General features: G+C 37.0%; 2 protein-coding genes and 2 pseudogenes across 6 annotated transcripts; 1 reads left to right on the top strand and 3 right to left on the bottom strand.

Annotated features, from left to right (window-relative positions):
* Positions 1 to 22,900: 22,900 nt before the first annotated feature.
* Positions 22,901 to 24,115, bottom strand: LOC109445262 (small ribosomal subunit protein eS8 pseudogene; annotated as a pseudogene).
* Positions 24,116 to 26,035: 1,920 nt separating this feature from the next.
* Positions 26,036 to 61,546, bottom strand: DCAF17 (DDB1 and CUL4 associated factor 17). The gene is made up of 14 exons (XM_019727419.3): positions 61,110 to 61,546; positions 60,590 to 60,693; positions 54,909 to 54,999; positions 51,695 to 51,831; positions 50,872 to 50,950; positions 49,984 to 50,073; positions 47,721 to 47,825; positions 47,315 to 47,420; positions 40,703 to 40,845; positions 37,093 to 37,202; positions 34,280 to 34,367; positions 33,483 to 33,566; positions 31,395 to 31,550; positions 26,036 to 30,613 (listed from the first exon to the last, which is right to left on the bottom strand). Exons 1-14 carry the CDS (start codon positions 61,233 to 61,235, stop codon positions 30,446 to 30,448), a joined length of 1,587 nt encoding a protein of 528 aa, XP_019582978.1. The 5' UTR covers positions 61,236 to 61,546; the 3' UTR covers positions 26,036 to 30,445.
* A 129-nt stretch (positions 61,547 to 61,675) lies between these two features.
* On the top strand, positions 61,676 to 132,910 carry METTL8 (methyltransferase 8, tRNA N3-cytidine). 5 transcript variants are annotated; one of them, XM_019727414.3, is made up of 11 exons: positions 61,694 to 61,855; positions 88,114 to 88,172; positions 92,164 to 92,318; positions 109,758 to 109,849; positions 118,397 to 118,767; positions 120,070 to 120,119; positions 123,439 to 123,502; positions 125,029 to 125,168; positions 131,353 to 131,459; positions 131,610 to 131,675; positions 132,430 to 132,910. In XM_019727414.3, the coding sequence occupies exons 3-11, from the start codon at positions 92,176 to 92,178 to the stop codon at positions 132,609 to 132,611; spliced, it is 1,215 nt and encodes a 404-aa protein (XP_019582973.3). In that variant the 5' UTR covers positions 61,694 to 61,855; positions 88,114 to 88,172; positions 92,164 to 92,175; the 3' UTR covers positions 132,612 to 132,910. The 5 variants fall into 5 exon arrangements, with proteins under 5 accessions (XP_074194040.2, XP_019582975.3, XP_019582973.3 ...); XM_074337939.2 differs by lacking the exon at positions 88,114 to 88,172 and having other exon boundaries at positions 61,676 to 61,855; positions 118,691 to 118,767; XM_019727416.3 differs by lacking the exon at positions 88,114 to 88,172 and having other exon boundaries at positions 61,677 to 61,855.
* On the bottom strand, positions 69,077 to 70,567 carry LOC109445261 (dnaJ homolog subfamily A member 1-like; annotated as a pseudogene).
* Positions 132,911 to 135,855: the final 2,945 nt, after the last annotated feature.

The raw sequence follows: 135,855 nt of genomic DNA, 5'->3' as shown, positions 1-135,855 counted from the left end.
TGATAAGGATGGATCTTAAAGGTGCCTACCTGGGGGAGGGAATTTAAAAAAAAAAAAAAAAAGAGCCTACCTGCTCAAACCAATTTGGAACAAAAGTGGTTACTTAATGAAGTGATGCACGCTGTCTGCCCTTTTCCCCAACATTATGATGCGTTCTCCACTGGACAAGGAAAGTTTCGGTGTTATCAATCGCTATTAAAGAAAACGGGGCTCCGGCTGTTAGGACTTCTAGGACACATTTGAGAACATTCACTTCTAGCCCTCTCCTGTTTCTCATCTCCAAGGATGAGTTTGCTGTGTTGTCTTGTTACCATTTTGAAAGACCTATTATAGAATGCACAGGAAGTACATGTATGGGATTGATTTCCAGTGGAAAAGACAGGTTTTAAGCCGATAAAGTAGGAGTGTCACGCCCTGGTAGGGCAGGCAGGATTAAAGGCTAAGAGTGAGAGGCTGCAGACTTCCGTCATTTTTCCCTTGGTGGAGAGGGGGAGAAATCACATAGAAAAGGAGACTCCCTCCCCACAGTACAAGGCTTGCTGTGGTCTGGGCCAGCCTCGTCCTCCACTCTAATACTTTACCACTACCTGACTGCCCCTCATGTCCATGGCTGTAAACGTCTCTCCCAGCTCCTGACCACTCCCTACCACATCCCTGCCTCTAAATTTGCCTGACCCCATCTCCACCCAGAAACCTCCCCGGAATCTGCCTATGCCCCCATTTTACACCTCCACCCACCCCTCTATCCAATGCCTGTTTGCATCACTTATCAAGATGTGATAGAGTCATCTGTTCCTGTGACTGTCGCTATGCCCCAGACTGCCCCTTGAGGGTATTAACTGTCTAATTTATCATTTATTCTCCTTGGCATATAGTAGTTACTCAGTAAATGTTTGTTGGGAGATTGATGGAATTTAGTGTGTTAGTCAGGGTCCTGCAGGAAACTGATGACACATTCAGTTGGGCAATTGAATAAAGCACAGGATTAATGCCTAAGAAGTTGTGGGAAGGGTGTGGGAAACCACAAGGGTTTTGCAGTGCCCACACCTGAATGGGAGAGGGTTACTGAAATCCACAGAGATAGAGAGAACTGTGTAGAGAGGGCAGTCTGACTGGGGCTATGGCCTTGAGTTGAGGGATGTAGCCAGCCTGCAAGGACCCCTCAGTGAGGAAGAATGGGAGGTGGAGTGACTATTCCCACGCTACTCTGCTCCCCTTCAATCTCCTGCCCAGTCCAAATGGCTGAATTTAATCAGAAGCCAGAGGGCAATTGATGTAATCCAACAGGTGAGCCTCCCAGGGCACACAGCAGAGTGGAGAAGGGTAAGAGCAGATCCATAGAAATAAAAAGAAACTATCACTGAATCTTCCAGTTTGATTCTTTCAGATATTTTTGGTTCCTGAGTGCTGCAAATATTTCCTGTTTAATTTTATGCTGTTCTCTTCTTTTGCGACCTTTAGCTAGTCATTTTTAAAAACAATGTCACTGTGTTTATCATAGGCAGAAAGAACAGGGCCGTGGGGAGAGAGGAGGAGAGGAGTTTATCCTTCGGAAAAGTTGAAGTTACCAGATGGGCCAGAACTGGATCCTGACAGCCAAGAGCAGATCCAGGACACCATCTTGCCCCTCAGGTGAACTTTAGCTAATTATGATGGATTATAACATTATTAACATGGCAGCCAAGAAAAATCTCCACCCCGTGTGTCACCATGACAGTTCCGACAAGGGCCAAATAAGGACAAAAATCCCTTCTCCCCACAAGGAGTGGTCAGCAAGGACCCGCCTAGAAACGCCTAATTCTTGAATATTTTCACCCTCATTAAATGTAATAAAATTCTAAGCCTCTTTGTTCTTTGATGCAGTTGCCTTCCTCCTGGACTGCCCACTCCCTCTATTTTGGGAGTGAACTCTTTTCCTTTCCTTTAATAAACCCACTGCTTGTTTGGCTTTCTTTGCATGGCTTAATTTGGTGCGTCCTTGAATTCTTTCCTGTGACAATACCAAGAACCTGTTCTCCGGTAATAATTTTGTCCCTATTCTTTTCTCTAAAAGTATCTAGTTTTTGTCCCCAGTTAACTTCATCACCCCTTTGACCCAACACCTTCACTCTTGAGTTGATTTTGTGCTGTAGCAGCAGCAAATAAGAATCTCTGGGCCTCTAGACCCCGTTTAACAAAACAGCTTAAGAGAATGAAAACATGGCCAAATGGCGTGGGTATCGTTGAAGCATCTTGAAGTTACAAGATAAACTGAGAGAATTTCAACATTTACATTGTCCCATTAGGACCTAATTTGATGAAACTTGTTAACTTGAAACAGGAAAATTTTCACTAAATGTTGTTGTAATGTTAACAACTTTTGTTTTTTAAACAGAGTTTTTCAATTAAAAAATTTCTGTCAGGAGATGGTAAAAAATTTGTTGTCAAAGTACTTACTCAGACTAGTTAACCTGTCAGCAATACTGTCTAAGGGATTCTTGATATGTGTATGGAGAGAGGATGGGGGATGCAGGTGGGTTATTGAACAACATAACCTTCCTAAAAACCTGTGATTCTGGAAACGTGTACCTGTTGACACCGATTTCTATTGTCCCTGATACAGACATAGAATGTGGAGTAAGGAGATAGCATGTGAAGGAGTGGGGAAAGAAAATCCAAACCTTACCCATCATTAAGATTTAGAACCAGGTGCCCTGTATGCCATCTCTCTATTGAAACTTCCACAAGGTAATGTTGCATTTCTTTTGGTGCATACAGAAGTCTAATATTCTAATATAAAGTATAATAAGTTCTACATAGTGCTTTGCTTGGTGGGATAAGTGGACCATTTCTTAAATTTTCAAAGTGTATGTTAGTTGCCCCTCCATTTTCCACCCTTTTCTACCTTACCTTATTCCCTGGCAGGCTTCTTGCCCGTTGACTTCCAATTGGCTTTGGCCAATGGGTGGTGCTGGAAAGAGATCAGAGAGCAGGAAGAAAGAGAGGTCGACCTATTTCTCTCTTTGCCAAGTCATGGTTTTTGCTCTGGTTGCGTCCCTTTTGCCATGACAACTTTCAAGTGTCACCTCTTCCACAGCTACAGCTCTCCCTGGGTCCAGTAACACCAGGTCCCTTCCTACTACAGGCCTATGTGTAGTATTGTCTCTCTGTTCTTGCTTATCCTGGGTCTTCACCATTCCTTGTTGGGTTCTCATAAGTCTGTTTGCACCTCTGTAAATAGTCCCTTCATTAAACTCTCTTCAATTACATTCTTTGTGGGAACCAGCTGTTTCCTGCAGGACGCTGACAGAGATAAGCAGAAAAATACTCTTGCTTGATACTACTGCTTCCCTAGCCCCAACTAATTGTCGGTGCCTTTAGGACACATTATGAAAGGAGAAATATATGAAGTGAGAAAATCAAAAGCAGAAAGAATAAGCTCACACATCTTTCTGTTCTCTCTTCTACTAGACAAGAGATTTGGGGATCAGAAAGCTGTCCCAAATGACTAAAATAAAGCGACTCCCAGCTGACATGGTGACTCAAGACATATGCCAAGCCCAGGCAGTGGTCAAAGGCTGCTTAGTAAAATAAAGTGAGGGCTACAGTTTTGAAATGAACACAGTCAAACCGATGTTAATGGAAGGAATACACATTCCTCATGTGAGGCTAGACTGTGTTGTCTTCGGGGAGAAAACCAAATTTCTGCTTTGCTGCAGTGTTTCTCCTCCAAGGGAACTGGTGAGGAGATGAGCCCCAGTCTCTCGCTGTGGGGAGACTGGCTATGGAAGCAGCCTCCACCAGTCTCCCCGCAGCGAGAGACGGGGGCTCATCGCCTAACTCAGAAGGCTCTCAGAGTCCACCCAACCCAAGAGGGCAGGGACGGAAGCAAGGAAAGATTTCATTCCTATCTGGACACAGCCTGAAGGGGGTCCAATTTGGAAGGAGGCAGGAAGTAACTCTTTCCTGAGAGAGCAAAATAGCACACCATACTGGGCAGTAGACACAAGGAGAAGAGGAATATGCCGGGGAAAACATGGGGAGTGAGGCGAGCACCTTCAGAGCTGCCCAAGCAACATGCTAACTCAGTAGAGCCTCTTCCCCATGCTACGTGCACGAGTGGAGGGGGTTGTGGGTGACAGGAGGTCGGACCAAGGCATCATTTCTGTTCCACACTCTACTGTTTTGTAAGGCCTACCTGACCCTTCATTTAATTTTTAAAATTACTTCCATCATCATCCCATGTGAGTTTGGTTTTGGGATAACTGGTGAGGCACGAAGCACTTAGGAAAGCGACTGATAACTCTTCCTAATCATCTGGCAAGATGAAATGATAATGACCCCAGTTTGCCCCTATCTCCTCAGCCCAAAGTAGGTGGAGTCTAGTCTAGGCAAAGAGTCTGGCCTGCATCCAGGCAGAAGAGAAAAAAAGGGATGAGTTCCCCAATTCCCCAATTCTCATCTACCACTCTTCCCCCATAGGTTAGCAGGAAGCAACCAGGGGAGACAGAAAAGAATGGGGCTTGGTCACACCTAGGTTCTATTTATTTTAGAGCCCTCTTCCCCATGCAGATTTATAAACCCTTATGAAAAGTTGACACAAGTGGAGTCATTTAAAAATAGAGCCAGCGCAGCCATTCCAGAGGAACTGTTTGCCGGTCTTGCTCCTTGAGCCTTTGGGATGTTCGAACTGGGCAAAATAACCTTTGGACTGGACCAAAGCAACATTGTTTTACAAACAACTATTTTTAAAAACTAACAGGAAAGCAGGCGTTCTGACAACAGGGACCGATGATTGTGCACACGCTTTCTGAAAATAAAATCAATACTCAGCCATGTATAGCTAAAGAGTAATTCAGTTTGTGAACTCCGATAGCAATTCCTTTCTTCTATTCTATTATGTCCCCTGCTTTTCTCATCAAAACCCCATTGCTTTCATCCTGTCATTAGCACAGAATTTGGGTTTCTGCCTGAAATTACGCTCTCCCGTTGCAATTCTGTGATCTCAAATAAACATTTATTGCCTCTCACTTTGGCCTTTTCTTTTTAGGTTAACATCCTAGCTTAAAATATAAGCTCCTTTCAGGTGAGGATTTGCTGCTGTGCTTCCAGGGCCTATGTTCCCAAATTTGCTGGGTTTTGTTTTGAGCAGGTATAGGATGACACAGACACAGAAATGCTTGCCATGAAGCAAGAAGTTACTTCTTAATATTCACAGTCCCCTAGAAGCAGGAGGCATGGCACGCCACATATGGCCGCACAGCAAGATGAGCTCCAAAGCCAGGTGAGCAGGCAGGGAGAGAGGGAACTGCAGGCAGGAGCCTCTCCCTGGTGGTTTTCGAGCAAAGGAATGAAAGAAGCGAGGTAAGCAAGTGGAGCAAACTTATGATTGGATAGTTTGGATGATTTCAGCGGGCTCTGGGTTTCAGGGGCAGTCCCCAGTTGTCTGGTACCTGGCCCTGTAGTGACTGGAGCAGGGGATATTGGTCCTGGATTGCAGAGTTCTCATAAAAGGACACGGCTGGGGGAATGGACTCAGAATTGGTAGGCCTGCATATCGAAGGCATTCTGGCAGGCAAAGTGTTATCTCTAGGAATTAGTTAACTTGAGAGGGGCTGTTGCCTTGTCCACAGGCCCCCCAAAGGCCAGAGCATCAAGAAAACGGAAAAGAAGAAAATACAGTTACTACAGCCTAGAACAGCTATTGACAGAGAAAAGGCCTTTAAAAAACATATTCGTGGACTGACTGACTGACTGGAAGTTTGGATTAGAGCGCCTAAACTCAAGTTAGAGAATTAATTAGCAAGGGAAAGAATGATCTGGAACACTTTTCTTATAACCAAGCTCTCTTCCACATAAATCAAATTTTATACGTACACTGGGCTATTCAGGTGAGACATGACAGTGTGTGCAGAACTGTGTTATACTGTTATTAACCAGTAGACAAAAACATCGTCTTCTCTTTGGAGAACTTTTATTGGATGCTTCTTTGTTTGGCTTTGTAATAACAAGAGTAAGTGCTCTAATTACAGCCCTCCTTGTCACTGATGCATTTTTTTAAGGGGCGTTCACAGGCGGAGTGTCTCGGAAATGTGTTTTCAGAATTTTGACTCATAAATCTCAAGATCTTTTTGAAGTACGAAGGAAACATGCATGTCCAAAAAAGAGCTCTGAAAGTACATCAGAGAGGCTCTCTTCATTGACTAAAGAGTTGGCTAAATAAATTTGATGTGCAAACAGGTCAGACAGACCTAAGTGAATCTCAGGAAGCCTTGACTGTAATTTCTGTTAACAGGTAAAACTCTTTTTAAAGACGCAACCAAAAGGTGTAAGTCCAGATTTTACTTTTGCCCCAAAATAATTTAGCGTGGCTTCTGTCTGTCGTTTATATGTTGCCTCTAAGCCTAGATCCTGGAGATTCCAGTGAACAGGAATGAGGGAAAAGTCTGGAATAAGGGAATGTATATTGTTCTAGGTCTTCAATTGGCTACTAGCTTGTTGTGTCACCAGACAATGCACGGGGGCCAAACGGGGCTGCAGCTAGCTGATCTGTGACAGGATAACTTCAGACTAGATCAGGTTCTTAACCTGGTGCCTGTGGATAGAGCCTGAATGGGAGAAAAATTGCCTCTTTATTTTCATTAACAGATAACTGAAATTTAGCAATTTCTTTCATTAGAAATGTAAACCCCACTAGTATTCGCAGTGGCCATGACTTTGCCACCAGTAGAAATCACTGATATTTCACGTCCCAGTAAGAGTTGTTGCAGATATCTCGACTTACCCATTTATGCTCAGCACTTCTTCAGAGTAACAGCAGTTACTAGACCCGCAATTATCTCTTAAATGAATCAGCAAGGAAGCACATATGCTATTACATCACAATTTTTTTTTAATTTTGATAACTCCGTTTCAATGAAATTGGTTTCCTCTCTAATCCTGTGTTTTTTTAAATTTTATGTATTTAAGAACACTATTTGGAGAAGTCCAAGGCCTTATTAGCCTGTGGAAGAAGCCCACGCACGCCAAGCCTGAGAATCCCTGAGCTAAATGACCTCTAAGGTTTATTCTTGCCTTTTTGAACCCAGAAACTCAGAGAAAGGCTACCAACTAAATCGCACTCATATCTTACAAAGTACAGTCACCATCCTACCATGATAGGAATGTTAAAAAACAACAAACACTTGAAGAACTTGAAATGTTGAATTAAGCTAGAAAAGCCTTACATCTTCTTAATCCAGAGCTATTGTTAAATGCTGAGTTTTTCTGAGTATGGTGCTTCCTTGAGAATAAAAAGCCTGTCTCTTGATTGCTTAATCTTGATTTACTTGTGGTCTGGTAGAGGTGTTCTGTAAGTATTGCCAGGCCAGGCAAGAGTGTCAAACAGCCCTGTTTGTCACGATTGCCCCTTTTTCTCCCCTATTTTGGCTTTTCTTCCCAGTGCCCACATTTTGTACAAAATCCCCCAACACTCGGACTACCACCTACCATCACTGAGGTCCCAGATGGAGACTTACCCCTCTTTCACCCTCTACCAATATGGAATGATAACAAATCTCTTTCATGCTAAGTATTGATGGTCAATTGTCATACTAACCATAAGAATTATTAATACTTAATGATCCCTTAGGATGTATCAGACGCAGTTATATGAACTCTTCGTATTTTATTAATTTGCTTCTAACCACCCCATTTTATAGATGGGGAAACGGAGCCACACAGAAGGTAGGCAACTTGCCCAAATTCCCACAGCCAGGAAGGAGTGGAATTGGGATCTAAACTCAAGTCGTCTGGCTCTGGAGTCCTTGCTTGCAGACACTATCTGAACTGCCATGATTTATTTAACAAATTCCCTCTTTGTTGATATTGACATTTATGTTATTTATAGTTTTTCTCTATTAGAAAATTGCCTTCATAAATGTCTCTATACATGAATAATTTTACACATTTCTGGTTGTTTCTTTAGGGCAAATTCCTAAAAGTGAATGTACTAGGTTTAAAATTTTTAAATGAATTGCTAAATTATTTCACAAAGGATTGTAGCAATTTGACCAGAACTATATGATTATACCCCTTCACACCATTGCCAATAAAGGGTATGATTGTTCTATATTTTTTATATGTTTGCCAATCTGATGGACATCACATGGTATCTCACCATAATTTTCATTTTAGGATGCAATATTTTTCATGTATTAATTAGTCATTTGTATTTCTTCTTTTGTGATTGCTTATTTCTTTCCTTTGACCATTTTCTTATTTTGTGTAACATTTCTTTCCTTGTTACCATGGTGCTTTGGAAAGATTTAACTGAAAATAATAAATGTCAGTTCTTCACTGAGCATGAGAAGACTGAGTTTCCACAATGTCTGACAATGTTTCAGTGTCATGAAACCTAGGGAATTATTTGGGTTACTTTAAGTCATCAACAACGTTCCCAGCTCTTTTTGAGTACATCTTGGTTTGAGCAGGGGAATTCTTTCTGTTCCTATATCTTGTCCTTGAGATTCTCAAGGTGCTTTTCTTCTGATTGCAATTCTATTGCAATCAGAAACAGCAATAACAATTCCTTGCTAAGCACATTTCTCCTCTCAATCTTTTTTTGATGTTACTTTTTAGCACACATACTGATTACTATTACCCAACCTACTTTAAATTATTCTTTTCCACAGCACATCAAATTTGTACACCATGAGGGTCTATTTTCCATGTTCTTAAGAAATCACTGGGGAGAGGGATACCTACTTAGCTTTTGAGGTTCTCTCCCTTTTTCAGCTCATACATCCAGTTAATGGGTCCATCCTACCCCTTTAGAAATTCATTCATTTCTCTCCATCTTTACCACTGCTACTTTGGATCCAGCAACCCTCATATCAAGTCTAGATTAGCAAACAACCATCCAATTTGTTTTCTGGCTTCCACCTACCCTAGGCAATGCATCTTGTGCCCTACATCAAAAGATAATCCCAGACTTCTCAGGATGATCCCTTTGTAAGTTATATAAATGTCTAATCACTATGTTGTACACCTGAAACTAATGCAGTACTGGCGGTGCCAAAAAAATGTAACCAATTGGACACTTTGGTCAACGTTGCTCAAGCAGTAGTTTGCTATAATCAGAAGTATCTGGATGCTGATGATAACCATTTTGAGCACCTCTTGTAATTGCAGAAGTCAAACGTGACTTGTATTCATCTTTTGTTATCGGTATATATTGAATATTACAATTTTAACAGTTTTTTCCTTTCTTAAAATGTGTGTACATTTTTGGGGGCACCCTCTGTATTATAACTGTAATGGAAAAGAAATTGTTCTAAAGAGATAATCCAAAAATACAAAGCTAAGCACATTCCTGATGAAATATCTTTCAATGGCACCAGGTTTAAAGAAGACGTCCTTGGCATGGCAGGCAAGGACGTTCTAATCAAGTTCCTGCTTATCGCCCCAGCCTCATCTCTCTCCGCTCTCTTTTGTCAATCTCTGCTGCTACCATCCTGAATTAGTTATTGTGTCCCCCAAATGCCATGCTCTCTCTCTTACCTTTTTCTTTAAGTTGGCATACACTTTCCATATTTTACTGTACTTATTTAAATTTTACCATTAAATACTGAACATAAGTATATGTTGACCTTATGCCCAGATTTTTGAAATGTAAAGCTACATGGATGGATGGCTTTAAGGATGTGATATATTAGACATTGTGGGATACATTAAACAATTAGAGAATCTGGGGGGAGATAAAATTTTGTCTATATACATTTACACGGTCAGTGGCACAAATAAACACGATAGGGACTGGAAGACATATATAAAACTTTGGGTTGCAATTGGAGGAAAAACCCATTTAGGACTGAATTGAAAGGTCCTAGGTTGCTGACAGAATCTCCCTTTGACTTCAGACTTTAGACAAACTGAGTCTTTGTCAGTACACAAAAACCACTTCATTGTACACAATCCCTATTAGTCAGGAGAAACAGTAGCAAAAGGGTAGGTGAAGGAATTGGCTCATGTCAATTTGGACTGTGGGAGTTGTCCAGTCTGAAGTGAGCAGGGCCGGATGAAGGCTGGAAGTCCAGCTGGGTGTTGCAGCTCAAGTCCAAGATCTGTAAGGTACATCAGCTGGCTGGAAACTCAGTGTAGAGACAAAATGGTTAGTGCACTCCTCAAAAATCCTTGTTTCCCAAACAAGTTCCTAGGATGCTTTCCTCAAAAAGGGTATCTCATCCTGACCTTTGCTTTGCACACACAGTTGTTGCAGACCCATCTTCTGCCTGATGAGCTATTCTAGCCTGATTAAGTAGTTCCAAACCAGAAAAAGCAAATAAAATGGACTCATGAGTCCTTTGCATATATAATTATGTTTATCACCGCTCTGAACAGATACACAGTTCTCAAGTCAACACTAAAATAATTAAGAAAATGACTAAAATGTGTAACATATTTTTTGGCCAAATAACAGTTAATGTGACATAGCAAAAAAAAAAAAAAAAAAGATTATAAGAATAATGACATAATGTTGAGAGGAAAAAAGAGGAATGATAAAAATAGTGCAAAGAGAGAAAGGAGTCCTTTAATCTCAGATCATATTCCTTGCTTTAAATATGCAATGTGCTCCCCCCAGCTCTGCTGGAAACAAAGAAGTAACATTCCAGCTTCTCATGGGTTTGGATTCTATTATGTTTACACTGACGGAAATGTGAGACACTTAAGCAGATTAAGATTTCAAAATCAAGCATCTGCAGAAGGGACACATTTTTTTCCCCCCAGTCACTCTGTTCCAGGTGGTTGCTCAATATATATTGGGTTGAGCATTTCTGGTCATATTTTGGTCAGTCAAATGTACCATATGCATTTTCATATTGATAAGAGGGAGAAATATAAATGTAAAAAAGGTCACTTCATCTGAATATAGTGATTAATTAAAAACTGTTCTGCATGCCTGGAGTGTATAATAAAAAGTGGGTAAGCTCTGTCTCCGCGGGGCAGGCAGGGCACTGAGCAGCCCAGGCTGGTAACTCAGTACAATCTGCAGGTAGCTTGGGTGCGGTGAGGGCTCCTGGCATCAGCGGCAGCCCAGTGGGAGACTCAGCGCCCGAAAGCGCTGCTGCCAAGTGTCTGGCAGGAGAGATTTGTGTGCAAGTACCTAGGAGACACTGCCTGGGAAACCCCGAAATTTGGGGAGAGTAGATAATTTCAAAAGGGCCTAAGCTCTGTATGAAATGGACATGAGCCAATGAAATTGAGCTGTTACCCAAATAGTAGACTCAGAAGGCCAGTAGTGGATATGGATACTTTAAGAAAGAATCTTCAAATTATTTAGTATAGTGCTAATTCTTTTTTATTTTTCAATTTCCCCTCACTATTTCGGACACGTAAAACTTGAATCCGTAATAAGATAAAACAAAGTGCAAATAAATTTTGAATCCTATTTTTTTAACTTTTCTGTGTTATTTCTTTTTAAAAATTGAGAGATAATTGACATATAATGTATTAGTTTTAGGTGTACAATATAATGATTTGATATATGTATATATTGTGAAATGATCACCACAATAAGTCCAGTTAATATCCATTAACACACATAGTTACAAATTTGTGTTATTTTTAGATGCATCTTTTGTAAGCAGCATATAACTGGATTTTTAAAAAAGTCAACCTATGAAGAGATAGATGCTAAAACAAACATTAATTGTAAAAGCTACGTGGTGGGTACATGGGTGTATACTGTACGATTCTTTCTACTTTTCTGCATGTTTGAAAATTTTCATAATAAAATGTTAGGAAAAAATCAATCTGATAGTCATTGGCTTTTTTTTTTAATTAAAGTTTATTGGGGTGACAATTGTTAGTAAAATTACATAGATTTCAGGTGTACAATTCTGTATTACATCATCTATAAATCCCATTGTGTGTTCACCATCCAGAGTCAGTTCTCCTTCCATCAAGTCATTGACTCTTAATAGGTGAATTAATCTATTTATTTTCTTGATATTTTGGACAAGTTTCTACTTAAATTCTATTTTTTGAATTCTGTTTACCATGCAGAGTTGAGAAACATACCTTATGTTGAGAAACATACCTTATGTAGACAAGCTATTGAGACATTTCTTCCTGAAGAAAAAACTTTGGCTGTAATATTACTTTTATCAAAAAAGTTATTAAACAGGGGTATAAAATGTGTAAATAGCTTGCCACTTTCAAAACCTACTTTTACTCCACTAGCATGGGTTGCAACTGACTCCTGCATGTGGAAAGAAGAGGGAATGAAGTGTGTAGGTCCTTGCTATTCAAAGTGTCTTTGGACTAGCTTGTTAGAAATGCAGAACTTCGGGCTTCACTGCAGTCCTACTGAATCAGAATCTACCTTTTAGTAAGTTTCTAGGGGATTGGTAAGCACATTAAAGTTTGAAAAGCTCTATTCTAGGAGAAAATCACCACCTCAAGCATCATAGTAACCGACATTCACCATCCAATGACTACAGCCTGGCCAGCTGTGCCCCTTTCAGATGCTTAGCTTGTGCCAGGGACAGGGGACAGTGTTTTTGCAAGGCTCTGTATCTCAAATCAGTGGGATTTCCTCAAGAACTGACCTTTTACTGAGCGTTTAACTTCTTTGAAAGCTCTCTCCCTAGACAACTCAGCCCAATCATTGTCCAGGTTTCTGACTAACCAATCAGTGTTCCTCTCCTAGGTGAAGAGATAAGGGTGGAGTTTGAGGGAGAAAGGATAGATATCCCTATCCTAAAATTTAACAATAAGGGATTGTTATGTTGTGAGGTCTGTAAAAGACAAAGCCATTTTCTATACAGAAGAAATTCATTCAATGTACTGAGAGTCTGTTTACCTGCGGGGCATTCTTTTAGGCCCTTGGAACACAACAATGAACAAAACAAAGACTTGCAGCTTACATTCTAGTGATGGGGATGGAGGGAATGCAGGCTGCCCTTGAAGAGTGAAGTGAATATATAAATCTCCAGATTCCTACCACACACACACACACACACACATACACACACACACGGAAAGAGCTGTCTCTCAGAATGGAACCCAGAGTTGGAGTTTTAAGGCATACCCAAGCAGCCATACCATATTCAAAGATATAATGGAGTCCAGCTCCCACTCAGCAGTCACCAGATCGCACCCTCCATTGAGAGACAGACCAGAGACTAGAGGGAGAAATCTGGGCCTAATTCCTCCTAAGTTATACCCATTCTTTTGGGCTCAGGCTTTCTGACAGAACATGACATGGGACAAGCCTTGTGAATCCAGATGATAAAATAAGTAGGATCATTATTGTATAAACCTGGGTGATTTTCTTTTCTTGCTTGTTTTTTATATTTTTAATTTAAAAAAATTGGACGAGTAGCATTTATTTATTTTGAAAAAATAACCTGAGAAATAAAGATAACAACAAACAGAACATTTACCTATAATCCCACCCTCCATAGATAACTACTACCATCATTTTGCCATGTCTTTCCAGATATTTTTTGACGTGTGTGTGTTTCTATATATAATCTGTACATTTCCTCAAAATGAAATCTGTTACTTGAGCTACTAGATAGTTTCTATTCATTGCAAATGCACACTGAATGCACCAATATGTAGAACTAAAACAATTTTATTTTGTATCCTTCGGAAGGGTGACCTTTAGAAGTTATTCTGTGGGAGAGTGCTTACCCTGTCCCTACATAAAATTTCCAAGAGGCCCCATGATTAGTTTCTGGTGCCTCTCAGATAATACAGTGTCCTATGATCACGTTAAGTTGCAAATCCAGTCTCAGTTTGGTATTTGGAAATGTTTAAGCCAATATATGAATCAACACTTCAGTCTTCATTCAAAGGTAATACTGTACCCTTCCCAGTTGTGAGCGAAAATGGTCAATGCCTGACTTCTAAAAAGAGAAATGGTTAACTTCTCCTCCATTTCTACTCACATGGGGATCGAGAAAATGAAAGTTCTTACTTGATGAGTACTGACCTAAGCTGGCAGATACGTAGAGCTGAATCTCTCTCGTGGGTGTTTTCCTGGGTTCTTTAGGGGATCCCCTGCCGAGCCTCTCGCTATCATTCCCATGTTATTGCCATGCAGTCTATTCTTTGGCTGCTGTTGCCCCCTTGGCTCAGGGTTTTAATTCAGACTCTTTATTTTTTTGAAGCTTCATCATTAACCTCCTCTTTCCTGAGGGATGACCCACATCCTACAGAAATGTCCTGTTCATTCTTTGTCCTGACAAATTCTGGGAGGACAGATTGATGCCAGTGCAGCTGCCGCTCTTCATCCTCTGAAACCAAAGTAGGTCACCAGCTCATCTCTCTCACCCTTTCAGTTCCCCCAGCAGCAGGCCTTTGTAGACTCAGTCCTTTGTCCCTAAATTCAAGGGGACACAAAACAAGCTCTTCAAGCCCCTCTAACTAGGTTGAAATGAAGGGACAGTTACCTGCTGCCCCTTCTCCCTGGAAAAGGAGAGAGCAAACTTTGTGCACAGCTCTGCAAAAGAAGACCTCCTCACAAAATAGTCTATCTCCATTTCAGAAACTTTTTATATCTTCCTTGTGGGTTTTAGAGGGACATAGCATATTCTAGGTCATCTACTTTGCTATTTCTGGCACCACCTTTTGGATGTTCACATCTATTATATTATAGTGCTGATATTCATTTTCTATAGCTGCTGCCCCAAAGGACCACTTAGCAGCTTAACCAACAAAAATGTATAATCGTATAGCTCTGTGGGAAAGAAGTCTGACATTGGTCTTCCTGGGCTAAAATTGAGGATTTGCAGGGCTGCGTTTCTTTCCAGAAGTTCTAGAGGGGAATTAATTTCCCTTCCTATTCTAGCCTCTGTAGGCCACCCCATCCTTTGGCTCCTGGCCCCCTCTCCATAGTCAAGCCACACCGCATTTCTCTGTGCTTTTCTTCCATTGTCATATCTCCTTTTCTGACCCTCTTCTTTTGCCTCCTTCTTCCACTTTTAAGTAGTCTTAAATGTCTCACCTGGGTAATCCAGAATAATCTCCCTATTTTAAAGTCAGCTGATTATCAACCTTACCTCTGCAAACTTAATTCTCCTTTGCTGTGGAAGGTCACATATTCACAGATTCTGGGGAATTGGATGTGGACATTTTGGGGAGGTTATTAGCATGCCTACTACAATGTCTCAATCAAAACTTTATATTTATACAACTAGGTACAATAATATATATTTTTTAATCTATGCCATAAACTTCTTTAAGATTATTTATTTATTTATTTATTTATTTATTTATTTATTTATTTATTTATTTATTGGGGAAGGGGAACAGGACTTTATTGGGGAACAGTGTGTACTTCCAGGACTTTTTTTTTCCCAAGTCAAGTTGTTGTCCTTTCAGTCTTAGTTGTGGAGGGTGCAGTTCAGCTCCAGGTCCAGTTGCCATTGCTAGTTGCAGGGGGCGCTGCCCACCATCCCTTGCAGGAGTCGAGGAATTGAACTGGCAACCTTGTGGTTGAGAGCCCACTGGCCCATGTGGGAATCGAACCGGCAGCCTTCAGAGTTAGGAGCATGGGGCTCCAACTGCCTGAGCCACCGGGCCGGCCTCTAGGTACAATAATATTTGTGCTGTGAACATAGGTTCACGGACATAAACATTCCTTTACATGCTTTGTAATATACTGTATTCTAATGTGTGGATATACCATACATTTTTAACCATTTCTGCATTGTTGGACAGGTCGGTCGTATCCTATTTTTTACCGTTATAAATAACACTGCCATGAAAATCTCTGCAGTTAATTTTTGGCATGCATTCCATGGTAACTTTGTATTGTGTCAATTTAAGTCAGCTGGATTAACATTTCCCAGACCCCCTTCCCTGCATGTTTCTGAGTTAATTAGAGCCATACCTTTTTTTTTTTGCATGAGATTTGGAAGGCGGTAATAAAGCAGCTGTCATCATGCTCATGTTGGAAGACTGCTGCAGGGTTAGGCACTATTGCAGCTCATATATATATAGTCATGGATCTGTTGGTTCATGTTGTTAGAAGGACCAGCAGCCAGGCCTGTAGTAACTCCAGTTGGTTCTTCATGGGATAGTATGTGGGTGTAACACATTCAATTTCTCCAAATCTTGGCCCAGGTGCATGCGGTGAAATGCACTAGGTCTTCTTGAGGCCTTCCAGATCATCACAGTCGGATGTTTGGAAGCAGTGAGACGCCATGCAATTTCCAGTTCCATCTTACTGGTTTTAGCTCATCCTGTGGGTTCCAGTTTGTCTCCACTCTCTCCCACATCACGTGAATCTTCCCTTCCTAACTGCTGCCCTGCTGACTTTAGGCCTGGCACCAGACCAAGGGCCTCAGACTTACACAGCCTGCACGGCCAGCTGCCACACTGTGCACAGTCTAATCGCTGTACAAACACCTCTGTGTCACTCCTAGTGGTTCTGCTGCTCTGAACAAGCCCTAATTGACACACATTCATAAATATTTCTTTTGGATGAATTCCTAGAAGTGCAAAAGCTAATTCATTTTTGTGTTCTCTTAAATACAGAGAGTGCCAAAAAATGTATACACATGTTAAGAAAGGAAAAAACTCTATTAAAATTACACTGATGGTAACCACTTTCAGCACCTCTTGTAATTGCAGAAGTCAAACGTGACTTGTATTCATCTTTTGTTATCGGTATATATTGAGCATTACAATTTTAATAGTTTTCTCCTTTCTTAAAATGTGTATACATTTCTTTGGAACTCTCTGTATTTCTTTTTTGATTGTGTTTTGTATTTAATGAATTCTTTTATGGGAAAATTCAAGCTTATGTCTGCTCTATTAAGAAAAACCAAAATACAGTACTTTCGTCCATACTCGCACCAGAACGTTAATGGCAAAACAGTAGCCCACAGTGCCCTGGCAGTAGCAAGTATCCAGAGCGGATGAAATTCAAGGGGAAGTGATCAGACCCACTTGCTGAATCACCCCCTGATAACACCCAAGAAGACAAAGCTTTAAATTCTGTTTGGTTAAAGACAGAAATATACCCTTAATGGTCCATTTTTCTTAGGCTGGAGTCCTGCCTCTGAATTCCTAACTGTTGGTAGATTTTCCCTGTTCCAGCTGTCTCCGTGTAGCTCTTTGGACAACCATTTATATATTATTCTTGTATTCCTAATGTCTATGTTTGGTCCACTTGTTGGGACATACCATCTATGTAAATGGCATCACCTAGGTTTGTGCAGTGCATCTGAGCAACTATATGTGGTAGCCCAGAGCAGTTTTAAATTACCCCCGTTTGCATCTTCCTGCTGCTGACTTGGGCTTTCTAACTGCTGTTTGTGGCCATGGATTTTGGATGCCATGTCCTGTCTGCGGGCTGAGTATCCACCTATGGCCATCATCAGTTACATCAATTCCCTCAGTGTCTTCCCATACCTGGTAGGCAGATTGACTCTAGGAATCTGCGAGTATAGGAATTAGTGCATCCCAGACCATTATGATTAACCAGACCAAGTCCTGGTCCAGCTGTGTTCCAAGCTCCAACAAACCCAGGAATTCCTCCAAGCCCTCCTTCCCATCTCTTAGGTAATAAATATGCATTTGAGGTATGTTAAGATGATTACATAGTCTGAAGTGTTTAAACAGGATACTAGTACCTCCTGGCTCCCTTTCTGTGACATCAAGAAAGCTTTCTTTGCTTGTGTACAGAGTCATAATAGCCACTGGATTGAGGACCTTAATTTGGCTGGCAATCTCCAATGTAACACTTTCTAGCAAAGAGAGTATCTGCCAACTATGAGTCATGGTATTTCTTTCCCATGCCTCCCACGTTTGCCCTGACTCAGATCTTGCCCATAGCTGTCTGCGTGGGAATAGTCTTTATTTGGGGCAATTAAGAACTAATGACTTTTTTTTTTTTAATTTCATGACTCACCCAGTTTAAACTCATGGGAAGATCTTTTATGGAAATGTCCAATGATCTGAAAGTCCAGCCTTAGCTCTCCGGTTTGGCATAAACATTGAAACTGAGAAGAATACATCCATGTATATATTAAATAGTTTTCCAAGACTATTTACATTGATTCCAGAATAATTAGAACACTTTACATTGATTCTAGAGTAGCATAGTTTTGGGGCAAGGATATTTGTCATCATTCTTAAACTTTCGGTGGGAGCATTTTAAGTAGTGCTTCTCCAATGACATGAGAATGACTATTTTAGTTGTTTGGAACGTCCTCTTTATTACTGAACTCCAGCTCCAAAAAATGAGATGTTATTTTCCTTGGATGGGCTCCATCACTGGCATCTTTTGTGCATAAAAAGTGAATCTTAGAACAGAATGATAATTCTATGAAAATGCTGGAAACAGACTTACTCAGAACATCTTGTATATTTGAGCTGCTTTTATCTGTTGAATAAGCCACGATATCTCTTTACAATTCCTTTACAAATCCTAAAATATTTACCTATGGCCCAAATGTTTAAAATATTTAACAGAGTTTTCCAAGGGCAAGTGTTAAAGTGTACATATATTGGAAAATTAATAACTTGAAATTAATTGTCAGATTTTCTAACCATAGCGTTAAGCCTATATACTTAGTTTGGACATATTCTTTTTTTTTTTTTTTAAATTAAATTTATTGGGGTGACAATTGTTAGTAAAATTACATAGATTTCAGGTGTACAATTCTGTATTACATCATCTATAAATCCCATTGTGTGTTCATCACCCAGAGTCAGTTCTCCTTCCATCACCATATATTCGATCCCCCTTACCCTCATCTCCCACCCCCCACCCCCCACCCCCCTTACCCTCTGGCAACCACCAAACCATTGTCTGTGTCTATGAGTTTCTGTTTCTCATTTGTTTGTCTTGTTCTTTTGTTGCTTTTGGTTTATATACCACATATCAGTGAAATCACATGGTTCTCTGCTTTTTCTGTCTGATTTATTTCGCTCAGCATTACACTCTCAAGATCCATCCATGTTGTCACAAATGTTCCTATATCATCTTTTCTTACCGCCGAATAGTATTCCATTGTGTATATATACCACAACTTCTTTATCCATTCATCTATCGAAGGACATTTTGTTTTTTTCCATGTCTTGGCCACCGTAAACAAAGCTGCAATGAACATTGGAGCACACGTGTCTTTATCTCTAAATGTTTTCAGATTTTTTGGGTAGATACCCAGGAGAGGGATTGCTGGGTCATATGGCAATTCTATTCATAATTTTTTGAGGAACCTCCACACTGCCTTCCATAACGGCTGCACCAGTCTGCATTCCCACCAACAGTGTATGAGGGTTCCTTTTTCTCCACAGCCTCTCCAACACTTGTTACTATTTGTCTTGTTGATGATAGCCATTCTGACTGGGGTGAGGTGATATCTCATTGTGGTTTTGATTTGCATTTCTCTGATGATTAGTGATGTTGAGCATTTTTTCATATGTCTATTTGCCATTTGTATGTAGTTTGGACATATTCTAAAGGAGAATTGTCCAATCCTTTTGTGGTTTAAATCAAGTATAATTTAATCAGTGGCTTAAGCATGAAAGTATAAGAATATATTCTGCTGGTCAAATACATGTAAGCTATCAGGTCCCCAAACACATAAAAAGTCTTTAAAGTTATGTGAGTGTAAACTTGGTTGACTTGAAGATAGTCTGCATTAGATACTCTAGTGTCCTGAATCAGAACACCCGGATGATGTGAAAATCCTTTTCCCTCATTTGCTTCCAAAGGAGTTTACTACTGTAATTTGAAAACAAGAAATAGAGTTCAGTCCAATTAACAATGTACTAAGTTAATGATTAGTATTTGTATTTTTAAGGTTTAGCTACATTTAAGTTTATGAATGCTGAAGAAGCTAATTTTCTACCATAAAAATGTCATTGGCAAGTGCTATAACTTTTAAGTGCAAAGGAGATAATAGAATCTGTTGCCGATTTTAGCTGTACCTTCGACTCCATGATACCTAATCTCTTAGAGGCTATCAGAATTGCATGCTTGTTTAATTTCAAATAAATGATTCACAAATTGACTAGGTTAAAAGTTGGACAGTAATAATCTTCATAAAGCTTGGTTCTTGAAAAGGAAAGAAAAATAAGATATTCTTCCATGTGTAAAGAATTACACTTGGGACGCTTGAGACTTTCTGTATGGTCCAACATTTGATTAGTTTTGCTTAATATTCCATGTGTAATTTGAAAGTTCTATTACTTTTTCTCCAAATTCCATAAACTCTCCTATGAAATGAACCCAGGGAAATATCTAAATGGCAAAACTGCATCTACACTTTGTTAAAAGACATGGTGGTATATTTCTTTAAAATTGCACCACAAAGCAAATATTCTATGTATATTTCAGTATTTATAAACAATATTTTTTTGAATAGAAATATGGCAGTAAAGCAACAAGACTTTGCAAAATTTAGGATTCTTAAGAATTACCTGGAAAACCCAAAAGCAAAAAAAGGCAAAGACTAGAATCAAAAGTTCACTGCAAAGGAAATATAAATTTAACTTAGACATATGAAAAGGTACAGAATCTCATCCATAGTAAAAAATGCAAATTAAAATTATTGGTTTTATAATGCATTTGGTGAGAATTTGAGACTATATGTATGCTTCAACATTTCTGGTTGGAGTATAAATCGATAGACACTCTATTGGAGGGGAGAAATATGATCTAGTAATCCTATCTCTAGCAATTTAAAATACAGATATATTCACATAGGTGTGAAATGACACTGCAACATTGTTTATCATAGTAAATGATCAGGTATAATCTAAAGATCCATCATTGGGGAATTGGTTAAATAAAGTTCATACAGTAGATAATCATGCAGCTATATAAAAGAGGCTTATGTACTGATCTGGAGCAATATGCAAAATATACTACTAAGGACTTCCAAACATGATATTATGGCTGCATAGGTGCACAGAGGTACCCTTCTGCTAAGAAACAACTAGACCTTAGATAGGACCCATTTCTTTGAGGCATTGTTGGCCTCACAAGAGGTAGGGGAGGTCTCTGAAGACCTTGCTCCTCCAGAAATCAAAACAGAATCAGCGTTGTGCTGAGGAAAATGATAGTGGTGACACTGCCATCAGGACACTGACGCTTTGGCCAACACAAGGTTGGAAAGGATACACTCAGCCAAGACCCTGAAATGGTCCCAGGATGGTGGCATCTTTGGCTACAAGCAGAAGCAGAAACAAATCCTCTCTGGAGGAGAGCTTGCCCAGTGTGAGGCTGGGGGACTTCCACAGATTAAGGTCAAGCAATGAATGAGCTCACATCACAGATCATCAAGCTCATGGGAAGGCAAAGCAAAGCCACCGTGAGTGAGACTCTGCAGAAACAATAAACAAAATATAGAAAAGCAATAAATAAAATGTTGAAGAAATAAAGGAACAAAAGTCAGTTCCAGGTAGAAAAAAGACCTAGATAAGAAAGGCAAAACTAGAGTGCCCCAGGACCGTTAAGAATTTATAAAAGATGTAAATTATAACCATAGATTGATAAATTTAACCACATTAAAGTTAAGAACTTCAGTTCCTCAGAAGACTCCATTATTATTAGGTATTATTAGAGTGAAAAAGAAAAAAGATAGAAGATATTTGCAATACATATGACCAGCAAAGCCTAGTAAGCATTATTAATACAAACAGATGGGACAAAGGGCCAAATAGGAAAATGGGTAAGAGACTGTAACAGGTGCTACCCAAAAAGTGATCTCTACATGACCAATAAACAGACAAAGAGAAGCTTTAGTAATTAGGGAAGTACAAATTAAAACCATAATGGAATACACACCTATCAGATTGGGGAAGAGAAAAGTCTGACAATAGTAAGTGTTGGAGAGTCAATGGAGCAAAAGGAACTCTCAAACACTGCTGGTGGGATTGTAAATTGGTATATCTTTCTGAAACATCGTGCGGCACAAAATAGAGTTGAACATATATTAATAGATAGTCCCTGACCCAACTATTTAAATCCAAGATATAGTATATATAAAACCTTAGAGAAATACATGCATATGTGCATTTGGATGTATCACAAAAACATTCGTTATGGTATTGTTAATAATTGGCCCCAAACTGGAAACAACCCAAATGCCCACCAACTGTAGAATGGATACATTTTGATACAATTGAATATTATACAATAACAACCCACTAAAATTCAACAAAAGGAATAAGCTGGAGTTATATACAACATAAATGAATCTTATACACCTAATGTTGAGTAAAAAAGCAGGACACAAAACAATATATACAATGTCCTTATATACTTAAAGTTGAAAAAGAGGCAAAAATAAACCCTTTTGTCTAGAGGTCCATACAGAAGTAGTGCAGCTATAAAGAAAAGCAGAGAACTTACTACAAGTCAGGATAATGGTTACATCTTGGGAGAGGGATAAAACTGATCAGAATGGCATACACATGCGGCGTCTAGGATGCTGATAACATTCTATTTCTTTACATGGAGGATGAGTTATGTGTTTATTTGTTTTGAATTATGCTTTTTTCTAGAATGCAAGTTATATTTCACACTTGAAAAAAAAAAAAGGAAATACAGGACACCATCATTAAGAAAAACAAGCCACAAGAAAGTACCAGGAATGTATAGGCAAATGCAGGGGCAAGTAGAACTTTGCGAGTACAAATGGAAAATTAAGCTAATTGGCCAAATGCTGGACCATAAAGCAAGTCTCAGCAAATTTCAAAGAATCCTTTAGCTATGAAAAGATCACAAAAGGATATTATAAACAACTTTATGATTATAACTGAAAAATTACATGAAAGGGACAGATTCCTAGCAAGACTGAATTCTCTAAAAGTGACACAAGAAAGAAAAACGAGATAATTCCACAGCTTTTTTTTTTCTTAGAACACTAATCACCTTTATTACATGAGCTGAGATAGGAGGGAGGATTGTTTATTTGCCTTTCCCGGCCTTGGTTTTCCTCATTAGAACTCCAGCTCCCTGCCCTCTAGCACGTAGCCATCTGTTCTGCCCCGTTGGCCTGGACGTGAAGCGGTACATGCAAGAAGCCTGCCCTGTCGGAAATGCTCCTCTAGAAAACTGCTGATCTGGGCAATCTTTTCCCTTTCATCATAGTTCTAACTTGTCTTTGATTAGTTTTTGTTTAAAATCTCTTCCTCCTCAGGAGTCCCTTCTTGCGGCCCAGGGCGGTGCATAGCGGGCCTAGTACCATTGTTGGTACATGTGCTGTCAACGAGCGTGATGCATGCAGTTCTTTACTAGGGGCTTGGTGCCGACCAGTTCGTGGTAGGATGCATTGCAGACATCAGCAGTCTTTGTTTTGCGCGGACACCACTCCGAGCTCCAGGAGAAGTTCCCCACATCCTGCCTCAGTGCACGGTCCTTCTTGTTGCCTCTGTGTACACGGACTGTGTGTATGCGGTGGGGCCCAATCTTAGTGTTGGCAGCAGGGCGTCCCCCTCGCATATTCACTTTTTGTGGTAGGGTTTTCTCTTGCCCCTGGTCTTGCGGCACTTGTGCCACTTGTCCCAAAAGAGACCCACATCCGACTCCCAACAACGCTTAAATAAATTGAATCTGTAATTTAAAACCTTCTCGGTGAAAGGAAGGGTATGCTTCTATTACTAGTATTTTCTCTTATTCACTTTCCCCCACTTATTTACATGTCTAATAATCAAGGGGTGGGGCTATAAATGGTGTGTGGATGAAAATGAGAAATTGTTTCAATGGAGTGTTTCCATTGCCTCCTTGATTATGAGAAGTTGGCGTATTAATTGTAAAGAAATTACATGTAAACGGAAAGATTTATACTTTCCTGGTTACTTCTATTAGCTCTAGAGATGACGACCATGCTCAGAAGGGGCTTGGTTTATGCCTGTTGTCCAGACATGATTAGCAATGTTTCCTTTCATCTCAAAAGTGTGTGTTTGGACGATAATTTATATGATCATGCCAACTCTAGCGAAAGTAGCAGAGGCACCCAAGACTTTCCCACAGAAACTGAAACAGAAATCACTGCATCAGGAGTCCAGCTGGTAAGGGCGACCCAGACAAACCCTGAGAGTGCAGCCTTTGGGATGTTGTGTTAGATGAGATAGTGGGCCCAAGGACCTCTTCAAGTTCACACTGGATTGTCAGCCAGCACATCTTCAAGCAGATATTGTCATAATTGAGGTTTCAGAAGTGGGAGGGTTTGGGGCTGGGAAATGCTTTAACTCTCGCTGGCTTTGCTCTCTAAAGATATTACAGATAGGAAACTTAAATGTTAGAATGGCTTTTAAACTGTGATTCTTTAACCATGCTGGAACCAACCTTATTGCTATTACAGATAGAGCTTGAGCAGCTGTGCCCTTGGAGCTAGTGATTTTCAAAGAAAAAAACTGGTGTCTAAAATAGAAGGATTCAGAGATGACTGTCTCCTCGAGCAGATGCCCTTCTAAAACAAAAAATGCTTAACTGAGCCATAAAACATTTATTGGTAAAAGAATTGGTAAATAACTTATTGGTAAATAATTTTTTTTGAAAATTTCATTTGAGATATCAATTTATGGATGCTTATTATTTGTGGAGGTAAAATGGCCTCAATATGAATCCTTTCACTGATTGTATCTTTATGAATTTAATTGTTTCATTACTTTCACGGTGGTTCAAGGTTTCAAAGTATATCAAACTAAAATGGGTTCAAAGAAGTACCTGGGGTCACGGCAGAGAGTAACTGACTTTTCTACTACAGGTATAATTTGATTCAGTAATGAATTTTGTGGACTGAGATAAGACAGAGAGAAGCTTGCAATATGCCCAGAGTTTCTCTAAGGTTATAATCCTAACTTGCTAAATTCTACTTACATGAAGATGAAACCTCTGGCCAAGGCCCCAAAAATGTCTGGAAATTATTTGTATAGACAGAGACATCTAAATGTCATGAACTTGAAACTATTAACATGTACCACAGCACAAACATGATGGTAAATTTTATGAATTCATTATTTTTCACACAATGTGGAAAAGTGGAACTGCAGAAATAGTCTGACTTAAAATACAGTTGGAAATTTAGAGGTTCCAGGTGGCTTTATCCCAAGAATTCGAGGTTGTTTTAACATTCAAAAACCAATCAGTGTAACTTACCACATTAACAGGCTGAAATAGAAAAACCATATGATCATCTCAATAAATGCAGAAAAAGGATCAGAGAGACTCCAACATCTACATCTAATAAAAACTCAGAAAACTAGGCCTAGTAGGGAACTTCCTCAAATTGATAAAGGTCATCTATGAACAACCTACAGCTAATATCATACTTAATGGTAAAAGACTGCATGCTATTCCCTGAATGCTATTGGATATCCACATGTAAAAAAATACAACTTTGACCCCGCCGTGTACCATATACAAAAATTAATAAAAGTTGATTATACATCTAAATGTAGAACCTAAACTAAACATCCAAAATTAAAAAGACTGACCATAACAAGTGGTCAGCATGTGGGGCAACTAAACTTCTCATATACTGATGATGAGAATATAAAGTGGTACAGCCATTTTGGAAAAACCGTTTGGAAGCTTCTAAAAAGTTAAGCATATACCTAACATATGATGCAGCGATTGCCCACCTTGGTTTTAGCAAACAGAAATAAATTTATGTCCATAGAAATTTGTCTGACAACTGTTCATAACAGTTTCATTTGTAGTAGCCAAAAAAATGGCAATAACCCAAATGTACATTAACAAGTAAATGTATTAAACTGTGGTTATATACATACAATGGAGTTCTATTAGGAATAAAAAGAAATGACTGAGTGGAAGAAGCCAAAAAAAAAAGGACTTACTGTGTGATTCTATTTACGTAAAATTCTAGAAAACTCAAACTAATCTAAAGTGATAGAAACAGATTAGTGATTGCCTTGGAAAGGGGGGAGAGGCAGGAGGGAGGGAGTATGAAGAAGCAAAAGAAAACTTTTGGGGGTAATGGATACATATACCTACTCTAGGCCCCAACAATTTCATCCTTAGTTGTTTACCCAAGTGGAATAAATACATATGTTCACACACAAAAAGAAACCGTACAAGAATATTCACAGCAGCTTTATTCATAAGTTAAAAACAAACAAAAACAGAAACAGCCCAGGTGTCCATGAACAGGAAAACTGAAAAAACAAACTGTGACATATTCATACAAAATACTCAGCAATGAAAAGGAATGAACCACTGATAGATACAAGCAACCTGAATTAACCTCAAAAATATGTGGAGTGAAAGCATTATGTTGCGTATGAAACCATTTATGTAAAGTTTTAGATAGGCAAATTTAATCTGTGAGGCAAAATACTCAGGACAGTAGACATACCCTATTAGGTGGGGTAGGACTGACCGGAAAGAGGCATGAGGAAACTTTCTGGGATGATTGCAATGTTCTTCGTTTTGAAGAGTTTGGGTTACAGAGGTGTATGCATTTGTAAAAACTCAGCAAATTTATACTTAACATTTGTGCACTTTGTTGCATGTAAGTGTACATCAAAAATTTAAAAAACTAAACAATATTAAACTGATATGCATGTTGAAGTATTAGGGGAAAGTACACTGATGTGAATTTATTTTGAAATGAATCATAAAAGTAATGGACAGATAAGTAACAAAACATGTAGTGTGAAACTCAGAATCCATGTGGTTAGTATTTGGGTATTTACATAAAATGTTGTCAACTTTGCTGTATGTTTGAAAATTTTCATAGCAAAATGATGGAGGAAAGCCCTCAGTTGGTCTTGTCTTTCTATAATATATCCTTTGCCTGAAATAAATTATTTTTCTATTATATAAGATAGATTCTATTGCAAGACAGGGACCTGAAATTAGTCTCTGAAATTTCCTTGAAATTCTAAAAGGTAGATGATATATGTAAATATGGTAAGAAACATAAGAAAATATAAAAATAATTGAAAAGGAAGTCATTACATTAAGAGTAATTACTAATACTGGTGTTTGTTAACAGCACAAACAGGATGAGAGTACCATTTTTCTGTGCCTTTTTAAAAAATGACTTTTAAACTCTGAATGAAGAATCGTCTTCTATATCAAGTTATACGTGTGAACAGGCCAAGTGCATCCAAAATTTGGGTATCCAATCATCATTAAAAGAACACTTATGAAACATTTTCCTATGCACCCAACATTATAATTGTCAGTATGCTATATGTGGGCTAAAACAATATTATTTGGTGTGGGTTTTTTTTGAGAGCTTTGGAAGAAATTTGGAATAAAGTTTCTGTCAAACAAATCTGGATGGGTTTCCCATCTCTGCACATATTGTGGAACCCCAGGCAAATGAACTTCTGTAAGCCTGCCTTTCCTCATTTGTACAATGGGAAAGAATAATGTTCATACCTCATATGGTTATTTTGAATGCTAAGTGAAACAATTCATTTTACTTGTATCACAATGACTGGTAGATAGAAAGCAATCATTAAATATGTTATTTTTAAAAATCAAGTACAAGAAACAAAACATTCAATTGGTAGAAGAATGTGGAGTACCTTAATTTGTTTAAATAGAACAATACCATCCCCTCATTACGTAGTTTAAATAGTAACTATGATAAGATTTGTTTTGTTTTCTCCCAGTGTTGCAAGAAATGTTTTAGAAAGCCAAAAAACAATAATCTTGCTGCATTGATATTGTGAGAATACAGAATCTTAGATCAAGGAGTGACACGCAGAAATATACCTCTTATCAGCTTAATATCTGGACCTGCTGAAAGAGGTTACCCTGCTTCACCCAGTCTTGCATTAAATACTCAGAAATGTTACCCCATAACGTTTCTGCCTGCCACTAGCACCTGATAAGTAGGTGAGCACACCGCTCAAGTCTCATACAGTCAGGTAGAGAGGTGGAGTTAAGGTGGGGCAGGAGGGTATTAACCACCACTTCCCTCCACCTCCAAAAGAACAGCAGTCTCATGCCTGGCAGGTGGCAGAATGAGTAGCTGCAAGCCACGGTGGGGAGCTGGGAAGCCCGTATTTTTCTGGAAAGACATTTCTGGGAAGCATAATGTTAATATCTCCTGCTATATGTGTTATCTGCTAATTTCCCACAATCCTTGCTATCTTCTGTATCTTTTGCCATCTTTTTATCACCCATCCTGTTAACAACCATGCAGCCCACATTCCCACATAATGTTACAATTGCCTGAAATGAAGCAGTAGCAGCGTGTTCTTTCAGTTGGGGCATAGTTTGTTCCATGGCCCACAACTCCCTGCTGTCATTCATACTAAATACCTTTCCTGCCTGGCCCATATGGCATTTGGATCCTGGTCTAGTCTGATGTTGGCAATGGTGAGACATTATGAATTTCTCAGTGGTCAGTTCATAACTAGACTAGAAGTATTCCACACACCCTCACCAACAAAGCAGGCAGGAATTGCGGCTCTCAGATGCCTTTCTGAGAAAATGAGTTCCTTTTAAGCATTTCATCAAAAGACTAACTTAAAGGAGAAGGGGAACTCAATAAACCTCTTTTTGAAAATATCTGACAGGATTTAAGTCTTCAGACATCCTTTTCTGAAACACTCTTGGAAATGGAGAGTAGGCTTTATGCTTTATTATAGCACTGCATCTCCTTTGAAACCCACACAACACTGATTTCTTTCTTTTCTCTGGTATTTTTACTCTCTTTCAAGATTTAAATTAACCGGGCAGGACTGTTTAGCTAGTGTCTAATTGGAGGTCTGGGGCTGTATCCAGCACACTGTAACTATTCAACTGCTTTGTAATCACATCATGTCTCCAAAATGCTCTGAAAGCTTCAAACACTATATTAAAAAGTACTGTTAAATATGCATAAAGTGAGAATGGATTTTTCAATTAGTGCATGTAAAGGTATTAGAATTTAATATATGAAGACAGTTTTATCATCTTGCTCATGAGGTAATAATCTCTTCTACTTTTCCAAATGGTTATAATACATAGGAGCAGATTCAGAAAGATTATGTTTTCAGCCCACATATAAATATTTTCCCTTATTCTAAAATGTTACCAATCTTCTTTTCTGTTGCACAAAAGATGGTTTGGGGTTTGTTCCCTTTATTTCTTTGAAATTTATGGACTCTGCTACTAATTTCTTGACTTTGGGAATAGCTAATAACTCTCTCTCTCCTCAGCCCTGTTGATCATAATAAGCTTGAAATTTATCTGCAAACTTCCAGGGCAGAACAGGGCAGAATTCACATCACTCTTAACATGGAAGCAAAACTGAAGGAAAAACAGAGGGATTTTTATGTAACTCGTCCAAGCTAAAAATCCCTCATTTTAACCTTAAATTTGGATCAGCAAAGATTTTTAATGCTGTTTCCTCCTCTTCTATTTTTACTAACTATTCTTTTTGAGGCTGCATCAGAGAAATATGCTGAACATGTGGATTATCAGCAACTGGATTTCTGAAACAGGAAGCACAAAGAAATATTTTCTCCCTTAGGTTGTTTTTATTTAACATTCTGAAAAATGATTATCTGAGTTCACGGATCATATTGAGATCAGTTCTAAAAAAGAAGAAAAAATACTCATTTCATAACTAACACAAAGCCAAAAGCTTTTTTAGCTTAGCAGTCAGTTCTAAGCTACTCCTGGGACTATGTACTCTTCTACAGGGAGCAGAACTGCTGTGCCCCACCTTTATCTTACTGCATAGGTATGAAAATACTGCCGAAGTAGAATTGGAAGACACACCAAATAAACAGAATGGTGAAATGAAGACAACATTCTTAGATGTATTAAGAGCTAAACAGGGTATATGTTGGAAAACATTTTACTTCAAGTTTGCTTGGAATCTTGAACACTAGTCTAAAATAGAAATATAAATAATCAATGGGAACATCAAGCCAAGACAATAAAACCATGGAAGAAAAGATAATTTGGGAACTAGAGCCATTTCCTGATACTATATACAAATACAAAACACACACATATATATAAGATTAAAAAAAACAAAACCTGTGATCACACATTTTTGGCTCAAAAGTATGCTTTCACATTACAGATCTCATTTCTCATCCTTAAGCAAAGTTCTAAAAAAGAAGAATAAAGGTATAAAGGACACAGGATTTCTTTCTTTATTTTTTGTGTCTTTCTTTTTGTCTCTCTTCCTAGTCTTAACCAATCAAATGCCATACCATCCTTTAACAACCATGTTAAACACCTCCCCATCAATTGGAATTAACCTGTCCTTCTCTGCTCCCAACATTGTATATTTATATCACCACCTAGCTAAAAACTCTAATATGCTAGACTTCCTGTGACCATATTCTAAAAATCCTTTACGTAAAATGCAGGCCTCACCACCTGCAAGAGTTCAAAAAAGAAGTTACAATCATCTGAAGTCAATACAAGATCTTTTCTGGAAAATACTGGAGAACTTGCTAAGCGGATAATAAAAAGGATGACTGGACACAGCTACTGGGGTATTTGGCTAAAAGTCTCATAAGTTACGTCTCAAAATTTAAAATTATCTCCCTCTTTTTTGGAGCTTCTATTTGTGGTTTCTTCTTCTTCTCCAGGGTCACATACCATCTGGTAAACATAGCAGCTGAAGACCCTGCTGGGTTTCTGTTCTATGTGAAGCACCAAGTCTCTGTCAAAGTAGACTTCATGGCTGTATGTCTGCAAGGAAAACACAGTCAAATGGAATCTCCTCTTCATACAAACCATATGCTCTTGTGTGTCACTAAACTGTCATAGCACCTATGCTAGGGATCTTCAAATAAACACTTGGAAGGAAAACAGCTGCCAGAAATGGCTTATTTTTCCTTATTTGTGGATATGCTGATTACTTAAGAGAAAAACATGACACAAAATGTGCAAAATGAAAAGAGCCCTGGCCTAGGCGTGTAAACACCCAGATTCTATTGCCAATGCTGCAACTATCTCAGTGTGACTGCGGGTAGGATATTAAACCTCTCAGGTTCTCCATTGATGAAAGAAGGACTGGGTAAAATAATGTCTCTTATTCTTTAGAACTTTCATATTCTATAATACTCAGAAGAGCAGACAAACACTTCCAAGAGTTCTGGAAATGCTACATGCTTAGAAATGATCTCTACTAAATAACTGCGGGGATTCAATGCAGTATACTTTTATTTTTTAAAACATTACCAAACTTATAGAATGGGAAAAAACAAGGACTATGCTAAGGAAGTAGATAGCATGTCTCAGGAAAAAACATAAAGCTTTATCTTTAAGGCCACTGGTAAGATGACATCCTCTAGTCCTTTGGGGAGGAAAGCTTAAGAAGCGCTCGCTTTGTTCTGTGTGTAGTCCAATAACCTCTTTCATGTGGTTATTGGTCTAGGTGAGTTTGGACTGACACGAACACAGTGTCAGTTCCAGTAAATGTCACCCATAAAGAGAACTCTTCCAACTGTGTTCCATGGACTCTACTCACCACATCCCATGACTCCTCTAGTGGAATGCTTTTCAGTAAAGTTCCGTATTCATTACAGTGGAAATCCAGGTGAGCTTTTCCTTCGGCGTCTATTTGGGTAACAGCTACCACAGAAAGCAAATCCAACTCGTCTTCATAGTCCACAATCTTGAAAGTCTCGGGGAATAGGTAGATAATGCAGAGGAAAAGGCGGGCAAGTCCAATTATTCAGCTAGGATTATTTCTACATTCGTAGTTTAACTATTCTATTACTTATATGTAGCAAGAAGAATGAATGGGTGAGAACATAGGGAGAAATGTGTCTCTACTTATATGCCTAGTAAAAACACCAGTCCCAAGATTTTGAAGTCTTAAGCAGTATCCTACAGATTGTGACAAAACAGAACCGAGTCTATGTAGATCTCAGCCCAAGTACAAATGAAATTCTCTATTATGACATCAATCCAGAGCTTCTCCAAATTCAAAAGACATATTCAACTGCTGTCTCTGATATATGTGTTCACTGGTTCCCAGATAAGACCAAATACACAGAGCTCAGTTCTGAAACTGGAAGACGGCCCACTATGTTCAGAAGGTTCTTATGCCAGAAAAACTTAAGTCATTTCAAGAAGAGCTGATAGCCCATCATATACAATTTGCCATCCTTTTTTTAGAAAACCTTTTTTAATTCCCTAAAGAAAGCAAAAAAAGAAAACTGCTGCTTATCCTTGAGGGAGAATATTAGGAACTGAAATCCAATCTACAGAACAGGAGTGAGACAAGAAATGTTAGAAATGATTAATGATGGTAAAGATTTAAGGGAGAAAAACCTAACCCCAGAACTCTGTCTCAAGGAAGAAAACCTGGGACTCCAGCAACCTCCCAGGGGAAGAAGATCCGTGTCCAGCCATCCAGGAACACAGAAAGACAGACACATCTTGGCAGGCAGAGCAAGTTTCTCTTAATCACCACATACTAATCCTCCACTTACATTTGGTTAAACTGCTTTTTACTCCATTTATATTTTTTGCCTTTACCATCTACGACATAAAAATTTACATAGATTTATTACCCAGGATTCCTTTTTACTTAATTTTCTGCCTTAATTTTCACCTTGGTCAAAATTCAAAGGGTGACTTCTTGCATGGGTGTCAGTGCTTTATAGATTTTAGTCACAAACCTTTTCAACTTTTTCTTCACAGGCTAGAAGTTTTTGTTTTTTCATTCCATGATATAGAGTATCTCTCTTTGCCTCAACCTCCTTTTGCCTTAATTATTCTTGCTACATTTTGGTAATTTTAGTATGTCTTTCTTGAATATAGTTTTACATACAGGATTGGGAACTTTCTGCTTTGTTCTCAACAGACTTCTATGGTTCAAAAAAATAAGTATATATTTTTCCTTTATGGAGAGTAGCCACATACTGAGCCACCTCCAATCTTTTATTTAAATTTTTCATAAACTATCCTTAGAAGGCTACTCTAATATTTCTACCTAGAAATCATCACAGAAACAATACAGTTTTATGGTCTAAGTGGATTTAGTATATATGCAATGATTATATATTTAAAGCATAACTGTTGATTTCAAAAGTACTTTGAACGCATCTTTAACAGAAAAGAATAAACCTGTGTTAGCTCAGTGACTAGCAATGCCAGGCTGAGGTCAAAGGCTGAGTGATTTACCACACGTCACACCCTCCTCCCCGTCTGTGAACAGTAACAAACACATCCACGTCTCGTAGGTAAAAAATCAGCCAAAAGCTGTAAAGTCATCAGGATAGAACTCAAGAATTTTCTATTAAGGGAGTTCATATCTATTAAGGGAGTTGTCTAGAAAGTGTGCATATCAACAAAACAATAAGCTAATGGCATTTTCAAATTATTTCAGTTCTTTGAACGTTTCTGCAAACAAAATCTTATGAATAATTTCAATATGAAAAGAGAGGATAATGGGGAAGCACTGATGGAAATAGCATGCACAGTCCTGTTAACTAAGCCTGGATGGAGCTCACCCCCAGTCTCTACCCCAGGGTCTAGAAAGCATCATTTAAAAACCAAAGAGAAAGTACACAATAGTTTGGTTTGTTATCTCTGGCTAAAGTAATACCTCTTGTTCTGGGTCGTCATCCAGAAGGTTAAAACTTTTTTTTACCACCCGTCCAGAAGCTGTAATAGTGGGTAAGTTTTCATTCTATCATATGGAGAGAAATAAAAAGATATCATTACATGTAGTTAATAGCAAAATCACATTAACAAATTTGGTAGAACTAACCAATGCTTCTCCAACATCCACAATCTTTCCTCAATTGAGAAAATTCTGAATCAGATTTCTGATTTCCAATCAGTCAAAATACTGTTACAGTAAAGTTTTTAATGGAAAAAAATACCGAACTAGGCAAGAATAAATACAAAAGTTACAGATATGTTACTTCACTTGCCCTTCTGATTTTGCTTTAGTATAGTACAGCAAACAGAGTAGATCTACGTTTGGAAATTTCCCTCTGCATGCCTTTCTTCATGTTCTTAATTTTTTATGCTAAAGAAAAAGACCCGTTTGGAGTTAAAGCATGGTATGTGATTTTTAAAGATTTATATCTACCCCAACTTACTCCAAATTTTCACAATTAATTAAACCCAAAGGTCAATAATTCATCAACAAAAACTTAAAGAGAAACCAGAAAGGAAATAGAAATAAGCAAAAGGTAAAGTCAATATAATCAGCTCTCTTCACATCTCGTGTGCACACAGGACTAGGACCAGCCACCCATGTAGACAAAATGAACAGACATTTAGAGGCTCGTGCTGTCCTTCCCCACCACATCACAAGGCAAACTCATCTGCAGTCTTACGCTCTTACATAAAAAGACAGGGATATAAAAGGATTTTAAAGTCCTCCTGACTTACTTTGTTCTCTCTGTTGGCCAAAATGACAAAATCTTCAGAGATCTGGTGCTGGGCACTATTATTTCCTACTTCATTTAGCTTTAAAACTCTGAAAAGGGAAAAAAGGATTCTAAGAACTTAAGACCTCAATGCACCATCATAGTGTCAAAGTTGAACTACTCAAATGAAACTCAACAAATGAAAATTATAGTAATAACACTGAGTTTTCCTCCCCTTCTGATTAGTCTGAAATAATAATGTCTAATCACTTAGGTGTCCATAAACTCTTTCATCAGAGATTTTATTAAACAAAAATGTAGGAACTGCGACAACGTAGGAGCTGCTACTGACGCAGGTAATGAAGCAGCTCGTTCAGGCTTAAGCCATCTTCCAAACTGGCTTAACGAAAGTTACTTTCAGGAACCTCATTCCTGCCAGCCTGCAACAGTTCTTTATCGTTTCAGCTGTAACAATGGCCTTCTAGTACAGGCATACCTAGTTTTATTGCTCTTCGCTTTATTGTGCTCTACAGATGTTGCATTTTTCGCAAACTGAAGGCAAAGACCCTCCACCAGCAAAAAAATTATAGCTCACTTTATCGCAATACTCACATTATTGCGGTGGTCTGGCCCCAAACCCACAGTATCTCCTAGAAATGCCTGTAGATATTTGCATTTTTATTTTTAAATTTAGAATGAGATCTCAGTGAACAACACTCAAGAGTTAACTATAAGACAGGCTGGATTAACAACTAAGCCTAAACTAAGAGTTTTCATGATAGAGTAATATTTAAAAATCTCAACTGACTTAAAACTTTTATTTCTTCTTAGGATTACATTTGAAGACTTGGGTTTTCTGACTGCAAATGGCCTAATGGGTCAAGCTAATTAAGCAAGATAAAATAATTTGCTCACTACCCACACAAATCTCTTCACAGCACTAACAAGCCTCAAAAGCACAATGTTCTCAAAGCTTAAAGTCTAAGATGCAGGCAAAGAGAGGAGAAGGGAGAGGAAGGTACTGTGGCCAGGAAGAGGCAGAGGCCTTAGAGTTTTCCAGAGACAAAGAGATCAGATTATATTTTAAATTACTCAGTTATCTTAATTAGTGCCAATATTTAAAAGTGCCTATCTTTTTAAACCTGGCAGAAGAGCACACACTCTTTGTGGACCTTATTTTCTTAACTCAAACTAATATTAAGGGATGGCTGGTAACAAACATTAAAAGTAAGGTTTACTAAAGCTGACCCAGTTTTTAAGACTTTTGATAAAATATCATAATCTTATTTCATGAAGTCCAGTCATCCTTCTTACCCAGAGTGGACTAATTATTATGAAGCATAAGGAATAAAGAAGGCAGACACTGCCCTTGTTATTCAACATATGCTTACTGAGCACCCAGAGCGCCGGGATTACAGGTGTGAGAGCTCATGACTCCAAAGCTAGATACTTAAACAGATAATCACACAAATACTTGTAAGTAATTAAAATTGTTATAAGTGCTACAGAGGAAGATTACATAGTGGGTGCAATGAAAATATGTGGGGGAGCGTATCAGGAAAGGACTCTGAAAAGGGAATTTCAGCTGGTGCGTAAGACACGAATAGAAATTAGGCAGGAGAGCAGGTAGGGGAAACCGACTCCAAACAGGGAAGCAGCCTTCAGCTTTCTGAAGAGAGAGCATGACTGAAGTAAACTGAGTAGGACAGCCTCTTAGACCATGCCAAGAGTAACAAGAAACCACAAAAAGGTTAAAGCAGCATTCACCACGGTTAGGGTTTTGTGTTTGTTCATGTTTCTAAACATCACTCTTTACTGCTAAGAAAACAGAATGAAAGACTGCAAAGGTGGATTCTTGAGGTCCTGTAAATAGTCCTATAGTAAGTTACTGTAGTTCCAGCTAGTGATGGCAATGGTCTGACCAAGATGGTGACAGTGGCCAAGGCCAGAAAGAGGCAGATTTAAGAAATGTTTAGAAGCAAAATACACTTGGTTGACAGAATATATGGGGTGTGTGTATGCATGCACATGCGTGTGTAAGAGAGAGAAAGAAAGAGAGAGAGAGAATGTACGTGAATGTTTACATATATGAACACTGATGAAAGACAAGAAGGTAAGAAAGTGCCAAGAATGATTCCAGATTTCTGGCACGATCTTAGATGAGAGGTTTGGGCTAGGATATAACTTTTGGAGTTTTGGAATTTTGGTGTATAGATCATCCTTGAAGCCAACGGAATATAGAAATCTTGTAGGAAAAAACAGGAAGAGTGAGAAGAAAAGAGGGTCCCAGTCCTGAGGACATCTTCCAATTAACCTGAGTAAAAGAAAAGCATGAAGCTATGCTAAGAAAGGTGAATCACAGACAGAGGGAAACTTTTAGGAGAACTGTGGTGTCAGGCAAGTCAAATGGAGAATGTTTCAAGGACGGAGAGGACGACTCTGGGAGATGTGGGCATACAAAGCCAAACAAGGTTTACTTCAAACAATCTGCTACTTCTCCTATGGTATGGCTGTCATTTAGAACAAAGAACAAATCTTCTTCCTTCTATTTAATCCTGAAGAATTAAGACCTGATGAGGACAAACCAATGTGTCATTGTCTTTCACTCATATATCATCCATCAAAGAAGTTATTCAAATGTAATATTTATAAACAATAATGATGAGGGTAAAAGAATAAAGTCAGGTTTTCTAGATGCCAGTTTCTGAGAAAGCACCCTATAAGCAGTTAATTATTTCCATAATTGGCTCAATAGTTAGCTGGGAAAAATAAAGATGCCAATAAATGCTACCGAAAGCTACTTTTAACTTTAAAGTAACTAATGAAAATACTCACTTGACCTGATTTGGGCCAACATGTATTATTCTACCAGAAGCATCAGGATGAAAATAGATCCAATCAGATTCTAGAGAGCAACATTCCATTTCTTGGATCCCATTTTTTGCCTGAAGTTGGAAAAAAATATTGAAAATAAAAATAAAACAAAATAATTTTTCAAATCTAACATCAGTAATAGATCAGTAAGTCAAAGGTATAGGGAAGAGAAAATATTAACCAGTTGTGTATAAGGGCTGAATTAGGACATTCCAAACTTGAGAAATCCAGAACATTTAAATTCAGAAATTTCATAGATCTAGCCTATAGCATACATTCTACCTCACATATAATAAGTTACCATATCTCAAGCACTTAACTTCTGTTAGGCACTGCATTAGACATTTAATAGTCATTACTTCATTTAATCTTAACGACATTTAGAGCATATATTGTTATCTCTGTTTTATGAATGAGAACACTGATACACAAAGAAGCTAAATCATTTGTTCAATGTTTTGTACCTACTACACAGCAGCTCTGACTCCAAAGTCCATGGACTTTCCATTATAACTCTGCCAGAATTATGCACATGCAGTCCCTTACAACTTCATCCTCCCTTCCCCATCTTCAACAATCTGTCAATCAGAAGAGTGGGTAGCACGAAAATAAACATGCATCCAAGCCTAAAATCCCAGACATAGGTCATATAATCTCCTTCGATAAGTCAGATATTAAACTCTAATGGTAAGTAAATGATCTAATATTGCTTAGCCTTTAAGGCAAGCTAAGAGGTTTATTTCACGGTAGTATATTTAGACATAAAAACAAAGATAAAAACACCTCCATATGTGATCACATATGTACATAAATGTTTTACCTTATACACAGGAATACTGGGAACTAATACCAACATGGATACGTGAACTTCACTAGATTTACTAAACCAAGTCATTTAATTTCTTTAATTTCTCCAATATAAAATGAAATAACAGCATATTTCCTATTTGATACTCATAAAAGATTCTGCAATTTTAATGTATTAATTCCATTAGCATACACTGACAGAACACTATGTTTCGGTATCACACTAGGTGTTTGTACTGACACAAATTTAACATAGTCCTTGCCATCAAGAAGCTCATAGTCAAGAGGAGAGGCAAAAAATAAAAAGAATAATAAGGGATTGGAGAAAACAAAGTTATCGAGTCATAGACAGTATATTATCAAGCATCCAACCCAGGTGAGCAGAATTTCAGGAACAGGAAAAAGCTTGAACTGAGCCTTAAAGGATGAGCAGAAAATGGCTAGAATGAAGCAGAAAAATGAAAAACACAGCAGTGGTAATCCTTACAGCAAGTGTGTGCATAAACATGAGCAACAGTTTAACTTGATGGCAAGTTAAATTGCGAAGTATAGTGCCCAGCTGTGAGACTGGAGAAGGAGGCTGGGGCTACACCACAAGTGCTTCATAGGGCAGGCTATCTTTTTTTTTTTTTTTTTTTAAGGACGGCACAGCTCACAGTGGCCTGTGTGGGGATAGAACCACCAACCTTGGTGTTATCAACACCACGGTCTAACCAACTGAGCTAACGGGCCACCCATAGGGCATGCTTTTAAAAAAGATAGAATTTAACACAGTTTATGTATCAAATTCGAGAATGAGCTTTAATTTTTCTAGAATTTTTATAAGTATCTTAATAATTTCTAATTGCAATGGTGCTATTATTACATTTCACATATAAGAAAATCAATGCAATTATTGAGATCAATGTGTCCATGATGGCAATAGCTCCAGATGTTCCTTTGTTTAATATAAAACATGTAACTACTATGCGAATCTTTCTTTAGGAGACTATTCTCTTTATTATAGTATCTATAACATGCAAAAGAAACATTATCTCTCTTTGTGTTAAATTCTAGGCAGCATTATTACCAGATTCTGTAGTTTTTATTATTTGTTCAAATGCTAGATTTTAAAGCTCAGTTTAACTGAAAGCTATGAAACGTTTTCTGAATTCTTCAGTTCAGCTGCATATGTGGTTTGGGGTTATGTACTCTTCTGACTGACAGGTGGGAAGGTAATGGGCTTATGTATCACTAACATAATGTCACTGCAACAAAGCTGTCTGGCAAAACTTCCACTGGACTTGGCAATTATTTATAAATATGTTGAAACACAAATCTGACTACATGTTATAATCAGTTATTATAGGAGAGTACTTGACAGGCATGCTTGATATAGATGTTGAAGGCTATTTTATACACACATGGACATGTACACACACACACACACACACACACACACACACGAAAGAGTATGTATTATCAGTTCTTATTTAAGAAGACTATGTACTAAATATCCGAAATGTGAACTGCAGGGTTTGACTGGAAGGAAAAGTTAAATTAGAAAGATATGTGACAGGTCCTACTGGCTGAAGGATGCCCACTGGCTGGGAGGGGAACAATCAAATCACAACACTTGTCACAGCAGGAAACTGCCCCAAGAGAGTCCATTGTAAAAGAGTATGTCACTCAAATGGACCACACAGGAGCTGCCACCTGTGATAGGTAAATGAGAAAATGGAAGGAAACAATGCTCCTACAAAAAGAAAACTGGAAGACACTGTACAGTGTTCCATGGTGGCCACAATATCAAGGGAAATAGATAAATGGACCCAAGACTGTGTTCGTCTTCCACCTGGTAAAACACGACCTGTGACTATAAAAACCACTAGATCCAACAGTGACTGACTGAGCAAGATCCTCTGCTCAGGAGAAGATGGGTGTGGAATAAGTTGAGTCTGCCTCAGAAAAAGTAAATTTATTTGATATATCAAGAGGTTCCAGAAATAAATGACAGTAAGTCAGCAACACAAAACAAAGAGGGAACCCACTCCTCTGCACACTCACTCTTTAGCACTAAAATGTCAATCACTGCACTTAACGGACAACATCTAATTTTTGTACGTTTGCTTTGAGAATGTAAGGAAGTGGAAGGAAGGGAATGTGTCCCCAGCTACGTCTGACATACAGTAGGTGCTAAATAATGTTTATTAAATGATAAATCAATGCCTAAATCATTTTTTTAAGTGAAGAAAAATTAATTCAACAGGTGGAAATTTCTATTGCCTTACCATGTACCATTTCTTTCTGTTTTGCCATAGTAAGAATATCCTTGAAAATTCACAATGCTGACATTGTGACTATTAGAGTTCTACCTGATTGTGTTCTGTAAAGCAAATAGCAACAAACCATGAAAAAGCAGAACCAACATCACATTCCACCAGCAATTTCAGAGGCAGACAGCCTGAACGTATTCCATCAATGATTCCCAGTACAGAGTTAGAGAAATGTTTTGCATGGGATCCCTTGCTGAGAGATTGGTAAGAAAAAAAACCTAAGATAACGCAGGTGTCCTAAAAATTTTCAAGTGTTAATGCTTTAAAATTCTGGGTAGCAAACACAAGCCTTTGCTATACTCTTTGTATTTTTCTGTAATATACATTGTTCACAAATTATACAAACATTAAAAAGTAACTCTTAGGAACGTGGACCTATTAGAGAAGAAGAGAAGAGAGAAGTTCTGATACAAATTTACCACTAAAAGGTCTGATCATTCATGATTTACCAAGGAATTGTCTTTAAGGGCACAAATATGGAAAACTCCTTTCTGTTTCTTCTTATTAGGTGTGATGATGTAGTGCCAAGGGTGGCCTCCAATCTGAAAGGCGTTCTCCAGGGAGGATACCTCAAAAAGCAGTGGTGGCGTGTCTACAGAGATGGGCAAAAGGAATTCATTAGCTATCTCTGTTCTGGTAGCCTTGGAACATTCATGAACTAATTCAACCTTTCTATGCATGCATCATCTATGAGTTTCCATTAATGAAAAATTACTATGTTCAAGGAAGTATAAAATACAATCAAGAGAGGCTTATTGCTAAAAAAGGAGAAAGCTGGTAGGAAATAAATGTTAGCCTATGAGTCAACTTCCTAGACATCTGTTTTCAGGGTATGTCTGACATGTAGCTGAGTGGAGATAAAAAGTGGGCTGAAGGTGCTTTGATGGCAAAAATGACATAGTACGCCCCATAAAAGCAGCTGCCAATTACTACACATCTGCTACGTACAAGACTTGGTTACATACTATTTCTAACTCTCATAACAATCCTACAAGGTAATTAAGTCTACTAATTCCTTCGAATGTGAGGAAGACATCTATCATATTCTAGACTACCAGGTTACTTAGCAAACTTTACTAGAGTAGTCTTGCTTGAGATTTCCAGTGCAGAAGTGATATTAGTCACATTGAATGTAACCACTTAGGATAGGTCCTGTCACAGTGGAAGTTTTATTAAAGCATAGCAGTCACTACAATTATCATCGTTAGACAAGTTAACTTTAAGGTAGTTTAGAAACATCCAGTCATTGTCTTTTGGAGATTCATCATAAAAGAAATACAGGCATACCTCATTTTATTGCGCTTAGCTTTATTATGCTTCTCAGGTGTGTGTGTGTGTGTGTGTGTGTGTGTGTGTGTGTGTGTGCGCGCGCGCGTGTGTGTGTATGTGTCTGTGTTTATAAACTGAAGGCAAGACCCTCTACCAGCAAAAAGATTACAACTCGGGGGGTGAGGGGTGGGAAATGAGGGTAAAGGGGATCAAATATATGGTGATGGAAGGAGAACTGACTCTGGGTGGTGAACATACAATGGGATGTATAGATGATGTAATACAGAATTGTACACCTGAAATCTATGTAATTTTACTAACAATTGTCACTCCAATAAATTTAAAAAAAAAATACTATTAAAAAAAATTATAACTCGCTTTAGTGCGACCCTCGCTTTGTTTCAGTGGACTAGAACCGAACTCACAATACCTCTGACATGTGCCTGTACTTGCTTTATTGCAATGGTCTGGAACCAAACTCAAAATATCTCCAAGGTATGCCTATTATCTGTTGGTACTTCTAAGTCTTCTTTGATGGCAATTAATTTTAGGTAGAGCGTAACAGATTTACTTTTGCAGAAATGCATAAGTGGAAGGTGCAGCAGCTCTAGAAGAGAGGAATTCCTTTTGAGCAGCCCTTGTGAAATACCACGTGTTCTGTTTGGGCAGGTGACTAATCTATGACTCCTTTGTTTACCTCTTTAACTTGAGAGTTTAATCTTTGGTTTATGAGGCCACCACTGTCAATAAAGAGGCTTGTCTTAGGGAGACCATTCACTCAAGAGTCATATTACATACAGAAAAGTGTGCTTTGTTAGCCCTTTTCATAATGACCATTTACTACCTAGGGCTGTACACAGGAAAAAAGCAAATAACGAAAAATGAGTTCATAAACGGACAATCTTGAGGAGAAAAAAAGAGACAAATATAAACATATCAAATATATTTAAGATGTTCTTTTTTTAACCTTTTAAAAAGGGTAATATTCTTTATAAAGAGGTCTTTCTAAGTAGTAAGAAAAATATGACCACCTCAATAGAAAAATGGGCAAAGGACATCAGTAGGTAAATTATGAAAGAATATAAATATTATATGTGATAATATGGTGGCTACCAAATGATGGTAGATGAGAAAAATAAGAAATACATATCTATATATTATATGTATTTATAGATATATATATCTATATATATGTGTTTCCCCGAAAATCAGACCTAGCCAGACAATCAGCTCTCATGCATCTTTTGGAACAAAAATTAATATAAGACCCGGTCTTATTTTACTTATAGTAAAGTAAGTACTATAAGTAAAATAAGACCGGGTCTTATAATATAATAACATAATAATATAATACAATATAATATAAGACTGGGTCTTACATTAATTTTTGCTCCAAAAGACACATTAGAGCTGATTGTCCGGCTAGGTCTTATTTTCAGGAAAACACGGTATCTATATCTAGATATATATACATCTATATATATCTGTAAATATATATAGATATATAGATAGACAAATATATAAAATTCAAGTTTGAATTTGGGGGTTAAAATATTAAGTAGATATGTTAAAGAGAATATAAAAAAGGTATTCAAAATTTAAAAAAATCAATGCAATAAGATGTATTTAAAAAGTTTTCCCAGCAATTGCAAAAAATGGCCCAGAAGTAGCAGCCGACTATGCTCATCACAACTCTGATGAGTTGCCACCAACCCTAAGAGCCCAAATTTTGATCTCTAATACTATTCTCAATTTTTTAAAAATGTCCTAGAAATTCTCAGAGAGTAGCTGATTCCATATCTTGTGGTGAGGAAATAGGTGTGAACCATCCATTTGTTGCTATAAAGGATATTTACAAGGCTGTCAGGGTCGTGCTAAAAGAATAGGAGAGAAAGCAAAAGGGCTCCTACTGTCCAAATTATATTATATAAAACAATATAATTATTATTAATTATAATGCTGAGTGTGCCAGGTCAATGATACTTCAAAGGGGAGTTTTAACTTAAAGTGTACAAAATGATGGTTTATTGTTTATGAGAAAAATGGCTATAATAGGATATAATTTTTCTGTAGTTTTAAAATACAGTAGTACCTCGGTTTTTTAACGTAAACCACGAGTTCTAAAATGTTCGAAAACAGCCGACAGCTAGGCCTCAGGATCTTGCACTCACCAGAAGCCACGTGACATGTTCGACTTCTGAGTCATGTTCAAAAACCGAAGCATTTACTTCTGGGTTTACGGCGTTTATAAACCAAAATGTTCATCAACTGAGATGTTCGAAAACCGAGGTACTACTGTATAGGGGATAGTTACATTTGTTATTTTGTACACGTGTGAATATATCTGTGATAAATTCTTAGAAATGGAATTGCTCAAGGGGCATATGCATTTAAAATTTTCATACACATTGACAAAACTGTCTTCCATAAAGGGCCCCAAAAGTAAATGAAAGTGCCTCTTCTATATGTTCACCAACCCTGTTATTCAACTTTTTGATATTTGAGAATCTGAAAGGACATATTTTATAAATATTTTAATTTGCATTTCTCTTATCAGTGACATTGAGCTTTGTCCTTTTCTAATGAAAAGCCATTTATACTTCCTTTTCTTTTGCACAATATCCTTTGCTCATTTTTTTCATTGTGCTGTCATTTTTTCTTATTGATCTGCTAACCTCTTCACATATTGAGGACCTTAGCACTTTATAGTATGTTTTGCAAAAATGTCCCATTTGTGGTTTGATTTTTGAGTTGGTTTATGTTGTGTGTGTGTTTTTGTTTGTTTTGCTATACAGAACTTTTATTTTTATATAACCAAAGTTATCAATTCTTCTTTTATGGCTCTAGGTTTTGTGTCATACTTAGAAAGGTCTTCCCCACACTGAAATAAAAAGATTCTCCTAAGTTTTCTTATAGAACTTTTAAATCTTTGATCCATATACTATTTTGGTATAACGAGTGAGATAAGACTCAAGCTTTATTGTTTTCACAAGACCATCTATTAAATAATATAATGGAATAGGTGGAAATTAATATATATGATATATTAACATTGAAGAATTGGTCTACAAAAAATGCAGTATAAAATGAATCTCAAAAATAATATGCTGAGTGAAAGAAGTCAGGCAAAAAAGGACACATCAAATGATCCAATTTACATGAAACTCTAGAAAATATAAATTTTATCTGTAGTGAAAGAAAACAGATCATTGGTGGCCTAAGGCTGGGGTTTGGGGAAGAAACTGACTGGGAACGGCACAGGGGAACATTTTGGAGTGATGAAAAGATTCTAAATCTTGATTGTAGTGGTGGTTTCCTGGGTGTATACATTTGGTAGAACTCAAACTATACAATTAAAATGAGTGCATTTAAATGCATGTAAATTATACCTCAACAGAGTTGATTTATTAAAAAGCGAGCTATGAAAGAGTATTTATAGTGTGATTCTTTTTGGTTTTAGACACACAGAAATAAACATTATAAGATTAGGAATAAAAACACACTAAGATGATTACAGTTAACTCCATACAGGAGGGCTATGAGTGTTTTAACTTTCTAAAATTTCATTTACCTTTACTTTCTAATTTTTCTTTAATAAAAATGAACTGCTTTGCACTAAAAAAAAGTTAAAAGTTAAAATGAATATTATTTTGTACAAACCTTAATGATCCTAAAAAACAAATTTAGACAAATAAAAGGATTTCATTCTCCACAGATTGAAAAAAATCAAACTTTCCAATAAAACAGGCTACTTTTCTTAGCCAAATACCTGAAATCACCGATTTATAAGATGTGACAAAAAATACGGTGAACGTTTAAATGAAAATTTATTATAGTAAAAGATACATTGCCATTAATCCCCCCTCAAAATACTCGCCCTCGCTTCAAACACATTTATCCTATCGTTCTTGCCACTTTCTGAAGCAGTTCTGGAAGTCCTCTTCCGTAATGGCTTTAGTATGTCTTTAGTTGTGCTGTCGTGGCTGCCTCGATGTCCTTAATCAATTCAAAATGTTTATCTTTCATGGTCATTTTGACTTGGGGAAGAGACAGAAATCTCATGGTGCCAGATCCAGTGAATAAGGTGGATGAGGACACACTGCAATGTTTTTACTTGACAGAAATTGCCATACCAGAAGCGACGTGTGACACGGAACGTTGTCATGATGGAGAATGAAGTAAAGACACGAAAGAGGACTTCCAGAACTGCTTCAGAAAGTGGCAGAAGGATGGGATAAGTGTGTTCAAAGTGAGGGGGAGTATTTTAAGGGGGATTAAGTCTTTTACTGTAATAATTTTTTTTAATTTAAACATTCACCTTATTTTGTGATCACACCTTGTATATTGTTTTACAGTGATAAGTGATATCACAGATCAAATTTTCAAACATTATTTTAAAGTTGAGAAAAGCCCAGAGAGGTCAGGTAATTTATCCACCATCACACTACCAGTTAGTAGTCAGGTTTCACTCTTACTACTAGCAGACCAAGACTCTGATCCCAAATCCAGTCCTCTTTCTATAAACAGGGACCTACCTAATCCATGGCACAATGCTTTAGGCTCTATGAGCTTTGTCTTTATCACCCTATTCTTAGTTTTACACACTTATTCTCTGCATTTCAATTAGAACAATGCTACTATTTTGGGACATTCTTTTCAAAATAACTAATTTTAATTAATACTAGAGCCTGTAGTTTTACAATTCTTAATTGATTTGTGCTGGTGTATTTGTATTGAACATAGAAAGTATTGCTAGGCTGAGTTTTCACAAAACTGCATAATTCAGCTAGTCCAATGCATTTAAAAACTTGAGTAGTTTTTTTAAATACCTATTTTTTACTTCTTGGATAACTTAATTGGTTATATTGAACTCTCAGTTTTTATAGTTTGTAATTTATTACTAAAAGGAACACCTCTTTTCTAACAATTAAATTTTCTGTTTCTGTTTCTTGATCTGTTGATACATTGTTAAATAATGATAGAAAAAATTCTTTTCTTATTCTGCCTATATTAGAAAAGCCTTTGGAGTTTCACCTAAAAATATGTTTATTAGATGGAAATAAAAGGAAACATCTTCAATATGATAAGGAACGACTCTTAATGCACTAACAATAAAGATAAACAGATATTAGGATCACAAAATGTTTTATTTTGAAATTTAGTCCTGTGATTTTTATATTTCTTTGTGAACGTTAAACCATCTTTGTATTCTTAAGATGAACTCTGGTCTGTTATGGTTTATTTCTTTTAACAAACACTGCTTCATTTCAGTAATAGCTGATTTCTTTTCTATTAAGCTGCTGAATTTGATAAGCTAAAATAGAATATTTTTATTATATTTGTAGAATGTTCTTTTTTGTGCTTTGTCAATCCTTAAGTATAATAAGCTATTCTCTCTGTGTCTAAGCTTTATGTTTAGATGGTATGGTAATTATACTTTCCTTGAAAAACACCTTTATAGAGGTGAGTAAATTTTACAGAATTATAAAATATTAAGTGATAAGGGAGCAAAGAGGGTATCACTTGCTGCAACTCATCATTTTGCAGATAAGGAATCAGGACCGGAGAGGTAAAGTGACTTGCCAAAGGTCACTGATCTCTGGCCAAGCAAGGCACAGCATCTTCATGCCTTCGGTTCAATGAATTCAATAGCAAGGAATATGCCCATATAGGAGTAAAATGAATTGAGTTTGTAATTAAATTATGAGAAAAACATTTGGATGAATACAATGAATAACTATGTATAGGACCACTTATTTTTTAAGGTGAAAAAAATACTACAGTAGCCATACCTGTGATTTTAATATTACAAGGAATGCCAAAAGGAGCCTCTCCTACAGTTCCAGTAGTCCCACCCCATCTGCATGCACACCCTAAGTCAAGTTTCTGTTGCATGAACTAAAAACAAAACAAACAAAAATGGTGTCTTTAGCTCCTACTTATTTGCTGTCTGAAGAGAGAGAAAAAATCAAATCCCCATGCATACACGAGAAAATTTCTTTATTTACTCAAGGGCCTTTCTGGTTATCTTCCCACCCCTTTATTAAAGGTTACTTTGTCTTTCTCCGTTTGTACAGTTTTGTGGAGTTGAAATTTACATAAGTGCCTTACTTTTAAAAAGCATCTCATTAAAAAAACATCATACATCAGTTCAAACCTCAAGTTAAATACAATATGGCAAATTCCGGGTTTTTCTACCTGTTCAGTGATGGCTTGGAAGCTATAGAGTCTGACCAGTCCCGAGCTGTACATCACAATCAGTATTCCATGAGATAAGGTAGCATCTGTAACATTCCCGAAAATCTGAGGGGAAAGGTAGATATCACCTGAGAAAAGACCAGAAGGCCAATCCTCTGAGTGTTCACAGTGGTTTGTGCATTTGCTTAATATTCAGGCCACCACTAAAACACTGCTGCCCAGCATTATAACTTAATTATAATTTAGAAACTTGAAAGTATGGCGTTATTAGGGGTGAGGGGGTACACCCCTGGAGTCTCAGACTAGAGCGCTAATGGGAGTGTAGTACAAACCCCTCAGAATGCCACGGCAGCATTTGTTTGCTTCATGCATTTGCTTTACAGTGTTGTCAGTGTCTTTTAATAACAAATCCTATTCCTCATAGATACAGGCATACACTAAGTCCATCTAATTCTAAATGAGTATTTACTCTACCATGCAGATCCTGCCAGGGACCTGTTATTTATGCTAAAATGCTATTTATAAAGAGACTTATTTTTCAGCTAATTAGAGGGTGAAAAGATTAGATCTAAGAAAGTAATTCTAATGAGAAATAGCCAACTCCAGAGTTTTATCCTTACTTTGTTCTTTAAATCTCTAATACTGTTTAATTGTTTGGTCATATAAAAACTAAACATGTTAAATACCAAACACCTACTGAGGCATTTAGCCTAGCTGACCTTGAGTAAGACTTTGGTTCATTGTTCCCTTTCTGTTTCTGTTTTATGCACTGAACCCTTTCATGATTCTCTAGAGAGCTGTGATAAAGAACTTGATTCTGTGCCTATTTTAATATTTAGCAAAAGCCAACATAGCAATGGCAAATAGTCATAGCAATGGAAGAATTAGAAATTAAGTGAAAATCTGTTTCTATTTCTACTCAAGACAAATTAGTGAAGATTTACTACCCCAATAAATGGCTTAAAGTATATTCTAAACCTGGCCCTTGGCTAGCCTTATCACGCATGGTAAGTGAAAGGTATACTTCAATTCGAAGAAACTATAATCCCTCAAATGATAATCTTGGACATGTGAGAATAAATAGAAACAATTTAAAACTTTGCTAAGTGTTCATTCCTGTTGTAGACTGTAATAAGCATACACAATTAGTTAATCCACAAACACGAGAACAATGACATTCATGAGTTATGTGTTTTGGTCACCCCTTTGAAGGTAAGTTACGGTTTGCTTTGATCTTGACTAGCTCATGACTTTTTGTTCAATGATCCTCCTTCCCCAGTTTTGAGGGAAGGACTTGAGTAATACAAACATAGTTTCCAATAATGAGTGCTATAAGAAAGTAGCCACTCTATTTGAAAATTCGGGTTATATTTTGGAGTCAAATCGAGGTTCAAATTCCAGCTCCCACCACTTACTACCTGCTTAACTTCCTAGTTGAATCCATTTTATGTTACAATGTTATAAAATGCTCAAACTACCTGGTACAAAAACAATTAACAAATAACTACTATTATATTTTTAGGCTTTAGGCAGTTTAGTGTATTATGCTTATACAATATAAACTTTTAAAAATCCACTCATCTTATTTATGAATATTAGTGGATCCTCAAGAACTGTCTTCGATAATACCTTATAGGTGCTTGATTATAGACTAGTAGATTAGAACAACAAATAACTACCCAGAATAAGTAACAACAGTTGTTTTAGAGGAAAGTAGACTATTTATTTTTTGCTCAAAGGAAATCTGTTCTTTCTTTCCTCCCATACAACCACCCCACAAATCAAGAAGAACAGCAACAACAAAACCCAAAACTGAATGAGTTGCAAAATTTAAATACGTAATTGTAAAGTTTGTTTATATATCAAAAGTTTTAGATCTATACCTTACAATTAAAATGAGGCATTTTGTTGCAGGTTTTCACCTTTCTTTAATGATCATTTCTAACAAGCTTTGGAACAGTCCTCTAAAAAAATACCTTACTCATCTCATAATTTTATAAAATAGTGGTTTGTTAATGACCACAGGTATTCAACACTATCCACTTGAGAGGCATAAAAACATGCAGAAAGATAAAGGGATGATTAGGCTTTCCTCCCATGTTAAATGTTCTCATATTTTGACATGAAATAAACTAGGTCAGCAAGCTTTTTACAGTCAGGGGAACACTTGCAATCAAAACACCTAATAAGCAATTAAATGATGACATTACATCTTATTGTCAAAAAAATTAATGTTGCAATTAAGTCAGAAATGAGTTCATACCTTTTTGCTGATCTCCAGAATCCCTATGAGTGAAAAAGGTAGAACATGGAACACGGCAAGGTACAGCAAAACAGGCTGTTGAATGCCCGTCTAGAAGGAAAGACTAACATTATAGGCAGCTCTCAAGAGTATTTCAGAAACACTCTGTTTTCATGAGTTGAACACATCTACCTGTCCTAGCATGCAGCTGTGTAGACGTTTTCATGAATTGAAAATATCCATCTATCTACTCGTACATTGCAGTTATTTAAGTAGGATATAGGCATAGAGATTTAAAATATGTCCACTATACCTTCAGCCCTTCATACACACACATGCACATATACACAAAAATTTATAAAAGTAAACATAACACTAAACATTTCTTAACAACAAAACATATTTTATATACTGTACAACAAAAACATTTCATATACTATAAAACGAAATATATTTTATATTGTATATTACTATATAATACAAATTAATATATATTTTAATGTAATACATTATTAATAATTTATATGGTAAATTGGAATTCTAACAATGAAGAGCCTAATCAAAAGACACATAGTAATCACAGTCATTATCATCTGACACTACACTGACATATTTATATGAAATGAGAAAAAAACATCAACAATAAAATCTTGAGTGATTTCTCTGCTTGAACAGGATCACTTCCTTACTTTGAAGAATAAGGTCCAGTCAATTTCTTTCTACTACGGAATGTAAAATAATCTGTTGTACTATCCCAGAACGGCTTGAAGGGAATTTCTGAAACTTGTGGTAAACAATTTTATAGGATGCTTCAGAAAGCAAAGATCATTAGTTCTTTCATGACAAATCTGCCAACAAATGCCTATGGAAACAAATTTTTCATTTTATTGAATATTTAAAGGTGTCTACCTGCCGGGCCAATGCTGAACCTTTATTCTGGGCTGACTTGACTGCAATGACTTCTTGAGGAGTGTCCCAGCTCAAATATCTTTTAAAAGAATGAAAAGAAGTTTATTCATTTGGGTCAGTTTCCTAATACTTAAAATTGAAATATTATAGCTACTTTATAAGTAAACAGTTTTTAGTTAATTAAATTATAAAAGCCAAGTATTTTAAAAACAAATAGCTAAAAGAATTCCCTTGAGATACTTACATGAATATAATTCTGTAAAATATATCACTTTAATTCTCCTAGAGTTTCAATAAAGTGTTTGATCTAACAGTATTGAAAATTTAGAAAACACAAAACCACCATTGCTGCTTTAAAATGGAAGTTATAAAAAGCATTAAAAATGTTACTTTCACATTTTAAATGCACACATTCACTCCAAAAATTTATATCTAATTTATAAAACCAATAATTAAAATAACAGTTCTTAGATTGTACTAGGCAGGTAATTTAACTGAAACAGACAAGCCTTCAGGAAAATCTACAATAAAGTACATCCTACATATAAAATGCTATTTGTAGATGGGAAACACAGGAAATTATTTTTTAAGTTTATCTGCCAACTAATATAGGTTAGTTACTTATGAGGGATACAAAGAAAATTATATAGGGTCTCTCTATCTGCAGATCTTCAAATGTAATCATGAGGGGAGAAAAAAGAGAACAGGTTTATAAATGAAGATACAGATATACAATGGAAACTAAAAAAACCCAAAACAAACCAACCTTGAAATGTCCTGGGCTACAAGTCTCAAATTTTTATAATAAAGTCACAGATAATACCTGAATTTGCAATATGAGGCAAGATATATTTTCTCAAGGACTTTTCCTGTAGTTGCTGATATACGAAGTAGCCAGTTATGAGCAGTCAGTGCTATGAGTGAGGATTTATAATCTGATGGACTGGCCGGCATTTCCCCCTAAAAAAATGAGGTGTAAAAATGAAACTACTTGGTCATGAACAATCTCAGTGTCCATATAAAATAGCTAAACACTTAAAGAAATAATCAAATAAGTAAACCAAAGAAGAACAGTAAATAGCAAAATAGTAAATAGTAAAATAGTAAAGAATAGTAAATAGAGAATTAAGACAAGGAAACATAAGATTGTGGGTAGATATTTTCATCATTAACTTATTGAGTTTATTTATATAAAGTGCTTAAACAGTACCTGAAATAACTTATTATTACTTATTATTATTTATCATTAAGTATTTAACAAATATTAACCTATCATCATTAAGAGTAGCAATAGTACTAATGATACTGTTATGATAACAGTGATAAGTTCTTAAAACTATATAGAATAGCATAGCAATTAGGAGTTATCGGCTAGAACAGACGTTTCTTTATTCTAAGACTTGTTTTCCTTTTGATAGAAATCAAAATGGCAAAAGGGAAAATTATCCCATTATCCATTGTGACTCTATTCCAACCCCAAATGAAAAAGCTGGAATCCAGGATCAAGGCAGCCAGAGAACAGAAGATGGACCTGGTTTTAAAGATGACCTACGTCACCAATGAATTACGCCCCCAAAAGGGAGAAGATAGCTGCTTGGGCATACCTGCCACCGAACAGCTACCACAAGGTGGAAGTCTAAGGCAGGAAGAGAAAGAGAAGCAAAAGGTTCTACTTTGATTTATGGAATAAAAAGGAAGTTCTAAAAGGAATGTTAAGGATAGGGAAGTTGAAATTAATCTAGTATTTCTAGTATTATCTTAGGCTATAAGTGAACAGAAAAAAATGATGGCATAAGTATTTCAATATATGCTCCTAAAAATTTGTCTTGTTAGGGGTAAAAATGAGGGTGTTTTTTAGGGATTTTTTGTGTTTTGGTTTTGTATGTATGGGTATTTTTACGTTTATAACTACTGGAAGTCCTACACTAAATTCACAGGCAATGATGTAAATTTTTTATCCTGTGGTGTCTTATATATGTAGCATCTCATGAACATTTTTAAGTTTTTAAAAATGTGCTATTTAGGGCCAGCCTGGTGGCTCAGGCGGTTAGAGCTCCATGCTCCTAACTCCGAAGGCTGCAGGTTCGATTCCCACATGGGCCAGTGGGCTCTCAACCACAAGGTTGCCAGTTCAATTCCTCGAGTCCCGCAAGGGATGGTGGGCAGCGCCCCCTGCAACTAAAGATTGAACACTGCACCTTGAGCTGAGCTGCCTCCCAGATGGCTCAGTTGGTTGGAACGCGTCCTCTCAACCACAAGGTTGTCGGCTCGACTCCCGCAAGGAATGGTGGGCTGTGCCCCCTGCAACTAGCAACTAGCAACGGCAACTGGACCTGGAGCTGAGCTGTGCCCTCTACAACTAAGACTGAAAGGACAACTTGAAGCTGAATGGCACCCTCCACAACTAAGATTGAAGGGACAACTTGAGTTGGAAAAAAGTCCTGGAAGTACACTCTGTTCCCCAATGAAGTCCTATTCCCCTTCCCCAATAAAATCTTTAAAAAAAAAAAAAGAAAGAAAGAAAGAAAAAAAGTGTGCTATTTAAACCTTGCTTATGTTAAAAAAGAGAATATGGAGGGGCATATATAATAGGTTTGAACTGTTTTCCAAAACCCAAAGTTATACTGCATACATTGTCTCAGAAAAGAAGCATGCTAATTTAAACATAGTTTCACATCAGTATGTTAAAAACAATGCAATATGCTGCTTAGTTTTTCTTAATGGACAATCTCGCTTCACTTCAAATGAGAACAAAATGTTTAAAGGGAAGTAAAGCTAGGAATTAGGTTTCTAAAATCTTTATTTTTACAAGATTGCTCTAAAATTTTGGTGGCTTTGTACTAGTGTCTTCAAAACCTTTCTCAATTAAAAAATCTGTCATCCTCCTCCTTGCACCATTAAAAATGGATTAAAAGGCTTTACATGTTGGGGTGCAACAGTTATTTTTAGCTTTCAGTAAGAAGTTGGAGAAGAAAACATAGATTTAAAGCTTTCTGATTTGTGAAAAGGAGCCTTCCATGAACAGAGAGTAAGTGTCCAGGGGAAAAGAAAACTGTAGCTCCAGGAAAATACAATTTTATGTAAAAATAAGTTTTTTTTAAAAAGTAATTTTAATAGTAAATTCAATGTATAGTCTTCTTATCCTTTAAACATTATTTCTGGTCACATATTGTGAGTTCTAATATTCTTCCTAAAGAACAATCAGCCAAATCAAAGACCTAATTAATCTATTGCAATTTTTCCTAAGTGTATTTCTTAGAACACTGATCCCATGGAAGACTAATATTTAGAAATATACCTCAAAAAAGGATGTCATATGATAAAGAGTTTAGGAAAATGGTTTGACAATTAACATGAACATTAGTATTACTATACATATTATTAGTATTAAAGACTCTGAGAAGTAATTCTACAAATAAACTTGTTTATCCTTTTAAACTCAGAATATCCCAAATTTATTTGTCTACGACCCAATTCCTCCTAACTCTTTTAGCAACTATAAGATAGCAACATCTTATGAAAACAATGTTCTGAAAAATACACACTGGGGCAATGCTAGTCTGATAAAATTAGCTTATTATTTTATTTTTTACTTTTATCTTATTATTTTCCTAATAAGATTTGTGGAGGAAACTCATAAGAATCCACTTTCAAAGAGCCATGACATCACTGTTGCCCATAACATGTAACAAAATAAATATTTTGTTTCAGTATATTAAGTAGAATGATTTCTTAAACACTAACTATAATCTAGTTTATACTGCTTATAGAACTTGCAATCAGTTCATATTTTTCTAGTTTTTAAGATTTAAAAATGGTATCAAATTTTAAAAATATATTCTTAATATATAATTTTTTTTAAATATAGATATTGTCTCATAAGGAAAAATGATAATCAAAAGATAAACTCTTCTTGATTCCTTTCAAGATTAAGGAATCACTATGATATTTAAGTTTTATTCCCTTATAAAATATATTAACAATAATCAGTCCTAGGCTAAATGCTTTAGAAACAAATGCCTAAAGACAAGTCTTACCACTGGGCATTCCCACAGTAAAGCATCCTCTATTTTTTCTGATTTGGAACATTTTGGCATTTCATAAAGTCTTCTTGGCTGTGATGCAACACTGAGAAAAATGAAAAATAAATGATTATTCTTGATAACTGAGATAGCGTTTGCTCAGGTGTGAGTGACTTTTTTCTAGTCAAAGATTTAAAATACCAAAATATAGTTTGCTACTTGGCTATCCTCTACTCAACTAAATGTGAACATTTTTTTTCTGACCACAGAATTCATAATACACATTCACAGAAAACAAATCTGAAAAATATAATGAAATTAAAATAGATTATAAAACCACCAAAAATAACCATTATTAACTTTTTGGATCATTTCCCTCTAGTTTTTGTTTATATCCATATACCTACCTACAGATTATTTTCCAAAACAGGATCATTATTGAATTCTTTCTTTACCCTTGAACATTTACTATGAATAAAATTCCATGGCATTCCTATGTGTTACTCCAATATTTTAAAATGAAAGTTATTTAGATAAAAAGAATCCTATTATTTTAGAATGAAAATTAACGGATAAAAATGGAAATACCCTCTAAGGTTTTTTTACTCCCAAAATGCCTTTCAGAAAGGTTGAACAAGTTTATACTTCCGTCAATATTGAACACTGTATTTTTGATGTGGAAAACAGTCTCTTACGTTTAATTTATATTTCTTTAATTACTACTGAGATGTGATAATAGATGTTTTCATTTCTTTAACTGATGAACTTTAAAATTAAACTACTATTTAGAAAAAATTTTCAGGGGAATGATTTAATTGCCTTTGATGTTCTTTCACTGATTCAAAGGGTTAAATCAAACAGAATTTAACAGGAATGAAAACAATCTCACATGTGACTCTAACTTATGGGGGAAATACCCTTAAATCGCATATTAAAGAACTCCAACACTACTTACCATTAAACTACCAATCAATGCCACTTTATTTTTTTTTAATTAAAGCAAATACCTCTAAATTGGGAAAGTTACAAAATGGGCATTAAATGATAGCAAAGAATTATTGCTAATTTTGCTATGAATGATAACATGTTCCTATAAGAAAATGTCCAGATTTCCACTTCCAGCATGACAGCAAGAGGCGCTCTATGGGCATGCCACCCAGGAAGAGTGGTGGGAATTATAAAAGGACAACTATTTTAAAGTCTCTGGAAATGGTCCTTGGGGCATACAGCAAGTGAAGAAACATTTATTCAAGAAAATCTGCTAGAGCTCAGCAAGAATACTGAGTCTCGTGCAAATAGTGGTATTTGCACTAGGATGTGCTCCCTCCCCACCATTCTCAGCTCAGCAAGATGAAAACTCCACTCCAGACCGGTACAGCCAAGAGCACAGGGCTCCCTGTACCCCAGCTCCGAGAGCTACCTTCCTGAGGGACAGGATGATAACATTTGTCATCTAGCCCCCAGCTACTTGTTGCTGATTCTGAGTGCTAGGTGAGAGCAGTCAAGAGGTGGGGATCCCTTCTTCCACCAGCCCCTACCCATGGGCTAGAGGGTCTACCTCATGTGTGGCATGCCTAAGAACACTGGAACCTTTACCTCATCTCATAAAGCTGTGGTTCCACACTTAAAGAGGCAAGAAGACTTGAGGTGAATGCCTGCTCCATACCCAAGTGCTCAGCTTTTAGAGTAGGGTAGTCACTCAGAGAAAAGAGTATCACTGACAACCACCACCACACCTCCAGAGCCTTGGCTCAAAGATTTTGCCCGGGGGAGAAGCATATAGGCTCTAGTCTCTTCCCAGAGGAACTGACTTCATTTACAACGGAGTATGGAGAAGTTCTAAAGCCTATGGGTACTCTCAAAACCAGTACAGGTTGTGATGAAAGGCAAATGGTAAGAGACTGGTAGATTCATTGGCCATACAGGCTAAACTGTAGGTTGGCTAATTTGCTTGAGAGAACCAGAAAGAGATTGCTGGAAAGAGCCCTCCTGGGGTCAGAATAAATTTTGACTATCTAAAAACCTATCCTCTCTAACTTCTGGTTTCTGGTCCAACATGTAAAGAGCTTGGAAGTCATCATTCCGATCCTCACAACAATAAAAAAGCTCAACAAACTGAAAATCAACAATTCTTATTAGGTCCATCAAAGGCTTGAGGCTACAGGGCAGCCGCCCCCAACACTGGAGAGAGAGGTTGGATACCAAGAATCACAGCTTACCAGAAGCAAACCCCGGCGCAAGCCACTGGAATCAGCACTGGGGAGACAAAAACAAGGAGGCTAGAGGAAATTTTAGCCTCTGACACAGCTACAAACACAGTCTAAGTCCTAGGCAGATAAACATAAAACCTCACTCTAAACACCTATTTGCCATCATTCCTTTTACCTGACACCACATACAACTTTCAACAAAAAATTACAAGGCATGCTAAAATGCAAAATACAAAGTTTGAAGAGAATCAGAATAAGATTTAGATATGGTAGAGATTTGGGAGTTATCAGATTGGAAATTTAAAATAACTATGATTAATTTGCTAAGGACTTTAATGAAAAAAGTGGACAAGGAAGAACAGATGGGTAATTAAGCAGAGATAAAAAGGCTTAAGAAAAAAATCAAAAGGAAATGCTAGAAATCAAAAGCACTCTAACACAAATGAAGAATGTCTTTGATGGGTTCATCAGTAGACTAGATACACCCAGGTAAAGAATCAGTAAGCTTGAAGATATGTCAATAGAAACTTCCCAAACTAGAAAGAAAAGTGAAAAAGGAACTTCCTACCTAGAACAAATAAAGAATGAAAAAAGAAAAACAGAATATCCAAGAACTGTGAGACAACTAGAAAAAATATGTGTACGACGGAAATAGCACAAGGAGAAGAAAGAGAGAACAAAACAGAAAAAATACTTGAAATAATAATGGCTAAGAATTGTCCTAAATTAATGTTAGATATCAAACCACATATTCAGGAAACTTAGAGAACACCACGAATAATAAATACCAAAAAATCTACACTTGGGCATATCACATTCTAATTGTAGAAAATAAAAAATAAAGAGAACACCTTGAAAGAATCCAGGGGACAAAAAGCACCTCACTTACAGTGGAACAAGATGAGAATTACACTGGACTTCTGCTCAGAAACCATGGAAGCAAGCAGAGTGAAGTGAGATATTTAAAATGATAAAAGAAAAACCCCACCAACCTAGAATTCTGTATCCCAAGAAATTATCCTTCAAAAGTCAAGGAGAAATAAGACTTTCTCAGGCAAAAACTGAGGAAACGTGCTGCCAATAGATCTGCCTTAAAAGAAATTTTCAAAGAAGTTCTTCAGAGAGAAGAAAAATAATATAGGTCATAAACTCAGATCCACATAAATGAAGTGTGTTAGAGAAGGAATAAATGAAGGTAAAACAAAATCCTTTAGTTTTCTTATTCTTAATTGATTTAACAGATAAAAACTTGTCAATAATAATAGCAACAAGGTTTTTCAGTGATTATAGTTTATGGATAAGTAAAATGAATAACAACAATATTATAAAAGGCAGTAAGAATTAGAAATTCTTTATTATAAAGTAGCTGCACTACCAATGAAGAGGTACAGTGTTACTTAGATTAGTTATAATGTATACTCCAAGTTATAAGGCAACCACTAAAAAAATTTTAAAAAGAAGTATCACTGATATGCTAAGTGGAGAAAAAATGGATCACATAAAATGCTCAATTAAAGCCAGAGAACACAGAGAAAGAATAAAAGACAAAAAACCAAAGAATAAAGGCAATGAATAGAAAATAGTTACAAATATGGGTAAGTACTAAATGAACTATACCAATAATCACGAATGTGAATGATCTAATATACCTATTAAAAGACAGAGACTGTCAGAGTGGATGAACAAAACAAGACCCAAATATACGTTACCTACAAGAAACCCACTTTAAATATAAAGATACATAGGGTCAAAGAAAAGGGATGGAGAAACATATACATGGAAACACTAATCAAAAGAAAGCTAGAGTAGCTACACATTAATTTCAGACAAAGGAGACTTCAACAAGGAAAATTATCAGGGATAAAAAGTGGCATTACATAATAGTAAAGTGGTTACTTCTCAAGAAGACATAAAAATTTTTAATGTGTATGGATCTAAGAAGAGTATCAAAATATGAGACAAAAACTGATAGAACACAAGGAGAAACAGATGAAGCCACTATTACTTGGACATTTCAATACAACCTCTATCAGTAACTGACAAATCCAGCAAGCAGAAAGTGAGGATATACTTGAACTGAACAGTACCATCAATCAACTGTATCTAATTGACATCTATAGAATACTTTAGTCAACAATAACGGAATACACATTTTTCTCAAGCTCACATGAAACATTCACCAAGACAGACCACAATCTGGGCCATAAAACTTATCTTAACAAATTTAAAGACTAGAAATAATACAAAGTACGTTCTCAGACCACCATCGAATTAAATTAAAAATCAGTAACAGAAAATAGCTGATAAATCCCCAAATATTTGAAGATTAAACAACACACTTCTAATTAACACAGGAGTCAAAGACATCTCAAGAGAAATTTTAAAATATTTTAAATGAAATGAAAATGAATATAGAACAGATCAGTATTTGTAGGATGCAGCAAAAACAACGCGTAGAGGGAAATGTAAGCATTAAACATATATATTAGAAGAGGAAAGGAACTTCTGGGTGGGTGAATATGTGGAGGTTTAGGGAGAGAGGTATGTTCAGAAAGCATGGATGCTCCATGCTCCTTCCCATCTTTCATCTGGCTGTTCCTTTTACAATAAACTGGTAATCTACTAAGAAGCCAGTCACAAAGGACCACATATTATGTGATTCAATTTATATGAAAGAGATGAATAGGTGAATCTATAGAGACAGAAAGTAGACTAGTAGCTGCTTAGGGCTGAGGGGGATGGAGGAATTGGGGTGATAGCTAAAGGGTATAGGGTTTCTTTCTGAGGTGATGAAAGTGTTCTAAAATTAACTGTAGTGATGGTTACCAATATGAACCACCAATGATTCATCAAATTCAATATGAATTTCAATGAACTAAAATCACTGAATAGTATGCTTTAAATGGGTGACATGTATGATAAGAGAATCATACCTTAATAAAGCTATTTAAAAAAAGAAAATGCCCATTTTTTTAGAGAAGCAAACTTAAGTATGGCACGATGTTTAGAATATGCTTTAAAATACTTAGCAAAGAGATAAAGGAAAAGGGAGAGGATGAAATAAATAAAGCAAATGTGGCAAAATTGTGAAATTTTTCTCTTAAAAAAGGCAAGTACTTCCAAAACAAAACATAGGCAGATATTCTTGTCTAAAGCAGCATCTAATTACTAGGTACCCGGCTCACTTGACTCTGGTATCTTCTAAGCAGAATAAAATACTACACAGTGCTCTGAGAGCAATCTATTTTTCCTGAACTACAAAGTAATTTTGCTTTAAATGGTATTTACAAACATGAAATTGGCAACTTTCAATTTAACTGGGTCTTAAAATTACATGCATTTTACCACCTACTCTTACTCTGGATCCATTTTTCCATTCTCCTACTTCACTAAGCTCTAATATAGGCATGCGGCTCCTTAAAAATAAGATGTAAGATCAACAGTGGGGTGATTTACCGCAAAAAAAATCCGCCCCCCCCAAGATACCTGCTGATACAGCACCGATAATTATCAAAATATATTCTTCCTCTCTCATAGGCTATAGGTGACTTGGAATGAGTTGTCCAAACATTCTTAAATTTAGTACTTTCCTGAAAGACACAAAGAATTTCAGTTTAGGGAATTACTCAGAAGCCCCTACTGTGCACTAATTTTATGTTGCATAGTTAAAATTTAGAGTTTTCAAATAAATTTCACAGACGGTATTCAAAAACATTATAGTCAATTCTTCCTCTGCTTTATTCTCATTTTGGTTTAATCGGGGTGACCAACTTTTAGATTGTTTGCAGGAAGGCATAAGAAGCTTAAAAAACTGAAAGCACCCGGGGGGGTGGGGGTCATATTAATATCTACTAATCCCCCCGGTTCAAGGCATGGATTCCTCTCCCCATCATATACGACCTTCTTAAAAGGGGGCTCTACCGCGTAAAAAGTGCCCCCCAGCAGAAGGCTTGACCACCAGGCGCCTCGCAGCCCTTCATCCCGCTCCCGGCCGGTGGGCAGTCACCTGGCACACCAGCACCCGCAGGATGCCCAGGTTCGTCCTCTGCACCACGCCTGCGTCGCGCGAGAAGAAGCCCAGCGCCCGGCGACTCAGCCGGTGGCACACGTTGGGCTTTCGGGTTGGACCCATCGAGGCAAGGGCCGGGCCGCGGGGTTGGCAGGGCCTATGAGGGGCGCGCCCCTAACTCTTGCGCGGGGCAGCGGTCGCTACTTCGGACCCTTGAGGCCCCAACTCTCTACGGGAACCAGGAAAAACTTAACACGGAGAAGCCAGACGGGGCACACGGCAGTGGGGGGAGGGAAGACAGAGCCGGCACCGCCTGAACACCGAGAAGAGGGAAAGAAAAGATACCCCCTTTCCGGCCTGCCCTCCAAACACGCTCAGCCTCTGGACCCGGCTGCGGACAGTGCGCCCGCCCCGTAACGCGCTGCGAGCCTGAGCCGTTCCCTCACTGGGAAATGTAGTTCCCAGTGTCAGAACTACAGTTCCCATCAGGCAGGTACAGAGCACTGGCGGCCCCGCCCCGCTCTGCCCCGCCTCTTGCCGGGCGGAGGCTGCGCTGTAGGGTTGGCCCGCCTTTCCGGTCTGCACGCGGCGCAGAGGAGAAGTGTGGGGGCGCTGTTACCTGTGCGCGCAGGGCACTCTGGGAGCTGTCCCTTGCTGCCCGCGTATCCGCACGCCTCTCAGCCCCGACTTTCTGGCACATGTGTCAGTACGACCTCCCCCTAAAGCAGTGCCCTGTGCTAAAGGTACGCACCCAAGGCTTTTCCTTCAATCGCACGTTGGACGATATGGATGAGGTTAAATATTTTGGTTCTATAAACCGTATGCTTTTGTATTACCGTGTTTCCCTGAAAATAAGACCTAGCCGGACAATCAGCTCTAATGTATCTTTTGGAGCAAAAATTAGTATAAGACCTGGTCTTATAGTAAAATAAGCTCAAAAATTAATATAAGACCCGGTCTTATAGTAAATTAAGACCGGGTCTTATATTAATTTTTGCTCCAAAAGACGCATTAGAGCTGATTGTCCAGCTAGGTCTTATTTTCTGGGAAGCACAGTATGAGTTATTAGTGGAAGATGCTGGCATTCCCACCAAACGGGTTGAAGGACTGTTTCCCAGAGGCCCACCCTTCTGTGGCTCGCGAGGACACAAACAGTTGCGGTAATTGCTGCATTTTCCTTCCTCTCGACTTTCCCCCCTTCTTATTGGGGAAATATGAAATGTTTACATTCTTGTCGGACTGCATAAGATATTCCACGTTGATTCCTCTAACTAAAACTAACATAAAATAACTAGCCCTGCCTGTAGTGTCAGAGTTGCCACTACGCTACCTTTTCGGTAATCATGCACCAGATGTGTCCCATTGCTTTGCTTGTAAGTCTTTTGAGGGTGCAGTGTTTGTAGCTCCCAAGTGGGCTTGGCATGCTACCTCTTGTTCAGTATGCAAGGGAGAGATGGCATGTGACTGACAGAGCAATAAGTGCTATACTGGGTGAGCGCATTGGGTCACAATTTAAGTGCTTGTAAAAATTTGCCATTTCTCCTTGTAACCCTGCTGCATTTCCTTCAGGGCCTGGGCTTTTGCTGATTTTTCATAACTTATTTACAGCATACTGTGGAGTGCTTTATTTTTAGAGAGCGCTATAATAGTTAATTTGGTAATTCATGAATGCAGCTGTCACTGAGAAAACTGGGACTCAGAAAAGATAACTGGATTTTCTTTGGCTGAAATGAAATTCAGATCATTGCTGACCTGAATTCATTATCTTTTCTTCTTCCCCTTGACCCCCACCTATTTGTCTTCCTGTGGTCTTTACCTCACCACCAAGTCATCCAAGGGACAGATGCCTTCTTTTTCCTTACCCATAACCAACCATGTCCTTTTGATTCTAACACTTATCCCCTGAGTAATTTAGGGCCTTACCATTTTATCTCATTATTATATTAATAGCCTCCTTTCTGCCTTAAATACTTTCAATTCTAACCCTCCACACTGCTGCCAGTGATTTTTCTAAAGCACAGATCTGTCATTTTCCTATTAAAATCTTTAAGTGGCTCCCAATCACCCAGAGCAGAATTTCTCAAACCCATGTAGATAGCCAGGATTCTCTATTGTTAATTTAAAATATTTTCAGTATGTTAAATATATGCAAATATAAAACTATATATGAACTCCTTATGTTGTATCGTTTTTATAACTAAGTTATAAATAGTTATAAGTTAAATGCAGCAAAAGTGTAAAACAAATCAAACAAGTATTTATTTATTGTTACCAATGAAACTTTTTGCTGGACCTAACACACTCTAAAAGTGAAATGTTCGCTGTTCTCTGTGGCATAACTTCCTTGCAGAAAGGCCTGTCCGTACGGTTTTTGTGTTGAGTGATTACTGAATGCCCTCACCTCTCTACTTCATTTAAACCACTGCAAAACCTTCCTATATCCAATGTGTCATGATTTCATTTGACCTTCACTTGACAACATCGTTTACAGAAAGTAGTCCCCATTGCTATTTCATTAACCTGTGCCAATGACAAATGCTACCACTTGTTTGCCAGCGCACTCCTAAACACAAACGTGTGAACTGAAATCTTGTGACAGTAATCAATTAAAAGGTGTTCGTCCAGATCATCCACAGTATCTTTTTGTCAATTTTTTTTGTTTAGATTTTTATCAAATTGAAAATAAAAAGTTTGTCTGCGAGAAATCTCTTGGCCTTGAGGCTACATGTAGGAATCCTAGGGATCTGGACAGGGAACTTACAGGACAAAATCTGAATCCCTTAGTGTAGTACACAGGGTAGCATCATGCCCACATTTTCAGCCTTATCGCTTTATCCATCCATCCTTTACAGTTGCTCTTGTGGTTCTGACATATTGCTCACTTGCTCCAGCCAGTGTACCTTTACACTCCAAATTTTCTTTGTATGGAGCTCCCTTCCTCTCTTCTTATCTATTTATCTCAACACTCATCCCGGATATCACAGCTCCACTCAAACACTTCCCTAACCCTTCCACTTTTATAATGTCAACCTGCATAAGTTGGTTGTTGCACTGTATTAGAATTGTCGTTTGTCTTCCCAACATATTGTTTTTAGGGTAGTCCATTTATTCAACATACATATGCATTAACCATAGTTCAGGCAGTGTACTAAGGATGCAAATATATGTTGAATGAACTGGCTACTCTAAAGACAATATATAGACTCTATTATCAGCAATTTAGTACTTTTAACATAGATGCAGATTTAGTCTCCCTTTAATCTTTAAATCAGTAGGAAACTGTAATATTAATAAGAAGAAATAACCTTAAAAACTTAAATCCTCAACAGTTCTACCTGTAACATAGATATTTTCCATTTGTTGAAGGTCAAATGGCATGAACAGACATCCCTAGCTTAGGATTTGGAAATTACTTCTCTTAATTGGCCGTAGAACAAATATTGGTTCCTTTTTTTCTTTTTTTCACTTTGTTTCTATGTCATGTTTATAGAATACTTAACTATCTCTGCCATGACGTTTCAAAGACAAGGAAAAGGATCTACGAATTCGGAAGTTAATAAAACGCTTTTTGTTCATATACTCTGTTTAAAGAAGCTTGGCATAACCAAATAAATACTTACAACACTCAGGTTTTAACTTGAACACATTCAAAGAAATTTGAACCAAGGCCAGGAGAGGTCATTCATTCAACGTGTAATTGTTTCACGTACAATGTGCTGGGAACTATTTTGGCATGGGGTATAACAGTGAACAGGATAGACAAGCTGCCTACGTGTTGGGGGAGATAGACAATAAACATTTAAAAAAAAGATTTCAAGTAGTGATAAGTGCTTATAAGAAGATAAAACAGAGTGATGTGCTTGACAGGGAATGGTTGGGAACCCTGCTTTAGCAGAGTGGTTAGGGAAGGCCTCTCAAAATAGTGGACTTTGAGCTCAGCCCTGAAGGGTGAGAGTCAGTCTGCAAAGAACTAAGTACCCTTAGACCAGGCAGAGAGATGCCTGCCTGAATGCCAGGTCCCTAAGGCGATAACAACCTGGGCTTATGCTAAAACTGTTAGAAGGCCAATGTGGTTCTTTAGTGTGCATGAGGGAGATGAACTTGGAGAGGTAGGCTGCAACCGAGTCATGTCAGGTGGAAGGAAGTTTGGATTTTATTCTGTTATAATGGGAAGCCATAGGAGGCTTTGAAAGGAGAGTGACATGATCTAACTTGTGTTATAAGATCTCTATGGCTATCGTGTGGAGATGGTACTGTATGGGGGCAAGATGGAAGCAAGGAGACAGGTACCTGTTCCGTTGGTCCAGGTAAAAGGTGATAATGTTTAGACTGGAGTGGTAGCAGGAGAGATGGAAAGAAGTGGACAGACTCAGGATATATTTTGAAGGTAGAGTTGACACGGATAATGTAGTGGATAATAATGATGAAGAAAAAAGATTCAAGGGGAAACACGATAAAGCAGAACCACAAATAAACATCCCCCTAAATTCCCCAGAACAAGTGAAAAACAGGGAACTATTCATCACACAATGTAGTATTTTAGACATTAATGCTAAAGAATGTTAGGATCTGTTCCATGACTGGTGCATATGAAGAGGGGAATAAAATCAGTTCCCGGAAGTAGGCATGGGTCAGATCATGTGGGAAAGGCAGTGACACAGCATTCCTCCTCAGGGACAGTTGGGAATAGCATCTGGAACAAGAGGGATCTAGACCAGTTAGGAGGTCATTGTAGTAAGATTGGAGTCACTTTGGGAAATGTGTTTTGAAATTATTAAGGCTTTTGACCACAGGTTTGGTTCTTGTGTTTCCTTTTCTCTGTATATTTTAACGTTATTTGTCTGAACATGGAATACATTCATGCATATACAAAATCTGGAAAGATGTAGGATTAAAGGATTGATAACAAAGTTTGCAAACTATTCCTCTTATTTAAAAAGTATTTTATTTATTCAAAGAATATGTATAGATAACATAGCATAATATATTAATTTAAATAATAATTATAAAAGGCATACCCATATATCTATCATCAACTTAAAAAAACACCACAGAACATTTCCTAAAACTTTGACGTCTCCTATGTGCTCCTTCTGGTTCCCAGATCCCTCTTTCCTCTTTATGTAGATAAAACATTGTTAACTTTTAAATGTTTTTGAGCATGATATAAATTAAATCGTGTTGTGTATATGTACTCTTCTACAAATTGTCTACTTTTTCAACATCATACTTTACAAAGTGTAATGTTCATTTATTTTTACTACTATATAATATTTCGTTGTATAAATTTACCACAGTTTGTTTATCCATTTTCTATTGGCTGGGCTTTTGTTTCTTTCAGGTTTTTTTAGTCCTAGAAAAGTGATGCTATAACATCCTTCAAACTGTCTCCTGCTACACATGTTAAAGAGTATATTTGTTTGCTATTGCTGTGTGACATATTACCACAAACTTAGCAGCTTAAACCAATACCATTTATTATCCTTAATTTTTTTTACATGAATAACCACTTGTCCCAGAACCATTTATTGAAGGGCCCCTCATTTATCCAGAGATCTGCAGTATTAAATATTGTTGTGTATCAAGTTTACATTCATAGTCAGGTCTGTTTCTAGGATCTGTTTTCTATTCTATTGTATTTTTCTATCCTTGGGCTAATTAATACCTGACCACTATACTAGTAATGCTTGAGAGCTGGTAGGGCAAATCCTCTAGCTCTATTATTTTTCTTCAGGTTATCTTATTTCTTTTTTGCAGTTTGCACTTTCATGTCTTTTGGAATCAGCTTAAGTTCCACAAAAAGCCTTAATGGAATTATTGGAATTTATCACATTAAATCTGTATATCAATTTGAAGAGAACAGACATATTTACCGTATCAAATTATCCTATCTATGAAGACAGTGTCTCTCCATTTATTTATGTCTTTAATGTCTTTCAATGAAGTTTTATAATATTTTTCTTAAAGGATTTGCACATTTTGCAACTTCCTAAATACATTGTTACATTTTTGGCCAGTCTTATAAATGGTGTATTTTTAAGATTTTCTAACTATATTTTTTGCTAGTATGTAAAAATTCAATTATTTTTTTATATATTGATCTTCTATTTAGCAACCTTGCCAAACTTTAATTTTAATAGTAATAATTGTCATTTGTAGGGTTTGGGGGATTTTTCTATGTAGATAATCAGGTTCTCAGGAAACTGACAGTTTTGTTACTTTCTTCTCAACTGTCTTACCTTTAATTTCTTTTTATGTTCTTACTGTGCTAGCCAGGACCTCTAGTGCAGTGTTGAATAGAACCAGTGACAGTGGACGTCCTTATTATATTCATGTTTGTGAATGAAATACTTCTAATTTTTCACCAGTCTGAACGATGCTGTAGGTTTTTGGCAGCTACTTTTTATCAGGTTAATGGAATTCTCTTCCATCCCATATTTATGAAAAGTCTTGTTTATTTGATTTTTAATTGTGAATGGGTGTTGAATTCTTTTTGAGCTTTTATATTTGAGTTTATTTTTCATTTAACTTTTAAAACATTACTGTAGTTGAATGTTAAAACAAAAAACAATAGCAAGTAGTGAGCATATTATGATTATAGTGTTACCAGAGTGGGCCCTTCTCGGCACGGTGTCCAGCTTCTATGCATCTCGAGCAGAGAATTGAATGAGATACCGAGGTAAAGTAGTGAAAAAGCAGTTTATTAGAAGAAAAAGTACACTCAAAGAAATAGAAACGGGCCCAAGCAGAAGGTAGTGGCTCAAGGTGGCATTATTAAGAGAAAAAGTAACTCCAAAGTGTTTGGAGCAGGCCCCGAGCAAAGACAAGGCTCAAGAAGTGCTGACTGGCGAGGACTTGGAGTTTTTATCCCTTTGTTTTTTCTAGAATGGGCTGTTCATTTCCGGGAGTCGGACCACTTGATTGACATGTGTGATTGAAAGAGGCTATTACCTCATCTTTTTAAACTGCGCAGTTTCCTTCCCAGAATTCAGTCTGTTATAATAACATTAATGAACTGCTGGGCATATGTATGATATTATAATGAGGCCCAGGTGAAGTGAAGGTGGTTGTGGCCTTTACTGCGCAGGTGTGAGTAGCCGGTTTAATCTAGTTGGGTATTTTGTGTCCATTTGTTTCCCCATATGGGTAGACAATTATAATGAAAAGGGAAAGTTTTGGGAGGAGAGGGGAGGTCTTTTGAGCGGTCGCATTCCCATTCCATGGGTTGTGCAGGAATGCAGAGACCCGATGCCTGTCTCTGACTGCCTGCCTTTTATTTTCCTTGAGAGATGTGATCCCCATAAAATCTGTATGGGAAGTTGAGGGGCAGGAGGTCTTTTTTTCTGTATCTGCTTCCTGCTGGGCAGGGGCATGGAGCTGTCCCTACCTATTGGGAGAGTCACAGAACTCTCGCCCTACCTGGTCTTAGATGAGAGGAAGGCGTCTTGAGATCCACTTGGAACACCGAAATCTGCTTGCAAGGCTGTGTTGGCTTCTTTGGTTGGGACTAGTAATCTTGCTGGGGTATCATCTGTATCCCCAAGGTCCTTAAATGAGGAAAAATAGATTTTGGTTAAACAGAGTTAAAAGTGTTGGCCCAAGAAGCAGGACCCAAAGCCATCGACACAAGGTGGCTGTGTGATAGAAATTCTGTTTAGCTTCGTGGAGCCGTGGTCTTCCTCTCTGGTTAATCCAAGTATTCAGATGGTGGTGTTCACCCAGGAACTGGGCCTGGAATGGCCTCGAGCAGGGGGCAGGGGACTTCCTATGATTCAGGCTAGGAACAAACAATCTTCTATTTAAGATAAAAAGCTGATTTGAAAGGTGATTATGATCAGGAACTAGGGAGCTAAGAAACTGGGGGCAAGGAAACTTAGGAAAGGGAAACAAAATCCCTATAGCAAAGAAAACTTAAGTTTTTTGGGGTGGGGGGTGCTCCTTGCTTGGCCCCTATCAATAGTCCTTCACTCAGTCACTATTGCGTATAAAATGCCACTGAGCACCACCCCTAGGATGACGTCATCACCCTCATGTGCTTCTCTATTGTAATGGTGCCGTCTTTTATGACTTGGATCAAAGTCTGCCAGTTCTACCAGGTCCATTTCATCCGTCTCTTCTACTTTCTTCCTTTCAGGTAGGAGTTTTTCAAGCAAAGAGAGTTTATCAGGAGAGAGAAAGCCATTCTCAGGAAAGCTGACCTTAAATCCGATGATTAGACGACCCTTTTCATATGGCCTATGATAAATCGGCACGCCTTCATTTAGCACACACTTGATCTCCCCATGCTTGACAAGCTAACCTGGATGAGAGGTGATGACAATGGTTTGGTTGTCAAGTAGATATTGGCTTTTGGAAGCCACACAGTGCTTCAGCCAGCTTTATGTCCACCCACATGAAAAGGTCTTCACTTCATCGAGTAAAAAGAGCAGGTCTTTCTGATCTAAAACAATGATCATATCTCCGGGCTCCAGTCCTGGTTGTTGGTTTCCTCCACCATGGAATGTTGTCTTCTGGCCATCTTTCATGCCTTTGTCAATACGAACTTCTGGGATCTTCTTCTCTCAAACTATCTTCCTCCCATTGCAGCTTTTACATCCATCTATAAGACTCATCCTTTCCCCATGGCCCTGGCACTCCATGCACACAGACTGAATTTGCTGAACCATTTCAGGTCCTATCTGATGAATTCTTATTTGCGTCTCATCACCTCAGCAATTGGGACAGCACTCTACTGCTCCTTTCTTACCACCTTGGCCTTCACATTTGTTACGAATCACATTGTTTTGCAGAGCTAGTTTTCTTGTTGCACTTTATATAAATTTTCTAAGGTTACTGAGAGCTGATGCACATTTGTACTTCTCATTTCTCTCTGCATCCTTCTTCCTCCTCCAAAAAACATCAAAGATATCCATGGGGGAGCCAAAATAACCACCTGCTCCACCTTCTTTAATTGACCAATTGACCGTTCTCCTCCTTTGTCATATAGTTCCCTTTTCTTTGCATAAGAGAGCACTTAATAAGCTTGAGAAATCTGTTTAAACTTTTCTCCTTCATTAGGATTCTTATCAGGGTGGCACTTCAAGGTCAGTTTCCTGTAAGCCTTTTCCAGTTCTTCCTGGGTGGCGTTGAGCTTGACCTCCAAAACATCATAGTAAGTGGTTTCTTTCACCATTTTTGACAGCCCGTGAGAAGGCCGAGGTCGGCAGTGTAGGGAAGGGAGGAGGAGCACGGTGCTGTGTGCACCTCTGGCAGCCGCCACTCCTTCACTTCTCACCCAGCATTCTGGAAAGTTCCCCAGAATGGGTGGTTAATCAACTGCTTTCTCTGTATCTGCTGAGGTGATCATATAATTGTTTTCTTTTAATCTGATAATATGGTGAACTACATAAATATATTTCTAAATAAGCTTGAGTTTATTTAGATCAGTTTTGTGATGTGTTTGTTTTTTTTATACATTGTGGGATTTGGGCAGCTGCTGGCTTCCATTCTCACTCAGCTTTTTGGACCTTTACTAGTTTTTTATTTCTGAGGATTTCTCTTTCTTTCTCCTGGCTCAGTGCTGTATTTAACAAGATATATTTTAAAATGTATTTAACCTGCCTTTTGGGAATGTTTTATAGCAGAAAGGTTTTTGAGGTGTGAGGTTCACCAAATTATCAGAACGAGAATTCCACGTTTTTATATTTTTAGTGTAAAGTCTTCCCTTAATGTACCACCATTCCTGTCTTCTCTTCTTGTCTCTATGCACAGCCATTTCCCTCCCTGCTGAAAATGAGGAAGTAGCGTTTTGTAGCAGAAAGAGCATCATACAAGAGTCAAAAGGCACAAGTTACAGTGCCAGCACCACCACTTAGTGAGATCTTGACCAAGCCACTTATTCTGAATTTCATTCAATCATCTGCTAAGTCGAAACACTCAGGATTGAAGTGAGAATCACATGAGTTTATAAATGTGAACGTGTTGTTGTAAGGGGAAAGGATGAGAAGCAGTGATGTCAAGTACATTTCTGTTGGGAAAATGGAACAGAAACAGGGAGTTTGGGGAGGAGAGAGTGTTGATTGGTAACACAGAGGGGTTTTGTTGTTTGCTTCTTAGGGTGGTGAAACTATTTTGTATGCTTCTGCAATGATAGGTACATGACACTCTGCATTTGTTAAATCCCACGGAGCTTGACAGCACAAAGAGTAAACCTTAGTGTACGCACAATTTAAAAAATGATTAAGAGAAAGTTGGGATTCCAGGATGGAGTACAGACTGTGACAAAAGAATCTAACTATACTACAAATGTATGCAATAATGTCACTTTGGGGCCAGGGAAAAGGTGCTGACATAAGTAACTTAGAAAACAAGACTGTAAGACTAAAGAAGGTAAGAACTGTGTATATATGCAATGTACTCTAGTTGATAGTTTCCCACAGAGGTGCATCTTAACAGTTCTGAAACCACTCTGCATGTGTACTGGAGTTGAACAATTAAAACTGCTTGGTGGATGATGAGAACCACGTTTCTTACCATTGGAATGGGAAGTTCTAGACAAGAGGGGAAGGTTGGAAAGAATGATCTGTGTGGTAGTGGATTACCGTTGGAGACATTAGCATGAAGTCTAGTGTAGCTTACAGATACAGATGGATACACAGAGAAACATTCATAAAGATATGTGGATATGTGTATATACATGATTTAGTGTACACACATTCACATGTATTTTCTTGCTTTGTCAGTTAAGAAGCCCTAGAAGCAACCTGGTAGCAAGGAGTACACCCAGTACCTAGCTCATGCTCCCACACGTAAAAGGAACAAATGCTTTTGGAGAAATGGCTGATTCAAAGACTGGGTCAAGGCAGGTGCAGCATGAGCCTGCAATATCTTGTAGTGGCAGAAAGTAAGGAAGAGCTCAAAAACAAAAACACAATGATGGGAGTGTGTCAAAAGGACGTAGGAACCAACTGAAAGAGCTCGTAGTGGCCAAAGCAGGAATAGTTTGAGCAACAACATAAATAAAATAGTATTGGGTTATAATCCAAAGTTTTAGACAATTATCTATGAGCCCATACTGATTGACTAAGTAAATGGGGGAGAAGAGACTACTCTCCCAGGCAAAAGAATTCAAACGATTTATGCAGATACTCTTACCTTAAAGAGGGAGAGCATAATTCCCCACTCCTTAAGTGTGGGCTATGCATAGTGACTTCCTTCAGAAGAATACATCGTGGAAAGCGGGGAACAAACTTCACGGTGGAGAAGTTTGCCAGTCACCACCTCAGCCGAGCGATCTAGGTTAACTTCAACGATAATAATATCATGTACCCTTGGTACGATGTGGTAAGAATGGCAATTTACCTCTGTGGTTTTCCTCCCTAAAACCCATAACCGCAGTCTAATCATGAGAAAACACCTGATCAATATTTATTGAGGGACATTCTGCAAGATACCTGATCAGTACTTCTCAAAACTGTCAAGGTCATCAAAAACAAAGCAAGTCTGAGAAACTGTTAGAGCCAAAGGAGCCGAAGGAGACCTGGTGACTAAATGTAATGTGGTGTCTTGGATGGAATCCTGGAAGTGAAAAAGAACATTAGGTAAAAATGAAGGAAATCTGAATAAAGTATGGACTTATGTTTGTAATAATGTATTAATACTGGTTTTTTAACTATAACAAATATACTATACAAATGTAAGATTTTAATAATAGGGGAAACTGTGTCAGATATTGGGAACGCTCTGTATTATCTACAACTTTTCTATAAATTTAAAGCTTTTCTAAAATTAAAAGTTTACTTTAAAAATTCAACAGGAATAAGGTAGACACCACTACATAGAGGCAGCATAGCTTTAGTAAGATGAGCTCAGTTACCAGCCCGCTTGGGTTCAGATCTGAGCCTCACTATTTACTAGCTGTGTGAACCTGGTTACCCCAAGTAACTAGAATTACTTAACCTCGCTGTGCCTCGGTGTACTTATCTGTTAGATGGGTTCTTAGGAGGACTAAATGAGTTACTATATGTAAAGTGCTTAGAGTAATGCCTGCCACGGAGGCAACACCATATAATTCTTTGATTCTCTATATTATTACTACTTTACTCTTTAGTTTGGGGGATCTTGGTGATAATAGCTGAATTTCACTGTATTTCCCTTCTTCAGCATAGTGATTTTTTAGCTTGGCACTCCAACAACACAGTATCCATAATGCTTTGTTCATAAGGGGGAAGTCATTGCAATGATGAAGACTCAGGAGGAAGCTGGAGCAGGATCTGCGGATGCCCAACCCGTTTGTGCTGCACGTACCGTGTCGACTGAGTGAATGCAGAGACCACAAAGCCTGGCGGGATCCGCTTTTTACGGGCATAGACATGCCACACATAGGAATTCTGACGTTCATTGGGTTTTCAGGAGATTCCTTACTAAAATGTCCACTTCCCTTGTTAAATTGATGTTCTTTTAGGACAAAGCACTGCCTACAATGCAAACCCTTCAGATTTAGGATTCAGCATCTAAAATGTTGGTGATATTTGAAGCAACATGAAGTATATTACAGAAACATGTTTTAGGCCTTTTAACTTCTCTACCCAAGATACGTACATACTAACTCTTTAGAAAACTCCTTACACATCAGCAGCTCAGGTAGAGGAGTGTATTGAGTAGAACAAAGAATTTGGAGTTGGGAGACCTGCTTGGAGTGTGGGCTCTTGTATGTGTGTAATCAAGGCGACTCAGAGTCTCATGTCCCACCTCTGTAAAATGGTGATAGCAAAAGTGCTTGTCCTGCCTTCCTCCCTTGCTTATAAGATTGTTGTAAGAATTAGGTGTGAAAGTAAACGTGAGAGCTTTTTGTAAGTTGTAAAAACTATACAAATATTGTTATAGTGCTTCTCAGTTTTTCAGCCAGAATAAAACTCTAATGGGGCTTTATAGTCATATTAAGTGTTGCACTTATCGGCACACCTTCACTTATTTATTATGTATTAGGTTGGTGCAAAAGTAATTGTGGCTTAAAAGGTTAAAAATAATTGCAAAAACCGCAATTACTTTTGCACCAACATAATAAGGTAAAATCATTTGAATTTAAAATGCTGTTTGTGGCATATTTTCTTTGGTGTAACAAAGGAAGGCATTATTTGTATCTGAAATTGTCTCTTCCAGGGGCATTTTGAGGAAATGATTTCCAAACTCATCACTGAAATTAGCTACAGAGAGAAGAACACAGAGGTGTATCCCTGTGATTTGGGAAGCTGTCGCTTTGGGATGCAGACCCTCTTGTCCTGGCAGGGAGCTGACCAGCAGAGGGTGCACGAGCTTTCCCAGGAGCTCGGCTGGGCAGGCTTGACTGGTACCATCTGTTTGCTGCCTGATGATTAACAAGTACTATAAATGAAAAGGTTCTGGCACACCAGAAACAGTTACTAAATGGAAAGAGAGAGCAGCCATAATGTCAAACAGCAATGTGGCAAGTACCTGCCATGGCTGGTGAATAGGAAGTTTCTGGAAAGTAGAATTTGACATTCTAGTGTGGATTATTTGTCTGTCTTCCACTTCTTCCTGCTAACTCTTGGCCTTCAACAATAATTTCGTTTTCTTTTAGGGTTCTTTGCCCTACCTTCTCATCATCTGCAGTTGTTTGTCTTACCTGGTCTTACAAATTGGGGTCTTTTAAAAGTAGCCTTTCTCTGGACTTCTTTAGACGTAGGGTGTTTGGGTCCTGAATCCAGCCATGCACAGCACACTGTCTGGTCCCATTCACTGGCCGTGATAGATTTCATGGTGTCTTTTCCTCCATGTGAATGGGTGATCACCAGAGAAGTTTTCAAAAGTCACCACTGCCTGTACCATCTCTTTTTCTCTTCCTTCCCAAGCATGGCTCCTTTACCCATGAATATTATATAGAAGTTGTATATTTAGTGATTTTAAAAATATTTTTATATTTTATGATTATAAAGGTGGTTTGAGTTTCCTTTAAAAAAAGAACATTTCAAGATATATTAAGAAAATATAAGGCTCTCCTTCAGCTTTTCAATGAAAGATAACTACTGTAAATTCTTCTAGACTTTTTCTTTGTGTATGTATACTTGTTAGTATATATGTTAATTTTTAAAACTAAGATCATGCTAAAGGTACTTTTGTACCTGACTTTTGTACCTGACCACCTAATAAATAATGGACTTCTTTATATATCAGTAAATTTAGGGTTTAGCAACATTTTCAGTGGTTACATAATTTTTTTATATGGATATACAATAATTTAGTCAATCCTCTAAAGATGAATATTTAGATTATTTGGAGTTTTTCAGAATAATATACAAACAATGCCATGACAAATCTTTAAAATTCTTCTGATTATATTCTTAGGATATATTTTTACAAATGGAGTTTTCCATCAAACTTTTTCTTTCAGAATTTCCGTATGTATTACCACAGTTCCCTCAGGAAAGATATCAGTGCAGTGTCCCCTGAGAGTGTGTGAGAATGCTTGTTGCTACACACCAGTGATCACATTTCACCTTCGCCAAAAAGATAGTAAGCCGTTGCACTTTTTTTTTTGTTAGGTGGACTTTCTATTCTCTGTGTTACCCCCAGACAATTAATCTAAGGCAGTGGTTCTCAAGCTTTTTGGTCTCAGGACCCCTGGACACTCAAAGTATAGAGCCCCCCAAGAGCTTTTGTTTATGTGGATCATAGTTACCCACATTTATCATATTAAAAATTAAAATGGAAGAAAAGCTTTTAATATTATTGTCATTTAAAAATAATAATCCTATTCCATGTTAGCATCAATAACGTTTTTATAAAAAATATTTTCCAAAAGTAAAAAGTTAATAGAGTGGCATAGTTTTACATTTTTACAAATCTCCTTACTGTCTAGCCTAAGAGAAGATAACTGGATTCTTATGTTTGCTCCTGCATTAAGTCTGTTATGATATATTGTTCTGATTGACATATTTGAAGACAATGTAATCTCACACAGATATATAAGTAGTTAGAGGAAGTGTACTTTAATAGTCTATTCAGATGAGTGTGAAGATTCTCCTTTTACACTACATCAAATCCCAGTAAGTGGTAGTTTCTTAAAGGTTAACTGCAATATAATATTTGAAACGATATTGGTGAACTTTTCCATACTCTGTTACATTAAAATCCATTGGTCTGCCTTGTACTTTGAACAGATCTTGTACCCGTGCATGATTTTATGATGTCATGTGTTGGCCATCTGGAAAATATTGGTTCACTGAGTTGTTGCAGGTCTTCCTAATGTTGACACATTTTGTTATACAATATCAAAAGTATCTATTGTCTTCAGAACAGTGTCTAAGTGGCAGAAAGCTATTAAGCTTATAGTGGTGAATACACAAATTTTCCAACATTCTAATTTTTTGCTTAAAAGCTTGAGTTTTATCAATGGCAATAAATAGTGTCAATTGTTTTCTTGACAGGCTTACTTTGTGTGTTCTTGAGAAAGTGCCAAAGTAAAAATGGTCTTCCATGAAAACAATTTTTAATGCTTTGTTAATGATACGCTTAAGTAAAACTGGCTTTTTCTTTCTTTCTTTTTGTTTTTTTCCTTCTGTGAGTGCATGGTTAGTGAAAACGACGAGACCTCCAGTAGAGCTGGGTGCCTTGATTCAGACGAAGGTGTCAGCAGTTTTATCCGCCATTGCCTGTGCGCCATCAGTGCAAATGTCACCACAATCAAAAAGGCAAATAACATGTCGATATTATTATGAAAATAGTTCTGACATTTTGCAGACCCCCCCGTAATGTGTTTTGGAGGTAGCTGGGGGTCTCTGGACCACACACTCTGAGAATCTCTAGTCTAAGGTAAGCATAGGAACCAGTTCACTTACCAGAGTCTGATTTAGGAATAGTTTGTGATCCAGTTTTGGCCAGTGAAATCTGACAGTAAGTCTATTGAAGAACTTGTGAGAATGTTTCCTCATCCCTAAAAAGAGACATGAGAAGTAGATGGTCCTTTTCTTCCTCTGGATGTTGTGATGTCAGTGTGATGCCTGGAACTGCTGCAGTTGTTTTGTATGGCAAAGGGAACCAGCCATAGGGTGAAGGTAATGCTGTGAAGAGCAAGATGGGGAAATGGCAAGAACCTGGGTCCTTGATGGCATTATAGTAGAATTGCGGATGAAACCATACCTGGAACTTGCCCAACCTCTGGACTCCTGGTTATGACAGATACTACTTCCTTATTATTTAAGCCAGTTTCCATAGGGTCTTCTGCTACTTGGCAGTCAAAACCATCCCCAAAAGACATTTATTATTAGTGTGATGAACATTTTTAAGTTTTAGTGGCTATTTGCATTTCTTTTGTGAATGCTAATTGATGGCATTAACACATTTTTTTCTACGGTCATTTCTAATTATTTTCTTTTGTTTTGTTTTTTTAAGATTTTATTGGGGAAGGGGAGCAGGACTTTATTGGGGAACAGTGTGTACTTCCAGGCCTTTTTTCCAAGTCAAGTTGTTGTCCTTTCAGTCTTAGTTGTGGAGGGTGCCATTCAGCTTCAAGTTGTTATCCTTTCAGTCTTAGTTGTGGAGGGTGCCGTTCAGCTTCAAGTTGTTGTCCTTTCAGTCTTAGTTGTGGAGGGCGCAGCTCAGCTCCAGGTCCAGTTGCCGTTTTCTAGTTGCAGGGGGCACAGCCCACCGTCCCTTGCGGGAGTCGAACCGGCAACCTTGTGGTTGAGAGGACATGATCGAACCAACTGAGCCATCTGGGAACTCAGCAGCAGCTCAGCTCAAGGTGCCGTGTTCAATCTTAGTTGCAGGGGGCAGAGCCCACCATCCCTTGTGGGACTCGAGGAATTGAACTGGCAACCTTGTGGTTGAGAGCCCCCTGGCCCATGTGGGAATCGAATCGGCAGCCTTCGAAGTTAGGAGTACAGAGGTCCAACCGCCTGAGCCAATGGGCCGGCCCCTCTAATTATTTTCTAAGCATTCCTTATATTGTAGTATTTTGCAGGTGTCTCCACCAGTGTGTTTTATAGCATATCTTCCAATACATTTCTATAGCTTTGGTATCATGTTCAAAAGAGTCTTTTCTACCCCACTTTTTCACCTCTGTTTTTTCTAGGCCTATTAAGTATTTTTTTGTATTAAAAAGTTTAATTCATCTGGAATTTATTTTGGTGTTAGATATAGAGAAGGGGTATAACCTTATTTTTTCCAAATAGGTAGCCCATTTTCTTAACACAGTTCTTTGAATAGGCCAGCCTGAACCCACTGATTTGAAATACTAGCTTTATTATGAATTCCATTTGTAATACTTTCTGGACTTTCTCTTCTGTCCCACAGCTTTGACTATATATCCTGGCACCATAGACATGGCCAAAATGTGCTTGATTTATAGTGTAGTGTGATGTCTGGAAGAGCGCTCCCCACCCCCATAACCCTACCCCACCACAGCCAACATCACTCATTTTCTCGCCGGTATTTTCCTGGCGCTTCCTGCATGTTTATTCTCCAGATGAGCTTCTAAATGATTTGTTCAAGTTACCCAAAAAGGTTTTTTGAATTTTGATTGGAACTGCTTTAATTTTCTAGATGATTTTGGTTACATTTTAACAACATTGAATCTGCAACTCTAGAAACCCATGTACTCTCTTCCTATTTATTAAAATTATCTTCCATGCCCCTCTGTAAAGTTGTATAGCTTTCTTCATATCACTCCTGTACATTTCTGGCTAGTGTATTCCTAGGTATTTTATATTACTTTTTGTTGCAATCATAAGAGGGAGGGATCTTTTCCCCTGTATGTTTTCTATTTTTGCTATCAATACTTAAAAGAAAAAAAAACTTTAAATTAAAAAAAGATCTAGCTCATATTTCCAAATAGTTTTGGCTTCTTAAAAAAGAATAAGCACAAAGGATACTATCATTTGTGGTAGTACAGTGTGTACTGTGTGAACTTGATTTATGACTGTTTAAGAAAACAGAACATACCAGAAGCTGTTTCTCAATGAATATGATCCTTCAAAGCTGGTTATGTTGGCAGTCTATACATTTATGGCAACAAGAACAACAACGTAATCTAAAGACAACAGAGGGTATATATCTTAAAGCAAAGAGTTTGCCACCACTGAGAATATGAAAAAGAATAAGCTCGCTATGAAGACATTATCGGAAAATGGAATTTCAAAGCTATTTTACTATTATTAAGTAGTAATCTATTAAGGATACTTATTTGAAAGGACGACACTTATTTTGATGTACAAGTCTAGTTTTTAGTTAAACAACATTATTTTATGGACCCACCGTATGTCATCGGGTGGCAAAGAGATGATTTACAGGTATTACGGTTTTGCTTTGTTTTTGTTTTTGGTGTTATTTTAAAAGAATCATCATTTATCAGATTGCTTTTGTGTTAAATAAGATTAAAGTTGCCCCAGGCAGTATGAATTGGCACTGTTTCAGCTGTTTGAGAAAATGGAATTTGCCAGTTTTCTAAGACCATTTAAACAAACACATTTCTTTTCATTCACATTATAGATTTCAGGAATGTGTGGACTATCCTGGTGTCTTAATCACCATTTAAAATGTTCCTATAAAAATGTGATTCTGTGCTTGTTACCGTGCAAAAAGTCCGGCTGCTCGCCGCACGAAAGCCAAAACTCAAGAGACGAGAGTGGTAGAAAGAAGAGTAGGTTTTATTTCAAAAAGCCAGAATTAAGGGAAGACAGTGGACTCCCTGCCACAAAGACTGCCTTCCTTCTCTCAATGTCATCAAAAGGTCTTACAGATGCACAAGGAGGGACAGAACAAGGAAGGAGAAGTTGGCCTGGCAACTTCAGGAAAAGGCGCTTCCTAGAGGCTGTTCTGCGCCAGGGTCAGGAGTGAACCCCATATAGATGCAAAAACTCCTCCTGAATAACCGGGCCAGGTGTGCACACTGGTCCAAAGTAAACAGAACCATTGGAACTGGTATACGTGCATAGTAAAAGTACAGTAAACAGAGTCATCAAGGTTTGGTGGGAGGAGAGGGAAACAAAGAAAGGAAAAAAAAGCTTTCAGTAAGCCCCAAGCCAAACCACTGTGAAACTGTATTACATCAGAGGTCCAAATTTCAAAAATAGAAGATATAGGGTCATCGCTACACACTCTTAACAACTGACTTGCAAATGATCTTAGAAATAAGACCTTATATAGACTGAAGATTACTAAGGTTTCTCTACATGATGTGGTCTTTGGAGGTTAAGAATATAATTAATACTCTCAATTATTCTTAAGCAACTTGCTGTGGCATTATTATTCATGGGCTTTTAAAAAAATCAATGTTGATGTAAGCAATGTCCAAACCTGTAAAGAATTTTTGTAAGTTTATTTGAACCAAAACACAATAATTGCCAGAAAGCAAGATCTCAAATGCTTTGGAGATGAACGGTTTTTCACTTTCTTTTCAGCATTTGAAATTAAAGAGGGAATGTAAGGAAGATTACGTGAAGGTGGGAAACAGCAAGATGGGGATTGGATTACAGGATAGTTAAGATTATGTGCTCTCTTGAGGGTGGTTACAAGAGAGTATTACTTTTGGCATTTAAAGGTGTGCTAATCTAGATATACAAGAACAAAGGACAGGGCTGGCTTAAACCTTTCACTAAAGAGGTTACACACCTGGGGGTTGACTATCCACCATGACCTGCCCAGTTAGGAATTTATGGTCAGATCACCCTGTGAGGTTACTTTCCATAGAACCCCTTTTTCATCCACATTAAATTTAATGGTTTTTTTTAGTTTATGTAATTTCTCGGAATAAGGTTTATTATGTGTTGGGTAAAGAATGCTTGTTTTCTTTTTTCTTTGGGTGAGGAGTCAGGCTCCAGGTCAGACTCCTATATGTGATTTTTCAGGCCTGACCACAGGCAATTACAAGACTTGTCCTGGAAGGCCTGTGGGGAGAAGCTGCCGTTCCCCACACCAGAACTGGTACCCAGCCAGTTCATTGCAGTTTTCTGGAGGAATTGCAGTCAAGGCTCCCCTGGGCAGCCATCTTCTTATATATACCTACATTCTGATAAAGTTAACTCATATATCAGGACCCACAAAATGGTGGTTGCCCCAGTGGCCCATCCCAGCTTGCACTTTCCAGAAATACCTGTCAAGGAAATCTGACAAACAGCAATCACAATCCTCCAGCTCAGCGCTGGCCATCTTACCTCACCCTAGTAAACAGGACCCGCTGGCCTTATAAGGAAATCGCCGCCCTCCTAGCCGTTCATGCCCTGGTTTCTCGCTGCCTCTCTAAAGCTCTGTACAACTCTTGCTCTTGCCCCAAATCCCTGGAGAAGAATGCTCCACTGTAACCTCACAGGGTGATCTGATCATAAATTCCTAACTGGGCACGTCATGGGTATTCCTGTCCCAGACGTGTGATTTCTTCCATGAAGAGTTTTAAGCCAAACCTGTCCATTGTTCTTGGGCATCTAGGTCGAAGAAGAGCCAGACTAATGGTAACTAATATCAGATGAAGTCTACTGAGCACTTACCACGCGCCCAGCGCTGTGCTACGTAGTTCACCTCCTATAACCTTCCTATCTTTTGAAATAATCCTATTAGTCACATTTTATTAAGGAAATTGAGATTAACGAAGTCAAGCATCATGTCAGAGGTTATATGATAGCAAGTGGAAGAGCCTGGATTTAACTTAGTCCAAACCCTTCACCTCTTCACCTGAAACTGCTTTCCATGGAGATTTGAGGTGATTCTGCTATTAAGGAAAAATAAGAATAGAATGTTCTGGGACAGAATCTTCTACTACTGTGTTTGTCAGTGTTGAAAAACTCATAAACCTCCATTTAAAGAAAAAAATTCTGCGACCCCTGGGTCGACTTAAAGTATTTTTAGTATAGTGTTACATAAGTTATATACGCTCCTTGTATACAGAGCTCTTATTCGACTGCAAAATCAAAGTAAGTAGAGAGATACAACCACAAAGCCAATAAAATTCAAATTAACAGCATTATAATGTGACTGCTGATGTTTTACCAAAATTAAATTGCTGTGCTCATTATAAACAAGGTATTGACCACCACCACACAGGTTCTTTTGACTTGAGCCCACTCGTACTATGTTGTGTGCTATGTCTTCTCAATGCCCTCACCATTTTTCTCAGTTCGAAATATTGCAGAGTCTTATGCAGCGCGCTGGGTACTCGGATGCATCATCTCCATATTGTAGCTGCTGCTTGTTGCCAGCAAGATCATCAATGCAAACACAGGCACTGAAATCAAGCAGCAGTTTACATTTGCTCCTATTGGTTTTTTTAGATTATTATCATAGTAAAAACACAATTTAAAAATTTGTCATGGGACCTTAGTTTGACAAGCCCTGTTTTAATAGATGTGTCCAGTGAGAGATTGTTCCTGAAGAACAAGGGTTGGAGATCTATTATATAAACCTTCAGATTAAAATGAGGTGGCGGATGAGAATCCATATTTTAGCCTCTGTCCATTCTAAAATGTTTCCCTTTCATTAGGTGTTTATGGCCTTGTGGTTCTTCTAAAACGCATTGTAAGAGCCTCTCATTCAGAACAGGATTCCCTCCTCATTGTTACAGTGTTACCCTTTTTGTCACTAGGTGACATCGGTTAACAAACTCAGAAGGCCTAATTTCTAACCAGGACCTTCTATCTGTCTTCCCTTTCCTTGTTTTTATTAAACCCAGACTTCAGCCATGTCAAGCTCATCAGCACTTCATCCCTCCTTCTCTTCCCTCCTCTTTATTTTTTAATTTCTGGTCATTTTGGGCTTATTTCATGGTCATCAGTTATATTCTCCCTCAATTCCATCATCCTCAATCACCACTTTCTGAGCTACCAGCCTGGACAGACCTGATCTAGATAGAACCAAACACTTTGCCCCTAGACTGCCAGGTGGTAGAAGAAATCACATAATTTCTTTATCAGGTTACTTTAGGTTACAGGTAACAGAAAACGGAGACAGGCTTAAACAATTGAGGGGATGTATTGGCGCAATAACTGAAAAAGTCAGAGGTGGAACTGGCTTAAAAGGAAACTTAATCCAACTACTTAACAGTGGCAACTAACTTCTTTTTATCTTCCTATTTTCCTTCCTCAGAGTTGGTTTCGTCCTCAAGTTGTGTGTGTCATCCCTAAGTCCAGTCATGACTCTAAGATAGCTTTTGTTAAGCACTGAATTATGTATCCCCGCTCTCCAAATTATGTTCTTCAATTAGGGTTTGTCTGGTGTTTTTCTCATGATTAGACAAGGGTGTGGGTTTGGGGAGGGGGAAGAGCAGCGGTAAAGTACCATCGTCATCACACCGTATAGCAATTACATACTGTCAACATGATTTATCACTGTGATGTTAACCTTGGTCACCGGGCTGAGGTATAGTGTCTGTCAGGTTTCTCACTGCAGAGGTACTTTTCCCTCCTTCTGTGCTGTCCTCTTTAGAAAGACGTCACTATGTGCTGCCCACCCTGAAGGAAGGAAGAGTAATGAATGCTACACCTCCTTGGGCAGAGAGTCTACATAAATTATTTGGAATTCTTTTGCGTGGGAGATTTCTCTCTTCTCCCCCATTTATTTATTTATTCAATTCAATTAATCACTTATATTAGTATGAGCATGTGGATATTTATTTTATACTTTGGGTTATAATCCAGCACTCCTTTATTTTGTTGCTCAAAGTGTTTCAGCATTGGCCATTGGGAGGTCTTTCATTTGGCTCATGTGTACCTTTGACATACCCCTTTCGTTGTGAGGTTTGGGGTAATTTGTTGTTGTTTGAGCATTTTTCTGGCGCTACAAAATTCTGTAGGCTTATCTTGTATATTCTCCGCCACAGACCTAAAACCAGCCATTTCTCCAAGGTTCTCTGGTTCATTTTAATAGACAATGATATTAGAAACCAAGATCTGCATGCTTGGTGTGTTTGTTGTTATGGGTGTGGTTGCTTCTAAGCCCTCTCAGATTGCAGACTAAGGAATATATATATATATATATATATATATATATATATATATATATATATTATATAAAATATATATACGTATAAATATATATAAAATACATATAAAGCATATTTTATATAAATATATACACACATGAGTATATATTATATATATGGTTATATATATCCACTAACCTGTGTATACATACATATCTACAAATATTTCTGTACGTAGTATCTGTATTTATATTAAGCTAGTCATGAGTTCCTACTGATGACTCCAGTTCTAATTCATTACCATATGGATGGTTCTAGCCTTCTCCCCTTGCTTGTCTGTGACCTCCTACTACCAATGACAAACCTGGATCCCATCATCTACTATCTATGTCTGAATTGTTCAATTCCAGTATATTTTTATAGTGGTTTTAGAATTGTTAGCCCTTTATCAACTGGAGTGCTGTGCTGGTTGTAGTTCCTATTGCTGTTCCTTATAGACTCTACTTATTTCCAAAGTTACTTAGCATATTTTCCCAAATTATTTTTTTATTTTCTGAGTATACCATGCACTTTCATACTTCTTTATCTTTATTTATACTAATCCCTCTGCTCTACATGGATAGGACTATAGTATAGTGTTACATAAGTCCAGGTATACGCTCCTTGTATATAGAGCTCTTATTCGACTCCTTTCCCTTTAAGCAAAGACTTTAGCCATTAGCAGACTTCTGTCAGCCGGAACACGGTCACATATCTCCTCCAGCTGCAAGAGTAGCTGGCACATGGATTTTTAGGAAGACTAATCTTTTGAATAAGAACAAGATGTTGGAGTTAAGCTCCCAGTATTCACGAGGACTCAAGGAAATAAGGGATTTGTTTCCTTTTGGCTAAAAGGTCTGAGGACAGAAGGCCAGGCCAAGAAGCCTCCTCAAGGCGAGAAAAGGAGTGACCGCAATGGGAGCAGCTGTTATAAGGAGAAAGTATAGGTGCTCTAACGAGGAATCTAACATCCTCTGGCCCCAGCACTCTATAATCCTGTGGAATTCTAAATGCTTTCTGGAAGCTTGCAACTTGTCTGTTCTCATGTAGAACTTATACCATTCCCATGCATTTGACTTTTCATTCTCTGGCCCCGTTTCTGACTGCCCCGTGCCTCCTGTGGTGTGGGGGTAAACATTTCTCCTGACAGTCCCTGCTGCAGTTTCCCTTGCTTTTTTGCAAGTTATAACTAATTGTGGTTCTTTAAAATAGAATTTACACAGTGCTATAACCCCTGCCTACCTAAATCTCACATTCTCTTGAAATTATGGAAATACATTCATTTGGACACTTTTATTCTCTAATGTTATATTTCACATTTTTATATCTAACATCCATTATGACTTGAATTTTTTTATAACATTCCATTTTGTGCCAGGGCAGCCTTGTTGATATATGAGTCCATCCATGACCGTGTAAATCCTGCATACAGGTCCAAGCATCTCCTGTCATCTAGTGTACTTAGGGATAGAGACCGTTGCGATGAATAGGAAAGCAGAAGTCTCATTAAGGGCGGAACTCCATTCATCTCTTTCATGTGAGTTGTTAAATGGAATTTGTAAGGAATGACAACGTATCAAGTATGAGTGTAACTTATCTTTTATCGGCCCACCAAATCCGATCAATGTCTCCAGAAGTGACTGTAGCGCACAGATGTGAAATGCCAGGTGGATGAGTTAAAACAGATTTCACTGTGGTCCAGCATGTGTTTGGAGACAACTTCCAGAGTAATGAGAATAGTATACCCTTCCGATATTTTGAATTGAAGCGGTTTTGAGATGGGTTGACATGAACGCCTTTAAAGAAATCACTGGTGAGCCCCATGAGCCCCAGTAGCCTCTCCATGTGAGTGCGTACAGGATGGCCGCCTGTAAGGGCGCCATGGAGAGCAGACACTGAGCGTGAGCTTCCCATTGGGAAGCTGCAGAGTGGCTGATGTCACAGGGAGATCAACGTGCTCTGTAAATACTTACTGTAATTATTGTTGTTGTGCTGTTCTTGCTAATAACCTTACTTATACCCTGAAATTATAATCATCCAAAGAAAGATTAAAACAAGATGTATGAGTTGCCTGAGCTTTTTGCCTCACAGATGGTCACCCCCTGACTTCACTGAAATTGCCAGGGTTAATTGAAGCTTCAGTTTTCACTGCAGTGTAGTTGATACTTAAGTGTTTCTTACCTGTTGGCTTCCGCTATCCAACACAGTACAACAATAACACTTTAATTTGCTCTCATTAATGCTAGCCTTTCAGGTAATGTCAGTGTAGCTTTATCTAGATGACGCTTGTTCCTCTGAATGAAACCTTTGTACCAGTTTCCCAGCTGAAGAAAAAAAAGAAAGCTAAACAGTTACAAAGGTAAAAAACATGAATGTCTCACTAATTTATTTAGTTAAAGGATGCTCAGAACCCAGGAAACATCAAAGGGGAGTTAACTTTTAAATGGAGGGCAGGCATTTAGTGTATGATTAACGGCAGTTTCTTTCCCTGAGATTTCAGTGAGCTGAAACAAGTGGGAATCATTCTTGGGAGCCTTACAAATAGTTTTTTCTCAGAGCCAGCTAAGTGCTCCAAGGATAACTGTTACAGATTCACACAGACAGAAGTACTATTTGCTCTAGTTCTTAGGTGTTCTGCTAGTAGTGTTGAGATATGAGAATGAAATCTTAGGATCAAGCTTTAGTAGAAAGGGAAATAAATCCTTCTTTGCCTCTACTCCTCAGCTGTGTAAAAGTAGACCAGTTAAAAAGAACTGAGTGTTAAAATGTTACATTATTTATGTGATGCAAGAGTGCTTTGCTTGTATCTTGAGATTTGAGTACTAGAAAGAATAACTATGCTCTTCTAAATCTGGGGACTGGTGTTTTGCAATGGCATTTTTGCTGTTTGATTAAGGCCCAAGAGAAGAAATAGAATTGAGAGAGAGGAAGGGATAGGAGGAATTCTGAGCCTCCTTAAATCAGTTGCAAATTAGTAATCCCAGTACAGACTGGGGAATCAGTACTGTGATCGTCTGGTATGTGTAGTGTACAGAAGTAGCGTGCAAACGGGCAGACTATGTATGTGAATAACAAAGACAGAAAAAAATAGTAGGGCGTGGGCTCTTGGGTTAGAGTGCGTGGGTTCAAACTGAAGCCCCGTTGGGTGACCTGAAGCATGTTACTTCATTACACAGGGGTTTTCCCTCTGTAATAAGGTATAAAAATAGTACCCCTCGATAGGGAAATAGATGCTAAATACGATAATACATGTAAAGTGCTTAGAACAGGGCCTTACACGTGGTAAATACTTAACTTTTTTAAAAAATTTAGATTTACATGAAAAATAAATTGGTATTGGTACTTTACTTCCTCGAAGATTTTCTTCAATTTGCAAAATGTAGTATGGAGTATTTTCTTTAACTAAAATCATCCTTTTTATTTAAAAAGTACTGAGAACTGTTACCCTACAAAAATAAAAATTGCAATTATTTAAGAAATACTTTCATGTTTATAATTCATGTTCATAAAATGTAAATACATTTTACCTATTCTGGTAGAATATGTTCTAGTTTGTTGGTATAGTAAGGCAGACGTGTGAATCATTGTGAAAAGGGCTCCATTTTAGTAGAAGGAAAGCATCTAGTCCAAATTTGGAGGTGGGACCGAGATCTCTTCCCCACAAGTCGTTCTATACCCACAAGCACAATGTGGTAGTAGCGGTGGGTCTAGAAAACTGCTAAATATTAAAACCCTCTTCTCCTTGGCTTGTCATACTGTATGCAGGACTCAGGTCATTTTATACGTTTGTTCTTTTCCTTGCATTCTCCAATAGGCACATCTAGAGCTGGCAGGAAGTGTGTCAGTGCTTTATGGCACACCTCTGTATACTTGATAGCATAATAAATGCTATTTGTAACGAAATTCAAGAACTCTGATACCTAAGTGAGCTTCAGTTCTTTTCTGGGTCTGTTCCTTAGTGATTGCTTGAGCCAACTGACTATTCGTATTGAATCCTGGCGTTGAGATGTCAGAGAGCCATGGCACTGAAGTGCTCATTCTGTTTGACCTTGACAGGACTTGAGAGGAAGACCCGTCATAAGATGGGGAGCTGAAAGTGGAAACCTATAAGCAAAGTAAGTAAAAGAAATACCACTTTTTAAAGTCTACTTTGTCTATTAATATAACTAAATGACTATTAGCAGAGAAAGGAAGGATATTTATTCATGAGTCAATTTCATCAAAAATATTAACATTTAATATCGTTATGGTCAGAAAGCATAGTCTGTGTGCTTTTAATACTTTGGAATTTATCGAGACTTGTTTTATAGCCTAGCATTTATGGTCTATCTTGGCAAACATTCCATGTTCACTTGAAAAGAATGTGTATTCTGCTATAATTAGGTATAGTGTTCTTTCTATAAATGACATTTAGATCAAGTTCATAATGTTCAAATCTTTTATATCCTTATTGATTGTTTTGATAGGTTGATTCTGAGTATTGTTTTATTTATTGCTGACAGGGGGCTATTAAAATCTCCAAATATTGCTGTGAATTTGTTTTCTTCTTTTCAAAAGTTCTTTTCATTTCTGCTTCAGGTATTTTAAAGCTCTGTTATGAGGTACATGCACATTTAGGATTGTTATGTCTTGATGAATTGGCTCGTCATTATTAAATGTCTCATTTTATCTCTGTAATAGTCTTTTTTTTTAAAGTCTACTTTGTCTATTAATATAGCTCTACCAGATTTTTATGTAGTGTTTGTGTGGTATCCCTTTTTAAAATTTTAATCTATTTCTGTCTTTATATTTAAAGTGCCTTTCTTACAGAGTATGGTTGGGTCTTGCTTTTTCATGCAAATCAACAATCTATGCCTTTTCATTGGAGCCATTTATTGAATGTAATTATTGATATGGTTAGGTTTAAATATGCTACCATGGTATTCGGTTTCTAATTGACCCATCTGTTTTTATTTCCTGTTTTGCCTTTCCTAACCTTCCTTTGGGTAAATGGAATATTTTTAGCTATACCTCTTTGTGTTATTTCAAATAAAAATTACTATTTATCCATACAGTTTCATTATGCAAATAATATCTTAGTTAAACTTGTGTTCAAATTAAGGTATGCCAAAAGAGTTAAGAAGAGTGTACATAAAGAGACTGGGACACTGCTGGCAGAAACCAACTTTCTCCACCAGAATTCCGTTTGAGGCTGACCCTGCCCTTTCTTTCCCATCACAAAATGGACATGACGTAGTAGCCGAAGTAGTAAAGCTAATATGAAGCGCATGTGTCCCTCACTGCAGTCAGTGTAACTGGATAGCTGCCTATATACTGTCACACTCTCCTATCACCTCCTTCTTCCACACTGAGGATCATAGGAGCCACCCTGGGTAATAAGTAACTTCCTTCCAATTAAACTCACGTCAGACAAGTATCACGTTTGTGTAATGAGTCAAGCAATTCACGAGCATCTCGGTGCTGCCTTTAGAAGCTTGCAATTTTGTTGGGAAGCCATTTATGTAATTTTATTATGCATTTATAGTATTTTATTATATAAATTTGTAGCTTTATATAATAAAAAAGATTAATAACTATGCAAGTCTGTGTGTGACTGGAACAGAAAATAAATAAATGACACACATAAAGATGCTTGTGTGGTTAATTAGAAAAACAGCTGCCAAAGCCGGACAAATTGCCACACGTTTCGGCCCTGGCCACACGACCCTTCTCTGCAGGCTAATAGCCTACAAGGCACACACTTCTCTGACATTTTTCTGATTTGCCTAATATCCTATCTGGTTATGATTTTTGTCTCCAACTGTCTCTAGAGGTTCTTGGTCATTTATAATGAGAGAAGCTCATGTGTCTTTTTTTCTCTCTCTTCTACATAAAGATAGATATAGATAAGTATCACATGATTATTTGAAGGATTGAAATTTCATTTTGATTTGGCTTTCCTGAGTGGAATACGTTTACATCATTTCACACTTTTGAGCTCGAATTGCCGGTCTTTCTAGGTGTAATCAGTTTCTACTTTTCAGCATACAGAAGATTTTATGAGTAGTATTCAGTGCAGGAAGACAGCTCTAAAAATAATTGTGCAGGTAGGGTTTTGTTAGTCTTACCTGGCACACTGGCAGGAGGAGAGAACAAAGGCCCATCAGAGCAGAGTTAGTGGTAGGCGGAGCACTTAATTTCCTTTGCCTCCACCAAAGAGCTTGCTTGCATTTAGTGGAGAAGGAAAAACAAACAAGGAACAGGAGCTCGGCAGTAGCTGTTGACTCATTTCTCATCACTGTTAGTCACATTTGAATGGAACCATTGCAGTCTTTTTGGTGTGTATAACTAAGCCTTTTTTTTCTCCAAAAGGAAAATCTTGAATTTTATGTTTAAAAGCACAATGAGATGTTTTTGACATTCTGCAGTTCATTTTGGAATTCATACTCCTAAAACCCATTGACTTTCAATAAGGTGGTAAAAGCATGTACAATACATGTCATTTTTATGCCTAATAGCACCTCGGATAGTCTCTAATGTGTATTATGTACACACACCTTATAGCATCTGTTCCTACCTGACAGCTTACAGCATTAGGCTGTGTGCCGTGATGAACAACTGAATGAGGGTAAAATGCCAAGTAGTGTAACAGTGGCTTCTTATTGGGAGAAGTAAGCTCTTTCGAGCTTCTTTTTGATAAACACTTCTTTTTTTTAAAGATCTTATTGGGGAAGGGGAACAGGACTTTATTGGGGAACAGTGTGTACTTCCAGGACTTTTTTCCAAGTCAAGTTGTTGTCCTTTCAGTCTTAGTTGTGGAGGACGCAGCTCAGCTCCAGGTCCCTTTGCCGTTGCTAGTTGCAGGGGGCGCAGCCCACCATCCCTTGCAGGAGTCAAATCGGCAACCTTGTGGTTGAGAGGATGCGCTCCAACCAACTGAGCCATCTGGGAGCTCAGCAGCAGCTCAGCTCAAGGTGCTGTGTTCAATCTTAGTTGCAGGGGGCGCTGCCCACCATCCCTTGCGGGATTCGAGGACCCTGTGGTTGAGAGCCCACTGGCCCATGTGGGAATCAAACCGGCAGCCTTCGGAGTTAGGAGCACAGAGCTCTAACCGCCAGAGCCACCAGGCCGGCCCCCATAAACACTTTAAACCAACATATTTGTCAATACATAGTTAAGGTGGCGTATATTTAAATGTTTAAGTTATTCTTCCAGAAATGAGGATGGATTTAGCTAATAAGCTGATGTCTCATCTCTTGAGCTGGATTAAACCAGTGTTATGTACAGGGAAATCTATTTTGCAACTGTATTTCTGACTGTTCTTACAAATATATGTATCCGAGACTGTTAGAGTTAAGAATTGCTGGGATCATACCTTAATACAGTATTTACTTATTTATTTGGCTAGTTTTCATGTTATTCTGCTCAGCCCAAGGGATGAGACTTACTAGATTTGTTTTCTTATTCTGCTATTATACTTGGATTTTTGGTCTACGGGTCATAGAATATTCCCTAAAAATATGTTTGCCTAGAATTCCCAAAACAAAATAATAAAGTACTCAAAATCCAGATTCTGGGCTTACATGCTTTGGCCATGTGCTAAAAATTAAATAAGCAAATACCAAACAAAGCAAAATTGGTCAGGGCTGTGATTTATAAAGAATGCCAGCCAATGTCACACACTCTAAATATTCTTTTCGCTTTTCTTGGCCTGAAAATACTTCAGGAGAGAAGTTACCGTGTTTCCCCGAAAATAAGACCTAGTCAGACAATCAGCTCTAGTGTGTCTTTTGGAGCAAAAATTAATACAAGACCCAGTCTTATTTTACTATAAGACCCGGTCTTTATAATATAATGTAATGTAATGTAATGTAATATAATATATAATATAATAATATAATACTGGGTCTTATATTAATTTTTTGCTCCAAAAGACGCATTAGAGCTGATTGTCCGGTTAGGTCTTATTTTTGGAGAAACACGGTATCGTGCCCATGTTTCATTTAAAAATATTTAGTTTTTGTGTCCTTTGTCAGGTTGTAAACTTTCTGAACCAGTTTATGGCTATCAGATAAACAATACACTGTTTAATCCATATTAACTAATTAATTGTTTGTAACTTTCCAGGTACTTATTAGGATGAGTGGGATTTGGAGAAATTCTATTTTCTGTCTAAGGAGAGGAAAGGTGCTACAAAGATGCCAGAGTGGTAATCCTCCAGTGGCCCCTCTGGGATCAAGGATTTTAACTGACCCCGCCAAAGTTTTTGAGCACAACATGTGGTGAGTTATCTTCTTCGGTCTGATATTATGTATGTATATATATTAAACTTCACCAGTGGTATTATGTTCATTTCATGCCAAGAAAGGATTTTTAAAGCTGATCACTTACGTTGTTGAGGCTAACTGATCGTAACTTAAGAGTAGCCAATTCTGAATTTCTTTGCAAATGGAATTGGAAAAGTGAAATTTTCTAAGTGCTTTCCTCGCTTTGGGATTCTTGTAGTCCCTCCCTGCTTGTCTCTGATCCTGATTTGCCAGTGGATCACTCGGGGGCCTGTTTTCCATGTAGAATCCTCCTCCTGCCCCACAGGCCCTTCCTCTTTTACAAGTACTTGTCAGTCAGGAAATATATGTTTAGTACTTGCAGCTTATTGAACATTTGCCAGGGGCAACACATTGGTATGACCTAGTCCATGGTTTCAGGAAATCCACTTCTATTTGGGAAGAAAGATAAGTATTTATGGGAAAATTTGATAATTAGCCATAAAAGGCAGCAAATATTAAGGGCCCTGTGTGTTCTTACAAGGCATATAAGATATATGCCTTGTAAGAACAACTCAACAATGCAAAACCATTTCTGTTTTGGCATAGTCTGGTAGATTTCTTTTTTCTTTTTTAATTTCAGCTCTGTTGAGGTATAATTAACATGTAAGGGAAGATTTCAAATAGATTAGGATTATTTATTCTGTCTGCAAAACCTAGGACAGTGCCTGACTTAAATATATGTGGAATAATGACTTGGATGGGTAAAGCTGGACTAAGGGTGTTCTAGGTGGTTAGAAAGTCAGAAAATACAAAGATGAGGAGGTATAAGGCATATTCAGGAGACAGTTTTTCGGGTAGTTTGCCTAAAATAAAGGCTCTTCCAGGAGATTGATGAACAATAAAGGTGGAATGATATAAGCCAGGTGGTGGGAGCACGATTGTATGTGGTCCTGAATTCAAAGCTGAAGTGTAAGGCATGATAGAGCCACTGAAGAGAAATGACATTATACATAGTAAATACATATGTATTAAATATATGTATTTGGTAACAACATACTGGAAAGATCAGCAGTTAGCACTAGAAGCAGAAAGGACCAGTGAGAGAAAGACTTCAAAGGAAGCATAATAGAACTTGGTGCTTTTGTAGAATAAAGAAAAAGGAAGCATTTGACTCTGAAATTTTTATCCTAGATGACTAATAGAAATAGGGAAATCAAGAGGTAAATTCATTTTTTTATTTTGGAAGAATGATGGTGAATTTAGTTTTAAGTATTTTTAACAGGCTTTGGGAACAGAACATTGTGGGGAAAATGTCTAGAACACAAACTCTACTGCTTGCAAGAGGGAAAAGGGTCACGGCTGAAGATGTGAAATTGGGTATGAGCTCTTCAGACAAAATTGTTTTCTGACTACCTTTGGAAGCAGGGTCTCTAGGGCTGGGAAAGTGATACATGGGCTTTTTTTTTTTTTTTTTTATTGTAGCAGATTATCAGTTTTTAAAGGAAATAGATTGACGTTTTATTAATTAGTCCTGCACTGTACGCTGTTGTAGCCACCAGCCGCATGTGGTTATTGAGCACTTGATACCCAGTCTGATGGAGATATGCTGTAGCATTCTGAAGACTTAATTTTTTTAAAAAGGTAAAATATATCATTTAATAATTTTTATATCGAATTGCATGTTAAAATATTATTTGGGGGTATACTGAATTAAATAAAATATATTATTAAAATTAATTTCACTGCTTTTCACTTTTTTTAATGTGGCTACTAGAAAAATTTAAATTATACTTTTGGCTCACATTTAAAATACTTTTTTGGACAGTTGCCGAATGAAACCATTTTAATTACCAGCACCAGTATGGACAGTGATAGTAGGCTGTGAGATCATTGCTAGGCAGTTAAACCTCTGGAGGAACTTCTGGTCCTCGGCAAGCTCCTCATTTACCAATTGTGTGTTCATTAGACTCTAGTGATTTAGCTGTCTGTACTCTCTTTTTCCATCTGCTACCACCAGCTCTTTTGCCCAAGTTTTCTGCCCACCCATTTGAGTTCTCTTTTGTCATAGGCTCTCCAGGAAGCAAGGGTCATGTGGTTCAGTGCTTCTCAAACGCTGTGGGCTAGCTTTGGGCTATTGCACAACAATCCCTTGGGGAGTTATTATTTCACTAGGTCTAGAGGTATGGCCCAGAAATTTGTAATCTGAAAAAGCTCTTTTAGTAATTCTGTTGAGCAGCCAGGTTTAGGAATCCTTGATCCAGGCTAACCGTTTTCAAATTTTTCTTCAGCAGCAGAATTTTTTTTTTCCTCAAGTGAAGTCTTAGCATACAATCCCAATATTTAAAAGGTAAAAAGCTAACCTGCTTTGAAGGAAGCCGACACAGCAGCCTAGGGCATCAACCACTCCACAACCCTTCTCTCCCACGTGCCAGCCCCAACTCTTGCCGCCTTAATGACTTGCAGGGTTCTGTGGATCAAAGTTTGAAAAACCTTGATCTAGTCTGGACAGCCATCCTCCTGCATAGCATGCTCCCCAGGTGCCAGGATACCTGTAGTGAACTCTCTCCAGAGGTAGATACACATTCTAACAACAATAAAAATTATTTCCTCCAAGGGAAGAGGAAAGTAGTTGCTTTACATCAACTGAAAACCAGAGGATTGATTTACTGGTTTACATTCCCCATCCTTGAAGTCCAAAGTTCTGCCCAGAAGTCCTCACTTCTTTCCTTATTTTCTCCTTTATATTTAAGATTAATAATGTTTCCTGTCTTGCTGAATTTTGATGTTTAAAAGACGTTTCTAGAAAAATACTCGTATATGTCAATTTTCTCTCCGAGATGTTCATCAAATTTGTCTACCGTTCATTTTTCCCTTTAGCCTTTAGTTTAAGTAGTAAGGACTATTGTTCTATATATGACCCTCTTTTAAAAAAATTTTTGAGAAAAAATAAAGGTACCCCTTTTTATTCAGTTTCTGATATCCTGAGAAAGATTTGCCCTCTAGATTCTGGATGTTTGTATTCCTAGTATTTACATCTGCCTATATAGGTTTTTGTGTTTTTTAAAAAAAATAATTTAGTGAAATAAATTTCATATAACAAAATTATTCATTTTAAAGTGAACAATTCACTGGCATTAATTACATTCACAGTTTTGTGCATCCACCACCTTTATCTAATTCCAAAACATTTCCATCACTCCAAGGTAAAATCCCTCCCTCATTAAGCAGTTAATCCTCACCCTGCAGTTCTCCATTCCCTGACGACCACCAATCTGGTTCTGTCCCTATGAGTTTACCTCTTCTGGATATTTCACATAGATGGGATCATACGATATGTGACCTTTGGTGTTTAGCTTCTTTCACTTAGCATAATGTCTCAGAGGTTCATCCACACTGTAGCATGTATCAGTACGTCATTCCTTTTTATGACTGAATAACGTTCTGTTGCATGCATACACAACTGGTTTATCCATTCACCCACTAATGGACATTTGGGCTATTTCCACCTTTTGGCTCTTGTAAATAGGGTTTCTATGAACATGCGTGGATATATGCTTGTTTCAGTCTTTGTTTTCAATTTTTTGAGGTACACACCTGGGCATGGAATTATGGGGTCATGTGGTAATTTTATGTTTAACTTTTTGAGGAACTGCCAAACTGTTTTCCACAATGACTGAACCATTTTATATTTTGTATATAGTCTTTTAATTATACTTAGTGCATTTGTTAGTTTTGGGGGCCACTGAGAGGAAACTGTATTCAGAATGCTTTTGAGATATGGCCCGGAGATATGTCTATATTGAGCACCTTACACAGTTACTTGGACAAATCTCTTCTTTCCATGCTATTCCAAGTATAAGTAAGTGTGTAGCAACTTTTCAAGGGATCCCTGAAATTTATAAGGAGCAGTAAGCACTTGTATTATCTCATGACTGAATTAGCTGGGCCAGTGGCTTTCAAGCTTTTTGGCATGATCCACAGTAAGAAGTGCAGGTTGCCTCATGGACCACTACATATATATGTAACATATGCACATACGTGAAATAGGAACAAAAGTTTCCAGTCTAGTTTTACCGTGTGAGACGCACCGTTTCCATTTATTTTATTTTACTCTTTTTCTTTCTTTTTTAGATGTTGGTTAGACTAAATTGATTTCATGACTCACTAAAACAGTTGTGACATTTAGTTTAAAAAATACTGAGCTAAGCCATTCTCTATAGATCCAAAGCAGGACCTGTGTGTTCTGAAATGACTTTTTAGTCCATAACCCATTTAAATAATGGACTGTTTCCAGATTCCCAATATAGCTCAGATATCAAGAATTCTTATTATATGATGTGAATCTTTTTTATTTTTTTATTGGGGTGACAACTGTTAGTAAAATTACATAGATTTCAGGTGTACAATTCTGTATTAAATCATCTATAAATCCCGTTGTGTGTTCACCACCCAGAGTTAGTTCTCCTTCCATCACCATATATTTGTTATGAATTTTATTTACATAATCATATTTAGCTCTGATTCCTCTTGCCCTATTTTGTTGGAATTTTCCATTCACAGTTCGTGAATATAGGTATTGTCTTCATCTACCTCCATTATGACATTTGTCATGAGAGACAGTCTAGTTTAGATGTTGAAAGCAAAGACTGACTAGTTGTCTAACCTCTCTGTGGCTCTGTTTCCACATCTCTAAAATGGGATGATAATAGTAATATCTACCTCATAGGGTTGTTGTGAGAATTAAATTAGTATGTATAATATAAAGTGTATATGCATAGTAAATAAGCAACACATAAGAGTCGGCTATCTTAACACCATTTTCTAACAAGTACTTTTGGTTACTTATATATTTGTTTTATCTTCATTATTAGATTATATGATTCTTCGGAGAAAAATTTAGCTTATTTCTGGTTCATAGCTATATTCCCTATGTAATGGGCACCCTATAAGTATGTTTGAATAAGTGAATCAATATAGAAAATTATTACGATCCAGTTCATGTCTACTAGAAGTTTACAGCTATACTGAAAGTTAATGTAATGGCTACACATGGGCTTCAGAATCCAAAAACATCTGAATTTAAATCCTGACCCTACTCCCTTTCCTACTATGTAAACTTTAGCAAATTCCTTCATGGCGTATTGTGAGTATTAAAGGAGATAAGTATGTAAAACTCTTAAGTTGTAATAAGTGCTCACTAAAGGGCATCATTATTGTTACAATTATTAGGTGGAGAATTGACATACATACCAATGAGTAAATATAGAGGACTCTAGGCAAGGTCATACAATGAAACAGTGAAGACCATAGTGATGGTCTGCAGAATAGAAAGCTTCCTGAGCCTGGAATGTGAGGAAAGTAGGATTTCACCTGGGCTCCGAAGAATGAGGAAAATTTGAATAGTGAAGACCATTTGTTCCAGGCAAGTGGTAGCATGAGCAAAGATCTGCCTTTGAGAATGTATGAGGTATATTCCAAAGCAAACAGACAACCCAGTTGGAAGAGAGGTTTCATATTTTGAAATTTGGTGAGTGGTAGTGACAAAAGAAGTACTTTAGGATAAATAATCAGGCTTTGTTGTTCAGGATACTTAGAGTTCACCATTATAGAACATGAAGTGATATCTTTTATCCCTCGCATTTTTTGTATATGGACATGGACCAATCACTGGGCTAGCTTCTGTGGAGTCCTCAAGAGAGGAACAGGAGGTGATCATTGTTCTGAAGGAGCTCTGGTCTATTTCACTAATCATCCTCCAGGTAAAGAAGATAGGATAAATCTGAAAAACAAAGTATTCCTCCTTCAACAAAATGGATAAGAAATAGTAAAAGCGAGCAAAACCTGTACCAACAGCAACCAAAAAAGTCCATAAACATGGAAAATTAGTGGCCAAGGAAAGAAACCAATTCATGTATGGCTCGGAGTGGACCCTATCCCACCTTCATCTCTTAGAAGCAGTAGTAGGCCAAGAAAATCAGCTGACACGTCGTTACTAATACTCATTAGGCAGCCCTGGCAAAGGTTGAGAAAGAGCCCTTGAAAATAAATGTTCTTATCTATTGTGATGGAATTTGAGATCTGCAGAATGGGGAAAATCAGGGCTCAACATCTCCTAGGCTTCCATACTGAATTGAGGAAACTATCCAAAGCCCAAGGAAGCCCAGGGTGATCCTATTAGGACACATCCTAACTACGTAGGTAAGTGAAACCTAGCACAGGACTCAATAAATCTAAAAAAAAAAGTAGACCCAGACCCTCATAAAGACTGCCCACTGCCCCTGCTACCTGACACCCTCAGGTTACAGAAATGTGGAGAAAATATAATACCCAAACTTGAGCTTACAGGGAAAGATAAACAAGTCTCTGAGAAAGGTTGGGTATCACAAGAATTTATCTACAGTAAAACAGAAAGGAAAGAAAGAAGGAGGGAAAAAAGAACATAACATGCATTATGGATTAGTTTGCATTTTCCAATATTTTATGTAAAGAGAGTTGTAGGATATGTTCTCTATTGTCTGGCCTCTTTCACTAAGCATAAATATTTTCAGATTTACCATGTTGTTGTATGTATCAATAGTTTGTTCTCTTTTTTTTGCATTTTTTGAGATATAATTAACATATAACATTATATTAGTTTCAGGTATATAACATAATGATTCAATATTTGTATATATTGGAAAATGATCACTACAATAAGTTTATTAACATTCATCACCACACAGTTACAAATTTTTTTCTTGTGATGAGAACTTTCAAGATTTCTTACCAACTTTCAAATATACAGTACAGTTTATTTACTATAGCCACCATGCGGCACATTACATCCCCAGTATAGTTTTCTCATTTTTATTGTTGATAAGACTCAGAATCAGAATATATAAAAAGCTGTTAAAATTTAATAAACAAATCACCCAATGAAAATGGGCAACATATTTGAACACACACTTCACCAAAGAAGATACGTAGATGGTAAATAAGCAGATGACAAGAAGCTCGGCAGCGTTAGTCGTTAGGGAAGCACTACATCCCTAGTAGAATAACTAAAATTCAAAATACTGACCACACCACGTGCTGGTGAGAATGCAGAGGAACTGGAATTTTCACACTGTGCTGGTGGGAATATAAAATGGGAAAACAGCTTGGCAGTTTCTTTAAAAATTAAACATATACCTATTATATAGGATTATAGATGGATTCAGTCATTCCATCTATAGAGAAAACATATGCCCATACAAATACATATACATGATTGTTTGTAGCGGCTTTATTTGTAATAGTCAAATTTGAAAACAACCCAAATGTCCATCAACAAGTAAATGGACAAATAGTGGTATATGTATGTAATGGAATACTACTCAGTAATAAAAGGAATGAACTATGGATACACACAACATGGATGAATTTAACAATAATTAGGCTGAGTGAAAGAAGCCAGAAATAGTATATACTGAACTCTTACTGTACTGTACTAGAGAATGCAAACTAATCTATAGAAAAAGACAGTGGATTTGTGGGGTGGGGGTAGTGAAAAGGGGAGCGAGAGGGAGGAATTATAAAAGGGCACAAGGAAAGTTGAAGATAATGAATATATTATCTTGACTGTGGTAGTGGTTTCATGAGTGTCTACATATGTCAAAACTTATCAATTGTGCACTTTAAATGTGTGCTGTTTACTGTGTGTCAGTTACACCTCAGTAAAGCCTTTGAAAATAGGGTTGCATCCATACATTGGAAAAATAATGTAGCAGTTAATAAAAATGAGATCTATGTATACTGATATCAAGAAATGCCTATGATATGTCATTAAACACAAATAGCAAGTGACAGAGAAATATCGTTAGGATAGCCTCATTTTTATAAAGGAATTCTTGCACATATGCTACATGTATATGAGTATGTACTTATCTTTATTTTTATATACACAAAAAAGTCTAGAAAGGTCCACATCATACTAATAACAAGTGTTTATTGCAAGGATGAGCATGGGGGTCAAAGATACAGGTGAAACTTTATATGCGTTGGTATTGTTTGAATTTTAATTTTTTATTAAAAAAGAATGCACCCATTCCCATCTTATTCTCTACCTGATAAATTCTTTATTCTTCATAACCAATTACAGCTGCTCATCTTCTCAACTATTTTCAGTTTTACTAAATCTTCATTTCTGTATCCTCAATTCACAGCCCCAATAGCTGATAGATACAGGTTCTCAATAAATGTTTAATAACGGAAGTGGGTATTCGTTTCTTTCAGCAGCTGTGACTTCTATTCCATTATATGCAGAAGTGGTTCTTTCTGTGTTTTGTATCTTTTGTAAGTCACTCATTCCTAAGTAAGAAACTGATTTACTAATAAACATAATCAACTGAAATATTTATTACAGCCAAAAAGAGAAGGGGCAGCCAGGAGTCAACACCATAAATTAGTGTCAATAGTAGAAAAGATTTAATTGAAATAAGTTTAACTACCGTCATGAGTCACTTAACAAGGAGGATACATTCAGAGAAATGCTTCATGAGGCGATTTTGTCATGTGAACATCATAGAGTGTACTTAACACAAACCTATATGGCACAGCCTACGACACCCCGAGGCTGTGAGGTACGGCCCATTGCTCCCAGGCTACAGGCCCATACAGCACGTTACTGTACTGAATACTGGAGGCAGTTGTAACAAATGGTAAATATTCGTATCTAAACAATGTGAGATTAAATCAAACACAAGAAAAATGATGAGATGAGATAAACATGAGATGTACAAGGCTGCTGCCAGCAGGTATAACACAGCATACTGTTTTACTTTTTTTTAATAAGTAGAAAGAGTATACTCTAAAATAATAAGAAAAAGCATAGTATAGTAAATACATAAACCATTAATAGTCATTTATTATCATCATCAAGTGTTATGTACTGTCCATAATTGCATGTGCTCTCCCTTTGTACAGCTGGCAGTGCAGTAGGTTTGTTTACACCAGCATCACCACAAACACGCGAGGAATGCATTGTACTACAACATTGCAGCAGCTGTGACGTCACTAGGCAATAAGAATTTTTCAGCTCCATTGTAATTTTATGGGACCGCCATTGTATGTGTGGTCTGTCATTGACCTAGACATCCTTATGCGCTGCATGGCTGTCTTAGCTGATATACCCATAACAACTTACTTCATTCATTTTGAGACTCAGGTTTTTTAACCAAATAACATTCATGAAATCATGATACTTCTTACAACTGATGGCATCTTACAATGGTAATTGGAAAAGATTTCTGTTTGGTTTTCTTCCTTTTTATTTTTTTTGTCTCATCTGTTCTTTTATTTTCTCTACTAGCTATACATCTTTGCATTATTTTGTAGATGTCATTCTAGAGCAATAGTTTAAAACATTTTGGTCTCAGGACCCTTTTAGACTCTTAAATCATTGAGGACTCCAAAGACCTTTTATTTATGTGGATTATATTTATTGATATGATCCATATTAGAAATTAAAACTGAAACATTAAAAATATTTATTAATTCATTTTGAAACAATAAACCCATTACCCGCCCATTCACATAAATTACATATTTTAATGAAAATGTCTATTTGTTCCCAAAAATTTAGTGCAAAGAGTGGCACTGTTTTAAATGTTTGCAAGTCTCTTTAATGTCTCGCTTAATGGAAAGCTGGATTCTCATATCTGCTTCTTCATTCAATCTGGTGTAATAATGTTGTTTAGGTTGACTTATATGAGGAAAATTTGGCCTCACACAGATATGTACTTATAAAGGAGCGTAGTTTTTTAAAAGCTTTTAAAGATAATTGTAGGTATTTTTCTTGATATTATACTATCAATATTCCATATTGCAACTAAGAAATTACCACTAAATCTCGGTAGTGGTAGTTTCTTAGTTGCAATGTGGAATATGAAAGCATATTAAAAAAATATATCAACGAACTTTTGGTATTCTGCTATATATAGTCCACTGGTACGCCATGCACTTTGAATGGATCTTTTACCTATGCGTCGTTTTATAGCATCATGTATGGATAATTTGGAAAAGTTCGGTTCCATGTTTTATGTAGCTCTTCCAAATGGTGACACATTTCATTATACAATATTTAAAAATCACCTTTGTTAATATCACCTCTATTCTCATCAAGAAAAATCTCCAGATATTGGGACACTATCAAACTCATGGTTTAGGTCCAAACTTCCAAATTTCTAATTTTTGCTTAAAAGCACAAAATTGTCTTTGGCAACAAATATTGTCATTTGTTTTTCTTAAAGTGATAGGTTCATTTCATTTACTTTCAAGATTGCCAGATAACCAAATCCGTCCACAGTTGCTCTTTCAAGCAAAGATAGCATTCCATGAAAAAAAGCAGCTAGATTAGTTCACAATACAAACATTTGTACAAGTGCTTTCCTACAAGTCCGTCATCATACTTCATTCAGTATGCAGCAGAAGTGCTTTATGTGTGCTTCCCACTTTGTCACATAGCATATTAAAAGTATGTGTACCCAACGGTCAATATTTTATATAATAATTTTCACTGTTTCATCAAGCATGTTCTTTAATGAATTGAATTTAAAAAACAAAAACAAAAACAAAATCTAGTGTATTTTTTATCACCCATTGAATGGTGGTATAGAATACAATGACCACTAGTACATTTTGGTGGGACCGCCTTTTTTCATACTAAGGCAGTTGCTATTTTACCCACCATTGTTTTCATACCATCAGCGCAAATGTCAACACATTAAAAAGGCAAATAACAGATGATTATTATGAAAATAGTTTTGACTTAGTGGACCACCTCAAAGGGTGGACCACACTTTGAGAACCACAGTTCTCGTGATTACAATGTGCTTCCTCAACTTAAACAGTCTACTTACTTTGTTTCCCCAAAAATAAGACCTAGCTGGACAATCAGCTTTAATACGTCTTTTGGAGCAAAAATTAATGTAAGACCTGGTGTTATGTTACATTATATTATATTATATTATATTATATTATATTATATTATATTATAATATTATATATGACCTGGCCTTATTTTACTTATTTTACTATAATTTTTGCTCCAAGAGACGCATTAGAGCTGATTGTCGGGCTAGGTCTTATTTTTGGGGAAACACCGTAGAATTAATATTCTAATATAAAACCACATAATATAAACTGTAAGAACCTTACAACAATGTGATTCTACTTATCCATCCAATTATATTGTTGCCATGTAATTTACTTTTACATATGTTATAAACTCTATAATTCATTGTTATTATTCTTGCTATATAGTTAGTAATTTTTTTAAAAAATTAAGGAGTAAAAAATGATTGTCTGTTTTTAGTTACCCACATATTTACTACTTCTGGTTTCTTTATTCCACCCTATAGATCTGAGTCTATCTGGTATCATTTTCCTAAGCCTAAACATTTTCCTTAACATTTCTTGTAGTGTAGATTCTGCTGGTAACAAATTCTCTTAAATTTTGTTTATCTGAAAATCTCTTTATTTAAAAATTTTGAAAGATATTTTTCACTGCATGTAGATTCTAAGTTGACAGATTTATTTTTCTTTCAGTGCTTTAAAGATGGCATTCATTTATGTTCTGGCCTCCATTGTTTCTGATGAAAAATTGGATGTCATTTGCATTGCTTTTCCCCTATTTATAATAGCTCCTTTTAAGATTTCTCTTTATCTTTGGTTTTCAGCAGTTTTCTGTGTATTTATCTTGCCTGGGGTTTGCTATGATTCCTAGATTTACTGGTTACCTTTTTTTTAAATCAAATTTAGAAAAATTTTAGCCAGTATCACTTTACTTTTTTTATTCACTCTCCCATCTCTATTTCTGAGTCTTCAATTTATGCATTTCTTAGACTAATTTGTATTATCCCATAGATTACCAAGGTTATCATAGGTTATCAATTTTTTTTCACTTTGTTCTTCATTTTGAATAATTTCTACACCTTTAAGATTTTAAGTTTACTGACCCTTTCTTTCTGTGGTGTCCATTAACTGTTAAGTCTACTCAATTTTTTATTTCAGTTATTGTATATAGGTTAGCTCTAGAATTTCCTTTAAATAGTTTCCATTTCTTTGCTGAGGTGTCGCCATCTATTCATTCATTCTGTCCACCTCCTCTTTTAAATATTTGAACATATTTTTTAAAACTGTTTTAAAGTCCTGTGTACTACTTCCAACATTTGGATTTTCTCAAAGTCTGTATTTGACTGCCTTTTATCTTGATTAGGGATCACATTTTTCTACTTCTTCACATGCTAATTGTTTTTATTGTATGGTGGTCAATATGGATGATAACTTGTATGGAATCTGGATTATGTTGTCTTCCTTTAAGGCGTTGAGTTTTTTTTTTCTGGCAAGTGGCTAATTATTGCCAAATCTTCTTGGTCATATTTAATTTTAGTTGTTAGAGTGAGACTACCTGGTATTGTTCCAAATATAGTGCAGTTCTTATTCCTATGTCGTGGCATTTCTGAGGTCTTAACTGCATACTGAGGTGTTCAGAGAGCTCTCCATTCTGCTTTAGTCAGAACTCTAGTATCTCCTAGCCCTACCCTGCCTGTGTCCAGTCAGTTTTCTTTTTCCCACCATCACCCCCAGAATCCTCTCCTCTAGGCCCTGTGGAGTCTGTCCTGTGGATGAAAAGCCCTTGGAGAACTATCTTGCAGACTTCAGGGGACTTCCCCTCTATCCAGCAACCTCTTATTCAATATTGTGCTGTGCAAAGACCACCTTCTCAACTCACAAAACTGCCCCTCAGTGGGACAGTCACTCTCTTGTTTGCTATTATATTTGGTATTCTCTGCTTGGAATCCACCGGTGCACCACAATCTAGAACGTGTAGCCACACAGAAAGCTAGGGCGAGTGTGGGGGTTGACCTTTTGTGTTTCTCTTCTCTTAAGGACCACAGTCCTACTGTCTGAACTGTAGTCCAATGACTAAAACCAGTTGCTTTATATATTTTATCCAGTCTTATCATTGTTTATGGCAGGAGGGTAAGCTTGTTACCAGGTACTCTGTCAGGACCAAAATCAAAGTCGTTTTAAGTCATAATTATGAAGGTTTTGTAGCCATATAGAAAAAAAAAAGTGTGTGTGTGTGTGTGTGTGTGTGCGCGCGCGCTCAAATACAGGAAGAGAACCTGAAAAATTAGCATTTAACTTATGAGGATATTTAAATGATTGGTAAGACTTTTTCTCTTGAAAATTTTCTGTTATAACTAGTAACAAATATGACTTTGTTATGGAATTACAGATTATTGAAATAGTTTTAAGCTGAAACTAATAAACTCAGTTTCTTCCTTTTACCTAAAAATATTTCATTTTTAATCACTAATCACCTGATGCATTTGTTAAAGTCGTCCTTAAATTATGTTATATAATGAGACTTTTACATACATAGTAAATGACAAAGACAGGAAAACATTCTGTCCACATAGCTTACACTGGGTGCTTTGGTTTATGTTTTATTTTTTAAATTATAATAGGAAGTGGCACTGCATTCAGCAGAATTTTCTATAGGTAGGATCCTCAGAAACATTAGTACTCAAGGTAAACAACTGGAGTGTGTGTGTTAACTTTTCCAAAGCAAGTCAAATGCACAGGTATTTAACTGTTATAGCCATCAACTTAGAGCTAAAGCAAGGAATCATTATTCAATTACACCATACATGTAAAGGAATAGGAAATGCACACACAGACACACACACAACGACACACACACACAACGACACACGCACCCACACATGGCTTATAGTACTTGTGACTACCACAGAATTATAAAATAACTCTACCAGCCATCTTGTGAAAATTTCTTACTCAAAAATGTTATCTTTTGTTTTGGAGATGCCTTTTTCTCAAATTCAAGTTTTCAAAAAAATATTCAGTATGTTTTGTATTTTTCTGCTTAGCTCTCTTTTTTCACTTTTTTTCGTTCTTTAAGAAAACGTATCATCCTTTCTAATATAAGGATTCCTGGGTTTTCCCCCAAGGAAGATGATATAAAGTTTTTAAGGACTGTTGTTATATGTCTTAAACATATAGTACTGTTTTTATATAAATATAGTTTATAATACTAAGGAATTATAGTTTATAATTATGTTTATAATTATAAGATTTATAATACTAAGGAAAATTTTAAAAGTATTGTCTCTTAATTCTACTATTCTAACATAATTATTTTTATTTCACCGAACATGTATATGACCTTATATAGCTGTGGTTACAATACACATATAATTTTGGAATCTGCTATTTTAACTTCATCTTATCTTGTAACAATTTTCCACATTGTTACATAACCTTCACATTTATCATTTTGAGTTACCATAATTTTTTCATTACCCTATCACTGAAGTTGTTTCCAATTTTTTGCTATCTTATTTGGTATTCCAGTGAATACCATTGTACAGATACTTCTCTATACAGAACTTCTCTGTTTGTTTGAGTTACTTTGTTACAATAAATCCACAGAAGTATAATTTTTAGGTCAAACAGTGTGAGCCATTTTTTTTCCTTTGAGTGGTGGTAGGGGTGGTTGTAAATACCTGATTATTTATTTGTTTGTTAGTTATTTGTCTCTATGCTTAAGTTCTATTGTAATTGTATTTATTACTTATAAAATTGAATGATTCTTATTGCTGTCTGTTGGGTTTTGGTATCCGTGAATCAGAGTTTTCTAATATAAAGAACTACCATAAAGCAGCAGGTCTGGAGGAAGTCCCATAAATACAGTAGGAACATTTTATAGGTTTCTGTGGGGATTCTGTAACTGTACAGTGGAAGATCTGTTCTGCAGTGGCTTAGGGTATAATATTACCCTCACTTAGCAGTTAAGAAAATGAAGCAACATAAAGAACAGTGTAAGGAAGTTAGAGCAATTTAAGAAATAACTAAGTCTATTAAATACTCAGGAAGAGGCAAGTTAAACTAACAGTTTAAAACAAATGCTTAAAGCTAAAGACCACATACACTCTTATTGTCTCTGAGTTTGATTTTTTACAGGGAAATGGATTGGTCTATTTTCTTTCTTATATGTTGTAGAAATTTATAGGTGAGAAACTTGTCCCAGGCTTAATAATACTATTTTTTCAATAAATGATTTTTTAAATAATATTTATTTATTTACGATATTGATTGTTTTTTTGTTGTTTTTTTTTTAGATTTTATTGGGGAAGGGGAACAGGACTTTATTGGGGAACAGTGTCTTTCCAGAACTTTTTATTGGGGAATGGTGGGTTTTTCCCAGGACTCATCAGCTCTATCCAAGTCAAGTTGTTGTCCTTTCAATCTTAGTTTTGGAGAGCGCAGCTCAGCTCCAGGTCCAGTCGCCATTGTTAGTTGAACCAGCAACCTTGTGGTTGAGAGCCTGCGCCCCAACCAACTGAGCCATCTGGCCACCTGGGAGCTCAGTGACAGCTCATTGACTTCATTCTAGTTGCAGAGGGTGCAGCTCACTGTCCCATGTGAGAATCCAACCGGCAGCCCTGTTGCCCAGAGCTTGCGCTCTAACCAACTGAGCCACCCGTTAGTCCCTCAATAAATGATTTGTTGCCTTTAATAATATTATATACCTGGGGTGCCAAAAAAATGTATACAAATGGACACTTTGCTCAACGTTGCTCAAGCAGTAGTTCACCATAATCAGAAGTGTCTGGATGCTGATGGTAACCACTTTGAGCACCTCTTGTAAATACAGAAGTCAAACGTGACTTGTATTCATCTTTTGTTATCGGTATATATTGAGTATTACAATTTTAATATTTTTTTCCTTTCCTAAAATGTGTATACATTTTTTTGGCACCCTCTGTATATGTTTATATGTACAGAATATAAAGCATAGTAGTCATCTCCAAGTTATATATGTGATTGCTCACATATATTAAAATAAGTCAACACAAAAATCTAGGGCTGCCAGGTGGCTCAGTTAGTTAGAACGCGAGCTCTTAACAACAAGGTTGCTGGTTCAGCCCATTCAATTCCCGCATGGGATGGGGCTGTGCCTCCTGCAACTAAGATTGAAAACGGCGACTGGACTTGGATCTGAGCTGTGCCCTCCACAACTAGATCGAAGGACAACAACTTGGAGCTGATGGGCCCTGGAGAAACACACTGTTCCCCAATATTCCCCAATAAAAAAATTTTTTTTGTTAAATCTATTCTAATCTTATTCATTATAGCAAGTGACAAAGCTGCCTAATGATTATTTGGGTTGTAAATGATTAGGTTTTAATTGAAATAATAGTTAAATTTTCGTCTGGGAAACTCTGATTTTTGCATTATCACTTGCTTTTCTTGGGAACTTCAGTATGCCAGTTTTAATTCTTAAAAGAAAGCAATTTCTCACCTTTCAGTGGTTTATTTATAAGCAGGTCACCGGAATACACACTGTCATATCTGATTGCATAAACAGGATTTAAAATAGTTCCAAACTTATCTCATTCCACCCAAACCAACTCCTTATTCTGTCATTATTACCTCCAGTTTTCTTGATTCTCAGTTTTAAGACCTTGAAATCATTCTTGACTCCTTCTACTCCCCGCAACATCTAGTTCTAAATCTCCAGGACAACAGGTTTTTTTCAGTGTCTCTCCTTTCACTCTTCCTTTCTGTTTTCCATTGCCACCACCTTAGTCCTGGGACTCATTAGTCCTAGATCATTGCAACAGTCTTCTAATTGGTCTCCCTTCCTCCAGTGCCTTCCCTGCTTTATTATGTTTTGCACATGACTAACCTGTTCACATTTGAGATCCTCTGAAATCTGACCACAATCCAGCTCCTAACTTCACCTGCAATTACCCAAGAGAACCAATCAAAACATTTTTTTTATTATTTCCGTATAAACTGTCCATATTCTCAGCTTCATACATGTCTCAGTTAATATTTATCAGTCACCATAATGATGCCCCTCAAGAATGAACCCATTTATAGAAATTAAGGCAGCTCATAAGAAAAGTCTAAAGTTACTTTAAAAACTGAGAATAAGTACAAAATATTTTAAAACAAATCTCTTTGACAGCAAAGTATTAAAATAAAAGTATTATAAGAGGAGAATTCAAAAACTATTAAAGAATGCCATGTTCATAAATTAACAAAAAGGCAAATGAATTTAGCCATAGAGTAAAATACACTAAACCATACTAGCACCCAAAAGAATTATGCACCCCAATAGTACTCCTGGGACATTACTTCAGCAGTCATTTCTAAAAGGTGGCTGGAGATTGCAACACAACCAGATTTTACACAAAGGAAACGTAGGAGTTCCAGGGTTGTATCAGCATTGTCAGAAGGAACATCTGACACAAAATATATTCAGGCCACATGGAATTAGTTTCTCTCATTTGTCTTTGACCAATCTAGAATGAAAGATGCATTCCCTGCTGCCCTTTTTCTGCCTTCTTCAATTATAAAGCATGTTTTACAATAGTTTTTCTTTCTTTCTTTTGATAGGGATCATATGCAATGGTCAACAGAAGAAGAAGCAGCAGCCAGAAAAAAAGTAGAGGAAAACTCAGCCGTACGAGTCCTTCTGGAAGAGCAAGGTAGGCAACTCAGTGTGGTAGTCCTGGAGCCTGGCTTTTCTGTTTAACCTTCCACTGATTTGTTCACACCTTAGTGTCTTCCTAGCTGTGTCATTACTTTGGAGAATTCTTAGCTTCCACCTATGCCAATCCACTTGTTCCATTTGGGAGAATTCCCAATTTTTCCTGTATAGTGGGACCAAAGATAGTATGATAAGTTATGTACTCACCTTGTACTTGCCTTTTTGGTAATCAGATTGTTGCCTTTTCTGGGAGATACACACACGTGGGTAGCATTTCAAACAAGATACGAAAATATAACTTTAAAATTTTCCTCTTGCTGTACATCTTGTAGTACGCAGTTGTGCATTTCACTTGTTAGGAATGTTCAACAAATTCAAAAACTTTGAGCAAAGAAGGTAAAGTCAAATCAAAATGTTGCTGGTCTTTTAGTTTAAACATAAAGTTTCAATAAAGATTTAAGGTACTTTTCTTGGAGGCCATTGATATTTAGGGTTTAATTTAGGTAAAGCCTTGCCAACCTTCAAAAATGGCTTCTAAAAAATGTGACTATGCTACTATCACAAAAACAGAAAATGGTTGGTGAGGATGTAGAGAAATGGGAACCCTTATGCATTATTGGTAGAATTGTAAAGTGGTGTAGCCTCTGTGGAAAACAGAATGGAAGCTCCTTTAAAAAAATTAAAGATGAAACTAACATATGATCTAGCAACCTCACCTCTGGACATAGCAAAAAAAATTGAAAGTAGGGTCTTGAAGACATATTTGCACACCCATGTTCATAGCAACACTATTCACAATAGCCAAAAGGGGGAAGCATCCCAAAGGATGGTCAGCAGATGAATGGATAAACAAAAGGTGGTATTTACATATACTTGAATATTGTTCAGCCTTAAAAAGGAAGGAAACCCTGTCACATGCTATAATATAACCTGGATGAAATTTGAAGACATTACGTTAAGTGAAATAAGTCAGTCACAGAAAGGCAAATACTGTATGTTTCCACTTACATGAAGTATCTAAAGTAGTCAAATTCATAGAAACAGAAAGTAGAATGGCGGTTACCAGGGCCCGGGGGACGGGGAAACACAGAGTTGTTATTTAATGGGTATAGAGTTTCAGATTTGCAAAATGAAAACAGTTTTAGACATCTGTTTCACAACAAGTGAATATACTTAACACTATTAGATTGTATACTTAAAAATTGTTATGATGATACAGTTTATATTATGTATTTTTACCATGATTTTTGAAAATAGCACACAAAAAAATTTGGCCTATGTCCTCACTGTAGTACCGAGAACCCACAGACACTTTGCTGAACACATACTCTCTAAATAGGATTTTCTACCTTATTTTTCTTGAAATCATTTCTTCTTTGAAACAGCTTGGTTCTTTTTCTTTCTTAAAAAAAATAGTTTATTGAAGTACCAAATACACACAGAAGATTATACAACTCATGAAACAATTCTCACAAAGCTCAATGAATTTCCCCAATACCCACATCAAGAAACAGAATATTACCATAGCCCAGAAACTTCCTCATGTTCCTTCCCAATTACAATACTTCCCACAACCCCTCAGAGCCCACAGTGAGCAATCACTATTCTGGCTTCTAATACCATAGATTAGTTTTGCCAGAGCAACTTGGTTCTAGTCTTGATCATTTCTCAGTCACTCTTGTAGCAGTATCAGTATAGCCATTAGATAAAGCAGGTGTGAGCAAACGATGGCCACAGGTCAAATCCAGCCCACTGCATGTTTTTATAAATAAAGTTTTATTGGAATACAGACATGCTTGTTTACTTATTGTCTATGGCTACCTTGGAGCTGTGTCTACAGAGTTGAATGGTGTCAACAGAGACTATATGTAGCTCACAAAGACTACTTACTATCTCGCCCTTTCTAGAAAAAGTTTGTCGACTCCTGAAATAGAATTTTCAGGACAAATTGATCAGCTGTCCTGAAACACCCCAGGGAAAGATGTTTGCATTCCTCTGTGCAAGCCAAGCATAGTGAAAATCACTAATCCCACTGGTCGTTAACTATTGTTCTAATGACTTTAGTCTACAATTGAGGCTAACGTTTGCAGCAAAGGTCACTGTGGAAACTGAGCTAATGAGACAGTCCTTAACCAGTGAAGGGGAAAGCGCTGCCCTATCGTATCCCCTGGTATCGTTTGCTGTCCCTTGGAGCTTGTTCTCTTTCTGTAGCCTAAGCTTGACTGCGTCGTGGAGGGCAGACGAGAACGAGCACCCGATCCACAATGGAACCATTCTATTTTTATGGCTCCAGCCATGCAGTCCAGAGTGGGATATGGCCAGCGACTGCTGGGGTTGGATTGGAGGGTGCATACCAGTGGCAGTTCCGCTTACAAATCAGCCAGCAATGCATTCCTTTGCAGGAACTCTGTCACACTGTTTCTGAGGAAGTATAATTTTGCTTCTTTGCCAGCAGCTGCACAGACATATTTTCCACATTACTCAAGCTTCTGCTAGTGGCCACCTGGATGTGACAGAGAGAGTCAGGCCTAAACTGAATCAAAAGTTATCAGCCATCTTAATTCATTCCCAGGAAGTTAAAAATTATCCACAGTATATTTCCTGATAATATGAAAAACCAAGGATTTTTTTCCTGCTTTTTGAATATGTCTGTTTAGAACATAAATAGATGAGCAGTGCTGATGATGTTCCCTTAAAGTGCTCTGTACGTGGCTGCCTCCTTTGGCCTATTTATGTTAACAATGAACTTGAGTGAAGCTAATGAGGTTATTTTAGGGCCTTGGATAACGCATTAGAGGAAAATGACAGTTCCCACAGAACCATAGTGTGACTGAAATAGAAAGGTGGTGACTGGGCTCCCTCTTTAGAAGCAGGAAAAGCAGGCTGGAGAGGACTGATGCTACAGCTTTGAAGCGTTTGGTTTGTTATTAGCATGTCCAGTCTCTCTCTGAGCACGTTTTCTGGCTGCCGTGGAGACACAGAACAAAAGATTCCGTTTTAAAATGACTCAAAGTGATCGAGGTTTCTAGTGGGTCCCTTCTGCGTCCTCCCCATAGCACTGCTCAGGGTGGTGGACTTCATACTTTGTACATGTCAGGGAACAAGGAGAGGAACACACAGGGGAGGTGACCGTTTCATCACACATAAGCAAGGCTGCGCAGAGCGGCAACGGAGGCTGCTGTGAGGGTGGCGAAGAAAGAAAACTTGTTTTCAGGAGCTGTGCTGAGTGAGACGACATGACAGTGAGAGCAAATGCCCACCGAGCCACCCAGTCCAGTCTCTGCCAGGGGTCACAGAGCTGCTAGTCTGTAGAAGCCCTGGCTGAGGCTTCTCATTGGATATTTAATGTCTCTGATGAATATGGGTCAAGGTGAATAGGTCCGTTTAAAAGCTCTACTCCCAGACTTGATGAAAACCCAAAGGAAGCTCTGACCCAGTTCTTCTCCCACTGCCTCTTTTAACCACCATCTCTTCTTATCAGGAGAGTCTTAAGTTTTTAAAAGAGCCACTTTTCTCCCATCACAAAGCATTCTATTTGCAAATTAGTGTACAGCATGAGCACTGTTTCTTGCTCTTATCTCACTGATTTTAACACTACTGGGAGGAAATACTGGTTCTCCCACGCTGGCCAACTCTCCAACACATTTTTTCCTCTGTGTCAGTCTGTCCTGTCACTCCCATATCCCACTTCTCACCTTTTGTCTCAGTTGTTTCTGAGAACTGAAGTCAGGAAACATCCTGGCAATTCTGAAAATAACAACTTATCCATTACCAGTAGCACAGTCTTTCGCTGTGGGATGGTTGACATTTCATTCCTGTGATCCAAATGTATACCATTCAGGCTCTCAAATTAGCAATATTTCTTTCAATTAGATGCCCAGATTAGTGATTTTTAATTCAACATATCTTTTGGTAATTTCTTTTAAATTTTGTTATAGATCATATTTCTTTTAAAAGCTGGTTAATTCCAAGAAAATGAGAAAGATACATTTGGTAGTTTTTTAGTTAATATGATTATATTTTATAATTTTTAAAAAACATCTCCAGTGTGTTATAGCAAATGTAATGGGTTTTTAAAACTTAAGATCAAAAGCAGCTGCTATTTTTAAATGTCCTTGTAAATAACTACCCAACTAGAATGCGTTCTCTCTGTCAAGCAAAATAGCAAAAGAATCCTACTATACCTTACCTTGTGAATACTTTACCACTTGAGAGTATCCTATGTGAAAAAAATGAGACTAGCTGAAAGTTTTGTGTGCTGATAAATTTAGAGTACTTGTTTATAAGTCATCTTTGGTTGTTTGAAATTTCATGCAGTGCTTTTAGAAATGTACTTTTCATTTCATAAGAGTTTCCTTTTATTAGACAGTGAACTTTATCAGTGACGTGTGGAAATTTCCAACTTTGAGAGCTCAGGTATTTGCGTAATTGATGTGCAAAAATAACTTCAAGTTGCTTTTTATTACACTGCAACTTAGAATAAATTTTCATAATTCATATTAATCATATCATATATGCCAGATACATAAATAGTTTAATTCATTTTCTAATCGTGATATTCAGTGTGATTCAGGGTGAATTCTGAATATTTAAGTATGGTTACTGTGTCATATTCCTTCTTCCCCTCAGCAGTACTGAATTTAATAAGTGAATAATTGAGAAGTTGCTTCATTTTGCTGTGGTTATACTAATCACTACATCCCCTTTACTGCCATTGGCATAGAGCAATTAACTCTGAATCAGCAACCTAGGAAAGTGGAAGGAAAAAATACTCCTTCAAGAATAATTGATCATTAGTATACCTGTTTAGAAGATCAGCTGGACAAGATGAAGACAGGGCATGTTTCTCCACATTATATTCTTTTATCAATATTGGCCTGAACTTGAGATGAGTTAACAGTAGCTTAAAACCAACTGTTTCACTCAGGGTCAGGAAAGGAGCTCTCCCAAATCCCTTGTCATCACAGATACTCTTGCAGTTCAGGAAATTAAATCAGATGCTGAAGGTATTTACGTTGTCGCACAACCATAATTATGAGTCTGATTGAGCTTCCATGGGGTCTCAGAAGCTGTCACACATTACTGGTAATTATTGAGTTGCCAGCATTAATTGAAGATACCACTGAAAACACAACTTTAAAATGCAAAAAAAAAAAAAAAAAAAAACACAAAAAATGCAAAAACAAAAAATGTCCAGCCCATTAGCCTTTTTCCCTTAGCCCATCCTGGATGCTGTTTCTGTTTCTTTCCCACAAACTCATCTATTCTCAAAGAGCATTTTGTGTTGCCATTGTTCATCATAATTTCATCGTATAACTTTGCAGAATTTATATTTTTATATAATTCAAATGAGGTTTAATTAATTCTGTATTTCTGACCTGTTTTTATGAAGGTTCACTCCAATCAGCATTATTTTTAAAAGTAAGTTGTACCGACGATAGGTCATGCTGAGGTTTTAATTTCAGCTTGAGATTTCATAATGAGAGGAAAATCAGAAAAACAGATTATTTCCAAAGACATTTTGGAGAGATTTAACATTGATTTTGTGTTAGGAAGGCAATGTAATGTAATGGTTAAGAGCATGGGCTTTAAAGTTTGATAGACTTGGTCCAGGTCCTGGGTCTGCTGGATGACCTTGGGAAAATTTTGTATCCCTTCTGACCTTGAATGTCTTTGTAAATTGGAATAATAATATGTCTATCTGAAAGGTATTACTAGAATTAAATGGGAATAAAAATCCAAGTAAAGCATTTGACATAGTGTCTGGCACATAATAAGCACTTAGTATGTGTTATTGTTGTTATTTTTAATGATGTTATTGGTATAATGATTTATATAAATGTAGGGTGTTTTCTCCTAATTTCTGAGTGGGTAATGCTTGAAAAAGGCTTGAAAGTATGTGTAGTAGCAGACCTTGATCGTCATCTTCTGATAGTAATCAGATCCTTTTTAAAGATTGCATAGGCCAGGGTTGAATTTAGATGCTTGATGTGTTTGCTATCTGAACCAGATTCCAGCCATCTCACTGCAGATTACTTTTATTTATACACTGTAGAAATTAATGCAGTAGTATAAACTCATATTTATGACAGCGATCTGATCCAAGATTTTGTAGTTTGTAAAACTGATAATGTTTAATGTTCTCCATAAAGTCGTGGGGTTTAATAAGAAAGTACATAGACTTTTTAGAGCTTGAATGTAGAGATACTCTAATTCAACCTTTCATCAAATTAGAAAACTGTATAGGCAAGTTGAATGAAGAATCAACTAGATTCCTTATCTTGTAAGATATAGATAAAACTTTGCAAAAGAAAGATCATTAAATTGTTATCATCACTCCAAATTTTTATCTGATTGTTATAAATGAATATAAAATAAATTTTAGAGTTGCAATCAGTGTATAGAGAAACATTCTATGTGAATGTTTTCTCTTAATATTATTATCCTTTAAATTTTAATTGCTACGTAAGGTTACTCTATTTGACCTGCATTGCTTGGTCATTCCTGTGTTGTTGGGTATTTGAGTTATTTCCCACTTTTTCCTTTATAAATAGCACTGCTATGAATATCTTTTCAGCTGTCTACCCTCCTCCCCCCAATTAATTCCTAGGGGAATATTCCCACAAATTAATCAAGATACAGTATTACATCCTGTTTACTGAAAGGTTCAAACTCATTTCACAAGTAGCTTGGTATTGGAAACTCAGATACTAGAGATTTTTGACTAAATGTCAAATCTAGGTTCTTAGGTGTTGCTTTTTATTAAGCAGAAATATCTTTTACCAGCATAGAACGAGTTACAAAGAGAGTTTTTTAAGGTGAAATTAAATTACTAATTACTCCTAAGTCTGATTTTAAGAATGTTGTTTTGTTTTCTTACACAGTATATCAGGTACACTCCAATTTTTAAAAGTAAAGATAGAACTATTTTAAAAATAAATATCTAACATTTTTAGATTAACCATAAATAGGCTTCTTTCCATTAGTGTAGATGTGAGCATATTTTGGACTTCAACATCACAGAATTCTTTTGTTACAGAGATCTACTTTCATTTCTCAGTCCTTAAGTACAGATGTGAGTTTCTGTCTTTATAGCAGTCCAGCTGCTAGGTACAATTCAGCCTTGATGGGAAGGAAGTCTTGTGGCCAGATGGGTACAAGGCCATAAAGATAAAAACGGAAAGAAAAGAAAAACTATAAGAGCTTCAGGACAGGGCTCTGTAAAACATGAACTGACTGTAGGCGATGCTTATTCTGAGGGTAGGGGCTTCTTTAAAACTGTGGAAGAAATGAGTTTTTCATTTTTAGTTTTATTTTATTTTTGGTATAGATAGTAATTTTACACAGATCAAAATTCAAATGAAAATTGTTTCTCAAATCCTGGTCCCCAGGATTGAGAGAGAGAGAGAGAGAGAGAGAGAGAGAGAGAGATATGTATGTATCTGTATGCACACACATGTATTCTTTTTCTTCTTTTTTTCCCCTGACAAATGGTTGCATTATATACATACTGTTCTACACTTTGCTTTTTTACCTAACATTAAATCTTGGAAATTATTCTATATCAATAGAAGGTTTTTTAATTCTTTGAAAGCACTTTAAAAATATTGTGTGTGTACATTGGGTGAAAGTAATTCTTATTTTTTTAAAAAGTAATTCTTAACTCATGGATTAGGCCTAGGGATTAGGCCTGGTACAAATAGTATCCAAGAAATGTTTGTTGAATGAATAAGTGAGAGTGGGTGATTTAATTATATTAATTTAAGTACAGATAGAAAGTGGCAGAAAGCTAAGAATTCCCTAAAGTTTTGAGACTCTTGACCTAACTCTGACCCTGGGATCCAGGGAAATCTAAAAGACAACATCAGAAATTCTTACTAAGGCTTTGTATTAGATGTCAATAGGAACAGATGCCTCAGGAGGTGGGGGAAGAATGGAGTAATGGGATGGCCTCTAGACTCCAGGAGTCAGAATATGTGGTCCTGGTTCTGCTATGATGGGCTCTAGGCCCTAGAACAATTGGGTTCATCTTTTCCGTGCTTTCTTTCATGCAAAACACGGGTGTTGGAGTACATTATTTCAAAGGACAGTTCTAGCTCTCAGATTGTCATTTGTAACTCCACAATTCCCTGTTTGATTACCAGTTTGCACAGAAATCATGTTCAAACTGCATTTACACAGCCAAAAAATGAAGTGTCTTTTCTCTAAGATAATAGAGCCTTACAGATTATTGGTAAAAATGTGGTTATTAAGATTCTGAGATTAGACTGTAGAAAGTAGTTTGCAATGGTTATATACCTCACAAAATTTATTGGCCAAACTATTAAGACAGAAACAGATGGACTAAATACCCCACACACTGACACATTTTGAGAAAATTAATGCTCTGTAGTAAATATACTTGTTATAAATGATAAATAATGTATATAACATATTTAACAGATTTAACAATTAAATATATTTAGCTATTAAAATAGTAACTAATAATAAATAGCAACTAATAATAAATATAATTCATAGTAAAATATTTTTCTCTCCTTTTTAGTCAAGTATGAGAGTGAAGCAAGTAAATATTGGGACACATTTTACAAGATTCACAAGAATAAGTTTTTCAAGGATCGTAATTGGCTGTTGAGGGAATTTCCGGAGATTCTTCCAGTTGATCAAAACACTGAAGAGAAGGCAAAAAAAATTTTATGGGATCATGTAAAAACTAATGCTGCAAATAGTTTCTCAAGAATGCACTGTGCTACCATGCTTGAAGAAAAAAATCATTTTAAGAAAAGTTCTGTCTTGTCAGATGGTCAAAGCAAAGCAGGATCTAATTTTTCTAACCTAGACTCTGAAGAACACAGAAAAGGACCTCTCAAGCCTGAGCCATTTCCTGGTAGCAATGCCACTTTCAGAATCCTAGAGGTACTGTACTGCAGGGGCAAAGATGGGAGTTAGCAAATGATTTTAAGGCGTGCATTCCATATTGCTTTATTAATTATCTAGATTCTTTAGGGGGGGAATGATCAAACCTAACTATATAAATGTTCAGTATACTTGTACACCATATCTTTAATCAGTCTGGTTTTAACTTGTCTGTTTTAATTTCTAACTTGAAGGCAGTTTTAGATACCAATAAAGTTTTGGCCTTGATTTCTATCTCTTTCTGTTACTAACCCATTTTTGGTGAAATAGAAATAACAGATACGTATTTGTAATTTTCTGTAATCTGGTGTAGACTTTGATTTTGTTTTTAAAAATAAACTTTTCCCTTCTCATTTTAAAGATAGTATATATTAATTATAGATAATTTGCTAAAGAGTAGATAAGAGAAATAAAATTATAATCCCACAAACAAGGGATTTAGCCATTGATAACATTTTATCGTTTTTACTATTTTATATAGTTGAGCTATACCATGATATCATAAGCTGCTTTCACTATCTTTAGAAATTCTCTATAAACATTTTTGTGGCTGAGAAATATTTCACTATGTGGAGTACGATAATTCGCTTATCTATTTTCACACTAACTGGGCATTTAAATTGTTTTCAGGTTTCTACAGCAAATGTTGGGTGTAAACGTTTCCACATTTTCTTTTATTATCTTGGGTTAGATTTACAAATTCATAACTTAACAAAAATTTTTAATACTCTTAAGATGTATTGCCAAATTGCTTTAGAAGAAGTTGTACTAATACCAGTTCACAGAAGCATATGTCTGTTTCGTCACACCCTCATTGATTGCAATATTCTTATTTTAGTGCTTTTTGCTTTGTTAGACAAAAATTATACCTTGTTTCAATTTGTATTTCTTTGATTATTAAATAGGTCATATGGTTTTCAAATGTTTAGAAGCCATTTGTACTTCTTTTGTGTTCTATTTATTTTCTTTGCTTACTTACCCGTAGGTGTTTTTGTTGTTGGTGTTTTTAATGACCCTGGCTTTTTATCACATATATTGCACACTTGTTTTTCACAGTGTGTTGATCACCTTTTAATTTGGTTTATTTTGGGTTTTGTTGTGTAAAAATTTTAAATGTTTCCATAGTCAAATTTCTCAGTAGTATTCTTGTGATTTATTCCACTGCTTTTGAGTTCAGAAAACTCTCTTACACATACCAGAGATCCAGTAAATTTCTTCTAGTTTTTTTTAATTAAAAAATCTGACATTGGTGAGGAAAATTTAACCTGTTTTCATGATATTTGTTTGTTCTTTTGATTTTAGGTTGGCTGTGGTGCTGGAAATAGTGTTTTTCCAATTCTGGACACTTTGCAGTGAGTTTTAGAGTTTTCTACAAAATTTTACATATGTATGGGATGTTGAGAAATTCTGGAAAAATGTTATGTGCATGACAGTTGTGGTCTTGTTCCCGTATTAACAATAATTAAGGCAAATTTCAAAAGCACTGTCTTCGTCTTAGTGCCCCATTTCACGTGAACTGAGACTTACTCTGAAAATAGTGTCTCACAGCCATGGGTTGTCCACCGCAGGCTGAAGTATTTTGTAAGCTTGTGTTTGCATGGATGAGAGAGTGAGAAAGCAGCAAGAGATGTGATCCTTCTACTAAGCTGTGAATTACTAAACTTTAGAGGTTTATTTGTTCCTCAAGGACAGCACAAGTGTCATTTTAACATATAGAGGATTGAGTGTAAAGCTTATGCTTTAACCCTCATTTTATTTTGTCCTCACTTCTGGAGCCACACCCACGGTAAAACCTTCGGGTGTCTAATGATTGTCTCTGGACTTGAACTTATTTGGAGGTAATAGCAACTAACCCTAAGACTCAAAAAAGCAAGCGAAAGTAAATGATACAGACAGAGATGTTCTCCTGACCCACCCTTCCTATTCACTACCTCACCCATGTTTTAGTATTTCCATGATGAAGACACACCTTACAAAACTTTTCTAACACCTTTCACGTATGGCTGGTCTGCCGATTTCTTTCTTTTTTTTTAAGTTTACATAATAGCTTTCACATTATTTTTCCATTATAAAATCAACATAAGCACATTCCAGAACATTTCCATTAGAGTAAAATGGGGGAGGGAGAAATCACCCATCATCCCCATTATCCTAACATAGCTGCTGCCAGAATTTTTGTTGTAATTCCTTTCAGTCTTTTCTCTATGTATATTTTTAAATTTAAGGATTTATTTTTTAGACTTTATGAACATGTGAAAGCGTTCAGAAAAGTAAAGAGTGTTAGTCAATGAATCCCCATATACCCACTACCTCAATTCAACAATTATGAATGTAATGCCAACATCATGACACTTAATCTTTAAATATGACGTGTCTTATGATGTATCTCCAAAAAATCAGAACATTCTCTAATACTAGTATAAACCTAACATAATGAATAGTAAGTCATTCTCTGATAGCATTAAATAACCAGTTCAAGTGGCCAGGCAGAATGATGCTGGCAAATTTGCAGTTCTGAATGGCCTTTCTATTTTTGTACTTATTTTCTTTGTTTTCCCTTTTCCAGTTTCTGGGCTGAAATTTCCTGTTCTTTTATAGCATATAGCCAGGTTTCTTCACCCTAGTAATCCCCAAGTTTGTAATACACGTAAATCTACAACATTGGCAGTTGATTATGTGTTACTTTATGACTCCTATCAAAGTTTTATTTACCATGTGATTTCCTTATGTCTCGTCTCTCCACACCACTGTTTATATTCCCTGAAGTAGAGAGCATATTTTACCCTAATCTGATTTTCCAGGTAGCCTAACAGTACAATATGGATCATTAGAGCTCAGTACATATTGACTGATTAATATCTCTGATTCCTCACTTGTTAGTTGTATTTTTCCCTCTCCCTTCAACGAATCATTGGAAGCTCTTGCCTCCTCACTCCCTGGCTTTTCTTAGCTGTCTTTGTTTTTTTCCTCATATCCATATTTCAGAAATCATTGTAGTTCAATAACCTGAGATAATTCATCTTTAAAAGGCAAACAGTGATTCGCCTTCCAAAGATTGGATTAGTCTTTTTTTCCCCACCTAAGAAATTATGTTTTATTACTTTTGGAGAGTATAGGATTAATGTTTTACATTTTCAGAATATTTTACCATAATTAGACCTCCAGAATTGAGAGGTCACATCATTCTCCAAGGGTCATTTAATCGTAAACCCCCTACCAAAAGAGTGCTTGGTAGTATGGTGGTGGTAGTGGTATTTACACCTGCTTGCTGGGAGAAGGGCCAAGACAGTCAGCTGATTTTACAGAAAAGCTCTGGAAAGTTATTGAGTGGTCACAAGACTTTGACTTAGGCTGCTGATGCAGTGGGAATTCAGTCTCACAGGTCATGCTGCCACTCTGGTAGGACACATGGCAAAAGGCCCATGCTTTCATTTAGCTACTAGACTGTTCCATATCTTGTGGGTGTTTTGTAACCACTGCCCACGGTCGATTGTATACTTTTCACAATGAGCTACATGTGCCAATGTCCAGAGAAGCATTTTGAGTTAAATGGAAGTTTTTACAGAATTCTGTTTAGTTTTTAAGTTCCTGGAAGGCAGAGGCAGATCTTCCTTTAATACTGTTCATAATAATAATATCAGCAGCAGCAACATAATAATAATGACTAACATTTATTAGGTGCTAACTCTGAGTTAGGCACCTTTCTAGAAAGTTTACTTACTTGAATCCATTCAATCATCACAACCACCTTAGATGCCATATTTATCTCTGTTTTAAAGATGAGGAAACAGAGTTACAGAAAGATTAAGTAACTATTCCGAGGTCACATAATTAAGTGATAGAGCTGGGATTCAAACCCTAGGCAATCTGGTTCCAGATCCCTTTCCCTTAGCCATCATATCACAGACTGCCATATGCATCTGTGTGTTTATTGAGAACATTTCAAACACTTGGGACTACCCAGCAAATTATGAATCACAAATATGTGGATTTCATAGGAAACAATAGGGGTATGGGCTGCAATAAAGCGCTGTTTTTATATGGGACAGATTAGAAAAAACAAGCAGTGCAAATTTTAACTTTGATTCAGTGCTGGTTAACTTTTCATAACCAAATTCTATTCTTTATACTTGAATTTATTTGGACAGATCTGAAGTCCAATGTCAGTCTCTAGTGCCACAGAACGAATGAATTACACGTGAATATACCGTGTTTCCCTGAAAATAAGACCTAGCCAGACCATCAGCTCTAATGTGTCTTTTGGAGCAAAAATTAATATAAGACCTGGTCTTATTTTGCTATAATATAAGACCGGATCTTTATAATATAATACAATAATGTAATATAATATAATATAATATAATACCCAGTCTTATGTACTATAAGACTGGGTCTTATATAAGTAATGGAGAGTCTTAAAACCAGGACAGGAATTTGAAAGTTACCCTGTAAATTAATGTAAGTGAGACAATGCTGGTTCAGAAGCAACATGAAGGCCACCCATATGCCACTATAGACAACAGTATCTACAAAGAAGAAATGATAAGCCAAGTGTCATTCAAAATTCTATTATGGAAATACTTACTAAGAAGTTCAAGCCTACAGTTTCCTTTATTCTTCAGTGTGAGCATATCTGGATTCTAGATGTAAATATTTCTTCCATTTTCATAGGAATGCTCCAGAGTCCTTTCTTTATTGTTGTGATTTTTCTTCTGGAGCTGTGGAGCTAGTAAAGGTATGCCTTATATTTTCTTTAAAGAGAGCCATATAAGCATCTGATTTATCTGCTGTTGAAGTGATTTTTTTTGGGGGGGGAGGATGTTTCTGTATCAGATGTTATCTGGGACCATTTTTAACTGAGCTTTTACTATTTCTGGGAATCATACTATCAATTGATGCCTAAGATATGACCGTAAAACAATAAAAATTGTTTTAAATTTAACATAGAGTTCAAGGGACTGGTACACCTAGAAATGCCAACAGCTCCTACAAGGTAATCTTGTTCATATTTATGTGTCTAGGGCCTTACACATACTGTGTTTCCCCGAAAATAAGACCTAGACGGACCATCAGCTCCTAATGCATCTTTTGGAGCAAAAATTAATATAAGACCCAGTCTTACATTATAGTAAAATAAGACCGAGTCTTATATTAATTTTTGCTCCAAAAAACGCATTAGAGCTGGTGGGTCTTATTTTCGGAGCTAGGTAGCTAGGTAGGTCTTATTTTCGGAGCTAGGTAGCTAGGTAGGTCTTATTTTCGGAGAAACACAGTAGTCTGGCACATAGTAGGCACTTGTTAAATTAAATTTTTTGAAAAAAAAGTCTGAAAATGCGTATATCGCAAATCTAAAATATCCTAGACTTTTAAGGAAAACAGTGGGGAACCTGAACTTATTTGACCAGTCCCCAAACACTAGTGAGCATGACCTTAGCAAAAAGAGGTAATGTTAGGAAATGAAAAAGGAAAGGAAATTCTACTAACAAAAATATGGTATAAACATATGGAACATGATTTCATAAGAGTAATACTTATTCATTGTAGACATTTTCTAAAATACTGAAAAGCTTAAAAGGGGAGATAAAACTCACCTATAATTACACTTCCTAGAGTCCTAGGGTGAATCATTGTTAATATTTTGGTATATATCCTTCTAATTTTGTTTTAGTGGACAAATTGTGTGTGTCCGTGTGTGTGTGCGTGTGTGTGTGTGTGTGTGTGTGTGTACACTCTAATGCAATTTTTTAAAAATAACAGCTTTATTGAGATATAGTTTATATACCATAAAATTCATTTTAGAATATACAATTCAGTGATTTTTAGTATATTTACACAGTCGTGCAACCATCACCATTACCTAATGTTGATTATGTAGTAGAGGATATTTATATTTGAAGCCAAATGAGGCATGGAATAAGCAGTGGGAGAGAGAGCTGAGGACCAGCTCAGTGCCTCTGAAATAACACAGGGGTAGGCTTCCAACAGCGCTGCCTACTGACTCATAAAGACTGCCATACTCCACTTTTAAAATTAAAGAGGGATTGCGAAGACTATTTGTTGTCAAGTCCAAGTGTTAGACTTAATTTTTTATGGCAGCTTTGGAAATAAGCTAACCGAATACTGAATCAGAAATCAAGTGCATTCAAATGTATAGAGGAAAGGCACTTGGGAGGGAAAAAAAAAGGCCTTTTTATTTTAAAAAAATACTAGAAGTCTGCTAACTACCTTTTTTTCCTTCTTTGTGATTCTTTCTCACGGCAGTCGCACTCAGCCTACAGAGCAGCCCAGTGTTGTGCCTTTGTTCACGACGTCTGTGATGACGGCTTGCCCTACCCTTTTCCAGATGGGATCCTGGATGTCATTCTCCTTGTCTTTGTGCTCTCTTCTATTCATCCCGACAGGTGAATGAAGACAAAAGGGCAACGCAAATGTGGAAAGCCCCTTTATCAGTAGTAGTTTTTAGAACTATCAAAGCAAAAAAATGACAATTTTTGAATTTATTATTTAGTGAACTACAGTATGTATAATATGCAGCCTTTTAAATGAAATGTTTCCTTTCTTCAGACTTTTAGAAAGAAACTGGTCAAACTACTTCATTAGTGAGCTTTCTGTCACTGTCAGAATGAAGTGAGCGTATTCTGGTAAGACACATACCTATTAAAAGTGACAGTGCTTCAAGGAAATTACAAATTCAGAACAGCCTAATAGACTCCCAAGAGGCAAATTGTACGTGGTGATCGAAAACAAACATCTCTGATTTAGCGTCTTACTGAATGTTCGTGAAGAGGTGAGCTGTGAATCTGTTTGGTTTCACACAGGTCTGTCGAGGGCTTTAAAACAATTGTTTTAAAAGAAGCCCACTAGGGAAGTACAGATTATCAAGATTTGCCAGATTAACCTTGAACCTTTATAATCTAAGGTTAGCCTAGTGTCATTATTTAACTATTTATGACTTTTAAAACTTTTTGTTCACACACAGTGTTTTAACAATAAACATAGCTGTCCTACAGAGGGGAAGCATAAAGAGATATTACCAGCAATTAAAATGATCACCTTTTTAAAAATTTTGCCACCTCATATATATTAAGGCACGTGTAGTAGCAGAGGTTGTGCCCTTTGTAAGCTTTCTTTTTTTATCCCCCCCTTTCTTCCACCTCCTCCCTGCCCACTCCTGTTCAAACTGTTGTTTCTGTCTGGTTGTGTAGGACACAGCTCCCTGGCCTATGCTGGTATTGAGCCTTGCACTGCCTCCAGCTGAGGCAGTTGGTCACCGGTCGTCAATTGGCTGCTCACAGCAGCTCATGGCAGCTCTTGCCAGCTGCCAGCCACTCATGGCCCTGGTGGCACACAGCAGCCGGTGGCAGCTCATGCCAACCTCCGGCAGCTCATGGCAGCCCAGCTCCAGGCACAGCCGTTGTTCACCATCTTAGCTGTAGAGGTTGCAGCTCACTGGCCCATGTAGGAATCAAACTGGCGACCTTGGCGTCAGGAGCACGGCGCTCCAACCACCTGAGCCACCGGGCTGGCCCTGTAAGCTTTCTTAAAATTAGGTTTCTACTATGGTAGTAGAATCAGCTCCAGGAAAGAGCCTGTGGTAGTAGATATAGACTTGGCATTAACCACTTTTTGTTTGATGAGTGTGACCATTTCCCAAAGAATTGAGTTACCCTGTGCTTCTTTCTTTGCAATTACAAGGTCGCTAGGACCTTTTACAGTTCTTTTGCTTTTCATTCAGAGATGAGCACTTTGATTACTTGTGAAAAAACAAATTAGATTTCCAAATACATCTGACTGAAACACATATTTGCACGTGGTGAGATATATCAGGTTCCATGAAGTTACTTTTTCCTCCCAGTTTCTATAACTTATTTTTTCCTGCTAATCTGTTTAGACTATTGGCATTATTCAGGTACTGGTAGAAAGATGTCATCTATGTATTTAGTTTCATAGTTAAAAGGATGAATAGTTAAAAGGATGGAGTAGGTGGATAGAGAATAAGATTTTCTATTTGACACCCATAACAGGAAATGTTTAAATTCCAAATAAGACCACAACACTATTTGAAATTAGTTTAGATAATGTATTTTCTCATGATTTGAATTGAACGTTAAAAAGAAGTGTAAGCAGATATCTGGAAGTTTGCTTTTATAGTACAGTATATTCATTCTATTTGTTTATTATAAAATAAATTCAGATGTATCATGTCAGTAGCCACTTTCTTATCTACATGGAAATGATCTAAAAATAAGGCGAATAAGTAGAAGAGGGCAAGAGTAAGTGAAAAGACAAGGCAGTCTCTTCAGGGTCACTTAGGAGGGTGGTAGTAGGTTCAACTCCAGGAAAGCTCTAGAAAAGTGGCTTCTTGCCAGCTTGGAAAATCCATGTGCAAATGAACAAGCAATTCAACTAGACCTTGAGTCTGGGGGTTCCTAGCTTAAATAGGAATAAACCATAGAAGGCTGCAAAAGAGCTGTCCTTCTTGTCATTAAAATAAAACAAAGTATAATATGTTACCACAGATCTAGGCAATCTATATCTATATCTATATATCTATATATATAAATTTCATACATATAATTTTTATTTTATTTTATTGGGGAATATTGGGGAACAGTGTGTTTCTCCAGGGCCCATCAGCTCCAAGTCGTTGTCCTTCCATCTAGTTGTGGAGGGCGCAGCTCAGCTCCAAGTCCAGTCACCGTTTTCAATCTTTAGTTGCAGGGGGCACAGCTCACCATCCCATGTGGGAATTGAACCAGCAACTTTGTTGTTGCGAGCTCGCGCTCTAACCAACTGAATCATCTGGTCGCCCGATAAATACTCATTTTTAAAATCTCTTATTTTTCTTCTTTTCTCCTTCCATCCAGAGATAGGTGAGGACAGCAGAATTGGCCAAAGTCAGGTAACGAAAAGGGGCTTCCTCCCATTCTTCTTTATGTCTCTCCCAGCCAGCCCACCCCCACCTGTAGTGCATAGGAACTGGCTCTGGAACTGCATGATGAACCAAGGTGGGATGATCAAGAAAGGCAGCGCCTCATCCCGTGCCTTCACCCACAACCCAAGATGTTAAGGATTCGCAGAAGGATGTCACTATATTTTGAATTACAGTTGACGTTTGGACAACACAGGGGTTAGGGATACCGACCCCTCAGGCATTGGAAAACTTGTGTATAACTTTTGACTCCCTAAAAACTTAATTACTAATAGCCTACTATTAACTAGGAGCCTTATTGGTAACATAAACAATTAACATATTTTATGTTATATGTATTATATATTATACTATTACAATAAAGTAAGCTAGAGAAAAGAAAATATTAAGAAAACATAAGGAAGAGTAAATACATTTACAGTAGTATACAGTACTATACAGTACAGTACTGTAATACACAATACAGTACTATAATCATCTGTCATTACCTACGTCAATATTATCTTACGTGATACAAAATACTGTAGATGTTATACATATTACTAATGCTAGACATCAAAAACGAAAAGATAATGTGAAAAAATTCATATTTATTTACAGATATAACGATTCATGCATTGATAACACAGAAGCAGCGATATGATTGCTTTATGGTAGCCTAGTGTTATCAGTATGATTGCTGCAGGGTCGTAAGGAAATCTCCAAAATGTTTCCACTATATTTAATGAAAAAAATCCATGTAGGGGCAACCGGTTAGCTCACCTCAGTTGGTTAGAGCGTGGTGCTCTTAACAACAAGGTTGAGGGTTTGATTCCCCACATGGGCCACTGTGAGCTGCGCCCTCCACAACTAGATTCAAACAACTACTTGACTTGGAGCTGATTGGTCCTGGAAAAGCACACTTAAAGTAAATAAAGGTTTAAAAAAAAAAAAAAATCCATGTATAGGTGGACCCATGCAGTTCAAACCTGTGTTCTTCAAAGGTCAGCTGTGTTTGATTCTTTGTGTTTCTGCATTTTTGTTTCATGCTTGTTTCAGTAATAATTGCAGAAAGAGACTTTTCTCTATACAGAAAATATTTATCCTGAAAGTGAGTATTTTAAGATTTAGATATGGTTTTCTTTAATTGCCAAAGTCTAAGAATATAAACACAGTGTGAAAATAACCTGTAATAAAATAAACAAGGAAAAATACTTTTCTTTTTCCCTTTCATATACTTACATTCCAGTTTTTTTTAAAAGAGCTTTTCATCTAATCATGTCACCTCTTTGTGTTATATTTCTCTCGTTTTCATAGTTACTTTCATTTTCTCACTATCTACTTCCTTCATAACCTAACATGATATGGCTTTTTACCCCATTATTTCACTGAACAGTGTTTTAACTGGAAGGAATTTACAGATTATCTGATCCAAACACCTCATTTTTAAAATAAGAAAATCTCAGAAGCTTTACGTAGCATGGATAAAGCAGAGCTGGCAAGGACTTAGCACCCAGGATGCCATTTACCACACTGCCCAGAGCAAACATTGATTTTTTTACTCGGATCGTCATTCCCAATGAGCCCTAAGAATCCTTCTCAATAGAGCTCTGTAAGCATCCAGTGTCAGTCACTGGGCGTTGATATGAGATGTGAAATCTTTGCCACCTCTTACCCATAATCACCCAGAAGACTTAACCAAAAACATTAAGTCAAGAGCAATCACAAGGGGTCATACTTGATGGGAAGCCAGATGAGTAGAATAAATAATAAAAGAAAAAGTAAAGGCTTCCCAGTATTGAGTTGGGGCTTGCAGTGTGATTAGAATTTAAATAGGCAGAGAGTAAGGAGGAGAGAATTCTTTGAGAGGAAACCACATGAACAAAGGCATGGACTGCTCAGAGCCAAACTTGTAACAGTTCAGCAAAATAGATGCTTCAGATTAGGAAGTAGTGGGAAAGAAGTTGGAAAGATTAATTGAGGCCAGTTGTAGGAGATTTTAAGGGCTCAACTGAGAAATTCAGATTTTATCCTATGGATTAAAGTCATGAACATTTTTGCGCAAAGGAATGATTTGACAAAATCATCATTTGAAGCAGGATAATTCATAAATAATATGCAGAAAGAATTGACAGGGAGAATAATAAAGCATGTTAGGAAGCTATTCTACTTCCAGGCCTGAGAAGGTAGCAGTTTGTACTAAGGGAATACCTACCAATGGGAAGCAAAAGAGAGAGAAAATATCAAAGATGTTATTAAAACAACAACAACAACAACAAAATTTGATGACCAAATGGTTGTGGAGAGAATAGTGAAACAAGAGAAAAATAAAAGAGGTTAATGATATCTCTGAAGTGTTACACTTTGGTGAATGATGGTAACTTTGAATTAAAGAATTCAGGATAAAAGGAATTAGTTTTGGAGGAAAAGGTGGTCCCTGCTTAGGTATGGACAATTTGGAATGGCACTGCATATTTTTCATCTTGTAAGGAAAATGAGGCGACTCCCATTTTTTTCTGCCTTGGAATGACCTTAACTTGCTATAAACATCAGAAAATGTCTATGTGGTTGTGCAGTTAAGCTTTGACATCATACATTAAGCTCTTTGACATCATATACTATGGGCATTTGGGTGATTTAAAAAAAAAAAATGTTCTGTTAGAGTTGACGTTCAGTATTATTTTATATTAGTTTCAGGCGTACAGCACAGTGGTTAGACATTATATAATTTTTGCAGTGAACCCCCCTATTAGTCTAGAGCCCACCCGGCACTATACAGGTGTGATCAAACAATTATAGTGAATGCTGCTGCTTAGAGCCATCCAATGGAAAGGCAGGGATCTTCAATACAGGAAGCGACACGCTGAACCTTAGTAACAGTGTGTGACAAGTTTCAACTTGTTCGGTACAGTCAGTTGGGTGTGAGCTACAGTTGAGAGAAGGTGTGTTTTAAAGTGTGCCATAAATCATGGATCACGAACAATGCATTAACGTGAAATGGGCAAATGGTTTCATCCTCCATCATGACAACACTCCGTGTCACACATCACTTCCAGTACAGCAATTTCTGTCAAAAAACATTATGGCATGTCCTCATCCACCTTCCCCAAAGTCAAAATGACCGTGAAAGGTAAACGTTTTGAATCAATTCAGAACATCGAGGCAGCCATGACAGCGCAACTAAAGACACTCACGAAAGAGGACTTCCAGAACTTCTTCAAAAAGTGGCAAGAATGATGGGATAAGTGTGTTCGAAGCAAAGGGGAGTATTTTGAGGGGGATTAATGGCAATGTGTCTTTTACTATAATACATTTTTTTAAATTAAACATTCACCGTATTTTTTTATCACACCTCATAGTTGTTGCAATATTATTAACTATATTTCCTATGCTTTTACTTCCCTGTGACTGTTTTGTTACTAAAAATTTGTATTTCTTAATCCCTTTTGGGTGATTTCTTGATACTCTAGGCCTTTTGAATCTGATCATATAGGAAGTTGGTGTTCTTTTTTCTTTCTATACAAAATATTTTTGTTGCCCTTATTCTTGTAGTTTAGATTTAATTGGCCTAATTGAGCCTTTTCTTATTTTATCTTTCTTATCTTTCTTATTTTATCTTTAAGAATGTTAAACTCTGATTTCTGAAATCAGAGTATCTTGCTTTGTTTCCAAAGGATGCAAGGTGTTGTAAACCGACTGTCCAAGTTACTGAAACCTGGGGGAATGCTGTTATTTCGGGACTATGGAAGATACGATAAGACACAGCTTCGTTTTAAAATGGGTAATAGTATATTCCGTTTGGAATTATTTTCGTGTGCTTTAAAGAATGCCTCGTTTATATTTCATGTCAAGTTTTTTGGGGATTTGTTTGTATATGTGTTTGTTTTAAGGAATACTAAGTTTGTCTTCTCATAATTTTTTTTTTTTTCAGGGCATTGTTTATCTGAAAATTTTTATGTTCGAGGAGATGGTACCAGAGCATATTTCTTTACAAAAGGTATGCTTATCTATTAGAGGAAATAATTAGCTGTAAAAACTGTCTTTGGTTATTGTTCACAGAGAGAAAACTCAAAACTCTAAATATGAGGCTTCAATTGTTGATTAAACATTGGATGTCTTCACACTTTGGTAACTGTAATATTCTGCATAAAAGCTTGAAAATGCCCTTTTGCCTTCTGATCTTTTTCCATTTGAAACTGCTTTAAATAATCACTTGTTCCGTTGTTAACCCAAATGAAGGTGTTGTTTGTTCCATTTTGGAGGTATTGTTAATCCACATATGAAAAAATTGATGCTTTGCCACAACCAAGGGAGAATTATAATTTTAAGAATCCCTAGAAAATCTCTTACCAATTTCTCAGTTTTAAAAAGTATTTAAAATGAAACCTGCATTAAGGATTTTCCCCAAACTTACAATGTGAGTGCTATTATAATGTGCCATTTGCGGTCTCTGCAAACCAACAAAAACTCAAATGGGGCATCTTTCAAAATATTGAAAGCTATATAACCAATCGTGTTGTATATCTGATTGTGCTTGTTGTGTTAACCTGTTTATACTTGGTGCATCTGTGTGAAGTAGAAGAAACCTACTTAGTTTCACATGTTTCCTTCACCAATTTGTACTAGAGAGTATTTCTTACTGTAAATGAAATTTAGATGGTCAATCATTCCATTTAATGTTCTGTGTTCCTGAATGTCTCCCCTCTCTTTAGTCATTTGTCAAACATTTGATGGCCATTTTTGTCCCACAGGGGAAGTCCACAATATGTTCTGCAAGGCTGGGTTAGACGAGAAGCAAAATCTGGTTGATCGTCGCTTACAAGTTAATAGGAAAAAACAAGTGAAAATGCACCGGGTGTGGGTTCAAGGCAAATTCCAGAAACCATTACACTTGACTCAAAAAAGCTCCAACTTGCTATTTTCTCTCTCATAGCTGAACTGTGTACCATGTTAAGGTACAAATGAGAGGACCATGCTGTTCAAAGATTTCTATAAATATTTCATTTCTAAAAAGACAATCAGAAGAACAGAAGAAAATTTATATGTTCTGGTGTTTATCATAGGTGAGCTCCTTTGTGTATTTTAAGCACATGCAAGTGATTTGAACGAGTGCACCATATTCTGTGTTTTCAAAACTTAATATGATCAAGCTTGTTTGGGTTTATTACGTCTAACCTTTCTGTTTGTTCTTTGAATTTTGTAAGTATTCAATTAAATTACTGACAAATCAGATTCTGAGAAATGGTAATTGGTCATTTTTTAGAAGTGGGGAAAATCATCTACTCTACTTATATATTAGTCAAACACAATTTAACTCCCCTCCAGTGTTATCATAGAAAAATCACAATCCTAAGACAAAGGTATATTGTTTTTGTTTTGTTGTCTGTTTTCCCCAACACTTTTTTTTTTTTTTAATTCAGAGACTAAAGTCTGAAATAGAATTTTAGTTTTTCTTTCCTTTTCTAAAATTGGGGAAGTATAACCCATGCTAACATTATTTCCATACTATTTGGTGTACAAATTGTTAAAAGCTCTCTTTAAGATAACTGTTATACCCAAGAAAATTCTTAAATTGTAGCCATTAAAAATGTATTTACCACTTTGCCTCAAAAGGATATAATTTGACTTGCAAATTGCAGTTTGCACTTAGAATGGAGTTTTTTGGTGTTTTGTTTCGTTGATTTTTTTTCTTTTTTTCTTTTTTTTTTGCACTTAGAATGGCGTTTCTAAGATTGGTCTTTCATTTGTTACACAACATTTACTGAATATTTACATTTGCTGAATTACGTGGAATAATACAATAAGTAAAGACCCAGCCCTGTCTTCAGAGAGCATAAATAGTATCTAGCTGGCAAAGTAAAATGTGTACCTCCCAAGCCTATAAATCAAAATTTAAGATAATATATGAACAAGTACTCAAATAGGGATCTTATCATCTAGCAGACTTTGATTATGGGCCACAGAAATCTGGAAGAAATGGACACTCTTTTGAAAGGACCACCATCAGAATAGTTTAATTTGTACTGATTTTCCTTTTTGAATTCACTTAAAATTCCATTTCCTGGAAGAATGTGATTGGTCATGGATTATTTCTTCCAGGCTTGGGCAGGGCAGCTCAACTGATGGCACTACCAGCATGTATGGAATGGAAGAAAGTTCCGCAAAGGAAAATCATGACACTGTTACCAAAAGGGGGAGGGGGAGGGAGATGCTGCCCAGTCACAAACATGTCACATAGTGGTGGTCGCAGTATTTCCGGTGGTTCCGGAGAGAGAGAAAGATCGCTGTGGGAAGTAAGGGGGGAGAATCAGGGTTCTGGGAAGAGGTGGGTCTCCGGCTAGTCCTTGAACGTACACTCTCAGACGATGGTGAGAAAACAAGTGTGTTTAGTGTGGGACATTTATGATAAGGAATAGTGCAGAAAAGATAGCGAGGGGGTCAGCTTATAGACAGAATTGAATAGAGAGCACATTGGAGATTCTAGTCTCTGGACTGGAGCCATCTAACATTTGTTTGTTTCTGTTTTATCCTGGTCATGGTACGTTATAAATGAATTGAGAGAGACTGACTGAGGATTCATCTATAGAGCAGAATACAGTGAGGTCAGAGATCAGAGGCAAGGAAGACCACAGAAAGCTTTTTGCACATACTTGCCTTGGGAGTAAGTCGTCAGAAGTAGTACCATATCAAGGTTTGTTTAAACACGCATCAGTCAGCAAATGTAAAAGTTAACATTTGCCTAAGACTCTTAACTCAGTTGTGTTTCATAATTAAAGTGTACATTTAAAAGCCAAACTAGTAATGGAAGTATTACATACAAGGGCAGTTAAATAAGTTAATGTTGCTATGGGAACCCCAGCAGATCTTCTTGTGTTTCAATTTAAAAATCATGGCCCAAGGTGGTTTTAAAAACAACAGAAGGTAAAATTATTCTCACATTCTCACACATGTAAATTGTACTGTCTCTCTTAGTCTTAAATAGCAAATTCAAGACAGCCTCTTGACTGGCACAGTAAAATTCAGCTTCGTATCTTTCTATAGTGTATTACAGCATATAGTTAACCTTTAGAAACTTCAAAAATACATCAACCAAATTTGGTCTGTGAGACACAAACTGGGCTCTTTTGAGCTCTGTGTAGCATAGACCTCCTATTCTACTTGACTGCTCAGTAGGGCCGTTTCTACCTGTCTTAAGCTTGTATGTCTTCCTCTTGCTCACCCTATCTGAGTTAACCCTCTACTTTGAGTTTGCTGTTGATTTGGGGCTGAAGAAACAAAGAGACCTGATTTAGAATATTGCCTGTAGATATTAAGAAATCATGAAGTGTTGCAAATGTATCTGCTTGGGTATTAGCTTAAAATATTTGATAACTGCATGAAATTCTAATTTTCCGCTTATGTCCATAAAGCTAAGGCTAGTGAGTTAGGCAGAGTTTGATATTTAAAATGTTCATCTTCTGAGAGAGCTGAATTTCAAAAGGACCATTTTCTTTCTAACAGAAAAAGATTTGTTCTTTCATCTTCTTATAATACAGAAACAATGAAATATGCCATATTAAAAATGTACCCTTCACTTTTCTCCATTTCTAAAAATTCACTTTTGAGCATTTTCCAAATGTAAAAATTCTCACACACGAAGAACTGTTTGAGACGGTTGTGAGAAAGCCAAGGTAACAGTTTCTATTTTTAAGTTTGTCATTCAGTGTGACACATTTTCGTATTGAAACACCCAGTTAATGTTGACTTCTGAGAACTTATTTGCTTTGTTTGTCTCAGTTCCATATGCTTTATCGCTAAATTATGAACACATCAAGGTTTCTACCATTATGCAATCTAAATCATTGCTGTACTCTAGTTTACACATGAAAATTCCTCCCTATGCAAAGAGCTGCCCTCCTGGACATCTGAACTATTTAGACTGTTAAACTTCAGATAAGTTAAATTCTTGCCCCCAGACTCCTAGCTGTATTCCTATATTGTTTTTTGGGGTTTTTTTTTTAACTCATCAGAACCAAATGCTGAAGCCTGGATATATCACACATTGTCTCTTCTAATTGGTTTTAATGTTTATTATGCTCCTGACAAGTGCAGATAACTTCACATTTGCATCACTAACAGACCTCTTTCAGAACCTCTGCTCCGTCAGTTTCCTGCCTCTATTAGTCATCAGTAGACAT

The sequence above is a fragment of the Rhinolophus sinicus genome, chromosome 17 (assembly GCF_057876585.1).
Source record: "Rhinolophus sinicus isolate RSI-liver-muscle chromosome 17, RSI-T2T, whole genome shotgun sequence".
NCBI lineage: Eukaryota > Metazoa > Chordata > Mammalia > Chiroptera > Rhinolophidae > Rhinolophus > Rhinolophus sinicus.
This window is presented reverse-complemented; position numbering and strand designations above follow the sequence as displayed.

Coding starts and splice junctions, on each gene's coding strand:
- DCAF17 (XM_019727419.3), bottom strand. CDS start 61,235: ATGGGTCCAACCCGAAAGCCCAACGTGTGCCACCGGCTGAGTCGCCGG. Junction 47,421..47,720: donor TCCAAGCCATCACTGAACAG/GTAGAAAAACCC, acceptor TTTTGTTTTTAG/TTCATGCAACAGAAACTTGA. Junction 37,203..40,702: donor CCCTTAAAGACAATTCCTTG/GTAAATCATGAA, acceptor TTCCAACTTCAG/GCAAAAAATGGGATCCAAGA.
- METTL8 (XM_019727416.3), top strand. CDS start 61,811: ATGTGTCAGTACGACCTCCCCCTAAAGCAGTGCCCTGTGCTAAAG. Junction 109,850..118,396: donor AGTCCTTCTGGAAGAGCAAG/GTAGGCAACTCA, acceptor TCTCCTTTTTAG/TCAAGTATGAGAGTGAAGCA. Junction 131,676..132,429: donor AGCATATTTCTTTACAAAAG/GTATGCTTATCT, acceptor TTTGTCCCACAG/GGGAAGTCCACAATATGTTC.